The sequence below is a fragment of the Aethalodelphis obliquidens genome, unplaced genomic scaffold, assembly GCF_003676395.1.
Source record: "Aethalodelphis obliquidens isolate GAN/ISIS:26980383/991018 unplaced genomic scaffold, ASM367639v1 scaffold52, whole genome shotgun sequence".
Taxonomy (NCBI): domain Eukaryota; kingdom Metazoa; phylum Chordata; class Mammalia; order Artiodactyla; family Delphinidae; genus Aethalodelphis; species Aethalodelphis obliquidens.
In genome coordinates, this window is record NW_020837996.1 from 134,615 (window position 1) to 278,122 (window position 143,508).

The 143,508-nt window shown below is 48.4% G+C and overlaps 1 protein-coding gene and 1 long non-coding RNA gene across 2 annotated transcripts; both read right to left on the minus strand.

Annotated features, from left to right (window-relative positions):
• Positions 1-9,157: 9,157 nt before the first annotated feature.
• On the minus strand, positions 9,158-89,477 carry CPLX2 (complexin 2). The gene is made up of 5 exons (XM_027084426.1): positions 89,304-89,477; positions 78,925-79,005; positions 11,067-11,184; positions 10,752-10,927; positions 9,158-9,992 (listed from the first exon to the last, which is right to left on the minus strand). Exons 3-5 carry the CDS (start codon positions 11,095-11,097, stop codon positions 9,795-9,797), a joined length of 405 nt encoding a protein of 134 aa, XP_026940227.1. The 5' UTR covers positions 11,098-11,184; positions 78,925-79,005; positions 89,304-89,477; the 3' UTR covers positions 9,158-9,794.
• Positions 89,478-126,585: 37,108 nt separating this feature from the next.
• Positions 126,586-128,293, minus strand: LOC113608197 (uncharacterized). The gene is made up of 3 exons (XR_003428243.1): positions 128,199-128,293; positions 126,918-127,123; positions 126,586-126,764 (listed from the first exon to the last, which is right to left on the minus strand). It is a non-coding gene; the product is annotated as an uncharacterized LOC113608197 (long non-coding RNA).
• Positions 128,294-143,508: the final 15,215 nt, after the last annotated feature.

A 143,508-nucleotide genomic window follows, 5' to 3' on the forward strand; every position in this document is an offset into this window, starting at 1 on the left:
GCTCAAGGTCAAATGACTTCAACATTACAAGCCAGGCTTGAAACCAGGACTGAAGGGAAAAATCCAAATGTTTGTTCACAGGGCTTTGCTGTGTGTTGGTGTGTGTCTGGACTCTGAGCTCCAGTGACCATGACAGATTCAGGTTGGAAAAGCAGTGCCTAGCCCAGTGTTTGATCATGGGGAGGCCCTTGGGAAGAGTTTGCTGAGTGGATGGGTAAATGAAGGAGTGTTAGTTGACTGGCGGCTGAAGGTGGGCTGAGGTGTGCATTGTGAAGTAGGCATCCTTCAAGATGCACACACCGACCCCCCCCCCAACCCCAACCTCTAATGATCTTTCCTCCTGGTACCCATGTCCTGTGTAGTGTCCTCCCACATTGAATCAGAGCTAGTTTGTGTGACCAACAGAATGTTGAAGAAGTGACGGTGGGTGACTTCTGAGGCTAGGTCATGAAAGATGTCGCAGCTTCCACCTTGCTCTCGTGGATTACTCACTCTGGGGGAGGCTAGCTGCCATATGGTGAAGACACTCAAGAAGCCCTCAGGAGAGGTCCGCCTGGAAAGGGAGCCTCCTGCCAGCAGCCAGCACCAGCTTGCCAGCAATGTGACTGAGCCGTCTTGGAGGTGGCCCTTCCAGCCCCAGTCAAGACTTCAAATGAGACTGCAGCCCCAGCTGACATCTTGGCTGCAGTCTCACTGGAGCCCTCAATCCAGAACTACCCAGTCAAGCCACTCCAGAATTACTGACCCACAGAAACTGTGAGAGAAAAGAAATGTTCATTGCTTTCAGCCATTAAGATTGGGGTAATTTGTTATGCAAATTACCCATGTTGCTAAGTGTCTTTTGAGCTGAAGAGAGCTTCCTGGAAAAGGCAGTTACTCCCTTCTGCCTCCCTTCTCACTTGTGACCCTTGCCTCTTAGATTGTCTTGTGTTACAGTGAAAAGACATGAGACAGATTTGGTTTTAAATCCAGGCTTCCCAATTTACTCTTTGGATGACTTGAGGATTTTTATGGAATTAATTCTTCTCCTTCTCCTTTCCGTGTCTTCTCCCTCCTTTCCTCTCCTCCTCTTCTTATTTGTCTTCATCAGTCTGCCCATAGTAGTAGTAGCATTTTGTAGTAATGGCTGTCACTTTTTAGGTACCTGCTACATGCCAGGCACTGTGCCAGGGGACCTACAGACATTATTTTATTTAATTCCCTCAGAATTACCACCTGGTTGTGGTAGTGGGGTTAAGCATTATTATACTCAATATATATATATATTTTTAAAGATAAGGAAACCAAAGTTCAGACAAATTGAGCCGTCTGCCCAAGACCAGACAGAAAGAATCAGGATTCAAAGCCATGTTTGTCTGAAAACCAAAGCCTATGCCTATTCCCATTATAAGCCTCTACTTCTGAGCCTCAGAGTTCTCATGAGTAAATTGGGCATAATCCTGACCTCAGAGATTCCTGTCAGGATGAGCAGAGGTGGTGCCTTTAAAGCAATCAGCCCTGTGGATGGCATGTAGCAGGGGCCTAGTAAGTGGAAGCTCCCTCCCCACGCCCCCTCGTACTTTAAGGTAGGCTGCCTTGACCCTCCTGTAGACAAGGTCATGCCAAATGCCTCTTACTATGAGAGCAGTGGGGAGTTAATGTGGCTGGAGACCACTGGGCCTGTCCCAGGACAGGATGGATACCCTGGACCTGGTGTCCAAGGAGGTGGTAATGTTAGCCCTAGCCCCAGCCACTCAGCCTGTACCATGTGCCTGTACTACTCAGCTCTGTGCTTGGAGTGGAGTGGAGTGGAGTGGAGTACCATGTGCCTGTACTACTCAGCTCCAGCTGTGCCCGAGCTCACACAGAGAGGAAGGAAGGGCAGGAGTCTGCATTCATAGCCAGGGCACTATGGAGAGGCCAATGTGTAGAGACAGCTCCAGCTGGAGGATACCAGCTAAGAAAACATTGCCCTAGGGGGGTATCGAATCACCTCTCAGATCAGGCAAGAAGCCCCAATTAATTACAAGTGCTAAGTGAGTGGTCTAGAAGCAGGGTTTTGCAGTCAATTAATGGGATGCCGAGGGGGTTTCATTAACTCCCTGCCTCCTGGCAGCTCTCAGTTTTGGAGAAAGAAGGGACCTGTCCCTCTGTAAGGAGCTCTCCCACACTACCGGGAATGCAAGTAGAGTGCCCTCTACCACAGATGGCACAGGAGGGACTCCTGAGTTCCATGGGAGGATGGATTTGACTTTAAATCCTCTTCCCATTCCAGGTTTCTTGATTTCGTGTAGCTTTGATCCCTGTGGTGAAGTAAATGGTCAAGATGTCGCCCCATTTGAGGGCTATCCCACTGAGCACATGGTCTGCTTCTCCTGCCCTCCAGACTCCCTACTGGACTCTCCATAGGCGCCTCAAACCCAGAAGCCCTAAACCAGAGTCATTATCTTCCTCCAAATCTATCTCCTACCAATGTTCTAGATCTTGGAGAATGGAACCACACAATATGGAGACACAGGCATTGGCTTACACCCCTCCTTCCTCCATAACCCTCCCATTCAATCCTCAAGTCCTGATAATTTGCCCTCCTATATGGCCTTCTGATCTGCCCACTTCTCCCCCATCCTTTGCCACTGCCTGAGGTCAGTCCTCACCATCTCTGACCTTGACATTGCACCAACTCCTCCCTGGGCTCCCAGTTCATCCTCCTCACAACCCTAATGACCTTCCTCGACCTGCACATCTGATCATGTCACACTTTGCTCAAGACCTGCAGGAAGAGCCCAAGCTCCACTATGTGATGTCCCCCCCCCCCGCCCCTATGGACATCCCCAGGCTCTCAGCTTTTCACCAAGAACTCAAGTTCCTGCAGACATCCCCCACCTCTTCCTCCCCTACTCCCACCACCCATGTCAGACTATGCCAGACTCTCTGCCTTGAGTGCCCCCCTTCTCCACCAGGTTGACTCCTCTTCATTTAAGACTCATCTCAGATGCCACCTCCTCCAGGGAGCCTTCCTCAAGTGCCCCGAGTTTGCCTGTATCACTGCACATGGTGAGATGGGTAACTGGTCTGTTTACTTGCCTGGGTAGATTCCTGGATGGAAGGGGCTGTTGAGTGGTGTTCTTGGTGCCTAGTACAGTGCCTAGCAAGTGGTAGGAGCTCAGTAAGTTCGATTTAACTGACTTTTAGGAGAAGACATTCAGGACCCAAAGTGAGAGGATGCTGGCATTTCCCACCAGGGCACTTCGGGGTGCTACTGAGTGTAAATGAGAGGAGACGGGGGCAGCAAGGAATCATCTGAGTGCCTGGGGCTCGGTTGTTTACTGAGGAGGGACCTGGACCTTGGGGAGACAGTGGTTGGCATGCTGGTGGAGCACACAGATGGACCCCCAGGGAAGCCTGAAACCCTCATCAGCCCTTTTTCTCCAATTCCCAGCCTAGGAAGGCCCTTGGAGCCCAACCTCCAGCTCTGGGAATGGCCCCAGTCTTGCAGAAGCCCTAGGGGAGCCTGCCATTGGCCCCTGCCCAGCTCAGAGACACTTCCGCCACCATCTGGGCCTGAAGACGTTTGAGGTCTGGCTCCACTGAGGCCCTGCTCAACTCCTATTCCTTTGTAGGGAAGGAGTTGCCTCAGCCTCTCTGAGGGCCGACTCTAAGACGGCCCCAGCGATCCCTGTCCCAGTATTTGCACCCTTCTGTAATCCTCTCCCTGTAACTGTGGTTGGGGCCTGTGACTTTTAACCAGTAGAATATGGCAAAGGTGATGGTCTTTCACTTCCAGGATCAGGTTATATAACACTTCTATCTTACTAGCCAATGCTCTCTATTGCCTTTTTGGTTTACACGCTTCGAGGAAACAAGGTGCCGTGTTGTGAGCTGCCCTAATGGAGGGGCACACATGACAAGGAATGGAGGACAGCCTCTGGAAAACAGCCAGCCAGGAGATGAGGCCCTCAATCCAACAGGAACTAAATCTCACCAGCAAACACGTGAGCTTGGAAGTGGTTCTTGCTCAGCTGAACCTTCAGATGAGACCTCAGCCCTGGCCTGTACCTTGACTGCAGCCTGGTGAGATCTCTTGAAGCAGAGGACCCAGCCCAACTGTTCCTGGACACCTGGTCCACAGAAACTGTGAGGTAATAAACATGTGTTGTTTTAAGCCATTAAGTTTGTGGTCATTTGTTATGCAGCAGTAGATAACTAATACAGCCTCCCATTGCACACTCCAAGAGTCCAGGGGACGTGCTACCCATAGTGGACCAGCCCAGGCTCCTGGGAAGATCTGGTAGAACAGGCAGGAAAGGTGATGTCCGCGCATAGAAGAGGGAGGGGTCCGGTTTTCCTCTCTTGCACTATCCAGTAAGTGCAGAGAGCTAAGGGAAAAGTGGCTGTGGCCACCAAGTAAAGGAGATGGGGCTTGATCATGTGGCTGAGTCAGCACTGGGGTTCCTGAGCACCCAATGTAGGCTAGATTCTGTGGTAGATGCTGGGAGGCATTGGGGTGGTAGATGCTGGGAGGCATTGGGGTGCCAGCCAGCTCTGCCCTTATAGAGTTCTCAAGTTGGTGAGAGAGATGTGCAGGGACCCCAGTTAGAGCATCATTTGCACAGTGCCTCCATCCATTGAATGCTTGGCACATGGTGCTAAGAGGATGCGGGCAGCACCCCATTCATGCCTCACAACCACAGTGGAGGTCAGAGCAATTCTTATCCCATCTCACTTACAAGAAAACACTCACAGGGGTTAAGTGGCTTCTTCAAGATCACTCTTCTAGGTGACAGAACCCACCAGCAAACCCAGCACTGTCTGAGCATTCAGCCACAATGCTCTGTGTTGTGCGAACACAGCAACAAACTCTGCTGTGGACGGGGGGACAGGGCTATGTCAGGGTGGGCTTCACACAGCAGGTGACATTGGAGCTGGATCTTGAGAAGTTGGGAATACACCAGAAAGGGGAAGGGTACCTTTCACTTCAGGCAGAGAGGACAGAATAGGCAAACACAAAACAGCATGGTATGTGTGGGGACTGGGGGAGCTTGGAGCAGGTTAGGTGGGCTTGGAACTAGCCAGCTGGGGTCATATCACACAGGCCCATTTTGACAATTTTGACGTTGTCCTATAAGCCATTGAAGGGTGTTGGGCAGGGAAGGGACATGGTTACGTCTGAATTTTAGATAAGTCTTTTCGGTGGGATGGGGTGGTGGGGAGAGGATGGGTGGAAGGGAAGAGATACAGGCTAGGAGAGCAGTGTGTGGGGAATGAGAGGTGCCTATGCAAGCAGAGAGAAGAGGCCTAGCTTAAGGCATGGTGATGGTGGGGGGCAGCCGAGTGTGGTCTGTTCTTGACTCCTCAACAAGGTCTGGGATGTGTCTGTGTCCAGGAGCAATGCATCCTCTCTCTGTGTCCCCAGCCTCCTGCACACAGACTAGCAGAGGTAGGAACTCCATCAATGTTGGAGGGACAACCAATGACGGACCTTTGCCTACCCGTGTGACTTGACTCTGTGTCAGGATGCCACACTCACGGGGCTTGGGGGGAAGGGTGGCCAGAGACAGGGTGTGGGGTGTTAGCTGGACTACCAGTTCCTGGGATTGTCAGTTGGTTTTGAAGGGCAGGACGTGAGTGGCCCTGAATCTCTGGGGCCAGTCCTAACTCTAGCCTTGGCTGGTTTCTGGGGTCATTGCCAGAGTGTCCTGGCCAGAAGCAAGGGTAAAACTGAAGGTTTTCTGGGACCTCTTGAGCTCTGTGGGTTGGCCCCCCTCCTCTCAGCTGGCATCCCATGGAGCTCTGGCAGTGCCGGCGGACAGAAGAGGACAGACAGACCGAGAGCTGCTGTACAAGGTCTTTTGCTTGTTGTCATGGTTGGTTTGGTACATCTTAGCATCTGCGTCGTACAAAGGGGGAGCAACAGCCATGGCTTTTGGTCAGGTTCAGGGGGGCATGGGGGTTGCCCCTCCCCTCCCCCCAGGCACTGACACATTTAAAGGAAGCAGAGCAACAAGGACACGGCACAGTGGGAAATGGATTCCCCCACGCAGGCAGGATGGTCGTCCTCACCTGGGTCTCAGTAGGACCCCCATCCCCACCCGAGGGCCAGCAGTTGCACCTCTCATTCTCTTTCCAGTGAAGAGGGTGGGGCACAGGAGTGGGGAGGAGAGCAGGGGACATGTGGGGGGAGTCATGTCCTCAGGCCTGAGAGATGTCCCGTCATCTGAGCCAGTCTGACCCCCAGCCCCCTGTGCAGTCAAGGGTTTGAGGAACCTAGAAGGATGGAGCAGTTCAGTGGTGGTGGTGGGCAACCCTGCTGGCTGGGTACCAGGGGCTCCCGGGGCTGGTGGCTCACCCCATTTTACTCTAGCTCTGAGCCTTCGGGGAGGTTGCTTTGTCCACCAGCTGTCCCACCTGAGAGGGACCTGGGCTGAAGAACTTCTGTTTCTATTTCCCTTTCTCTCTCTCTGGCTCTCTCCCTCTCTCACAGCTGGGAGGGTCTCTGGACCTCCTGCTTGCCTTTGGAGGAGACACCTTTGTAGTTAAGGACACTTTCTGGACCTGGAGCAGAGGATGTACCTGTGTGGAAATTCTGGACATTGCCAGTGCCCAGCACAGGAGATCCAGAGAAGCACTTCCCTTCTCTCTGCTGGTCCGCTCCCAGGCACACAGCACAGCAGTGGCCGTCCCTGGCAAGCGGGCATTTTGTTCTGTCTTCACCCACATGCAATGATTGCTTCTTCCTGTTCTCCTAGCTGGGGGACGTCTCCCTTGTATGTTGTGTGTGCGCATGCTGAATTCTGGGGCCACTCCCTCCCTGCCCCATCTCCTAAGTGTGTCACATGCACACTGCCCCATTTGTGTGTGACACATTCTTCCCCCTCCCACCTTATACACCTCCCACCCCAGGTACTTCATGTGACCATCCCTTCCCTGCTTGAACACCTCACAAATATTTTGTGCTCCCACAAGTGTGTTTGCACATGACATCCTCTCTGGGCCACATATTAGCCTCTCTCCACAGTAAGGTCTGTGTCAGGAATGATGGTCATCATGTTCCCCTGGACCCAAGAGTTATGGTGGTATGCCCCAGGCAGAAATTCTCCCCCTGTCCCTGCCTCCAGGAAAACCTCCAGTCGTCCTGCTCAGAAGCAGGCTGGAGGAGTCTAAAGGAGTCCAGGATGTGCACCAGACTAAGCCAGCCAGCCTGGAAGGCACTCTCATATGGGAAAAGCCCTGAGCCTGCTCTGGGGGTGCAGAGGGGCTGTGAAGACTGTGAGGGATGCCGCTTGGGGATCTGGGGTTCCTCGGGCCTGCTCATCTGAAGCTCCCTGGGCCTCGGTCTTCACTGTCCATCTGGCACTCTCTGTGCCCTGGTACCACCTTTGAGGTCTGCAGGCCCCTGTCAAGAGGGAGAGCTTTCTGAACACTTGGGATTCACCCCTGTGTCCAGGTAGGACCTACACACAGGGTCTGGGGAGGCCTGGGGCCCAGGACTGGGCTCTGCCTGTTTCTGCCCCAGGACCCCAGGGCTCCTGAGAATGACCATCCTGCCCGGGATAACAGATACAAACAGACAAGCAGACAACAGGGGTGCAAGTTGGCTCCCCATCACAGAAACAGGTACAGACACAGACACAGGCCCCCTGGGGGGATGGGGCACAGGGGCACAGGGGAGGGGGTGTGGGCGGGGGAGAAGGGCAAGTCCAGGGAGCTGGAGCTGCTGAGGCCCTGCTCCCCAGAGAAGGGACAGACCAGGGGACTTTTCTAGTTCCCTAAACATATGGATTGTTTTGTCTCATCTTTAAAGTATTGCAGTCTAACTGATATGGCTTTAACTATTGGAAACAGACAGAGAAGACCCATGTCTCTCTCTGAAATAAAAGCATAAATTCACTAAAATGGAAAACCTGCAGAATGCAAACTGGGGCCAATGGGGCAGGGGCTTCGGGACAGGCAAGTCGCCCCCTCCCTATCCCCTGCTTTTGGGGTAGGCCCTGGTGGGGGCCCAGCATGGCTTCTTGGGGCACTGCCTGGGTCTGTCCCAGTGGACTTCTGAGGACTTCAGGCAGGAACCCCCCAAGGGCAGGAGGACTCTAGGCCAAGGACAAGGTCTCCTCTTGGATGTGGCCATCTGTGACTAGTGGTTTGGGGGCCAAGAGGGGTCATCTTACCTATGTTCCTTCTCCCCAGGCACACGTCCTGCACACAACTGCCTTTTCAGAGCCAAACACATGCACACAACAGTCTCAGTATATCTGACAACTCTCTCAAACACATACTTCTACAACATCTAACACATTCTCATCACTCCTGACATACATGCTATTTTTGAAAACAAATGCAGATACTAGCTAACACATGCAAGCTCAAACACACATATGAGATGGTTAGTACACACATATGACACAATCTCAACTCACACATACCACCTCAAACAAGCATACATACACAAGGCTGCCTAACATACATCACACAGGGATGTTGACTAACACACACACACACAATCTCAAGACACTCTAATCATAGGCTTATATGTATAATCTCTGGGCATACAATTGCTGATGCAGTCTCTGCCATGTACATTCACGCATGCCTGGTCAAACACTTTCCTCTCTCATTTGCTCCATGGCTTCCCAGTTCTCACACAGCTTACTGAGAAGGAGGCCTTGACAATTCGGGATGGGGGGAACAAATGCCAGTCTCACACATCCCAGAGGAGAGTTTGTTCTTGGCCAATAAGATGAAAGAACAATAAGAGTTTGTTCTTGGCCAATAAGATGAAAGTTGCCTTCTGTCAACTGGGAACTGGCTTTTCCCAAAAAGTTTGGGGCTTTGGCCAGGAAGGGTCCTCCTGTGGACCGTGGGGCCCTGGAAGCACATGAACAGGATGAGGTGAGGAAGAGGGGTGGATAAGAATGGGGGCAGCTTGGCTGCACCAATGGGGGAGTCCCATGGCATGGGCCATCGCTGCCCAATGGCTCCAAGTATTTTCTGGGGGGCCTGGGCAGCCCCTTGGCTGGGCAAGCTGGGCCCAGCCTGGCAGTGGGGCTCCAGGACCTAAGTGGAGTGGGGGGAAGAAACAAGGGGCTGCCTTACCCTGGGGCCCCTCCACAGATGAGTTAAAGTCCACAGAGGATCCATTTGGAGGGACTGGCTTGGCAGGGGCTAGGCCTCTTCAGGTGGGGGTTGGGAGAGGAATGCTCCTAGACTAGGTGGCATCAGAGGGAGGAAAGAAGGAGAGCCCCAGCCTCCTGCCCAGACCCAGGCCTGGACAGAACAGAACAGGCCAGCCTCAGGCTAGGCCCTAACAGCACAGACTTACCCTGACTCCCTTCCTCAGAGCCAGGCCACTCAATGCCCCTGCCCTGACCTGGAGGCCCACTGGGGTTTAGAGGCCAAAGGTCAGCATGCTGGGCAGGGCTGGAATGTGTCATTACTTTGGCTGGCTGGGGACAGTGGTCCTCCTGGCAGTGGGGTGCATGAAGGAATGTATGGGGATTACCACACCAGCACAGACCTTAGGCTTCTGGAGGGGGCCCCCCAGTGCTTCCTGTACTGGGTTCAATACCCCCTGCTGGAGAAAAGCTGTCTTCTTCTTTTCAAGCAACTTGGGAGTGAGGTGGAGGCTGGATACCCTGGGATGAAAGGAGTGTGAAGAGTGCTGAGGGGGAGGAGCCCCTGGCCAGGGAAGGGGGACAGAGGCCAACTGAGGTTTTCCCCTTCAGAACTGAGACTTAAATGAATAAAAAGAAAAGAAAGAACCAAAAAAAAAAAAAAAAAAAAAAGTAACAAGTGGAGTGGGGATGTGGTGGGAGGGCCGGTTACTTCTTGAACATGTCCTGCAGTGGCCCGGGCAGGTATTTGAGCACCGTGTCCAGGATGCTCTCCTCCTCCTCCTCCTCCTCGTCCCCGCAGCCTGCCGGGATGGCCTTCTTGGGCCGGGTCAGGCTCCCTTCGCAGGGCTGCTCCAGGGCTGCCTTCTCCTCAGCCTCCTTCTCCTCCTTCTTCTTCAGCCCATACTGGGGAGGGGAAGGGTGGAGAGGAGCATGAACAGGGCAAGGAGAGAGCTGGATCTCAAGGTCATGCACATGTGGCTGAGGCAGCTCATGGGAACTCCCTGTGAGCCCATGGGTCCTCTCATCTATAAAATGGGGATAAGGGCACATTCCTTGTGGGATTGTGCTTGCCTTCAGTTGGTATTTAATAAAAGAGAGATGGTGCCTGGGGTTTCCTTTAAAATTAATACCTGCCCACATAATTTCTTTGCTCTTTTGAAATCCTCCAAGATCTGAAAACTGAATGTTCTCCCACAGGCTTTGGGCCCAATTTTGGTGACAAAACTTGACTGGAATTGATGGAAGCCTACTCATACCCTTGATTTATCGCAGTATGAGCAGACAAGTGTTGAGCTGTTTGGCATAGGGTGGCAGCTGCAAACTCACTGGGAGTGACACATAACAGTGCTCAGGGCGCTATAGTACTTTCCCAAAATCCCCAAATTCTGGGCTCCAAACTTGTTTGGTCTCCAGGATTTGGGGTACAAGGTTGTGGACCTGTAGCAGCAAACGTTAGGGAGCACTTACTATATCCACTACCTTTTTTAATCCCCAGAACGGTCCTTGAGGGAGGTGTTCCTTGACACGCATTTTTCTGATGAAAAGAGTGAGACTCAGAGAGAACTAGGTCTAAGGTGAGAGCTGGGATTCAAGGGAGCCCGAGGTTTTGGGAGACCCTTTTAACCCCTTACATTCCAGGATGGGCAAGAGGGTGGTGCTGACCTTGTCTCGTATCTGCTGCCGGACCTTCTCACGCTCGGCCTCCATGCGTGCGTGCTTGGCCTTGCGCTCCTCTTCTTGCTGCCGAAGTGCCTCCTGCCGCTCCTCCTCCTTCTTCTGTGCATCAGGGTCCTTCTCCTCCTCTCCGCCCAGCATCTTCCCCATGTCCTTGGTGGCCCCTGTGGGGGATGGGTTGGGGAGGGAGAGGACAGGGTCATAGAGGCAAGCCTGGGGATGGGGGGGGCCTGGTGTGCTGAGGCCCCTCCCACCTGGGTCTGGATTGGGTAGCGGGCATGGGGTGCAGGGCTAGGGCCTCACCTCCAAGGGCCTGCTTCATGACGAAGTCCATGCCTACAACTCTGTTTAATGTGCCCTAGCCAGCAGCCAAATTGCATGCAGCACTTCAGGCAGGCCTGGCTTGGGGAGATGTGGCAACCTGTCAAAAGAAGGGTTGGGGGTTAGATGGGAGAAGCTTCTGCACAGGCAGGGCAGTGGAGTTGGACAAACGACCGGTCACCCTGGTTCAGGCATCAGGTACCATCAGCCAGAGGCCAAGACCCAGTGCCTGGTATCGCATGGAAAGGGATGGAAAAGGGCTGTTTCCTGAGCACTTGCTATGTGCCAGGCACATATGTGCTGCCAAATGGCTTCTGATCCCTATTTTAAAATTTTCATCTTGACCATGTTGCTTTAATTTGATCAAAGCCAGGCATGTTGGAAAAAGCCCAGAATTTGGACAGAGGCAGAGCTGGGTTCTAATGCCACCCTAACTCCTTATTTGCCATGGGAATTCCACGCAAGTTATCCAATCTCCTTGAGCCCCCGTTTCCTCCTCTATAAGATAGAGATGGCCGTGCCTCCTTTCTCAGGGATACTGTGGAGACCGGAGAGAATTCCAGCCTGGACCACTGCATCAAGCCCTAGAAGGAGTGAGCTTGCGCTCGGGGCCCCAGCAAATAAGAGGTAGGTGAAAAATTGAGAACAGCCAGCTCACATGAACATATCCAGACTTCTGAAATTAGACAAATGGAGAAATAAGTTATTTTCATTGCATAAAACATGTAAGTTTTATAGCTTAATATTGATTTTTATTTTGAATTACACAGAGGGGATTGGAGACACAATAATCTTCTTGGGGCTAAGGGCCTTTAAATTACCAAGCACTGGGCCTCATAACCACTCAGCTTATGTTTGTCCTCATTTCCCTCTCCCTAAATCACCGACTTTCAGTTTTTATTATTATTTTTTTGCCTCAGAAGATTTTCTCCAAATAAAATCTTAATGGGAATCTCAATATGAAAAATACATAAAAATGGAACTGTTCCAACCATAGTGGGAGGGGAAGGGTAGTGGGCCTGGAGCCTCCCTCTATACTTGGCCTCCTTCTTACTCCGTTCTTCCAGCATCCCTGAGAATTTGAACCCAGACGCTCTAACTCTTAGAGACTTCCTTTTTATTTTAACCATTCAGTTTCACTGGTGCTTTCATAGGCAAAACTACTGCAAATCCTTTTTCAAGCATGGAGGGGGATATCCATGGGGATGGGGATCTAACAGCCAAAGTGTCATGTACCTTGATGGTCAAATTGGGCCAGGCCTACTCCCCCAGGACTTTCATTCTACATAGACTTGGGGTCTTTTTGATTTGCTAGGAGGATAAAGGGGTCCTGGGAAATGGTGGCAGAGGAGTCAGGCTGGATATTGCAACCAAGTTGAGTTCAAGGTCACTGGCTGTTTATTGATGATGGATTTTCCTCGTTTCTTTCAAAATGAGAAAACATATTGGCAGACTGAGATCTTTGCATACCATGGGGCCTGAGAGTTTGAGGACTTCCACGTGATCAGATCACCTGATAGGTTGTTTTGAGGAAAGTCATGATGGAGTAGAAAACCATCCACAGGGACTTTGGTATCAGACACACCTGGTTTGAAATCTTGGCCCCAACCCTCACTGTCTGTGGCTCCCTGGGAAAGCTTCAGTTTGCTCCCTGCAAAATGAGGGAGTATTAAGTCTACCCTATGCTGATGTATGAAGGGGAAGAGAAGATACTGGTCAGGTGCCTGGTGTGTAGCAGGTGCTAGTTAATGTCAGCTATTGCTGATTGCATGTTTATGAGGACATGCCAGAAAGGAACAGGATTTCCAAGAAATGCAGAAGGACCCACCCTGATCTAGAATTCTGAGTTTGAAGGTGGCTCAGCTCAGTCAATCAAGATATTTTCATTTGACTAAAAACATTGTAAAGAGAGAGCATTTCTAAGAACAGGAAAAGAATAATAACCAAATGATTTCAGGAACTCTTGGGTTCCTCCTCTGTGTTTACATTTAGCTCAAGGAATTGCCAGGTGGTTGTGGAGGACGCAGGACTCTAATTTGAGATGTTTCAAATTGGTCCACAGGGCACCTAACTTGCTGCTCTGGCAAGCGTCTCTCCTGAACCAGATGATCTTCTGGGCCCTTTTCCCAGCTCTTCTTCTGAAGCAGTTCTGCAGCATTTGAACTGCTAGCCACCCCACTGTATCCTCCAACCTCTCTCCTTTCTTGCTTCTGTGACTCAGTTCTTTCCTCTCCCTCCTCTCCTACTGCTCCTTCTCCCCTCCCTTCCTTTGCTGCTGCTTTTCTTCCTCTTGCCTCTTCAGAAGTGTGTTCTCCAGGACTCTGACCTCAGTCCTTATCTCCTTTTCATCTCTAATATTTCCCTGGGAGAACTCACCCTTTCCAGGGGCTTTATGACCGCTAACACTGATGACAGCTAGATGTCTTATCTGAGCACCAGACCCCTATATTCATTCATCCAGTAAGTATTAGTTGAGCACCTATCATGTCAGGCAGTGACAGTGGGGATATAACAGTGAACATGACAGACAAAGGCCTGTGCTCGTGCAGATTACATTCTGGGAGTGTGTGTACTGTGAGTGTGTGTGTGTGAAACAGGCAATAAATAAGTCAAGAAATACACTTGACTCCCTCTTGCCTGCCTTCCCCTGGATGTCCCACAGCACCACTCAAACTCAACATGCCACTAGAAATCTATTTTACGTTTGGTAGTGTATATACGTCCATGCCACTCTCTCACTTTGTCACAGCTTACCCTTCCCCCTCCCCATATCCTCAACTCCATTCTCTAGTAGGTATGTGTCTTTATTTCCATCTTACCCCTAGGCTCTTCATGACCTTTTTTTTCCCTTAGATTCCATATATATGTGTTAGCACACGGTATCTGTTTTTCCCTTTCTGACTGACTTCACTCTGTATGACAGACTCTAGGTCCATCCACCTCACTACAAATAACTCAACTTCGTTTCTCTTTATGGCTGAGTAATATTCCATTGTATATATGTGCCACATCTTCTTTATCCATTCATCCAATGATGGACACTTAGGTTGCTTCCATCTCCTGGCTATTGTAAATAGAGCTGCAATAAAATAGATTGCTAGTGGGAAGCAGCCGCATAACATAGGGAGATCAGCTCGGTGCTTTGTGACCACCTAGAGGGGTGGGATAGGGAGGGTGGGAGGGAGGGAGGCACAAGAGGGAAGAGATATGGGAACATATGTATATGTATAACTGATTCACTTTGTTATAAAGCAGAAACTACACCCCATTGTAAAGCAGTTATACTCCAATAAAGATGTTAAAAAAAAAAAAACACCTCAACATGCCACCTCTCTGTCACCAAACCACCTCCTTCTCCAGACTCCTCTGCTTCCTGTATTCATTGAGAAAACTTTGATTACCAACCCCAAGCCCCCGCATGCAAAGTAATCTACTCAAGGGATGAGTCTTCTCCATGTTTACATCCTGTCACTCCAGGTGCCTCTTACTCCCAGCCTCCTGGGATTACTTAGCCAAACTTCTTGGGTCCACCTCAAGGTCCTGCTGCTGACTCTCAGCACGGCCCTTTTAGCTGTTAAGCAATTTCTTCATCCTGTTGAGAGATTCCACTAACCAATTTCTTAAGGCCCAACCTACTCCTACCCCATCCCTCTCAGCAGGTGATTTCCGTGTCACTTTATGTAGTGTGGTGCAGCGGAAGGCTTGTGAGCTCTGGTGTCAGGCACATCTGACTCAGATCCTGAATCTGCTGCTTTTTAGCTGTGTGATAGTGAGTAATTGACTTAACCTCTCTGAGTCTCATTCTTCTTTATAGAGCGAGGATTATAATACCATTTTGAAGGCTTAGAATTAATCTATGAAATGTATTTTGCATATGATGTGGGCTCAGTAAACGGTTCCTGTTATTACCAAAACAATTAACTCCCCTCCTAACTCCCAAGGAAGAAGTCTCCCTCCTTCCCCCTGAAGCCAATCCATCTGCCTGAGCTCCAGATTTTCCCTCTTTACACCTTCTCCTTGATCCAGTTTTTACTCCCTCTTCCTCACACCTTCAATCTCTTCTCCATACGCCTCTTTTATCCCCTTCCTTCTCCAGCTCCTGCTCCCAACCCTATCTTTCTCTTAATCTCTGCCCTCTAGCTTCATGATCCAGTAGTTTCCACTTGGTGTCATCACTTCCTCACCTCCCAGTCAAACCCTCTGGCTCTGTGAGATCGGAGAGTTGCAGCCCCTGCACTGCTGCTGAAGCTGCCTTACTCAGAGTTGCCAGAGTCCTCCTAATCACTAGACCCAGGAATGTTTTCACAGCCCTCCTTCTCCTTCTCCATCCCTCTGTAGTATCAGATGCCGATGAAGACCCCTTACCTCCCTCTCACCCACCCTGCCTTTTTTCAGCCTTCTTCTTGAATTTCCTGAATGCCATATGACACAGCACTCTTGTGGTCATCATCTTACTTCTCCAATGGTCTTCTTTTTTGCTGATTCCCCCTCCCACTGCCCCTCCCTCTCCCACTGTCTACCTGGGAAATCTCACCTACCCTTATTGGTTTATGCACTTCTTCAGTCACAGACCTCTCCCTCTCCCTCTCCCCAAACCTGCACATTTAACTCTTTGCTGGATATTCTTAAATTCATTCTATCCAAAGATCAACCTCATCCTTGTCTCCCCTCCCCGCCAGCCACCTTTTCCTCCAGCATTCCTTCTTCCAATTGCCTCAGTGGAAAACTCCACAGTCAGGGAATTCTTCGTTCATTCATTCACTCACACTACAAATATGCTTTGGGCATCTGCTCTCTGCCAGGCATTGTTCTGAGTGCTGGGGCTGTGGCAGGGAACAAGGGAGTCATAGCATTTGTTCTCACAGCATTCAGTCAGCTGGGGAGGTAGACGCTGGGCAAAAACCACACAAGGAATTGGCAAGTTATAATTGGGACGGGGTGCTGAGGAAGAAGGTCCAGAGATTATAGCTCCACAGTGTTTCCTGCATCCACACATCCCCTCTCCTATGGCTGCTAATGCCTTGGTTCAGGGCCTCGAGGTTCTGAATTTTTGCATAATCTCTAACTCTGTCCCTCCCCTACCTTACATCTATCTTCCACAAGGCTGTCCGATTAATCTTCCTAAAGGGCAGATCTGCTCATGCAAACACATCCTGCAGTGGCTCCCCATGGCCTGGTTAAACCAGCTAGAGTCCTTGTGCTGACCTTCAAGTCCTGCAGAGTCTAACATCTGCCTGCCTCACCATTCATTTCCTATCCTTTGTATGTGGCTCTTTATCAGCTATACCTCCACACGTATTCTTTCCAAAAACTCCTGGGCACCTGTTCATCTGCTATTTCTACATCCTTGGAACCTCTTAACCTCATCTCTGCCAGTTCAGTTCCTGGCCCCACTACTTCCTAAGTGACCTTGAGAAAATGACTTAATTTTTTCTCATCTGCAAGATGGAGACAATAACGTCTATACCCAATGCATGTTGTAAGCATTAAATGAAATAATGCAAATGTGATCAGCCCAGCATTTGGCACATAGTAGGTGCTCAGTACATATTCGCTGTCATCGTCATCACCACCGTCATCATCAGTGGCAGCAGCAGCATTAGTTTTCAAAGGTCCACTTCATACATCACTCCTCCCGTGAAATCTCTCCTCGGTGAGATGTGATGGAGTCTTCCTCTTCTGAGACCCATGGCGCTTTCTAGGACAGCCCTGCCTGCCTCCAGCTCATGCACTCTGTCCAGCTCTGTGTCTTTCCCTTCCCAGTCACTCTGAACTCTTCCCAGGGCAGGGCTTGTATCGTGTGCTTTTCTCCTGTCCCAGCATCTACAACATTTCTTAGCTCATGGCAGAGCCTCAGGACGTATTTGCTGGGTTGAATTTAACGTGTGTCAGCGAGTATGTGAGAGTGTACGCGTTCAAGGTATGCTCCTGCGTGTCTAACTCTGAACTTAGGCAACGTTGTGATTCTGCGTAAGCGTGTGTGCAGGCGTGTGTGTAGATATTTTGCCATATGCCTGTAGGAGTGCTGAGGTCCAGCAGGTTGCGTGCAGTTGAGGATTTTGGCCGGACCGCCAGGAGGCGCTCCTCAGCGGGTCTGCGGGAAGACTTGGTCTATCCCAGCACGGGAAGGGTGGTGGTGGTGGTGGTGGTAGTGGGGACGTTAGGCTGGGGGAGGGGACACACAGAGGGGTGGGGGAGGGATGCTGCTGCAGCACCAGGTTTCCTTGCCTTCAGCGTGCCCAGGATGCTCCTCCAGCTTCCCCTCTCAGGCTCCCTCCTAACCCATCCTAACCCGAAGGCAGCTGAGGCACCTCCTCAGGCTTGGCCATCAGAGCCCCAGGAGGTTTTCAGGACTGGACCCCACCATCTGACAAGCAGACTCGGGCACCTGCAGGGTTTGTCCTTGTGGCTGTTTATCTGTTGTCTTTTTTTTAAATAGCTCATGTCCAGGCCATATTCACTGCAAGTCAGTTCAACACTCATTTGCCTTTTGAGGGGGACCCTACGCTAATGGCGGTGCAGTGACAGGGGATGTCCCTCTACTCCCCCGCCCCATGCCTCTAGAAGGGAGAAGCACTTGGGGAGGGAAAGGAGCAGTGGAGGATGGGAGTGGGTAAGGGACTGGCTCCTGCAGAAAAGCGGAAGCGGCGGGGGGTTCGTATTCTCCCGGCAGAAGAGGGGGACAGGAATCCTGGTGTCCCTCTATACGTCCCCCACCGAGATCAACGTAGCCGGCAGTTCTGCCTCGAGCTCACGGTTGGCCACTGAGAGCACCCCTCCCCCCCAACACTTAGAGCTCCAACCTCAAGACCTGGCCTGGTCTCAAACTTTGCTGAGGGAGGGGGCAGAGTGGGGCCGGCGAGGGCGAAGAACTGATCGTTCCTAATGACCCCAGGCAGCTGACAGGTGCAGCCCAAACCTCCGCTCCTCCTCCTTCCATGACAAATAGAGTCCTCTTCGTCCCCCACACCCAGTCAACGTTTAGGTTCTCCTCCCCTGCACCTTCGGTTTGTCCGCCCCACTCCCGCCGCCCTCTGACTCACTCCGGTACCCGAACTGTACCCCTCAGGGGCGGCTCCCTCTCCCTAGGCGAAGAGGGCCCTGGCGGGCTCCAGATTAACCACAACCTGAAGTAGCTTAGATCGACGTCCCCCCATCCCTACCCCAAGAGCTCGAAGTTGTTCTCTAGGTTCAGACTTGAGTCTCCCGCCGCCCTCGGGGCGGTCCTGGCTCCCCGGGAGCCGGGCAGCTTCGGGCTTCTGCCCGAGGGTCTCCATCTCGGGGCCCCACCCCTCCTTCCCAGTTGGCTTCCGCTTCACTCCCTTCCCTCCGCCTGCTCGCTTCCCCCTTGCGGGGAGCTGTCCTTTCAGCACCACGGCGAGCGCGCCCTGGAGCGTCCCTGCTGCCGCCGCGCAGCCTCCCTTTCTCGCGCCCGGGCAGTCTTGGGGAGCTGTGCCCCCGAAAACCATACCCTGCAGCTTCCCGGGCTGCGCTGCGGCCTGGAGGCGAGAGCCCAGACCCTGTTGCCCACAGCCCGGCTCCGCCCTCCCGGCCCGTGGCCAGCACCGACCTGGAGGTCCTCGCAACCGTCTGAGCCACTGCAGGGCTCCGGCCGAACTCAACGAGGCGGTTCCTTCTGCTATTCCAGCTCCCGCTGCCGCCTCGTGCAACTCCGCCCGGTGAGCTGGGGCCGCGGCTATTGCTTCGGGCGGCTGCCGGAGGCGCCCTCCAATCGCGCCCGTCAGCCAGACCCTGACGTGCTACCTCTCCCTTTCCAGATGGGAAATTCAAATCTCTCTCTCTCTCTCTCTCTCTCTCTGTCTCTCTCTCTCTCTGTCTCTCCCTCCCTCCCCCTCCCTCCCCCCTCTCCTCTTCCTCCTCCTTTCTCCCCCTCTCTCTCCTCCCTCCCCCCTCCCTTTCTCCGTCTCTCCCTCCCTCCCTGTTTCCCTCTCTCCCTCTTCCGCCTCCCCCCTCCGTTTCCCTTTCCCTTTCTCTCTCCTTTCCCCTCTCTTAAAAAAAAAAAAAAAAAAATCTCCACTCCCTTTCCTCCTCCACCTTTTCTTGTATCTTCTCCTCCAGACATCCCCAGCAATCCCCCCTGCAGCTGCGTATCCTGGCCACAGCTCTTAGGACCACAAGCTTGCTGCTTCAATGTTCTGAGGGGCAGTGCAGGTCAGGGGATGGAGGGAGGGTTTTTTTTTTTTTAAAGCAGAAATACAAGATCGCCTGCTCAGGAAAGCCCACCTTGATTCCTCCAGGCAGAACTGGTCACACTATCCTCAGAGGTCCTGCCACCCCCAGGCACACCCCTGTTTCAGGGTCCCCTTTTCCTCTGTTTGCATGCCTCTTGCCTGTGAGCTCCTACAGGATGACAAGACCACCGTAAGATCATCTTTGCAGCCCCTCAGTATCCTGTCCTTCCGCATGAGCACTCAGAAAACATTGGTGCATCATGTGGGCAAGGCCTCCATAGGGGTTAAGGAACATTCCACGTGGACCCAGAGGGAGGAGACTGCTGCAAAATTGCTGTAGACCTTGGGCAAGTCACTTGCTAGGCCCTTCTAGATCTGATATCTGTGAAGAATAAGGAATTCTTTGGCAAAACTTATTCTAGAAGGCCATTTTTTCTCTCCTTTGCCCTGGGAAGAAAGGGGACCACCAAGGGGCAGGGCAATATCTGTCCCTCACCCCGGGCTTCCTCCTCTGCTTACACTCATTTTTCATTTTATGACTCTCTCCTAATGAGCCTTTCCATTCTGATTGCCATCTTCTTGGCTGTAAAATGCTTCCTTTAATCCAGCCCAATGTGTAGGAAAATGGCTTCAGAGAGGAGGAGCCTTGCACCAGGCCTTTGAAAGATTTGCAGGAGTTTATGCATCAATCAGGGGTTATGTCAGAGTGGAGATGACTCCTGCTTCTGTAAGGCAATGGCTTCCTTCCAAGAAGGGAGCGGCAAGAGCTGCAGAAGGACAGGATCTGGGAAAGGAAGTAGGCATGATTTTATTCCAACAAGGGGGGACTATTCCTTTATACATTTTCACAGCAGAGGTCTCAAAATGGGGGACTCCCCACAAATCAGAAGCCATTGGTGGACCCACCTTCCTCATCTAGAGAGTCACCTTCTGAAGCTCATCTCTGTTTTCCCCTTACAGGCTGTGGGGCTGGGTGTAGGGGAGTCCCTCCCTTTATGGCTGAGTTTTCTCTTCTGTGTTGTGTTGGCCTGTCAGCTCATTTTTAATTTTTCTTCCCTTTCCAGAGGCAGACACTAATGGAAGGGGCAGAGGGGAGGCTGTTTGATTAGAGTGACTTAGAATTGTCACTAATGCCTGAGGGGAGTTCTGGGAAGGGAGATCTGACATCCCGTCATTTCAAGAGCCATAGTCCACCTCTTTCCTCCTCCCTCCTCTTCCCTGTTCTCCTAGAACAGAAGCTCAGTGAGTGGGACCTGGCTGGCAGCACTCTAGTTACAATTGGGGTTTTTCCACAATGGGCATTGCCTTTGACATGGATGTTGACTAAGCTGGGCTAAAAATCCAACTTAGCCTTCAGAAAAATACTAAGCTCAGTTCTGGACACAACACTTTAAGATGGACTGTAGTAGGCTCGAGTGCGGTTAGAAAAGAAGGAAGTGGTTGGGTGGTGGGTGTCTGGAAATCAGGTTCAATGAGGGATGGTGGAAGGATTTAAGGCTGTTTTACCTGGAGGAGAGAATGCTGAAGGGGGATTAGCCCTTGAAGGACTGACAAGTCTTGTTCAGTTTGTAATTCCAGCACTTAGCCTGGTACCTGATAAAGCAGGAGCTAAAGAATGCTTGTGGAATGAATAAATGACCATTGCCAGGAAAGAAAAGGACTACTGTTTTTACTAGTGTTGAAGACAGAATTGGGGCAATGGAGGAAAGGTAAAGGAAGGCAGACAGAAGCTCTGAGAGGAAGAACCTTCTACCGGCTGGAGCTGTCCAACCATAGCACGGACTGCCTCATGTGAGGTGCTGAGTTCCCTACCCCTGGAAGATGGCAGTTGGGCAGTAAGTGACAGCTAAAGCACCCTTTGAACCCCAGTTTCTATGAGCCTATTAAGAACTGCATGAGCTGACATGAGTCATGTCTAGCTGCAGAAAATCTTCCTGGTGAACAAAAGGACAGCTCAGTCATGTTTTGGTGGCTTTATCCTTTGAACAATTAGGGGATGACATGAGCCACTGATGCTTCCTGTCAAAAAAAGGTAGTGAAAAGATGAATACTTGTTCCTGTTCAGTGTTACCAGCCTGGACATGGTTCCCAAATACTGTTTTATAACTACAGAAATGTTGCTAAATATTATAAACATTTCTTACTGATTATAATATGACTAATCATACAACTCTCAGGCCCCCATTGTGTCTCAGGGGCTCACTTTGGTGCTTTGCATAAATTACATTCTCTCCTTTAGTTCACATAAACCCCTATTTTCAAGATGGGGAAGACAAGGCCCAGGGAGATACAGTGAGTCTTTGGCAGATCCAAGATTCCAGCCCATGCCTGCATGACACTGAGCTCTGGGGTCCTTCCACCAGGCTGGGCTGCTTCTCTTCTGACACATCCCACAGCCTATGGAAATGTAATTTTTGCTCTGCCGATATTTTTTTTTTTTTTACATTGACATTTATCATCTTCCCTGTTCTCTAGTTTCTCACTTAAAAAAAAACCTGCCATGAATTCACACTCAGATTGGGGTCTTCATGTCATGTGGGTTGTCAGTATTTCCTTCGTCTCCTGCATCTCTAATCCAGCCTGCTGCAAGTCCCCACCCTCCACGCTGAGCCCTGGCCCTTGCAGACCCTGCTTTGTAGACAGCTTCTAAGAGACACCTGGTAAGATATGAATGCGGCTCTGCTTACGGTGTCTTACTGGTGCTGAATTTCCACCTTTATTGATGAGCCCTGTGGGCTGGGGCTGGGGGCCAGATTTTTAAAATGATGCATACATGCCTTGAAGGTTCACTAACAAGCCAATCAAGAGAGCTAATGTCAGTACTTTGTGTGAGGATTGAGGAAGAGTGTGTGAGGAATGACAGCTGTCACAGACTATAAATGTGATCAGTGAGCATGGCTCTTGTCCAAAGGTCAACCCATTTCTTCCCCACAGCCGCCTCCGTCCAAAGGGCACGCTGGCTGCCATGTGGGAGATGAGGAAGAGCTCGCTGGCTGGTCCTGACCTCAACTAGGAGTTGAGCCGGTCAGTGCAGAGAGACATCTGAATGCTCCAGAGGCTGACTCCACATCCTGTCATTCTAGCTGGAGCCTGCAGGGGCAGAGCGGGTCTTGGTTTGTGGGGGTGGCCGTGTGCCAGAGGCAGAAAGAGAACTATGGGGGTGGTGCAGAGGGAAGGGCTCTAGGCCACCTTGCTCATCTGACGAGTGCCTCCCCTCTTGTCACTAACAAGGCTATGGTACCATCACTGTCAGGCTGTGAGGTCAGGGTCCCAGTCTGTCTCCTTCAACATGCGCTGACACGGTGTGAAGGCAAACCACTGGTGTGCAAAGGTGACTTTGTGTGTGTGTGCCCACCTCTGGGGGCCGTGCAGGTGGGAGCGGGCAGCATCCATGTGGAGGGATACAGGTTCTAGTAGGGCAAGCGTGGGTTTGACACCATGTGACTCTCAGTGTGCGGTGGTGTATCCCTCCCGATACGAAGTGACTCTGGTGTGAGAGTGTTATTGGGTGTAGAGCTAAGTAGGTTGCAGTTACAGTGAAATATGTTAATGGCATTGCGTGCTGGTTGGGGTGTAAGGCATGGGTACTAGATGCAGCTCTGCAGGTTGTACAGCCACAGAGGGTGCCATTTACTTAGACTGTGTCAGATGCAAAAGTTCTGGGGACATATCACCATTTCTGTGCAATGGTGTACGTCCTAAGTGTTGCTGTCCATGAGAGATGATGCATAGTGTGTTAGCATCAATTTGAAATGCTGCCATCATTGGTGGTAAGGGTGCAGGTGTAAGTGTGTCACAATGGGCTGGCACATGTGTCATTGTCATTGTGTGGGGCAGAAGGGGTTTGTATGTGCAGCCAGGAATGTGTCATCACCACTGTGCAGACATACAGGCTAAATGTATCGCCAAGAGTTACTGATCCTTCCTTTTCCATTCTCCCCCCGCTCCCACCGCCAGAGAAATGCTTGGTAACCCAACCTGCCCCATCTGGGAAGCTGGAGAACTTTGGATTCTCCATTCTCCACTTTTGTTTTCAGAAAGAGGGTCCCACGTTCCTCATCTGAATCCTGACTCATCGGTGGTACATGGAGTGGGTGTGGGAACCTCCTGAGGAAACCCTCTCTATTCCAGACCCTGTCCCCAACTCAGAGCCCCTCCCCAGCCCAGCATCTGCCTACAAGCTCCTTAGAGGTCCTCTGCTACCCTTCATCTCATCCCTACCCTCCAACATCCAAGCACTCATTAGCATGTCAAGGCAGTCTTCTTTCAGCCCACACACTGTACCCAGGGACATCCCCACACAGTTAGCTCCCTCTCAGCCTGAGTTTTCCTGAAACCTTACATTTTCATGTCTGCCAAACCAGTCTGCATTTCCCCTACCATCCAACACAGGCACGGGGAGGATGTTTTGGGGATAACTCCTTCCTCCCTTGCCACTGGTTCTTTTTCGAGCTCTCTGCTGTGATTTCTGCCTCCCCTCCTCCAACCTCAGCCCTTCCAACTCTCCAGGACATGGTTGGATCTCCCTGTCCATCCGGAATTCCTCCTGATGACCCCAGATGCTCATGTCACCCCAGAGCCAGCCAATGCACCTCACCAAGCCTCTTCATTTGAGTCCTAGCACTGGACTTGCTCAGGCAAATCGGTGCAGCATCAACGTTTGCTCTGTGCCTTCAGGAAGTCCCCCTTCTAGAATGTCCCTCCAACCTCATGACACTTGGTCTCTTTTCCCCTCCCCCATGTGAAACCCTTGCTCAGAAAGATAGTCTCTACACCTTGGAATCTTGTCCTTAGGCATGTGGAAACAGAATAAGAGTCCCAGAATGCTAGACTCATAAGCAAAAGGCCATTTTAGAATCACATTTAAAATCACAGAATCTAGAATGACAGGCTCTCTAAACACTGTATGTTCAAGAATGGCCCCCTCCTACTCAGATCCACTGCGGTTTGGGGGGAAATGTGAAAAACATTGCAGACTCTTGGGACTCATCCCGCGTGGATAGACCAAAATCTTGGAGATGGGAGCCCAGAAATTTGCATTGGTTACCAAGACCCCAGGTGTTTTGGATACACCCACTAGTTGAAAAACCCTTGTCTTGGGTCAATAGAATCTGAGAATCATAGGACCCTGGTCTTGTAGGAAAAAATACTTAATCATGGAATCATATAATATTTTAGGACTAATAGAAGCTTAGATGCAACTAATTACACACATTCCCTCACAACTTTAGAATCTTAAATCCTGTGAATCTTAATGTCTAGAATTGTGGAGTTAGAAGAGAACCTGCCGTGTAATCTTGTTCCTATTCTAGGAAGAACTTTTCTTTTTTGGTCTCGCCGCACCTTTTGGAATGGAAGGCTTTTTCCCTTGTCCCTTGCAGGGCTGCCTCCATGGTGTTGCCTACATTTGTGAAGATAAATGTTCTTTCCATCTCAGTGCAAAGGCAGCTAGCAGAACCCCTGCATTTATGGAGCAAGAGAGCTGGAAATGACTTCTACTTTCCATTTAGGACCAGCACACTCTGGCCCACAAAGCAGATTTTGCTCTTTAATAAAATGAATCTCAGGGGACATTATTGCTGTTTTACTAAAGCAGGCATAGCTGAGGAACATGGACAACAAAGTTTAATAAGCTCATGGAGCTTCTGGTCAAAGGAAATGAAAGACAGAAAGGGCAAAGAGGCAGCAGAATTCTGTCTTCAGATTGACGGGCATGCACGTGGGGTGCGTGCGTGCATGCGTGCGTGCGTGTGTGTGTGTGTGTGTGTATGTTTTGGGAGGAGTTGAAGTGAAGGGAGGAGATGAAACATGCATAAAAAGTCAGCACTGAAAAGGTATATTTCTGGTCATCTAATCCGGTGTCTTCAACTTACAGATGAACAAACAGAAGCCCAGAAATGGGAAGGGACTTTCTCAATGCCACACAGCAAGTTAATGAAACTCCTAATTCCTGGGTAAGTATTCCTTCCCAGTTGTAACTCAGCATTACATTCTTAAAACACATCCAGTATGCCAAGCACTGTTCCAAGGATGCTATAGATCTCAGCCCTTTCAGCTCATGACAACCCTATGTGGTAGGTCTCCTTTCACTCAAATCTTCATTTATCAAACCTGTGTGGCGGGCCTATGACACACCAGGCACTGTCCTAGGCAAACAAAGATGTATAAGAACTTTCGGAGTTTCTCTTCCCCCTCTTTATTCCACAGTAAGAGAGGCGAATACTCCACAGAGAGATAACACATGGACCAATTCACACGCTCAAGATCCTTTCAGATCAGAGCCTGTGATTTGAAGCACTCAGGAGTGAGCGGGGAGAGATGCCCACCAACAGTCAATGATAATACAACACACTAAGTGCTATCCTAGTGAAGAGGCAGCTCTGAGGAGGAGAATCAAAAACACACAGCTTGTAAGCCAGATGGGATTGGAAGTCCAAAGCAGGGAAGGGACAGGGAGGTTGGCTCTGGGGATGCCGGAGTCATCTCAGAGGCACTGTGGAGGAGACAGCAATGAGCTCTGCTCATATAGAGACATGGGTGAAATCTCAGCAGCTCTCTGCCCCTTCCAGATAGTGTGGTTTTTCTCTGAGACTCAGCTTCCTCCTCAGTGAAATGGGTCAATGATCCCAACCTACCAGGGTGATTGTGAGGCTCAGATAAAACAATGTTTAGGGAATCGCAGCACAATCTCAGCAAGTGTTAATCCTCTTTCCCTCCAACACCTGAGCAAGGCGGGGATTCTGGAGTTTGGGGCTGTGCAATCATTAGACAAAGCCTACTTTTATGATATTCTTTGCCAGTTCATTTAAGTTGGAGTGAGAAAGAAGAATTTGAAGTTTAGAGGAAACTAGGGGTGGGCGATGTTTCTTCTACTTCTTTTAATTTATTTTTATTTTTTAAATTTTTTTGTGGTACGCGGGCCTCTCACTGCTGTGGCCTCTCCCGTTGCGGAGCACAGGCTCCAGACGCGCAGGCTCAGCAGCCACGGCTCACGGGCCCAGCCGCTCCGCGGCATGTGGGATCTTCCCGGACCGGGGCACGAACCCGCGTCCCCTGCATCGGCAGGCGGCCTCTCAACCACTGCGCCACCAGGGAAGCCCTCTTCTACTTCTTTACCCCCTCTTTGGGCTTCCTTCCTTCCTCTCCACCACACAAGGGAGTGGAGTATCATGTCCCCAAATGGGAATCGCCTGAAGGAAGTCCAGAGGAGCTTAGATTCCGGCCTGAGAACAAGAGGACTTTTTTCTACCCACAAATCTAAAAATGGCTGGTCTATGCCACTCAACCTCCAGTTGTTTCTTTCTGCCAGAAAAAACAAAATAAAACAAAACCACCTTTTATGTGGCAAACAAACAGGGGGTTGGAGAGGTGTCGGGAAGATGAAACCAGGGAAAAGCTGAAAGGTTTGAAGAGGAAGGAATTTTCATCTACTGAGCCTCTCACTGTGGTAGGTGATTCATATCTTTAACTGATTTAATCCCTACACCAACGCGTCCCTTACCCTAAATGTCATCATCTCCACTTTATATTCAGATAGTGATATTCACGCTCAGAGAGGTTAAGGGCCTCGTTCAGGGTAACACAGCTGAGAAGTGGCAGCATTAGCAGTATTGGAGCTTGGTACGTCTCTACAGGTGGCCACATTTTTAGAGGGGGATTAGGTGGGCTGCTGGCAGCCAAGCCGGGATCTGCAGCTTTGGGGCAACTGGTCCCAGAGTGTAGGTGACCCTGCTAGGGCACCTATATGGGGACCTTGCCACAAGCTGGTCCTTAATGGGGCTGGGCGTTCCAAGTCTGAGGTGATCAAAAGTGATGGTGGCTGTAGGTCAGGGCCCTGGAACTCTGTCCTAAGGATTTAAATGAAAAAAAAGCCCTCTCTGTCACAGTCCTTTGCTCCCTTCCGCTCAGTTCGCTTCAACCTGACTCTTAACACCAGCCATCTAACCATGGCTCCTGCCTCTGCTCTTGTCTTCAGACTGACTTTCTAACTGGTTTCTAAATCTGTAGGAGAATCATAGCTTTCTAAAACACGGGTCCAGTTGCATCACTCTCCTCCTTGAAACACATGGTGGTCACAGCTTCTTTTGCCACCTAGCACCCACTCCCTCGTGTGGCATCAGCTCGGGAGGGGCCAACCGGGGTATTTCGTTTGGAGCCGCGGATGGATCACATGACCTGGGCTAAGCCAATCAGCACTTAGGTCTCCATGGCTCCCCAGATCAGTTCAGGGGTGGTCACATGACCCAAATCAGACCAGTCAGGGCCAGAGAGACTCAATTCCGGGACTTCTGCTTGAGCTGAGGGAAATGGACTCTCTTTTCAGCTTCACTGGGGTATGAATTGGGCTTCCCAGGAGCTACCATATGGAGCCTCAGAATGCGGAGAGCAAGTAAAGCCGAGAAAAGGAGAGGGAGAAACCCTAGCCTGGTGACATTGTCTCCACCTTGGATCAAGCTGTGCCCACAGCTCTCCTAGGTCTTGTCATTTTTATGAGCCGATAACCACCCCTTCCATTTTGTTGTCCTTAAAGCTGCTTTAAGTGGCTTTAGTTTTGTCTTTTCTCACAAGCAAAAGGATCTTAACTGGCACAAAAAGAAAGTGCAAATCCTTTAAATTGGCCTTTAAGGCCCTCCAGGATCAGAACCGCTCTCTCCAATTCCATTAAGAGCCACCTATGCTCCATCACTCCTGTACCTGCTGCCACCTGGTGTTTCTGCACCTTTGCCCATACTGGTTGCTCCCAGAAGAGCTTTACCTGCTCTGTTTTACTTTGACCATCATGGCTCAGCTAAAGTATAAAGGAATCCCTTCTGGGAAGCAGGGCTGAGTCAGGGGTGTCCTATATGCTCCCACATGGACCTCTCATTGTAGCACCATTGAAATGAAATTTTACACTTGACGTTGGCTTTGTTGTCTGGCTTTTTCCCTAGAGTTTGAACCCTTTGAGGACGGGGACTCACCGAACGTGAGGAATTCATTCACTCAGCAAATATGTTCTAAGCTTCCACTACAGGTCAGGGACTCCTCTAGGTCCTGGGGATACAATGGAGAGAAAAAACCCTGCAAATTTCTGTCTTGTGTGATGGGGGAAGCAGATGCTGCCACAGTAAACACGCAGGGAGCTGGCTTGTTTCAGAAGGTGGTAGGGCTATGATGTAATAAGACAAGGGGAAGCCTGCTCCTGTCTCTGGCCTCAGAGCCTAGAGGAGGGCCAGGCTCAAAGCCGGCCCTCAGGAAGTGGTCTTCTCGTGAATGAATACGGAACATCCCGAGACGCCCTGGTGCCCCTCAGTCTTCCTTTACGATGACCGCTCAGAACTCTACCAGAACCTCTTTATTAGTGATTTATTCCCCATTTCCAGCCTACACCCCCTCCGGGGGGTGGGGATCACAGTTATATAAATGACATTTTTTGTATGTGTGACACTCACTTTCTCAATGGGAGTTAAACAAAGCAACATTCTCAGTGACTTCATGGTGCGGCTCCATCCGTGTCTTGGTCTAGCGTCAGGAAGCGGTGTGCTCCTCTGCCTGACTTAGATCAAGGCTCTGCTTGGCCTTCATCTTTCCAGTCCTCACTCTGTCGTCTCCCTCCACAGGCCTGTCCCCAGCCCTTTGATCATCTCTGTGACTCTCCTCTGGGCTTTGTCTGGCTCCATTAAGATGATGAAACTTCTTCCTGCTGTGTCACTCCTGTTCTCAGAAACCTTCAATGACTCACTATTGCCTACAGCAAGTCCAGACCCATGGGGGCCTCCCTTGGCCTGCCTTCTACCTCCTCTGCCAGCCTGTTTACCATGATTCCTCTCCTACAGATCACTCCCTGTTCTGTGCACTCCACGCCTCTGATGTTCATTTTGTTCCTCTATTAATTTGTACATCCTTGGTTGTCTCCGCCTACTGGAGTGTAAGCTGCTTGAGGGCGAGGACTGTGTCTTGCTCATCCCTGAATCTCCAACATCAGACAGTGAACTTCCTCACTGTGAATGCTCGACGACTATTTCCAGAGGCAAAACTTGTGCATTGCATAGCCCTACCTTCTGGGGGTTGAAATGGTTGTGGGCCTTAAGGTCCCCATCTCAGGTCGGGGAACTTGGAGACCTAGGCTCCTTGCTGGGCCGCAGACCCCAATTATAGTGCTGGCCTCCTCCTTTAAATCTTGTACTTGCGTCCCCTTTTTTTTGCATTTCTTTGTCCATACACATAACCCCAAGATTTCCTTCCATGCTTTGGCCCCATCACTATGGTATTTTGGCATTGGGATGTTTTTGGTGTTGTCTGCTGTGCCGACACACATTTTGGCCTGTTTAGTACCTCTTCGGCATCTCTTTCTCCTCCGCTTTTAGGCTTTGTGGTCTGGGTGGGGCTGACTCCGCATCCCACTCCCATGGGTGAGCGAGCATTAGACCCACAGCTGGCCAATTGGATGACTATTAGCTCTGGACACTGTGATTGGCTCAGGGTTGGCACATAACACAAGTTAAGCCAATGAGAGTCAGCCCTAGGACTTTAGCTGAAAACCAATGAGACATAGGCTTTCTATTTCTATGGGGTTTGTAAGGCTGGCAGAAAGTGGGCCTGAGCAGCTGGACCTTTTTGTCACCACCCAGAGAGAGGCTGCCTGAGGGTGATGCCAACACAGAGTAGAACAGAGCCAAGAGAAGGGAAGGAGACAAATTCCTGATGACAGTGTTTAAGTGTCCAGATCCCAGTGTGCCTTTATGCATCATCTGCTCATGTACTTTTCCATTATGTGACCAGTAAATACCATCTTTCTACTTAAGTTGCTTTGAATGAGGTTTCTACCTTTGTCACCTGCTGGAATCTGTAACGTTGGAGCTGTATGCCCCCTCCTTCAGAAAACTTCTAATGTATGACTGATTCACTTTGTTATAAAGCAGAAACTAACACACCATTGTAAAGCAATTATACCCCAATAAAGATGTTAAAAAAAAAAAAAAAAGAAAACTTCTAATCAAGCAGGCTCTGACCCTGAAAGGACCCTCTGTTTAATGTTCTCACATCCCAAGAAGGAGCTGATCATCCTGGTCCCAGTTTTCTGTCTCTATGACACCTCCTCACCTGTGCAACAAGGTCCCCACGGTAATGTTGACTTAAGTGAGAGAAGGAACTCACATGTGGGTCCTTGCTCAAAGCTTTGCCAAAGCTCAAACTTCAGATCCACAGATCCCAGTTCATATATCCACATCCCCTCAAAAATGCACATATTTTTGGCCAAGAGCTCTGCAATTTCACCCTTGAGTGGCATCGGCATTCTTGGACGGCTGCCATCCCTTTGTGGTGATTTGTCTGCGTCTCGTTTGTCAACTGGGGTTGGAACATTTGTCCGACAGAGCCGTGCCTTTGGCACCTCTACTTCCAAAAAGCAATTTGGGAGCAAGAATTTCCCTGAGGTTCTCCCTAGTCAAGGCTGAGGCCGAGGCTCTCTCAGATGTTCCGGATTTCTCCTTTTCATCTCTGAGCTCTCTCCCAGAACTGTGATCATTGAGCATCTTGTCGGTCTTTTATCTGACCTCTTTCCATTTGATGGATTTGAAAGACCTCTGATTCTTGTTCCCACAGTCCTTCTCAAGGTGACTTTTGGGGTGTCTTTGGAATGCATCATTTCAAGGCCTCACTGACCTGGGTAAGCTTCCTGATTCTAAGTCATCGGTTTTTAAAGGTTTTCCAAAAGATGCCTTTTTCCTTGCAATGCCTCTAGGACATCTCTCTTTAGCTTGTTGTTTTATTTTGTTTTGTTTTTGACTGTAATGGTCAGACCACACTGGGCTGTGGCTGGAAGAGGAAGATTCTGTGCAAGGTGGATGAGGCGCATGGAGGGCTCTACCATCTGATGATGCCACCAACTCAATGTGCGGCTTCCAGGGCCACTGTGGCAGGAGGGGAGAGCTGGAGTATCACAGAGGTCCCCACAGCCCCAGCTGGGAAGTGGTTGCCCCAGGCTGGCTCCTGGTTGCTCCTTCAGACCCATTCTTCCCCTCCCCACCCAGCTCTGGGCCCAGGAGGCTCATTGCTATGGACCCATCAACAGGCTCCCTTTGCCCTTGGGCTTCTGGTTGGGTTTTATCAATGGGAGTTACTGGCAGGGATTAGAGGCGAGAAAAGAGCAAAATGAGAGTGTCCCTTGGCTGAAGGCCACTGCTTCTGTTAAGCGGTCCTTTCCACATATGTACCCTCTCCAGGCTTGGCAACGACTCCCTCCTTGCCCTTCAGGCTTAGAGGTGGCGATGGCTCCCCACCAAAGCTGGCCGCGGGGAGTTGCACTGTCCCTGTGGGACCTTCCTGTCCTGCCTGCACCTTCATGAAGCTCTGCTCAAATGGCCCACGTGAAGTGTTCCATGTTTCTGGCCAGTGTTCTCACTGATATCGACACTTCTGCTCACCATTGGTTGGCCGAACCTAGTACCTTGGACTCACTGACTTCAGGGAACTGGGAAGTGTGGTGCTACCTCTGCTTGGGGAGAGAGGTAAGCAGGGTGCGGGTGTGCTCTGGCCACCTCCGCCTCAGGCACACAGCTCCCAGGCCTTGGCATGGAGCATTCTGGGATCCTGGTAAGTGAGTTCCCACACCTCTTAGGGTGTACTGCCTTCCACATCGTCTCTCCCAGGGCAGGGCAGCATGGAAAGAACTGGGTTCCTATCCCGACTGTGGACTTTGGGCAAGTCAACCTCAGTCAACCTCCCTCTCTCCTGCAGCAACCCACACTGCATCCTGTAAATAACTGCATGTTCCCAACACCTCTCCTCCTTCTCCTTGGAAACCTGCTCTCTCTTTGGATTTGGGCTGCCGGTTGTTAGATTCCCGGCACGGTTCAGTGCTGAGCGTGGCGGGAGCTGCGACGTTGCATCTAAAGGCCTGGAGCGGGGCCCCCGGGTTCTTCCTTCACTAGCTGTGTGACCTTGGCCAGGTCACTTCACCTCTCTGAGCCTCAGTTTCCTCACCTGAAGCTTGGGGCGGGGGATGGTAACTAATGTCGTGATGAAGGTTAATTTAGGACCTGTAAACAAGGGTCCAGCTGAGTGTGGGACATACTCAGCGTGCTTCGTGAAAGTGAGTTTCCTCTTTTATTCCTACTCTCATCAGTTTTCCCTCCTAGATGTTTCGGGGAGGGGATGGCAGGGTCCTTACACTGGGTCACCTGCAGGGTCAAGCAGGTGACAGACGGAGGATGCTGCTAAACGCCTTGGAAATGGGCTGGGAAGAAGCTGGCTTCCTGAGCAGACCTCCACAGAGATTGTAACCTGGGGGGAGGCTGGTCACTGGGAGGGCATGGGTGGTCCAGGGGTCTCTGATGCCTCCTCCTAAGAGCTCCCTCTAACTCAGGGCTGGCCGCAGACCCCACCAGATTGCAGGATCTACTCAGATTTCCTGCTGCCCCAAAGTTTCGTATTTCCATCTAATTTCACCAAGTGGAAGGGAGAAGTTGAATGTGGCCTTGCACTGTCTTTTGGTGGATGTTCCGGAAGAGGTGAGAAGGGCTTTTACCTGTGGAGAGGTATAAATCAACAAGACCCCTGAGGTTGAGCCCCTGTGGAATGATGGTAATAATAGGAGCTCACCTGACTGAGCTGCGGTGTGCTGTAGCTGCCGTTCCACGTGCTTTATACATACTACCTTGTTTACGCTGCACAACAACCTTACGAGGTATTACTGTTGTGCCCATTTCATAGATGAGGAAAGAGGCAGAGAGAGGACACGAAACAAGGTCATGCAGATGGAAGGTGCCATTCGGGATCTGCATCCAACCTATCTGGTCCTGGAGTCTGCACTCCCCTCTGCTCTTCTGGGATCGGGATGTCCGCCTGGGAGATGGGGCTCATTCTATGGCTGGTTCAGGCTGAGGAGACACTGAGTGGTTATTGAGCACTGTCAGTGTGTCACCGACTGCTGCAGCATGGCCACCCTGTGTCTCTGTGTATTTGCTACGGTAGACATGGGCTATCTTAGCTTGTCCTGTAGCTTTGATTCCATTCAGCCTCTTAGTATTCCTTTGAGGATCCACCCTTCCCTTGTTCTCTGGCCATGTGGTTTGAATGGAGTCCTCAAGTCCTCTTTCCCTCAAGCTCTAGGGATTGGTACATAACCCAAGCATAGGATTTAGGGATGGATATGTGACTTAAGATGGTCCAGGGACACTCAGTCCTGAAGCTTGTTTTGGAAATATTAGAAAAATTCTCCTCTGTTGGAGTTACTGAGCTGAGAAAATATAAGCCTGGAGCTTCAGGATTATGGTGAGGAAAGAGCCTGCCTAAGGGGGAAGCCAAACCAGAGAGAAACAGAACTGATCAAGAGAGAGAGAGAGAGGGCTCTCATGATATTGCATGACTCCTGGATCAAGCCCTTCCTGAAATCTGAAAACTGCCCTTGAATTGTTCAGTTACACGAACTAATACAGTCCTTTTTTGCCCTTACACAACTTTAACTTTTCTATCATTTTCTATCTCTAAAATTGGACCGATTGGCATTGTGCTAACTACGCCATGTATATTATTACATTTAATCCAACGATGTAGTTGGCCTGGTGCCCATTATGCAGATGAAGGAACTGAGGCTCAGAGAGATTTCTTATATTGGCTTAGGTGTCACAGCAGACCTGGGATTAGGCCCCAGGCATTTCGACTCTAAACTGCACCCTGATCACTTTGCCTTATGGTAGAAGGCTGGTTTTACCCCCTGAATATCTCTTGTAATCTCTACTCTCCAGATCTCATCCAACTGCCCTCCCCACTTCTCCTCTGATCCCCTTTAATCCCCACTTCCTCTGGGAAAGAAGCCTTCCCCATCTACACCCTCAGACTAAGCTCTGTTTCCTGGTAGAAATGTTTATGGCACAATGTACTTTTTCCTCTTAGCTCCACTGAACTTCAGTAATGATTTGTTCCAGGTTTATCTCTCCTACTGGGTGGGGGTCGCACGGGGGCAGAGATGATGTCTGTTTGGCCGCTGCTGCCGCGCCGATGCCTGGCACAGTGCCTGGCCCGTGGTGGGCGCCTGGTAAATGTTTGCTGAATAAATGAATTGTGCAGTTTTTTTTACTCCCGCTGTGGCCGCGGACCATTGTGCACTTGTTTGACCGCAGTGATGTATCATTCTGACACTGCAAAATTCCCTCACTCTGCTCTATTATAGGGTACCTGTGATTTGGGATGCTTCCTTATCTTTGTGTCCATACTAGACAGTGCGTTCTGTGAAAACTGGGGCAGTGTCTCTGACCATCATCCCTCGAGGAGTAGTAATGATAATAACAACAACAATACAAGGAATAATACTAATAATGAGCACTTACTATCTACTAGGCACAGCTCTGAGGCTTTAACATGCGTTGTCTCATTTAATCCTTACATCAACTGTATATGTATACTATTATGACCCCGCTATACTTAAGGGCAAACTAAGGCTCAGAGAAGTTATATGGCCTCTTTTGCTTCCCTAGTTTGAGTTGAGGTTCGGTCTCATGCAATGAAAAGAGCACTTGCTCTCCTAGTGACTTTAATGGGGGAATGCGGGCGGGGTTGGAAAGCAGCAGGAGTAGCAGAAAGGCTGAAGTGGAACTAAAAGGTCGACCCAGCAGATGGAGGCCTGGCTGTGCCCTCTTGAAAGGAAAAGCATCTTAACTGTGAAGGTCAAGGGAGGGATGAGCAGTAAGGTGATGGGGGGGGACTCTGAGGGCAGGGAAGTGAGGGTTGGGGGAAAGCTCAGGTGTGCCATAGTAAGGGCACCAGGCTAAGCTGGAGAACCTGGATTCCTCCCCTGGCCCCAGCACTTCCTGGCTGTGTGACCTGGGGCAAGACACTGCACCTCTCTGAGCCCACATTGCAGGGCTGATGCCAGCCTTGACATAACATCTGGAAATTGCCTAGCCAGTGCCTAACACAGAATAACAGGCACCACGTATGGGGTGCAAGCCACGTGCCAGGGCTTCTATAAATTCTTCACCTGGCTGAATTCAGGTGGCCCTCCCAAGAACCCTAGGAAGTGGGCCCTGTGACGATCCCATTCTGCAGAGGAGGGGCTTGGCTGGCAGTGCAGCCACTTGCTCAGGGTCACCCAGCACAGGCGAGGCAGCTGGACCTGAGCTCGGGCTGTGTGTTTCCAGAACCTCCCTTTACCACTCTGCTCTCTTCAAGAAGGTTGAACTTGGATCTTGGTGGGAGAAAGGGTCAGGTGGACAGTTGCTTGCTCTGTACTTTTGCCTCTTTGAGGTTCCAAGTTTCTCTTTTCATGGTTCTTCCCTTGAGGGCCAATTTCCCTTCTCCCCAGTGCATCTCAGGGGGCAGCAGACGGACATCTGTCAGCAAAGCTGCGCTGGCCTGTGCTGGCGCTGGGGCCCAGGACCAAGAAGACCTCATGCTCAGCGGGAGGAGGGGTGCTGGAGCCGGTTTCTCAGGGGTCCCACCAGTGAGTTCTGGCGACGCCACGTGGAGCTGGTGCCAGGCCCGGCCCAGAGGTGAGGAGCCCGCCTGTGCCAGCCTCTCTCCCTGGAGTAGAACCTTCACGGGTTAGTCACATCTACATACCACCTCTGCTATTTACTTAACATCACTCTCTAATTCCACTCACTTGCAAAAATAAAACCCTTCATTACATTTATTTAAAAAGGAAACCTCATCTTGCCTCTTCACACCGGAAAACCAGTGCCACTTGCAGAGGGGTAATAGTACACATACACGCAATGAAAAGGAACCACGTGTGGGCATCCAGCTGTCCAGGTCTGTGCTCTGGGGGCCTGGAGCTGCCTGAGTCTCAGGTCAATGAAAGGGAGGGGCTGATATTGGAGAGTTGTAAGGACTCAGCCCGAGACTGTCTCACAGGCTTAATGGAAACATTGAAAGAGAACTGCAAAGGAGAAATAAGCTCAGTGAAGGACTTGCTCTTTAAACTGGTACCTACCGAAGTACCTGCAGTCACTGAGGGACCCAGGCTTCTGCGCCACGGAAAACGCCGGCAGACACCTTAACCACCCACCCTGCTTCCTCTGGAACACCCTCACTTCCCCTCCATCCTGACCCCTCCTTGGCCTGAGCTCCTGCAGCACCAAGGAAGCAAAGACCTTGCAGCCTGGTTGCCAGATGCAAGACCCCAGGTTGAAACCGCTTTCCTTATAGCCAAGCAGGAAGGCACTTTGTCTCTCTGATCTTCAGTTTCCCCATCCAGAAAATGGGGATAACAAATCCTATTTCCAGGACTGTTTGGGTGATTAAAATGAGCTGCTCTCTGTTGGAGTGACTTTGCATGGTACCCATCACAGTGAACAGGGACTCAGGTGACATGCCTTCCTGCCCTTTGATCCTGATCCAGTGAAATTTAGAAACTCTGCAGCCACCTTTGCCTCAATTCCATGTCCTCTCTCCCAGGCTCTTTCTTTTCACCAGAGACTCTGACAGCCTTGGACTCAGATCTTCTCTCCTTCATCCCCTCCAGGGTCAGGTCACCTCTCTGAGCCTCAGTTTGCTCATCTTTAAAATGGGAACAAGAGCAGCCACCTCATCAAGTTGCTGTATGGGCAAGAGAACACTGTCACTGGCAAAGTTCTGTACACGTGGAAAGACTTATTTTTATGATGTGGGACCCCCCTGGGATGGGAGGGCTGCTGGAGTGTTCCTGAGGTTAGACTGCCCATACCCTCGGGGGGAATTATCTGAGTCTGATCCCACACAAAAGACTTCCTGAGTTCAGGACAGGCAGCGAGCTGATGCCTCTGTTGAGGGGAATGTCATGAGCTCCAGCTGAGGCAGCTCCTGTTTTTAGCTGGAACCGCTGCTGCTGAGTCCCCACCCACATCCCCCCATGTGGGAAAAAGGAACGTGGTGCAGAAATAGCCCGTCCCAGGGGCTGCCCATGAGAAGGGCTTATTTTGACTCAGGATACGGTAGAAGCTGCGGCAGTCTTGTCAAAATACATCTGCCTCTTCCCGAGCGGCCCATGGATCCTCAGACTTCTGCCAGGACCCAAGCGCGGCTGCCAGATGGGCACATCTGGAACCGGGCCCCTGGGAGCTGAGGACAGGCCTTGCTTTGTTCCCAACAATAACCACCTCCGCAGCACCAGAGGTAAAAAATAGATATCTGTCAGTGGCGTGAAGGAACCCACCTGGGTCTCGAGGTTTATTCATCTCAGTGACCCCCGTGGCTTGTACAGGGCCTGGGAAGTGGATGAAGGAGTGTCAACAGGCTTTCCTCTGTGGACCTCGCAGAGGAAGCTAAAATGGGGGTTGTTACACCCATTTCACAGGTGGGAAACCTGAGGTCTAGGCCATGAAGGGTCTTCTTGGGATGAGATCTCACTCCAGCCCTGTGTTTCCCCTTCTCCAAGCCTTCCTCTGCACCTTGAACTGCCGTTGTCTCTGCCAAGGGTGCCCTTCCTCCTCTCATGATTGTTCACGACCCAGGACACATGCCTCCTTCTCTGGGCAGAGTTGGTCCCTGCCCCATCGGGACTTTGTGCAGGCTGCCAGGTAGCTCTTATTTGCCTGTCTGGTGACTCTGCACAGCCACTCATCTCAGAGAGGGCAGAGTCACCTCTGCGGCACTGGGCTGAGCCTGGCCTGCCCAGGATGGGCCTGACAAATATTTACTGAGGGAATGAATGGCATTGGAGTGTTTCATCCAGGGGCTCCCCACTTAAACCACAGGGAGTTGACTGAGTGCTCAGTTATGGAAGAGAGGATGTAGGACCTCCTTCCGACTCCCTAACCTGAGGGTAGCTTCAGGGAGACAAGAAAACAGGCTCATGGCTTTAGAGTGGTACAGCCACCAGCCCACAGGCTCTTCCTACGCAAGGTGCCTCAAACTGGACTCCTTCATCTCCCATCAGAACTGTCATAGGTGGCAGCCCTGCCATCTCCCTGGTTCCTCAAGTCCAAAGCCTTGGTCAGCGTGAACGTCCAGGTCCGAGTCCGGACTACTCACCCCATGCCATCTCTTGCCTCCCTCCCTTCCTCCCTCCCTCTCCCCCTCCTTCCCTCCCTCCCTCCATCCTTCCCTGTGGATTCCTCAGGACTTATTAGCTCCCCCTGCACCATGGCCCAGCCTCCTAACGTGTTTCCCCACCTCTGCCTGGCTCCCTCAGCACCACTTTCGTTCACGTCCCTTTCGTGAGGCTGACTCATAGCTCCTCTGTGAGCTCAGCTCTGACCACGCAGCGCTGACCCTGCTCGAAACAGTTGGCAGCTCACTCCTTTCTCCACTGGCATTTTTCAAGTGGATTGTGCAGGTGTGAACAGGGGTTCTGTGAGTAAGGCAGCCCTTGGGCAAGTGGGTGGGGACCGCTGGGCTAAATGAAGTCAAACAGATATTTCCCTGCAGGAATTTTCAGGGCCTTTGAGGTGCTATTTGGATTATAATTCGCAGAGAGGTGGCCTAGTGTGTGGCATTTCTAGAGCTTATTTGGTCGCGGACCTTCTCCGTGTGGAACATCAAGGCAAGGGGGGTTTTGAGGCACGTGCTTTGGGAAATGCGGCTGTGTTGGCTGGAGCCTAAGTGCTCTGCCTTGGTGGTCAGGGTCCTTCCGCAGCACAGCCCAAGCCTACCTTTCTAACCTCTGCTCTGGCCTCGTCCACTAACATCCAGAAAATCCCAGCCGAAGAGAACGTCCAGATGCTCCCTGTGCCTGCTGTGGCTTTCTTGCCTCTGTCTGCCACCCACTCATGCACCTGCTGGCTCACTCTTTACATCCATCCAGACCCGCCTTTGCTTCAAGGCCCAGCCCAAATGTCAGCTCTGCCCGAGTCTTCCCGAGTGGTGCAGCACGGGAGACCTCTCGCCCACCTCTGGCCCCGTGGCAGCAAATCTTTCTGCCCTTATCCTTCTGGGTGTGACGTTATTATAGGGAAATCTTTGGATCCCCTCTAATTTTTGCTTAAAAGAATATGTAAACTTGAGTTTTTTCTTCAGCATCAGTGCAGTTCTCTCACGATGCGTATCTGACGTATCTTGCTGCAGTGGTTGTGGCCGCTGCATAGACAGCACAGCCCCCAAGGGTAGCATGCGTGTATGTGGGGCACTGGGAACCCCTGATTCATGTGGCAAATGGAAGGCGTGCAAAACCACGCTTCTGATGCTGAGAGTCACAGGTCCATTCCCCCTAAAGGGATGATTTTATTAAGAGTCCAGGAGGGGCTCACGTTTACTGAGAGGGCACTACAGGGCACTGTAGTTGGTGCTTTACACATGTCACGTCACCTCATGACCAGAATGGTGCCAGGAGGGAGCTCCCAGGAGGAGCGGAGCCGTGGAGCGGTTGAGGGACCTGCAGGAGGTACACAGTCGGAAAGAGACGTGAACCGGCCCAGGGCAGCACCAAAGCCCGGCTTCTCCTATAAGGTCTCCAATCAGGACCCACGTCACAGGACTCCTCCTCCAGGAGCCTTCCCTCATCTCACGGACCAGGCTCCCCTCACTCAGCCAGAGCCTCTGCTCATGTGTTATCTCCCACACCGGGCGGGGAGCCCCTCAAGGTCAAGTCTTATTTGTCTTTGCACCTCCAACCTCTAGAATGGGGTTAGTCTGCATTGCATGAGGTCATGTGCATGAGGTGAGGGATAGATATGTCCAGGCCTAAGGAAGATTCTGGGCTTTTGTGGGAATAGTCCTAGGAAGATGTAGGCTGAGGTCCAGTGCTCTGAAACTCACCATCATGCGTTCCTATGGAATCAGCAAGTCCATCCCTCTCCTCTGGCTCAATGGTGGCTGGCCTGCCCGATGACTAAGAACGTCACCTCGAGCTGCGTACAGCCAACTGGAGGTGGCTAGTGACATCGGACAGGTCAGCCCTATCCAAAGGAGCAGACTGGCTAGCTGGTATTCTCTGTTGGTACCTGCTGAAACGTGGATGTGGTTGCCGCATGCACAGCAACGCTAGTTGGCGTTAAAACACACCAACACAGTCTTCCTGGTATGCGGAGGAATCCTGAGAAAATGCAAATTAGATCACTGCCTGCCTCTGTTTAAAACCCTCCATTAGCTTGGAACAAAACCACCAGACTTAGAATGAAATTCGAAGTCGTCTCCTGGCTCCCCAAGGCCCAACGTGAGTGGGCCCTCTTCCCCCTGCCTTCTAGCCCACCACTCTCCCCTTGCTAGCTCCACTGCAGTCATACACACTCTTTGTCTTCCTTGGGCTGCCAAGCTTGTTGCTGCCCCAGGACTTTTGCACTTGCTGTTCCTTCTGCCTAGGACACCTTTCCCCCACAACCTTACCTGGCTGCCTCCTTCTAGGTATTCAGATTTGTCTCAAACATCCCCTCCTTAAAGAGACCGCCCCTCTTTTACTCTATCTAAATTCTATTCAAATGCCACTTCCTATCTCTGTTAAATGGTCTTCATGGCATCTGCCACTGTCTGAAATGATTTTATCTTTATTTGTTTAAGTACATTTGTTTATGTGGTTATTGCTTGCCTCTCCAGCTAGAATAAAATCTCCACGAGGGCAGGAACCTCATCTGTTCTGTTCGCTGCTGTGTCCCGCCGCCTGTGTCACCCACTGGCGACACGAGGACAATCAGGAGACAGGAGGGCGGTTTAGAATGTGGACCCTGGGGCTGACAGCCAGGGTGCAAATCCCAGCCCTGCCATTTACTGGCACATGACATCCCCACTTTACAGATGAGGAAACTGAGGCATGAGGAGGTTAAGTAACCTGTACACAAAGCACCCAGGTAGCCCTGGGTAGGGGTCACGGGTCCCATTAGCTGAGAGGCCTGGACAGCATGAGGTAGAAGCTGGTGGTCTGGGGAGTTTGAAGCCTGTGTCCTTACCCTGCTGCCTGCGGCCCCCTTGAGTCACAGCCTCCTTTACCCACCGTCCACCTTGTCACCAGACCACTACTAAGTGACCAGACCCTCTGCACCAGACTGGACTGTTGTCCCAGCTCCCTAGCTGGACTTTGGTCCCTCTAGTACCCTCACCCCCAGCCCCAGATCTGATCAGTGGCACCCCACTGCACAGAAGCTCGCAGGAGCTCCTCCCTACTTTCCACATAAAATCCTACCTCTTCCACACGGTGAACAAGAATCTCTGCCATCTAGTCCCTGTGACCCTCTAGGATCTTACTCCACACCCCACCACCTCTCCTTTAGTTACACTGAACTACTACAATTTCCTGAAAACACCCCATTCGTTCTTGTCTCTGTGTCTGGGCACCTGCCTCTCCCTTTGCCTGGGACGCCTTTGTTTGTCACCTGGCTCTTATATCCCTGGCCGACTCAGCTCAGCGCCGCTTCATCGGGGCACACTTCCTGACCGACGGGCATATGAGCCCATCAACGGCAATCTGTCCATTCTGTCTTTGGGCCCTGACACTCCTCCCTCTTCCTTGCCCATCTCTGTACCTGGCTCCCGTGGCCCCCAGCTGTCCGAGCAGGCTGGGTGGGCTCTGGGGAGCCTTCCTGAGTTCGCCGGCTGGATGAGGCACCCCTGTCTCTTGCAGCCAGCTGTGTGCCTCCAATTGCACACTTACTATCCTGCAACTTCCGACATCCACCACCAGCCTATGGGTTGTCTGAGGGCAGGGATCTGTCTAAATGTCCCTTGGTCTCCAGGACCGTACCCAGGACCTGGCAGTAAAGCAAGCACTGAAGACAGTTTGTTGAATGAATAAGCAGTGATCATTAGATCATCGGCCCTGTGAGGCAGCTGCCAGCACCCCTGGCCAGAAAACTCACTGACAGCAAGAAGACCTCAGCCTCACAGGGCACCGCCATCCACGGGGATGGGGGGGTCCCAGGCAGGGCCAGCAGCACCCTCTCCTCCACGGTGGTTGCCTGTGCCCTTCTCTTTCCCCTGATGATGAGTGGGACCTGGGGAAGCCAGGGCTAACTCCGTCATGATTGGTACCAAGTAATGGGGCCCGTCTGGGTCTGGGCAACTTTTGTATCTGCTGGTTTGTGCCCCTCCTGGGGTGGAGGGCTTCAGGGTGAGGAAGGCTTCCCACTCTGTCTAATCCTGCCCTGGACTGAGGTGAGGAATGCCTATCTGAGGCTCAGACAGGTTTCCAGGGACTAGCCCGTTTTCCCCCGGAGTCTCTGTGACTCTGCGTGGAGGGGCACTGGACTCGGTGTCCTATAGCCCTGCGTTCAAATGCCAGCTCTCCAGCTTCAACTGCAGCGCTGAGCTGGACCGACATGGCCAAAGGTGATGTGCAAGAAAGTGCTTTATCATTGCCAAGGGGCTAATGCAGCTCAGAAGTGGAGCCAGTTGGAGCTTCCCTGGAGCATACCCTCGGCCCTGGGGCCTTACATGCAATCTGGGTGAGGGAAGAGGAAGCCCCCTGCCCTAGCCATGCTTCTCGAACTGCCTCGGATGCTGGAGGACTGCGAGAGAGGGGGGCCTCATTTATATGCGTTTTCCAGGCACAAATGCGACTCACCCTCCTCCACACAGCTCTTCCAATCCAACCTGTGCTGTGTTGCCAGAAGAATCTTCCTAAAATACATCATATCACTCCCCTGCTCAGAAGCTTCCTGCGGTGGTCCCACATTGCCTGGGATGAGCCCATCTCCTCCGCTGGTACCCAAAGCCCCCTCCAGCCCTGCGTCTCTCTGTTTCTGTACTCAGGATCCTGTCTGGAGTCTCCTTTTGTGTCCTTGGCATCATTGCCTCCTAGATTCATCTCAATGTCCCCCAAGATAAGAAGTACCCTCCCCATGCTGTGTACAAGGAAGATGAGGCTCAGAGAGGTGGACTGATTTGCTTTGCCCTTTCTATCTCTTGGGAGCTGGAAGATCCCTCAGAGATCATTAAATCCACCCTGCTTTCCTTTTGCAGATGAGGGAGTTGAGCTTCAGAGGAGGGAATGCCCTGCCCAAGGTCACACAGTTAGAGGGGGGCAGAGAAGCCTGGAGCTTGAGTCCTCGGGCTCCTCTCTCAACCCTGTGGCCTGGTTACACCATCGCAGGGCTGACCGATGCTCCCTTGAGCCCCTGGGAACCCAAGGGGTGGAGAATTGGTGTGTCCTGCTTGTCCTGTAGAGTCGCAGACTGGGATTCTGGGGGCACACAATGGCCGGTGCTGGGCCCTGTACCCACCCCTGGGGAGGACTGGCCTGGCACTAGGCTGAGGTGTGCGTGGGGCGTGGTCAGCAGTGAGTAGCTGCAAGGCAAGCCTCAAAGCGAAGGGAGGAGGGAGCCACGGGAACCACGTGGCAGGAGGATTGCTGTCCATGATTAAGGTCTGGTCCCAGTGATTTTAGGACGGGGAGGGGTGGGCGAGGAGACGGGCCATTGTATCACTCAGGCTGAAGAGGATGACGTCTCAAGTGGCTCCCTTCACCTGCGACTAGGACCACCCATCCCGAGTTCCCTCCCTGTCCTGGGGCCCTGAGAAGATCTCTGGCCTCAGAGGGTCAAAGTCACCCCTCTGTCGGTGCAAGTCATGCCTCTGTCACTTGACAACCATGTATGGTCACATGGTCATACAACCATGTGACCTTGGACATACGTCTATCCATTCATCCCACAAATATTTCCTGGGCTCTCATTCTGTGCCAGGCAGTGTGTCAGGCCCTACCAATGAGAGCCTCGCCCTTAGGAGGCTCTCAGTCTAGCAGGGGCAACAGACAATGCCTAAATACACAGAAGTCAAGGTTATTTCAGACAGTGATATACGCTCTGAAGAAAGTTAACACAAGGGTGTGGGGAGGGGCCGTGAGAAGGGTTATTCTAGAGAGATCAGCCCCCCTTGAGGAGGTGACATTTGCACGATGGGATAATCTGCCAAGGGGAGGAAAAGGCAGGTGCAAAGGCCCTGGGGCAGGAATGAACTTGGTGCTTTGGAGCAGTAGACAGAAGGCCAGTGTGGCTGGAGCTGGGGGAGCAGGGGGAGAGTCGGGCAAACAAGCCATGAGACGCCAGCAAGGGCCTGGCCATGCAAGGCCAGAAGGGTCCCAGAGAGGACTATGGATTTTAGTGTGAGAGTAGTGGATCCCTGTAGGGTTATACGCAGGGGAGGGACAGGTTTGATTGCCTTTTAAGGAGAATTCTCTGGCTGCTGTGTGGAGAACAGTTCAGGGTAGGGACCTGAAAGCGAGGAGGTGGGTTAGAAGGCTGTTGCTGTTCCCTGGGAGAGACAGACAGTGAAGGTGTTGAGAAATGTTTGGCCTCTTAAGATTTATGGTCCAGAAAAGGGATCTGCTATTGCCTCTCGCATAGGGTGGTCAACAAGTTAAAATGAGAAAACGTTCAGGAGAGTGAGCCACTGGCCGTGGAATCCGCAGCCACACCCAGTCATGGGCGCTGGCAAGGCCTCCGGGAGTCACAGGTCAGGTTCGCCTGGGGTTTCCCTCTCTAAGAACTGATCATTTTAGGGGATGTTCTAGGCAGAGGGGTGTCTGGAAGCTCACCAAACCTTGTCTCTGTGTCTGTGCCAGTCTCTTCCATCTTTCCCCAGGGGCTCCTGCATTGAAACAATGTTTAGGGTATAATCCAGCCCCCAAACAGAGATTCATCTTCTTAGCACCTGCAGCTGACAAACACCCCATTTGGTCATCCTCAATGTCCTACATGATGGTCCCTTCTGTCCTCCGTAAATGCACTTTTCTACTCCCCCTTTTATATTCATTCACTTTATTTCAGCCTCATGGGGTATCATTCCATTTCTCCAAGTATGACAATTTCATTCCTGCCTCAGGGCCTTTGCATTTGCTGTTCTCTCTGCTTGGGCTGTTCTCCTTTTTCGTCACATGGCTGGTGGCTTCTCATTCAGCTGGCAAGACAATTTCAGGCCACCCCCTCAGAGGCCGTCTCTGATTTTTCCTACCAAACAAGCTACCCTCCTAGTCATGGGTGATAATTTGTCTATTTTATTTTTTAAGAAGCACTTATTGTCAAATGGGACCGTCATCTGCGTGCTTGTGGACAGTCTTCTTCCAGTAGACAGAAGCCCATTGGGGCAGGTCTTTGTCTGGCTCTGGTGGCCTCTGTAACCCCAGTGCCTAGTACATAGCAGCAGCTCAATAAAGGTTTGTTGAATGAATAAATGACCAATTCTGTGAGATGGACACTCACTTTCCTGACGAAGAAAACAGAAGCTTTTTGCCTTTCTGAGCACCCCATTTCTTTCTTTTTTTTTTTGAACAGCAGATATTTTATTTCATGTTAAAGAAAATTCAGAATAAGAAATCATTTTTTATATGACCCAGGATTATCTGAGTACCCGTATAATCTGACTTTTAAAAAAAAAATTACAGGAATTTTTTGTTTGGTTATTATTAATTCACTATTCTCTTTTTTCTAAATTGAAGTATATTTACAATGTTGTGTTAGTTTCTGGTGTACAATAAAGTAATTGAGTTATACATATATATTCTTTTTCTAAAAATTAATTAATTAATTTTTATCTTTGGCTGTGTTGGGTCTCTGTCACTGCACGTGGGCTTTCTCTAGTAGCGGCGTGGTGCACGGGCTTCTCATTGCAGTGGCTTCTCTTGTTGCAGAGCACGGGCTCTAGGCACGCAGGCTTCAGTAGTTGTGGCACGTGGGCTCAGTAGTTGCGGCTCGTGGGCTCTAGAGCGCAGACTCAGTAGTTGTGGCGCACGGGCTTAGTTGCTCCACGGCAAGTGGGATCTTCCCGGACCAGGGCTCGAACCCATGTGCCCTGCATTGCCAGGCGGATTCTTAACCACTGCGCCACCAGGGAAGTCTCTATATATACTTATTCTTTTTCATACTCTTTTCCATTATGGTTTATTACAAGATATTCAAATATAGTTGCCTGTGCTTGGACCTTGTTATTTATCTCGGGCACCCCCATTTCTATTGGTGCTCCTTCCCCACCCCCACTGCCGCCTTCCCACTAAGATTTAAAATTGTGACACACCCATTGGCTACGTTGTTGCTCCTTGCCCCGCCCCCAACCTCCAGCTGGCCACTAATAACTGCCATTTGGACAGCGCTTTCAGTCTGCAAAACTCTCCCGAGATAGCACTGCATGTAAACCCACACTTCCTTTTAACAAGGCTCATTAACCTTGTCCTAGAGACAGGGAAACCGAGGTCAAGAGTGATGCTGACTGTGCCACACCAGGCAAGACGACCGCAGGGGAGGACGCAGTAAAACTGACCGACCGCTTGTGTGAGGAGCAGTGGACGGAGATCTCAGGGATAGAGGGCAGGGTGGAGCCCTCTGTTGCTCTGTGTCTCCTGCAAACCCTCTCATGGCTGGTTTGCCCAGAGGCCCCCTATAATTTTGAAGGGTTATTGCTGGGCCCTGCAGCGGCAGCCACCCCTGTCTTGCTCTCTTGATCTCTCATGAACCCCTTGCTGGTGAGGAGTGACCTCCTTCTTCTCCTAAAAGGCTTCTTCAGTTCTTTAGGTGACAGATTTAGGCAGGGAAACCTGAGTGCCTTCATTACAAAAATATGAACAGGTAGGAGGTGGCATGTGTGCTGTGGTGACGATGTGTGTGTACATGCATGTGTGTGCGTGCTCGCATGTGTGTGCCTGGGTGAGTGCTTGTGTAGGTGGGCATGACTCTATAAGTGCATGTGTGTGACATTACACAGTAAGCACGTGTGTGTGTGTGGGGGGGGGGGCAGGACAGAGAGAGAGAACACAGTGTGTGCTCCTGGGGGCCACTGTTCACAGCTCAGGGCTTAGCGGGCTGATACTCTGGGGCCCCATCAGGAGCCGAGGAAGGTCAGGCTGTCATCGAGATATGTACATCCGAGCTTGGCGCCTCCCCCCAAAGCCCCCAGGAAAGGCAGAGGTGGAGAGGGAGACTCGGAGGAGGGTGTGAGCCAGGGCTGGCTTGTCGTCGTCTGACCAACTGCCCCTGCCCGACTGACTCAGAGACTGCCTGCCAGACAGTGATGTTATCTGCCCAGCCCATTGACCTCCCCGGTCGCTGGCTGGCTGACCCTGCTGGGCTGGCAGCTCGCCTCTCTCAGCAGCCCATTCTCTGGGAAGCCCGGTTCAGTCATAGCTCAGCCTGTGGGCTGTTTGCTGTTTGGAGCTATGACTCCTGATTCCCTGAATGCAATAAGGAGAAGGGTCATTAGACCTTCAGACCCACTGTTTCCCCAGGGCCTCTGGCCCTCATTTCTGGGGTCTCTGGTCTTACTTTCCTCAGTTTCCTCCTCTGTGAAATGGTTGTCACAAGTCAGACGTACAGTGAGAGAGTCTAAGAAAGGCAGCGCTAGCAGATGCCCGGGCTCGGAAAGGCTGCCTCAATCCCCAGAAGGCCAGAGCCACGCTGGGGCCACTGCAGAGCCGTCTGGCAGTTGCAGGTGGGCAAGCAGGGCCACTGAGGCCGAGGGCCAAGAGGGGCCAGAAGAGCAGGGCTGGGGAACGAGGGAGCACCGACCCCGTGGCCATCCTTCCATACGCACTGAGTGTTTGAAGAGATGTCAGGTCGGGAGGATGCCTTGTGGCTTCCCGTGAACTTGGGGAGGAAGACAGTCAGGTCACGGGGGTCCCTTTGCGACAGCAGCTGAGAGGGGAACGTAGAGGAAGAGCTCAGGGTTTGGAGTCAGGCTTGGCCCAGATCTCTGTGACCTTGAGAAGGTCCCATCCCTTCTCTTGGTTTCCTTTTCTGGAAGATGAGGTAATAACAGCTTCTGGGCTGTATTGTTGCGAGCATTGATTCATTGAACAGGGATACGTACGTGAAGTGCATAGCACATATAGGTGCTAACTAAGCAGCAACGGTGGGGGTGGTCGAGGAAGTGATTACGAGGGGCACCAGGAGGCCTGCTGCTCTCCATTGTAATGTGGCCCTGTAGCACCATCCTGCAAGGCAGCCCCAGCATCGCCCCCTCTGGGCAGCCTGCACTGCCGCTTCTTCCTCCCAGAGCGCCCTGTGTCTCCTCCTTCCCACCACTTCCTGCTAGACAATTATTATCAGTTTGGACCTCTATCTTCTCCATAATTCTCCGAGCTCCTGGAAAGAGGAGACAAGTGGAGGAATGCCTGTGGCTGACTGAAAGGTGTGGATCTGTCCGCTGCACTGAGCAGTGAGCGCTGGAAGGGCAAGGTCAAGGGGAAGGTAATGAAACGTATTCAGCTCCTACTAGGTGTTCTACATACTTCACCTCATTTCTCACTAAAACCTTGCAAGGTAGGTATCATAGCCCCATTTTGCTGATGAGAAAATTGAGGCTCAGAGAGAAGGGAGACTAGTCTGAGGTCACTCACAGCTGGGCAGGAGGTGACCTGGATTCTCACTCACTCTGTGCTTCTAATCACCATGCCATTCTGGTCTAAGGCAAAGAAAGGAGACCCCTTGACAGCCCACACCATGGCCCTGAGACACCATGGCTCTTGGACGTGACTGAGAGCCACCTCTGCAGTAGAGGTGCCCTTGTGTCCCTGCTGAGCCGGGACCTCAATCCTCTGGTGCTGCAAGGGGCAGAGGTGGAGTGGGGAGGAGGTTTGGAGTACCTGGAATCTACGGATCAGAAGTCAGGGTTTTGTCTGGAGCAGGGACAGGCACACAGCGTTTCCATGCTCCAGTCGTTTCCACGTGTAGGTTCAGGCTGTGTGTTCCTGGTGTGTGTCTCCTGTGTGTATGTGCTGTCTCCATGCACGTATGTGACTGCTCCCTGGGCGGGCCTCTGTGTGTCACTGAGTCTGTACCAACATAAGCACGTGGGTAAGCCTATGTGCACCTGCCGGGGGTTTCCACAAGGTACGCACCTGTGTAGCCATGGGTTCTGACTGTACGTCTGAGTGTTTGTATCCGTGTAAAAATTTGCAGTTTTGGGGTTACGTTTGGCCATGGGGGGGGCTGTGGTATAGGGTGAGAAGCTTTCCTAGAAATGGGGACACCCAGCAGTGACTGTCTGAGTCTCATCGGCCCCCTCAAGCTCTCTGCTTCTTGAATCATTCACGTGATAAAATGCAATACGTTCCTCATCTCCACTTTCAAAGAACCTCTCTAGTTAGAGAGTTCTCAGTTTGAATCCCAGCTCCACCATCTGCTGTGCAGGAGGCTGGTAAGTTACCCACTTTCCCAGGCCCCAGTTTCCTCTGTCAAACTGTACTGACGACCAGAGATGACACCCTTGTGTCCAGAGCAGAGGAGGTTCTTTGAGCTCAACGTGCTATAGAAAGAAGTCTTGTCACACCACATGTGATCCCTCTTGCTTCCGCACATGTGTGGAAGCAGGGGCTATTTCCGAGACATCATTGCAAGATAATCTCCTTGCTTCCTGGCCACGCTCATCCTTTTCTCTGGCACCGACTAGTGAAGAAGTGGCGAGACCCTCTCAGCCCTGCCGTGTCTCAGAATAACTGCACACCTTGTCGCTGGGACAGCATGGCTCGTGCGGGCTTTCTCGATTTAGCCCTGCCATGAATCGTGCTGATTTTTCACCCTGCATGGAAGGCTAGACGTCAAGCTCTTAAAGAGAGAGGCATCTCCTATTTTTAAATGAATGGGCTACACAGAGTTTTTGAAGTTACAGCCTTGATAAATTAAGGTGTGCGTTTGTTTTGCGGATCTCATGACCTTCTCAAGTAGGGTTCACCTGGTGGTGAAGTTGGACATTGTAACCTAGCTCTATTCTATCTTGTTAAACACTCAGGGGAAAAGATTCAGGCTTAAATATGTTTTTTGTGTCCCTCCACTGAACCAAGCACTGCTCTGGGTTTGTCTCCATGTGGTATCATTCTTCTGGCCAGATGGAAACCCCGTTATATAGACGAAGCAACCAGCCTGCTAGGGGTCATTTGCTGTTAAGCGATAGAGTCTGAATTTAAGTCCTGGTCTCCTGACTCCAAGTCATCTCCACAAAGATGGCTATTTTTCAACCTTTTAAAGAAATGGAATCCTTTTTTCAGATAAATTTGAAAATAGGTAAGACGTTTGGAATGCAGCTGTGCTGGCTGGGGTGGGGGTGGGGGGCTGGAGACCCCTGCATGGGTCCCTTCTCATCCCTGAGTTAGCCCCCAAGGCCTCTTGTGGAATATTGGGGTTTCAAAGAACACAGCTGGAAAACCACGTGGCCCCAGCCTTCGACTCCACAAGAAAGGCCTGGCTCTGGAAGCCCTGGGGAAGCGTAAAGGTGACTGATAAAAGAGGGGAGATGTGGAAAATGCTAGAAGCAGCCATCTCCTACCTGGGAACATAAGGGTGGAGAGCTGCTGTTGCCCTGGATTTGCCAGGAGATGTTAGGGTGTTCCCAAACACAACAAAATTCCTGGGCCCATGATTCTGTCCACTGTGGCCACCTCCTCCAGTTTGGGAACAATATCTCTGATTTCTAGATGAACGTTGCAAGAAAAATAGGAGTCACTTTGAAACAGGAGGGAAAGGGACAAGGCACGGTCTTTAAAAGAATGACGTAGCCCTTGAGGATACGACATAAACTGGTTAGAACAAACTAGGTCCAAGATGGTGGAAGATTCAACTTCCAGGGGACCTTGAGCCTCATTATATGCTCATTGTAATACATTAGCATATGCAAATGACACAACCACCGGCATCATGATAGTTCTGGGGCCAACCATAAAAGGCCCCAAAGTGGACGGTGGCCCAATTCCTGGAAATCTCCACCCCTTCTCCAAAACAGTTGGAACAATCCTCCCACGTATTAGCCTATGAAATTACCCAGCCCATAAAAACTAACCACCCTGTAGTGCAGGGTCACTATCGCCTTTTGAGATGGACGGCATTCTGTCCATGGAATGTGTATCTCTCTAAATAAATACACTTCTTACCTACCACTTTGTCTCTCACTAACTTTTCTGTGACAAGACATAAAGAACCCGAGCTTCAGTAGGTCCTGACACCAGGTGAGCGATTTTAATTAAAACACAGTGGGTTCAAATCCCATCTGAGTTGTGCAGTTTCAACTTTATCACCCAGAAAAATTTTGAGGTGTATCATCGTTTAAAAGAATGCATTGACAAATTGTTTCCTAACAACTTCACTATCACCAGCTGTAATTATCTTGCTTGATCTGTCTCCCCAGCCAGACTGTGGGCCACGAGGGATCAGGAACCTTGTCTGTCACGTTCAGTGTGGACTCACATTGGTGAATGACTGACGGAAACAAAAGGGAACACTATTCCCATTTTACAGATAAAGAAACCAAAGCTCAGAGAGGTGAATGGGCTGCCCGTGATTAAGCAGCTGGTAGACGGCCAAGCCAATTTGGATCCAACTTGGGCTTTATTGTTAGCTGTGGAGCAGCAATGAATTGGATGAATTTATTCATCCACCCCCGTCCTGCTGAGTAGAGATGGAGGTTCACTCTTGCCCAGTGAGCCCTGAAGCCACCCTCCAGCCTCCTGGTCCAGGTCCCATCAGCCTGTCTGCCGAATGGGGACATACAGACAGAATCTCTCTGGGGCCTGGGGAGGATTAATCAGCAATTAGCGTGCAGAACATTTTCCAGACAAATGTTAAGTATTATTAGTATTTAAATTTAGTTTCATCTTCCCCTGCATCCCGACAAAAGGGAACAGATGGCCCTGCCTCCAGGTGGAGAGGGGGAGGGCGGGGCTGCTCTGCGCCAAGCGGGAAGTTTGCAGCGCTCTGCCTTCCAATTAGCCCCTACCTGATGTGGGAGCCCAGGGCATCGTGCTGTGGGTAGCAGGGAGGTCTTTCTTCTAAAAGCCAAGTGAAGGTCATGGGAAAGCAGGGCTTGGGGTCTGAATTCCCCTTCCTAGCTGCCTGACCTTGGCTAGGTCAAAGCTCCTCTCCACGCCTCAGAACAATGCTACCTGCTTTGCAGGTTTGGAGTGGGGAGTGAATGAGACCCAAGGTGGAAAAGCGCTAGCTCTGGCACCTGGGCCCTGTAGGCACACAATGAACCATGGTCCCCTTCCCCTCGACTCCTTTAGGACCCCAAGCTGGGGTCTGGTTTCCTCCGGAGAGGTTTTCTGAGAATTGAAAAACCCTGGGACATGATATCTTGGAGATCTGAACACAAGCTACGGCTCCACAACGTTTGGGTTCTCCTCCACCCTGGACCATGTTCCTGATCTGTAAAATGGGCATGACACTGGCATCTGCTCTTCCGCCTTGCAGGCTGGAGATCCGCTCAGACAGTGGCTTCGTAAATTCTAAAGGGCGGTCCATATGGGAATGACTGCTACTCTTTGCTTCCTGTCTTCTGCCCCAGGTCTCTGTCTTTCGGGCTGTGGAGGACAGTAGGAGGAGGCAGGAGGCTTGGACAAAATCCACATGTAACTCACCCTGGCTGAGTCCCACTTCTGGGCTCCATCTCTCCACCTGCCCTATTCATTTAGGAGAACAGAGCCCAGAACACAAGTGTTCACAAGCGGGTCTGGATGCCAAGTTGCCGGGGAATGACCTGAGCAGGAAAACCAGGGTAGCCAAGAAGGCTGTACCATTCAAGTTTTCCTCGGGGCTAGAAAATGTGCCAGAAATACCTGGGGAGCAGAGGGACCAACAGGGCAGCCTGGTGACGTGCAGTGAGGATGGGCTTTGGAGACACCAGGGCTCAAATCCAGAATCTTCCCCTTCTAATATCTGGGCCCCTAGGTACGGGCTTTTACCTCTCTAAGCCTCCATTTCGTGATCTGTAAAATGGGAATGATAATACCCTCCTAGAAGGGCCACAGCAAGGATCCAATTAAATGAGAGAAAATACGGAACCCGAAGCTGGAATGCCTCCTGGGATGACTCTGAGCTTTCTCAAAAAAGAATAGAAAGGGAAAGAACTTCTAATTTCGTACATTGTCTTTACCTACCATTATCTTTACCTCCCTATCTCCTGTGCCCCTATTGGTAACAGCCCCTTGCTATATTGTCTAGGGAACTACCATAGCCCTGCTGTCCACCAAAGTCTAGCCCATCAGATCACTGCATCCCTCTAGTTTAGGGAGGCCATGTGACCTAAAGCAAGCCAATCTGAACGAAACCTAGGACTTTTGTGGACACTACGAGGAAAGAGGTCCTGCCTTTCCAGCTGACTTGGAGCTGACAGACAAACACTTGGTATTAATGGCAATATTTTGCGACCTGAATTCTTGTTTTGGGCGGCACCAGGCTCTGACAATTGTTATATGATCTAAACTTATGTGTCGTGGTTTTGTGTTTTTACTTTTTAAAAAAAAATCAACAAATTATTTGCAATCTGCTTAAAAGACATCAACATAATATAGTTAACTTCGATCTTATCTCGAAGTGGATATGCACTGCTTAATTTTCCACTTCTTCTTTCACTCTGTGGTGTCCCAAATTGACCCCTTGGTCCTGCCTCCTGGCCTTTGCCTATGTTGTCGCCTCTACCTGGAGCTCTCTTCCCAGACCCTGCCCTAGCTTATTCACTGGGATGTCACCTCTGCAAAACTTTTCTTGATTTCCCAGGCTGAGCTAGCTGACTGTCCTGGCTACCCTCAACCCCTGTGCCTTCCCCCACCCAAGCACAAATCATATTATTTTGAACTTGTCTATGTCTATCTCTGTCACAGATGGTGAAGTCCTGGAGGGCAGACCCCGCATCTACTCAGTTCATTGTTAGATTCCAGCTCTGAGCACGGAGGCTGGCACATGGGCCCTTGATAAATACTTGTTGAATGAATGAACATTTATCGCTATTCACGACCACAATCACGGCAATAATAACACCTACATGTGCATATACCTCTGAACAGTTTACAAGCAGTTTTCACATGCATTGTCTCCTCTGACTCTTCATAGAATTCTGTGTAGTTGATGTTATTGCCTGATTTTATATTTGTGTGGACACTGGGGCCTAGAGAGGTGTAATGACTTGCCGAGCTATGTAAGTAGCAAAACTGCCTTTCAAAGGCGGGTCTTCCTGACTCCAGACCCAGCCATTCCCCCTCCATCTCAGTTACATGCCAAGATGCTGTTGGTCTGGAAAATGTTTTAGGATTTACCCCTGAGCGAAATCTTGTGCCGAAACTGTGGCCAGTGAGGGTGTTCCAGGGAGGAGTGCTGATCTATGATGGGGGCTGGAGCCAGGTACACTGCCGAAGCCTGGGCTTCTAGGTTTGATGAGTCCACAGCTCACCAGGAAAGGAGACGTGATACAGGAAAACTGGAGCAGGCACCCGAAGGCAGGCAGCAGCCCAGCCCAGGGTCTGAGTAGGGTTTCCAAAGAAGGGGACGGCTATGACAGGGCGGGGTAGAGAGAGTCCCCTCCAGTATGGGGACCAACTGACTTTGGAGGTGGAATCAGCTATCCCCTCTTTGGTCTCCCATCCCCACCCCAGATTCTTGTTGCCAAACCTTTTCAGACCACACTCATCTAAGGAATGTTAAGCCAAGGCTTCTAAGAGACCACGGGGTTGAACTTGGGCTTTTGGGCTAGAAGCTTTGTTCTATCGCTTACCATTCCTTCCTATTCCCATTTGCCTGCCTCACTTTGACTCATCCTCAGGTCTCAGTTTAGATGTCCCCTCCTCCAGGAAGCCTTCCCTAATTCTTCATGTTGGAAAAGGAGTCCCTCATGTGCTCCTGTGCTTCCCCCTCCATGCTTATTTTTATCGCAGGCTTGAGCACCCTGGAGTCTCACTGTGTGTTCATGTTTCTTGACTGTGATTCTCTGAGGGTGAGGGCTGTGTTTTGTTCACCTCCACACAGGCAGAGCTTCTCATCTGTGAAATGGAGGCGGCAAATCCTAATCACAGGGCAGATTGTGAAGTTTCAGTCATAAAACAGATTTTGAAAACCTGCAAAACGTTATGGCTGACATTCAGTCTAGCCATTTTTTTCTCAGCTAATGTTATGGAGAAGTTACTCCAAGCAAGCAGAATGCTGAGAGTTTCTTGTGCGTGGCCTTACTGGGTCCTCTCAGTGCACACTTCCTTTCTTGGTCTGAGAAGTGAAAAGCTCTGGGCAGAGATGCTTTCTTAGAAGGCACAGAGGACTAGGAGGTCCAGCCATGTCCCCTGAGTCCTCCCCCTGTACTCTGACTTCAGCACTGCTGGGCCCACATTGGCTCCTTGGAGGGGGGATGTTCAATCCCACTTTCTTTGAGCCCAAGGGCAAGCAAGCCACCTACTGCCTGGGGCCCTACTGCTGACTTTGCTGGTACTTCCAAAAGTGAAACAGGAGGGAAGGGGGAAGGGCACAGCCTTTAAAAGAATGACATTGCTATAGGACATGACAAAAACTGGTTAGAGGGCTTCCCTGGTGGCGCAGTGGTTGAGAGTCCGCCTGCCGATGCAGGGGACACGGGTTCGTGCCCCAGTCCCAGAGGATCCCACATGCTGTGGAGCGGCTGGACCTGTGAGCCATGGCCGCTGAGCCTGCATGTCCAGAGCCTGTGCTCCGCAACGGGAGAGGCCACAACAGTGAGAGGCCCTCGTACCGCAAAAAAAAAGAAACAAAACAAAACAAAACAGGTTAGAAGTAACTAGGTCCAAGATGGCGGAAGATGTGACTTCAAGTGGGCCTTGAGCCTCATTTTATGCTCATTGTAATACGTTATCATAAGCTAAGTGACACACTCACCATGTGTGTCGCTGCCATGACAGTTTTGAGGTCGACCATCAAAGATCAAAAAGTGGGTGGTGGCCCAATTCCTAGAAATCTCTGCCCCATCCCCCAAATAGCTGGAATACCCCTCGCAATCATTAGTTTATGAAATTATCCACCCCTATAAAAACTGACAACCCCATACCCTGGTGCCACTCTCGCCTTCTGAGACTGCCCACACTCCATCTGTGGAGTGTGTGTCTCTCTAAATAAATCCACTTCTTACCTATCACTTTGTCTCTCACTGAATTCTTTCTGTGACGAGACGTCAAGAACCTGAGCTTCATTAAGTCCTGAGACCAGGTGCATGATGTCAATTAAAAGACCGTGGGTTCAAGTCCCAGTCTGGGTTGCATAGTTTCAAAAGGAACATAGCTGAAAACTTACGGGACCCAGTAAAGAGATGGCTACAAATGAAAGAACAGCAGAAACAGCAGTTTCCAAAGCCCATGTTCCTTGTTATGCAGGCAGTCAGCTGGGCCTGGCAGAAAGAACCCAGACTCCAGAGTCCCACAGACCTGGCTTGACTTTGCACACTGTGTGCAACGTCAAATAAGTCATTTCATCTCTCTGAGCCTCAACTTGCTTTTCCAGAAATGGGGCCATCAGGACCTAGGTTTCTGTGCTGTTGCGGGGACTCAACAACACAGCACAGCAAGGCCCTCAGTGAGCTTCCTTCCTTTTCCCCGTGGTCTTCTCATCCCTTACTGCACTGAGCACAGGACCAAGCACATAGAAAACAAGGAGCTGTGGTTGGTTGACTGTTAACTACTCCCATCTCCTGCTCTTAGAGACTGGGACTGTGCTCAATTCCCATCTGTATCTCCCATACTACTTTCAGGGCCAGGTGCTTTTTGGTGCCCCGGACACATTTGCTGAAAGAATGAGTAAGTTCCAGATGGTGGAGATGACAGGAGCAGAGACAAGAGACATGGAGGACAGACTTATCAGATGGTTAGCATAGTCCAGGAAGGAGCTGGATCCCGCTAGAATAAAGTATCAGGAAGTTGATAAGATACCTGTGCGTAAGCTGTGCCCCAAGCTTGGAGTGCCCGTTCTCTTCAATGTCTGACATACTTGCTGACATACCACATTGTCTCTCTCAAATGTCACCAAACTCAAATGTCACCTCCTCACTAGCTTTGTTCAACCCTCTGGGCCCAATCACTTGCCCCTGTCTCTGTGCAGAATCCTTCAGGAATCTGTTCATGCCTCAGGTAAGCACTTTTAACTCCAGGTCATAGTTTTTGATTTACCTGCCTGACCTCCTGCAGACTCCTTGAGGGCAGGGACCACCCAGCCTCTCTTGGGATCTCACAGGCTTCAGTAGCCAGTCGTTCATCTCATACTCTTTCCCCACAGCAAAGGTGTATTATACTAGTGAATGTTCTACGCAGAGCCCGGAATAGATGTACTTGTGTCTAGGTACCTCTTCCTTCTCAGCAGCCAATTCAAAGCCCAGTGGAGATGATGGCCTCAGTTGGCCCTTACGTGCATGGAGGCAGGGAGGGAGCAGCTGTTGACCTTGGAAATGAAGCTTGTATGGAGTGTCTGGGTAGATGGGTTTTGACAGCCAAGAAGGGACCCGGGTTGCAGTCCTCTCTGCTGCTGCCTGACCTCAGGAAAACCCCTTCCTTTCTCTGAGCTTTGATTTCTCCTTTTGTAACTTGAAGAGTGGGGAAGAAGGGACTGAGCTCTAGAGATAGCTTATGCTCCTCCAGCATCTAAAGTTATATCTATTTACCTCCTGGGCTTCCTGGAGACTGACAGACACACATACGCACTCATGTGTATACACACCTACACACTGAAACGAACAGACACAGCCCTACTCAGACACACATACACACAGTGACATCAACATGCTGATATCCAAGCACAGAGACACCCATGCGCCTAAATGTCACACGTGCACAGGACACAGAGACACCACCCCCAGATACACAAGACTCGACTTTACAATACTCAACAGACACAAAAGCTCATTGACACCTACGGGTGTGTGAGCACAAGCACATACACATTCCCTTTGGGGAAATCTAAGACCCCTTCCAGGTGGTAGGGTGGGGATGATTTGAAGTTGACGTACATCTTTTCCCCTGGCAGGTGACATGTCCCCCTGCCCTGTCTCCCAGGCCTGGGCCAGGGGGAGGAGCTGCTGGCCTCTTAGCTGATCAGTGAGCAGGATAAATGTCGCTCCTGGGCAACAGGGGTGACGATTGGGTTGGGGACCCCTCTCCCAGGTTACCGCCTGTGGATGGTGCTTTTAACAATAGCTTCCTGCTCTTTCCAGGAAAGCTCCGGGGAATAAGGACTCCAGAGATTGGATTTTATTTGTTCCTCGCCTGCCTGTGGCGCTGTGTGCAAAGGTACGCCCAAGAGACCTCCCGCGTGTCTCCCAGTCTCCCTGGTCACGCCCTGTGACCAAGAGGCAAAGGCTGAGGGTGTTTGGATGGCTGGGGGTAGGTTGTGCTTCACTGCTAAACTTCCCCTTCCTGGACGAAGGCCACTGGCTCAGCAGCCCTGGGTGGGCGCATCATGCATCTCCTGGCGGCATGAGGTAGTGGTTTATACCTGGGTTCTGCTGCTCCCTGGCTTCGTGACCTGGGGCAAATCGCTTCATGTCTCTGAGCATCAGTGTTTTCAACTGAAAAATGGGACAAATCACCTCTCTGTCTCATGAGTTGTGAAAATTAAGCCACAGAATATAGGTCCAGTCCTCTCTCCCCTGCTTGGTTGCCTCCCTCCCCACTTTACTCCCCGCTGAGGCCCTGAATTGTCTCTGCGTATTCTGGGAGGTCAACATCAGAGCGTTAAGGGTCTGGGCCTCATTCGCAGCACTGTGCCTTCCTGACTGTGTGCCCTTGGGCATGAGACGCAGCCTCTCATTTCTTCATCTGTACAGAGGGACCTCTATTGTCCACGTCTCAGGGTCATCTCAGGGTGGACAGGCCGTGGAAAATACTCTGTCAGCCTGTATATGGCCAGAAGACATCATCCCCACCCAGATGGAGACCTGGGAGTGAGGAGACATTGGACCATGGAATCCTAGAATGTTAGTGTTGGAGGGACTAAGTCGGCTCAGAGAAGGCAAGTGACTTCTCCAAAAGGCCCAGCAGAATTCAGAGGGCAGGTGTTGCTCCAGGCCCAACTAATGCTCACCATCCTTTGGCAAACACTGACAGTGGGATTTGAGGCTCTGATCTGCCTCTTACCAACTCTCCTGGCAAAGGGGCACTTTCCGAGGAGGAGCTGATGCCTCCTTCTGGAAGGTGAGCTTATGAGCATCCTTGGGGAGGAAACATGGTCACGGGGACAGGTGGGCCTCGTCCGGTGCCCTCTTCACTGCTTATTTGCTGGCTGGACTCTGACAGTTGTCAGCTTCTCTGAGCTTCAGATCCCCAACAAACTGGGGAGAGTAATGCCTCCCTTGCAGGGCTGCTGTAAAAATCAAATGAGAGAAGACGTAAGACCGCTCATGAAAAGATAGAATGAACGTTCCACCTCCATGATGTTGATTTCTGCATCAGCCTCTGCTGTCCTTTACCTGACCGGGTGGGGCAAGGCCAGTGCCCAAGACTGTCTGTGGATTGAGGGTCAATCCTGGGACAGAGAGATGATGCAGTGCTAGAGGCCAAGTCAGGTGTATTGGGGATGCATCCTGCCCCAGTGGCTGGTTTCCTTCCCCAGACCTGCCTGTCCCCATGGCTATGAATCACAGCATTTCTAGGAACAGAAGCTGCCTCACACCAACAGGTTTGCAGGCCTGCTTTTCTCAGGCAATAGGAGCCTTGGAATATACATGGAACAGAAATTGCCTGAGTGTGCAGAGGCAGGTGTGAACATAGGGGTTATCTAGGTCACTGAGACTCAGAGAGGGGCAGGGCCTCACCCAAGGCCACACAGCAAGACAATGACTGAGCTAGAACTCAACCCGTGGTTCAGGAATCTCCCGGTTGGAAGAGGTTGAGATCATTTGGTTCAACTTCCCATCCAAAAGTCCCTGCTTACAGGACTCCAGGGATAAGGAGCTCACTACCTTATACGGCAGCTTATTCATTTCGTGATGGCTCTGGTCCTTAGATATTTCTCATTCACATTGAGCTAAAAATTTTTTCCCAACCACTTGAACCTCTGCCCTCAGGATCAACATGCATTACTTCCACAGGTAGCTACTTGACAATAGAGATCACATACCACCAGTATTATGTTGTCTGGGTTCCAGTTTTGCCCCGTTCTAACAGGACAGACTTTTACCCTCAGTCCATGAAGGGACCACACGGCTTCTCAGGGCTCATATTCAGATTTCCAAAGAAAAAAGCCATGAAAACACCAGAGGCTGCCTCAAGGAGGATGTTCAATAAATGTAATAATAATTAGATTTTTTTTTATGAGTGAAGACAAAATTTACTCAGAAGTAAAAGGGGAATTTTAAAGGCCTTTTCAATTTGTGATTTTCATGTGAGGCAGTTAATCTAAAAGCAAATAAAAGCATCCAAGTGCCAGAAAAAATTATGCAGTGAAATGTAATTTTTGGAGTGTAAGTCAGACTCTACTGAATTATCAGAGAACTATACCTAAAATAGACTATGAGCTCCTTGGGGAAGAGTCTGAGTCTTTCCGTCACTCAGAGCTGCCCAGGACACACAGGAGGCCAACGGCTACATGAATGAATAGTTTCAGTTGGTTGTTATTTTGAATGTGCAAAAGGTCAAGTGCATCTCCTTGCTCATTCATCTTCTAGACCTTAGAGATGTGTTGAGCAGGCCTGGGTACGAGACCATAATATGGCTGCCAAACTCTGGAAAGCATTGTGGCCCTTCTGGTTAGCTCCAGGCTGCTATGGAAAGGAGATCAAGAGGATAGCTGGTGGTTTTGTATTCTAAGCATCCATTTCCCTTTTTTTTCGGTAAGGAACCTCCATTTCCTTTCCTTCCCCAATCTCCTTCCACGTGGTTTAGGTGGGCTGAGCCCCCAGCCTGCGACTCCAGTAGAGGGCACATGACCAGGGTTTGGCCAATCAGTGCAGCCCATTCCTCTGGGCTACAGTGATTGGTTCAAGGATGGGCATGTGACTCATAAGAGGCCAATGAGACTCAGCTCTGGAACTTTCGTTGGAGTTGTTGGGAAGCCTCCTTCTATGGTGGGTTGCTAAGCTAGTGGGATCTAAGTCTGGAGCTGCAGGGGAGCTGAACACAGAGGAAAGAAGAGCCAAGATGTGGAGAGAAATTGAGCTCTGCTCTCATCATCTGAGCTGCCTGATTCAGTTGTGGTGGAAACCAATCATCCCTTGAACTTCTCATCTCATATGCCAATAAATTTCCCTTTTTGCTAAAGTCACTTTTTTTCTTTTGTCTTTTTTTTCTTTTTTTTTCATGTGGACCATTTTTAAAGTTTTTATTGAATTTGTTACCATATTGCTTCTGTTTTATGTATTGGTTTTTTTGGCCCTGAGGCATGTGGGATCTTAGCTCCCTGACCAGGGATCAAACCCACAACCCCTGCATTGGAAGGTGAAGTCTTAACCACTGGACCTCCAGGGAAGTCTCCTTATTTTCCTTTTTAAGTTAATAAACTTTATTTTTTAGAGCACTTTTAGGTTCACAACAAAATTGAGCAGAGAGTATTGAGTTCCCATATACTCCCTGCCCCACACATACACAGCCTCCCTCATTATCAGCATCCCCCACCACAGTGGTACATTTGTTACAACAGATGATCGTACATTGACACATCATTGTCACTCAACGTCCATAGTTTACATTAGGGTTCACTCACGGTGTTGTACATTCTATAGGTTTTGACAAATGTATAAAGACATGTATCCACTATTATAATATCAAAAAGAATAAATACGCTGTCCTGTATATCCTTCATGCTTTGCCTATTCATCCCCCCTCCCCCTAACCCCCGGAAACCACTAATCTTTTTACTGTCTCCACAGTTTCGTTTCTTCCAGAATGTCATATGGTAGGAATCATATAGTAGCTAAAGTCTCACTGAATTGAGTTTCTTTCACGTGAAACTGGAAGTGTGTTGACAAGTAGGAGAGTACAAGTGGTAAACTTCCTTTTCAGTTTTGGAAGACAGCTGACAGAAAGCCATCCTTCTCCAAGCTTCCCTGGGAACCTGGGTTGGCCTGGACAATGGTTGGCGAAGCAGAGTAGAAGGGCAGGTAGAGTCCAAAAAGCAGGCTGTCTTCCTGAGAGATTCCTTCTTGTCTCTCATCCCCACATCCAAATGGTCATCAAATTCAATCCATTCACCCACCACAAAACCTCTCCAGCCCAGTTCAAGCCCCCTCTGATTTTTGCATGAACTGTCACTCGTGTTTTGGTACATCTGCCTCTGGTTTTGTCCTTGTGGATCTTTTTTCTACAAACAGAGAGATCTTTCTTAGATGCTAGTCTGACCACGGACACTCTTGTGCCATGGCTTTCCACGACCAAAGCCTGGAGTCCACTGGCAATGACATTCAAGACCTTTCACTGTCTGACCCAACCTAGCCTTTCCTTTTGTCCATCCCCTTCCATTTATTCAACCTAGAATCCTCCTTAAAATGCTTTCACATGGTCCTATCTTTCCATCTGTCCCACTGTCTGAAGTTGCCTTTTATACCAGGTTCAGCATAAAGGTCGATCTTCACGCTGAGCTTCAGAAGCTTCCCCACGCTTCTCTCCCTACTCAAGTCAGCCACACACATTCCCGGGCTCCCACACCCTGCACATCCTTCTATCACAATCCCTAAATTGCCTGGTGGTCCTAGCTTGTCTTTGTGTCTATCTCTCCATCTAGGCTGGGAGCTCCTTCAGGGCAGAGCCAGGTCCCATTCATCCCTGAGCCCTCAACACCCAGCTCACTCCTGGCACAGGGAGGAGCCTCGTAATCCTCTGATACATTGTGTAATGCCCAAGGAATTCTTAGTGCTCCATCCTACTTATCATGTTTGTTGAACTTCATCATTTAAAACCATTTCAGGTGTGGGGCTCGAGGGACATTGTTCCAGCTAATGATTAAGAACTCTCCAGACAGTAGGGGCTTCTTAGACAATGGGTAAATTTCCAGGATGTCCGGCCCCCTTCCGAGAAGGAGGGAGATAACAAAATGTAAAAAAGGTGTCTGTCAAAGACCAATCAGGCAGCTAGGGACAAGTTCCCTCTCTGGTCCGAGCCTAAGCCGGGACCAATCAGCAGGAGAACACAACCAAATCTATAATTTACATACGGGGAAGTGGGAACCTATAAAACTGACATATTCGCGCCCAAAAGGGTTCCTTCTTCGACCTCCTGCGTGAGGACCAAGGAACCCCGGTGCACCGGCCTTCAATAAACCTCTTGCGTTTTGCATCGGCTTCCGACTCTTGTTGTTTCCTGGGCGAGTCGAAACTCCTAGGAGACCGCGAAGGTCTAACACAGGGTGGGAGGGACCAGGGAGTCAATTACTCAACCTCTACCTTGTCCAGGGGAACAATTATGACAGGTCCGGGAGGTTACCCTCTCCAGCTCCTGGGGGCTGAGATTTCCACTTCACCTTCATTAGGCTGCCTTGGGGAATAAATGGGCTTTCCAGGAGGGTGGGGGGAATTTTTAAGACGTCTCGACCTGATGCCCCCAAACCAGACGTGGAAACAGATGGCGATGACCAGGGGAGCGTTCACACGGAAGGCAGAGAGCCTGGTCCTACCCTTGGCTCTTGTCTTAGAACTATTGAACCAGAAGAGGACAGTACATTTAATTGATAACAGGGAGAGAACAGGGCAATGCTTTCCTAATCCCCAGCCCAGAAGATCTCCAAAGACATAAGCAATCAGATCTCTCACCCTGGCTTCTGCCAACTCAGAGGATTTTTAACAAAAAAGCGGGGGGGGGGGGGGGAGGAAAGGAGAGGAGGCCATCTCCAAATGCTGTACCCCAAACTCTGTGCTGGCATCTTGAACCCTCATCATCTCTTCTTACTTTCCACCATCACCCAAGGAATAAGATGCTATCCTAGTTCCCCAGGTAAGGAAATGGAGGCTCAGAGAGGTAGATCTTTAGCCAAATACACATGGCTGGTGAGTGGTGAGCAGAACTTCAGGTCCAGTCTGAATGACTGCCTCGTTTCCCCCTAGCCAGGCCAGTGAGGTAGAAAGAGTGTGAGTTTCACAGTCAGTGGACGAACCTACTGGAATACTGATCTTTCACTTTCCAGCCAAGTGGATTATGTAACCCACAGAGCCTCTTTGATGCTCAGTTTCATCATATGCACAAAGGGGCATGGTAATCCCACCTCTCAGGACCGTTGTGTGAGAACACAGTAGGAGAATATATCTACTGGGTTAGGCGCATAGTAGGGGTGCAGTGAAGGTGCTGGCTGTGAGGCTTCCTCCCCCTGCCATCTCTACTTTCAGATCCCTGTCTCATTGCCAAGTCCTAAGCCAGCTGAAACTGGAGAGGTCAGGCCTCAGCCTTCGGTTCCCACTGATCCTGTGACCTCAGGCAAGTCCATTCACCTTTCTGGGTCTCAGTTTTCTCTTCTGTGAAATGAGAGTGCTGGGCAGAATCCCTGTTCTCCAGTCTGGGGTTTTCCAAAGACAGTAATGAATGGGGGATGGGGAGAGAAGGCATTTTTCCAGCAGCAAGGTGGGCCTGGCTAACACTGTTGTCCTATTTCTCAGCTTTGGGTTGGAATGATACCACCTCATGACTTACCTCTTGCTGAACAAAACGCTGAGTGGCAATTAGGTGTGTTTGATTAATAAAAAATGGGGGAAATGAATTAATCATGACTTAAATGCAGTGTGTTTGGGAAACAGAATCTTTAAAAGCTCAAATCTACTGGGACCAGGAGGGGTAAAAAACGTGTCCTTGATGGTGAAAGGTTGAGGACCCCTGGGGTAGATGTCTGGGGTAGAGGACTGTGTGGTTGGGGTCTGTGGGTGCTGCCGCGAGGGACCAGAGGCTTTGTCCCTTTAAGGCTCTTCTCCCCTCCACCGAGGCCCAGGCCTTGTGGAGGAGGACATGCATTATTGAAAGCGCATTTCAATACCTATTCACTCTCCTCCTCCTCCTGTGGGTGGCAATCACAGTTTACATAATCTGTCTCTCTGTCCTCCCAGGCAGCTGCTCCCTTCTGGCTGAGCGGTTTGAGGAGGGGGAGGGAGGGGAGAAAGGAGAGATGGTAATTCTGTGCTGCCACTTCAAGTAGTGGCCAGCTTGCCTTGGAACGAAGGAATGAGAGCAGACATTGACGCCACACAGCCCTGAGTCCAAGTGTCACTTATGTGATGTGTGACCTTGGATGCACCGTTTGCCTCCTCTCTGGTGATCTTCATCCACTTCCATGGCCTCCATGACAGTCTCCATGCTAATAGCTCTCAAAACTCTATCTCCAGCCCAGACCTCTCTCCTGAACTCCAAGTTCATCTGTCAACAGCTTGAGGGACATCTCTTTGTGCTCACAGGCAACCTAGGCCTAGCACATCCCAAAATGGTCTTACCAGTTTTCTCCTAAACCATTGATCCATCTAACCAATCATCTATCCATCCATCATCTCATCCATCCATCCATCCTCTCATCCAACCACTCGTTCATTTATTCACTTCAACCATCCATCCATTATTCATTCATCTGACCATCTAATCATCTATCCATCATCCTTACATTCAACCACTCATCCATCCATCCATCCACCATTTACTGAGTGTCTAACATTTGTCAACATGAGGGCTAGAGCAAGACAGGCACCGTGTTTTTCTTCCCAATACTTAGAGTACTGTGAAGGAGACAGACAAGTAAATAGAAAGTTCTAATAAATGTGATGAGTATGACGATAAGGGAAGTGTAAGGTGCTGCAGGAGCACAAGGGTGGTGGTGGTGGTGGTGGTGGTGGTACCCAATACAGCCTTGGGGGATCAGAGAAGACTTTTTGGAGGAGATGACAACTAAGCTGAGACCTGAGAGATAAGAAGGAGTAAATCTTCTTTCCCTCTGTGTTCTTTGTCTCTATTACCTAAGTGAATTGACACCCTGTACCCATTACCCCTCCTACTTGTAACAGTATAACAGCATCTCTTGGGAGGACCTATTCCCTTCCCACTTGTGGTCCTTATGGATTGGGTGGGAGGATCACGTCATCACCAGCTCCAGGGGTCAGCACGTGACCCAGCCCTGGCTATAGGTATGGGTTAGGAATCAGTTCACTTAGATTCAATCCCAGAACTTTGCTGGAACCATTGGGAATGGGGTATCCTATTTCCATTGGAGTCACTCAGCTGGTGGAAGGGTTGTTGCTGTGTTGCCACTCTGAGGGGGAATGCCTGCCTGAGAGTGACGCCAAGGTACAGGAGAGCAGAGTCGAGAGATGTAGAAAGAGTCTTGAGGTCACCATTTGAAACCTAGATCCAGGTGTGCCTGATGTAAGCCATGTCAGACTTTTCCTTTTTTTTACTTTAAGCCATTTTGAGTTGGCTTTCTGTAGCTTGCAGTCAGAAGAGCCCTCATTAGTAGTAAAGAGCCTTATTAACAATAGGAAAGCATTTTCACATCCTTTGTCTTATTTGATTTTCACAACAACCCCAGGAGGCTGTTTACAAATGATGAAATGAAAGCTCAGAATGTTGAGTCAGTGAGACTCAGACCCAGGTCTTTCAGACACAAAGTCCATACTATATTCAGGATTCCTTGGAGATTAAATAATAAGGATGCTGGAGAGTAGGATTTTGATTTGAGAGGAGAGGGAACTGAGTAACTAGTCTGTGGGAGATAACCTTCCTCCCCATGGTCAGCCTACTTTCCATGGCATGACCATGTTTTAAGGTCTGACTAAAAAGTCACCTCCTCCATGAAGTCCCCAGGAACCCCTCTCCTTGATGCTCTTCAGCTCCCATCAGTGTCTCCTTTATAACATCGGTCACTTTCAGCCTCCCCATTTCACTTATTTAAGCACATGACTCATCTCCCTTCCAGGGAAGTCTGTGCTTTACTCATCTTTGATTAGACCCAAGCTCCTTGCTCCATGCCTGGCACCCAGCAGGGGCTCAATGCATTTTTTAAAAATCAGTATTTGAAGTAAATTAATGCCCAGATAACAAGTACATTTAGGATGTGAATTAGAGTGACAGGGAGATAGAGGGGAAAACTGAAATGAGACAGAGACAAACACACAGATAAAGAATGAGTCAGTGAAAGGGTAAAAGACAGAGGGAAGGGACAGCCTGAGAAGGAGAGATGGAGAGAGAGTCCTGGGTGTGGAGATCTGGGAGGGTCTGCTGGCCTTGACTGGGGCTCAGTTGGCCTTACCTCTGTTGCTTTGTTGGGGGATCCTCCTGAAAGGACACAGTTTGCTCTGAATCCAGTCGAGTTGGCGGGATAAATCTATGGGATGGGTGGGGAAAAGCTGGTGGATTAAGAACGAGCTCCTGTGACCCCTCTCCCTGCCGCTGGGGGACAGGAGAGGCAGACAGTTGTGAGGAGCAGGCAGGCTCGGTAATGAGGGAGGGAAGGGGGCAAAGTAGTTGGGGGTCAGCAGCAGCTAGGACCTCCCGGTGCTACATGTTGGCGGTGGCTGCGGTGTGTCCCTTCCCTCCAGGAGTTGAGTTTGGAGCCGAAACCAGAGAAGGACATACCCTTTCAGGCAGCAGGCCTGTGACTTTCCCCACTCTGCTCTGGGACTGAGTGGTTACCCAGCTGCCCTTCTCCATCAAAGCTTCCCCCTTCCCATCTCCAAGGCCCTGGGCAGCATCTTATTTACTGTATCCATCTGCTTTTTATTATCCATCTCTCCTCCTGCAGGGGAAACTGCATGAGGACAGAGACCTTGTGCATGTCCCAGTGCCTAGCACGGTGCCTGGAATGCTCACTATGAACGGAAGGACAGGCAGGATGGCACTGCGTGGCATGTGTGTGGTGGGGTGGGAGGGTTGCTTGGAGGTGGCATTGACAAAGCACTTTACCAAGCAAAGCTCCCCAAATAAAGGCGTCTGGGCTCTGAGATGAGAGCCCTTGGGAAGAGAAAGGCCCTTCTAGGGCTAACTGTGTGGCTGTCAGCCTGAGTGTGGGCAGCTGTGGGGAGATGGAGCTCCTGGAGGGAGGGACACTCTTCCTGCCCCTGATACACCTGTTCTCCAGCAGTGAGGAAACTCTCCAGGGGCCAGCTGTGGCTGCATGAGACAAAAGGATGCTCCCCCTCCTACTGAGGGAGGCAGGAGCCCAAAGGACTGGGCCCTGGGCAGGATGGGGTGCTCCACCCCCAGTCCTGGAAGGGTCAAGGGAAGGAACAAGCATATGTCACCTTAACCAGGGGCCACCTTGAGCCAGGCAGGGAGCTGGCTCTCTGACTCCTCTCCACAAGGCTCTGAGGAAGGGATTACTGAAACAGACAAAAGCCTCAGGCCAAGGGAGGTAAAATGACTGGTCTTGGGCCACACAGTGAGCAGTGGCTGGCCGGGATCTGACGCAGGTTGGCCTGATTCCTCCCTTCACATTCCTGGGCATCCAACACAATATTGGGGTTGGCGGACACCAGGCTTCTGACGACCGCTCATCTCTGCTGGACTTTTGGGGAGATGCGAGGAGGAAGGAAGAGGGGAAAGGGAGGGAGAATTTTCTCTTGTGGAACATGAGTGAGATAGATGTCTTTGTAATTGTTTCTTTACCTTTTTTTCTGTTTCTTTCTATTCTATTTTTTTTTCCCACAGCTTCCTGTTCTGGTCTGAGACTGATGAGGAAATGAACTGAGGGTCTGAGGCCACCACTGTGAGATCTTGGGCAAGTCACGTAAGCCCAGTCACCTCATCTGTGAGATGTTGATAACAATTTTGACCTCTCAAGGAGGCTATGAGCATCTACAGAGGCAGAGGAAGTAGAGGAAGCCCAGCACCTAAGTGAGATGCCATTGGTATTAGCCAGAGGTCCCAGAGAACCTACTTCTACAATCCCAGTTTCCCCACTTGGCCACCCAAGATGACTTTCTGAAATGAAATGTAGGCGTTGTCTCTCCCCTCCCAGGAACTTGAACAAATACTTCAGGAAAGAAGATGTCCAAATGGCCAGCAAGCATACGAAAAGGTATTCAACCTCACTAGTCATCAGAGAAATGCAAATCACATCTACCATTTTAACCATGTACGATCACCAGAACGGTTAAAATGGAAAAGCCAGAAAACGTCAAATGTTGGTGAGGATATAGAGCTACTGGAACTTTCATACAGTAGAGTAGGGAGTGTAAATTGGGACTACCATTTTGGAAAAAAACATTTGTTCTCCCCTGGCAACCTGCAACCCCTATGATGCATTGATTCTACTCCTTGGCATAAACCCAACAGAAACGTATATAAATGTTCATCCAAAGACATGTACAAGAATCCTCATGGTAGCGCTTTTCATGAGAGTCCCAAGCTGAACACAACCCCAGAGTCCATCAGCACTAGAATAATGAATGGATTTTGGCACAGACGCACAATGGAATAAAACTTAGCAATGAGAATGAACACCATGAAAGAATGCAACATGAGGCAACAATAGGAAAGAATCTCCACCATAATGTTGAGTGAAAGAAGTCAGACAAAAACACTGCATGACTTCATTTACATGAAGTTCAAAAACAAGTCAACTAAGCAATGCCGTTAGAAGTCGAGATGGTGGTTCCTTTGGGAGGACGGTGACTGCGAAGGGGAGCGAAAAGGGCTTTGTGTAATGCTGGTAAGTGTCTGTTTCTTGGTTGGTTACAGGGGTATGTTCACTTTGTGAATATTTACTAAGCTGTAAACATATGATACGACCACTTTTATGAACGTAAATTGTATTTCAATAACAATTTTCTGCAAAGCCTCCCACTTTTCCATGGCTCCCTCCTGGTTGGGGGCAGGGTCCCAGCTCTGTGGCTGTCATTCAAGGAGGTCTGCTGCCTGCTCTGATCACCCCATCACCACTCTTTGCCTTAAGTAGTAAAGGACAGTGGGTAGGTCTTTCCACAGGCCAGGCTGTTCCTCATCTTTTTTTTTTTTTTTGCGGTACGTGGGTCTCTCACTGTTGTGGCCTCTCCCGTTGCGGAACACAGGCTCCGGACGTGCAGGCTCAGGGGCCATGGCTCATGGGCCCAGCCGCTCCGCGGCATGTGGGATCTTCCCGGACCGGGGCATGAACCCGTGTCCCCTGCATCAGCAGGCGGACTCTCAACCACTGCGCCACCAGGGAAGCCCTGTTTCTCATCTTTGTGTCTTTGCCCATGTTGCCCCTCTGCCTGGCATCCTTTCTCCCCATTTTTGTCCACCTCAACATCCTTTCCTAAACACCCCATCCCCAGGTGGGCTAGGTACCCTTCTTCTAAGCTCTCACAGTCCCCACCCCACACTTCCCATATGGGGGTTTCTCAGCAACCCCCATATGGTTTTAACATTATCATCACATGCCTGCCCCACTCCCCCAAGATCAGGGCCGATGGCTGATTCATGTCTCTGACCCCGGTGCTCAGCATGGGGCCTAGCACTGTGGACAAACAGTAAATGTTTGCAGAATAAATTATTTTGGAGCCTTTATTTTGAGCTCCTATTTGCTCCCCTGTAGCTTCCTTCATTTCATCTCAGGCTGGATCCCCATCATTGTCCTGTGACAGTCTTCCAGAGATTTTCTTCTCTGGGATCCTGTCTCCCATGTCATGGGTTTCTGTGTCCTCTCTCTCTGTAAACAGGAAAGGGACACATATTCCCCTACTCTGAACCCCTCACTGCCTTCATTCTCACCACACTCAATTTCCCCAGATAGCTCCTGGGGGCCGAGGCAGTGATAAGTCATCCAGAGAGGGGAGTTAGGCCAGGTACCTTTCCCTCAAACTCTAGTCCCTGGGGACGTCATATCCTCTCATGACAAACACCATTGGAGTGGTTCAGAAATGGAGCAGGATGCTTGGGGGTTGTGGGCAGGGGGCTGGTGTATAGTGAGCTTTTTGTCACCAGAGGCGTGCAAATGGGAACAGGATGACTGCACTCAGGAGTGCTATTGGTGGGAGGTTAGATTCAGTCCCTCCAACCCAGTGGGGAAAAAGAAATAATGTCAGCTGAGGTACTGCTGAGCAACAGGCCCCTTACACGTGTAACCTCATAGACTGTGCACAGCTGGGAGGAAGGTGCTATTGTCCCCATTTTAGAGATGATGAAACTGAGGTTCAGAGAAGTGAAGAGTCTTGCTAGGAGTTTGACTTATTAGGAAAGAGCTGGAATTTGAACCCAGGTCTTTCTGGTTCTCAAGCTTGCCCTCTTTCTAGAGCATGTCTACCATCTTGTGATTCCATTCCAAGGAAACATCTGCGGTTGCATTGTGCCCAGCCTGTAGAAGGCATGATGTGTGTCTCTGAGCCTCTGGGGGTGCCCACTGACTCACCTTGGCTGAGTTTCTGGCCAAGGGTGACAGCGAGGGTCAGGATTCTTGAATGCATTGGCATTTAATCACAGAAGAGAGACCCTTTGAGCGGCTGCAATCATTCCCAGGCCCTCACAGATCTCAAATGAGATACCAAAGAGCCAGTGTGATTTCATTATAAATGGGTTGCTCATTAGCATTTGACCCCTATTTTCCATCAGTTTAATTTTCTTTTCCGGGTGTTTACTGACTGGAAAAAATGAGAAAAGGTAGAAAGCTCAATTAATGAAATTCTCTCCCTACTTCTTTCCTACTTTTCTGGATGTCACAAATTATAAAGGTTCTTCCATGCGCTGACTGTAAGAGTTCCACTGTTTCCTGTGAATGATGGGCCCTGGCTGTGTTCCACCCATATTTCCAGGCCCTTATAGTGAGACAGGTCATGGGACTAGTTCTGGCCAATGGCTGTGAAGAGAGCCAATGAGTATCACTTCTAGGCTGAGGTATACAAGAGTGGATGTGAGTTCTCCCTGGCTCTCTTCTCCTGCTCCTTAATGATGGAGCTAGCCTGGATCTCTGAGTCACCGCTTGGAAGGAAGCTGCTAGAGAGCTGCTGCTCCCACAGCAGACTTCACATGAGAGAGAAACAAGCCTTTGCTGTATTAAGCCACAGAGATTTCAGGAGTGATTTGTTACCATTGAAAAACCTAGCCACCTTGGCAAATGCAGTCCCCATAGCTCCCCTTTCAGCAATGCCACAGCACCTTGTATGTGTCAGGCGCTGTGCTGGGAAGAGACATAAGACGTGGTGGGTGTCCTCATCCTTGAGGAGACAGCAGATGAAAACAAATGAATTTTTATAATGCAGAGTGTCAGTACTGTGACAGGAAAAAATAAAGGGTCTAGAGGAGGCTCAAGAAAGGGTAGCAAGGTAGAGGGAGGGGCAAGTCACAGAAGGCTTCCCAGCTGAGAAGTGACTTCTTAGTTGGGTTGTAGTGGATGAATAGGAGTTAGTCCAATGGCCGCAAACTGGTGGTTTCTACTGTTCGGTCAGCACAACATTTAAAATGTTTTTCTGGTAGTTAGCAATATTTAAAAAGGAGGAATCTCATGAAATTCTGCATTTGGGGCTTCACTTAAAAAAATCAGGCTATTAATCAACACCGGGTGGGTCCATGTGCTTGTATGGCAACAATTGGCTGGAGCTGGCAGTCGCATCCCCTTTAGACAGGCATGCATATTCCAGGTCACCTCAGTTACTCTCATGCATTTGCTCTCCGCCAGCCAGCAGACAGTTGGGTTTTCAAGCCCTGAGTGAGCAATTCTCATTAGACTTTCTCAGCCCAGCAGATCCTTTCTGGCTACAAAAAGGCTGAAGAGCCACGGACCAGGCTTGTCCAGCCACTTCCCGTTAGCAGACCATGAGAGGATCCAGGAGCCCCTCGCGGGAAGCATGAGAGGCCCGTGCCTCAGCTGACTCCTGGCCCCAGAGTGGGATGGACCCTGGTCCAGCCAAGGGTGGGAGAAAGGAAGCCCCAGTCATGATCCCAGAGAGTCAGGCCCAGGGGACCACATAGCCTGCACCTCCCTGCCCCTTCCCAGATCCTTGTAGTAGACATTTGCTGGTTTCGGCTACTCAGAATCCATTCCTCTTCCTCTTAGTAACAGCCCCTTGATTTTCTTTCTGGGAACCGCCCGTTCCTCAGTGCTCAAACTTGGAGGGAGTCTGATTAAGCCTCCATGCTCTCTGTTGGCCAAGAGGAGGACAAAGGACATGTGCCAGGCTACCTGGTGCTCCTCCTGGGGCTGTGAATCATGAGAAGACTGAAGCAAAGAGGAAAAAACAGTTGTGGCTGATGTATCCCAAAGGGGAACTTTGAAAAAAAAAAAAAAAGTCCTCAGTTCCTGCTCCCAAACTCCTGGTCTGCTCTGGTTCCTCTCCTTTTCTGAGCCTGACCACCAGTCCGCCTTTTGATTCTGGGTGCTCTCTGATAATCTTTTAAAAACCCCTGCTTCTGTTTGAGTGGGGCAGATTTGGTTTCTGTTGCTTGCTACCAACACACCCTAACTCATACACAGGCCCTCTCAAAGGCTGGTGTGACTAGTTTGTGTTCACACCAGATTCTGTGGGGTCAGACCTTGCCTGTTCCTCATCCTCAGCTCCTTCCTCCCTCTCTGCTGGAGCCACTGGGTCATCCTCTGCAGGCCCAACCTCACTGGAAACCAGAGGCCTGGGATCCCTTCCAGACCCACCCTCTGGCCTGACTATACTGACTGCTGGCCTGTCGCTGCTCTGGTCCCTGGACCTCCAGCTCATTCTGGGAGCTCAGGGTCTGGGAGCCCAGCAATCTGACTCTTTCTTAGGATGGGGCCTTGTTTGCCCTCCCCAGGACAAAACTTGCCCCAAAGCTTGTGGCTGAGTCGGGAGACATCCTGTTTGTGGGCCCAGCATGGGCTCTCTATAGCTGTGCCTCTGCCAGGATGGATTTCCTCTTGGTCACGGACCACCTTTATCTGTTTCTATGTACATATCCTGCTTGTACTATTATTCACTTTATACTGAACAAAAGTAACACACTCACTTTTTAATCTTTAATACATATATTTGAAAAGGGAACATGAGATCATTCTCATGAACAGGACACCTGTATCGTGTCCTATACGTGGAAGGTAATGGTAAAAATAAATACATGGAAGGCTTCCCTGCTGCCGCAGTGGTTGAGAGTCCGCCTGCCGACGCAGGGGACACGGGTTCGTGCCCCGGTCCGGGAAGATCCCACATGCCGCAGAGCGGCTGGGCCCGTGAGCCATGGCCGCTGAACCTGCGCGTCCGGAGCCTGTGCTCCGCAACGGGAGAGGCCGCAACAGTGAGAGGCCCGCGTACCGCAAAAATAAATAAATAAATACATGGAAAATACAACATTGTTATTCATTTTTAGCTAGATACTCTTGCCAACTGAAGGCTGGGCTTCTGTATTGAAAAGGAAGATCAGCAAGTGTTAGAGAGGCCTCAAGGAGATGCTAACCTCCAACTGAGACTTTCTCCTTGATGGAATCAACCAACAAAGGAAGTAACTCTCTCCCAGTGGTATTTGACTTGTTCCTGAATAGCTCTTCAAAGTGATCTCATGGACCACTCATGGCTGATGCCTGCGGATGCTGCTTCAGCAGCCTCTGCCTGCTTCAAGATCCTGTGGCCAGCTGGCTGCCAGGACCTGACCACTCCTGGCCTTGACCACTGCTGTCTGCCCCAAACTGACCACTGCTGCCTGCCCCACGCCCACCACACACCGTATTCCAGACTGACCAGGCCTGGGCCTCTACTTTGCCTCAGGGGATGAGCTTGATTCTAGGCTCAGCCATCCCAGCAAGTTAAGATGGAGAGAAGGGTACAAGAACGAAACTTCCTGAGCCCTTCCTAAAGGACAGACACTGTGAGACGTGTTTTACACAGGTTATCTCAGTTTTTCCCACATTTCAGTCATTCATGTACCACCTTCATGATTTCGGCTGTATTAGTACTATTCATTTACTTAGTGTTTTTCTTTAAATCAATTTGCCTTTCAAAAAGCACAGGATTTTATTTTAAAAGGAAAAGCTATATTATTTCCATAAATCATGGAGTCTAATGTGCTGCTTGTGTTTTTCTAACATGCGTCAATTGTGAGCTATTCAAATAATAAATGTTCATCCGTATACCACCTAAAACCACTGTGCACGCCATCAATCACACACACGCCAGCCTTTGGGAAATACTGTAGCATCTTAGTTAATGCTCACACATCGCTGGAAGGATGGTCTATAGATAAGAATGTGGAAGCTCAAAGGGGTCCCTTCCTGAAGTCCCATAGGTGGAAAGCCTTGGGGCTGAGATTTGAATGCAGACCGCCTAACTCCAGATGCCTAGGCTATTTCAACACTAGTGCTTTCCAGATGCATTTTTTCGATCCAAAGATTTCTTTAAACATGAAAATGTGTGTGGAAATCCAATATATAAAAGAGATAAAATTGCAACTTTTAAATTTAAATGGGGTTGTTTTGGGGGAACTTCTCTTGCTCAAACTCATCCCACGATGGCCCCTGAGAGCCTGTCTCAGGAGTCTGGGTCTCCGGGGAACATTATTTTAAGCCTGCACTCCACCACCCTGTCTTGACTCCATTTAGTCCAATTTTCCCTGCAGCCACACTGCTGAGGGGCAGGTTTTGAATCTATGCTATCTTCTCTGGCTAGACATCCTTACTTTGGACTTTTGCCACCTTGAAATCTTGAAATTTTCCATCTTTCCCTCTTGAAATCTTCCACTGGCATTGTAAGCCTTACTCTGACCTAATTATTCATTCACTGAACACTGATGTCTAACCTGTACCCAGAGTTTTTGGCACAGGGAGGACTGAGAAGAATAGATGTTGTGCCTCTGATGGGTTCCCAAGCTTGTGTGGGAGAGGGATACACACAGACACAGATGAATACAATAAAGGTTGGAGCAGCCACTGCTCACCTGAATCTCACCTAAACCCTCCGTTCTTTTTTCTCTCGGATGCCTGGTTGTATCCTGTGATGGGCAGTGACTGAGCTGGAGCCAGCAAAGTGAGCCCCAGCGGTGCTGACTGACCTCAATATTGTGATGCCACAGGTCTTGTCTGATTCCCCACTATGGTTCCTGGATCACTGTTCCCTTTAGCAACCACTACCTGATGAAAATCTAGAGTTAGAATCATACCTCACTCAGACCCCCAAGCCCTCACTCCAACAGGAGGACCAGTTTATGACTGTGCTAGCACCTGCAGTATGGGGCTCTGCCTAACTCCTGGCCTCTGCCTGCCTTCTCCCCTCATGGTGGAGTTTATTTGACCCCCTCAAAGCTAGAGGCCATCTCCCACTGAAGTGGGTACCCCCAAAGGTCCTTTGTTTGCCCGGAAGAGAAGAATCTGTTGTCCTAAAAATATGGAAAGATCCCCACACAGCTCCAGTAAGTTTTAAAGATTCCTAAAGGACGTTCAGCCTTGTGGTGCCCCCTGACCAAGTCAAGACTGCTACCCTTTTCTCTCAGTCTTGGCTATGGTCCTGGTCCTCTCTGAGACGCCTTCATCTTTGGAAGGCTCTGAATGTCCCCAGAACATCACGAGGGTCTCCCCTGTGCTGTGGGACCAGGTCTAATTTAAGCTTGAGGTCTAGGAAGCTTCTCCCTTGGTAGACCCTAGAGTTGGGTCCATTAGTAAACTCAAAACAACTCAAGTTAATTCAAGTCAACAAGTCAGTTCTACTCAGCTCAACTCAACCCAACTCAATGCATACTTACTGCATATCTCTTTGTCTATTCCTTACTACCTGAGCCAGGCTCTGGTTTGGGTAAAGTTAGAATCTGACAATTAACAAGGCACAACATTTATTCTCAAGGGGTTTTCTATTTGGAACCTAGATTTAACTCTCACATTCTCCTCGAGCTGAGGGAATCCCTTCCACAAGGGACCACAGAAAGAGCATCCCTTTCTGGCCTGGAGACAGCAGCTTACTCCCTGGGGTCTGTTTCACAAGACTTCTCAAACTACTCTCCTGAACTTCTCTGACTTCAAGACTTCAGACTGCAGCATTAGTTGGTCTCTCACCCTTCAGGATATGATGAGTCACAAGGGTCCTGAGTAATTCATTCATTCACAAACGTATATTGAGCACTTATATGTGCAAGATACCTTACAGACATTGTATCATTCAATTCTCACGGCAATCACTGTGGATGAAGAACTATTAAGAGGTCAGCTAGGATGTAACCCAGTGCTAATTCCAAAGCCCAGGCCCCTTCCATCTCATCCCACTGTCTCTTAGAACAACTGAATAGGATCCATAATAATGGATAGAGATCACCATAATAATGGATAAAGATGGATAATAACATCCATATCTCTATCCATCATAATGGATAGAGATCACTTTAACAAACGCATTCTATAGGGAGGGAAAGAGTAGGTTAATGAATATTTTATGTAAGGCGAAATCCCATTTGACCAGTTTAGCAGAATTCTTTCAGAAGTGAACTATATACAGAGATAAAGGGTGACTTTCACAAAAAGCCTTTGTTAAGTTTCCATCCCAAAGCCTGTTAATAAAATTGATTCATTATAGAATTGGGCAGGGATGGGTGGTGAGTGGGAGGGAGTCTATTTTTGCATGGATAGAGAACTGGCTTAGAGAAAAGAAAGAGAGGGTGGAGATAAATGGGTGCTTTTTCAAATGGAGAACTAGGGTTCCCCAGGAATTGGTACTGTGTTTGGTTTTATATAACACCCAGTGCACAAGCTTTGAGAACCTAGTGTGTGCAGGTCCTGCATTAAGCATGGGGGATACCCAAACAAGCCAGACTCAGCTCGGCTCCTAGAGGAGCCCAGGGAAGGTAGTGCTCAGGGACAGCTCCAAGTTTACAGAAGCTCCTGAACAAGAGCTTCTGTAAAGAACAGTAAAGAACAAGAGCGTCTCCAAGAACAGAAGCTCCTGAGGGGCTGAAATGGCATGACACTGGAGAGAAGCTAAAGAAGGTTGCTGGGGGTTGGGAGAGAGCCCCAGATAGCCGTCAGAAAATTTGAGCTCTGGGACCAGATCTGCTATTGACCTGTGTGTGACACTAAGCAACTTCCTTCCCTCTCTGGATCTCAGTTTTTGCTCCTATACAATGGAGAAATTGGACTAGATGATCTTAAAGGGTGCGGTGTTCTGGATGAAGGACATCCTTGAAATAGGACCTGATTATGAGAAAGTCTTCGTATACTGTGGCCAAAATATCTCCTTCTGTCCCTGCACTGTGATGGGAGACCACTCTCTCTCTCTGTCTCTCTTATTTGTGAACGGTGAGGATGAGGCAAACAGCCATGAGGTCTGTGGTGCTGGGGCTCTGAGCCCAGCCTGGAATCCCTCAGTGGCATTCTCTGCGAGTGACTCAGCATCATAAATAGCTCCCATCTGGATGAGCAACGATATCTATAGCGATCGGGCGATCTCTATATCCACACACACTCTCTCTGTGCAAATATGTGGCTCACTGTATGCTAAATACGAGGTGGCCTGGAGACGTTCCTCCTCTTAAAAGACTATTTGGTATGAAACTCAAGACTGTTTATTTAAAGAAACAAGTTTACAACTATGCACGTTGGATTACTGGTAGTGGGTGGTGGGGAAGAGGCGATGTGGATGGATGAGGGATGCTGGGTGTGATCCAAGCTTGGGGGCCACCTAGAAGAGTAACCAAGGCTGACTGGTCCACCTTTCATCTTTTTGTCTGCAGCGGGGTGGGGGGGGGGGGGGTAATGAACATCACACGTGAGATGCTTGAGATCCTGGGGTAGGGGTGCAGAAGGGAGTGTTGACCTCATCAACGCAGAAAGCCACAGCTCAGCAGAAAAACATAGGAACTGGGAGCGAGAGGAAAGCGAGTTTCCAGCCCTGCTCTGCCCTGCCATTGATCTCGGGCAATTCATTAATTCACTCATTCGTTCATCTAACAAATACCAACCACCTACAATGTGCATAGACCACTCGGGGATAGAGACAAGAAAAAGTGGGTTGGAATTCAGGCTTAACCACCTTCCACCTGTATGTCTTTGGGCAAGTTGTTTCCCCTCTCTGTGCTTCAGTTTCCTCATCAGTAAACTGGGGATCCATCCCTCAGGTCTTTTGGGGAGCATCACTGGATAAGGTAGCATGCACAGGGAAGGGTTTGTTGTAACACAAGCTAACGCCGTTCTAACAAGTTGCTAGATTGACCCTTCTCATTCCCACTTAGGAGTACTCTTGGCAACTGCAAAGGGGAAGTGATATCATGGCCCCCTTCCCCAGGAGTGAGGGGCACTCTGAACACTGCCCATGGGTGTGACCGTGGGTGGTACCCTTACCTTTGCTTCCTGGCCGAGCTCTGATGGGGGAGACTTCAGTTACTGAGCAGAGCAGGTAGCATGCCAGAGACGCACAACTTCCTGGGGGAGGAGAGAGGGTGTTAAGGGCTGAGGGGAGAGAGCTGCGGGGGGAGTGGCTTCCTGAACCCCAGACCCCCTGAGGGCATGCCCGCAGCTCTGTTCCCTGAGGGCATGCCCTTGACTCTGTTGAGGCCACACTGATCCTCTGGATTCCAGCAAAGGGCTGGGCAGGGTGGGGCCCTGCTTGGCATGAGACCCAACCCCTGGGCCCCCCTCACCTACTCCTGACGGCAGTTGCCAATCTTGGTCACTGGTTCAGGCAATGCTTCTGTGGTACCACTGACCGCACTGTTTTCTGGCTTAACTGTGATCTCTGACTGGTGTCAATGGATGGGATTTACTGTCAGTCACATCTGGGTTTGAATTTTTGTTTTGGGGAAATCCATTACATTTCTCTGAGCCTCAATTGCCTCATGTATAAAATGGGGCTACTAACAGCACCAGCGTCGTAATTAAGCACCACCTTAGTGCGTGTTATTATTATTGGCGGTGGTGTTAAATAAGATGTTGTCTGTGAAGATTTCTATTATATGGTAGCCTCTCAAATCCTAGTTACCGTCCTCTGCTTTCTCCTAGGAGGCACCAAGCATTGCGGAAAAGGCAACGGGTACCCAGTAAATATTTGTCGACCGAGCAGCGCTCGACAAATTTGCCCCATTTGCTTTCACACAGTTAGGAAGAATGAGGTCAATGTTTCACTCGCATTTTATAGATGAGAACACAAGTGCCGAGAGGGGAAATGATCTGCTCAGTTTCCCACGGGGCTGAGTGTGGAGACAGATGAGCACCCACAGCCCCACCTTTCTACCCTGCTGCAGTCAGCTCCTCTCCTGGCTGGACGCCAAGGCCTCAGAAACTGCAGGGACCTGCAATGTTTGCTCGGGGACCTGAGCACCGCCTGTCACCTCCGCCTCGAGTATTTTCTCTTCCTTCCATAACCATGCTCACCGTGACTCACCAGGTGGAGATCCTGATCTCATCAACGGAGGTGGGGCCTGGGGCTTTGCCCCAGGTCAGGGATTCCAACAGATCAGCTGACTCAAGGCCCTTTCCATGACTGGTGGTCTTCTGCTCCGCCCCCCAATCCCTCTACTAAGATAGGAGCTCAGCGAGGCAGGGCTCCACCGCTGGTTCCCCAGAGTCTGGCACTTAGCAGGACTTGATAAATATCTGTTGAGTGAGTGAATGAATGAGTACATAAGAGGCTGAATGACTGTGCCAGGCCACGTCCTAAATGCTGGTGACACAGCAGTGAAAAGGGCAGGTGTGCTCCCTGCTCTGAGGGAGCTGACAGTATTTGAATTTAAAGCCAGCAACTGGATTGGAAACAGGGCAGAGTTACTGTTTCCAGACTGGCAACGCGGGGGAGGTGGAGAGGAAGAGGGTATGCAGGTAGAGCCTGCTGGCTACCAGGAACATCTCTGAGCAAACGGCAGCCTCCCTGGGCTCAGGCAAGGGCCTGCGCGTACCGAGTCAGGAGGCTGACCTTCACTGGCAGTTTGGGGTTAGTAGATGCAAACTCTTTCATTTAGAATGGATGAACAACAAGGTCCTACTGTAGAGCACAGGGAACTCTATCCAGTCTCCTGGGATAAATCATGATGGAAAAGAATATAAAAAGGAATGTATATGTGTGTATAACTGAGTCACTTTGCTGTACAGCAGAAATTAACACAACATTGTAAATCAACTATACTTCAAAAAAAAAAAAAAAAGGCAAGGAAAGAAAGGTAGATGTTGCAATTAAGTATTTCGTGTCTACCTACTGCTGAGTCCCAAAGAGCTAGCATGTTGCCTGGCACATAGTAGGTGCTTAATAAATTTTGTTCAGCGAATGAGCGTGTCGGAATGACACAGGTCTAGGGGCTTGTGGGAATCAAGAGTGTTAACTATCAGAATTATTATGCTGACACTTGAAAGGGGCTCTGCTCTTTCTGGAGCCCTTTCAAGCCGTGGTGATGATTCTCACTGAGCAGGTGAGGGACCCATGTGGCAGACGTTTACAAGTGAGCCCTTTGTGCTGGCGCTAGTGGTATTGACGTAAACAACAGCACAGTGGCAGCAGTTTCAGTGTACTTGTGTTGTGTTAAGCTCTTCACATCCAAAATCTCTAATACTCCATTAGCCTGGCAAGGCCAGGGTCACAATCCCCATCACACAGAGGAGGGCACGGAGGCTCCGAGGAGTCTTGATTTTGCACAGTTGTAACGTGGGTTAAGTCTAGGAGTGAGATGTAAAAACCTCTTAGCCTAATGGGGACGCAAACAGGAAAGTGGATAGTTAAAATCTGATGTGACACCCACCTTCAGGTGGGTTGGCCAGAGGTGCCTCACTGCCAGGAGGCAGCAGGGTGGGCTTCTCTGAGAGGGTGAGTCTGGAGCTGAGGCTTAGAGGACAGCGGAACAGGACGGGTCTCCCAGGCAGAGGGAACAGCATCTGCAAAGGCATGGAGTGAGCATGGTGTACCCAGGCATTCGGAGGGTTAGGTTTGGCCAGAGCCTTGGGGAAAGAGATGAGGCTGGGTGTTTGTTGGGACCAGTTTTAGGGTCTAAATTTAGCAGGGTGTGGGCTTCACCCCAAGGGTGATGGAGGGCACTGCAGCGCTTGGCATTGTGCTCTAGAGAGCTCCTTCTGGAGCCAGAGCTGACGGGGTTAAGGGGCATGGGAGGAGGAAGCAGCAGGACTTGTGTTTGATGAGCTACAGGATACAGGGAGAAACGACCTGGTCTCCTGGCTTGGGTGGTGTGTCGAGGGCAGAGATGAGGGGCTGTCTGTTGAGAGTCAACCTCGCCTTTGGCTGACCCACCCTGTAGAGTTAGGGGTCCTCCCTCAGCTCCAAGAAGAGCACTGTCAGGTCTTGGTCTCTGGCCCAGCCCCGGCCCCAGCTGAGCCCTCCTCTGCCACCTGACTGCTCCCAAACTCTGTCCTAGCAACCTTGCAGGCTTCACCCTGGCAACTGCAGCCTCTGCACTCTCGTCCTCTGATTGGGCTGGAGTGGAAGGAGGAGGTGGGACACCTCCTGTCCACTAGACCTGCCCAGGGAACAAGCCCTGCACCCCTGGCCGCCGGCACCCTTGGGTTGATCAGGTGGAGACAGGCCTATCAGATGAGGGACGTGGGTCTGGATACTGGACAGGACCCTGGACTGGGAACCTTGTGAGCTGGGTTCTGACCCCAGGGCTGGTGCTCTGTCATTGTGACCTTGGTCAAGGCTCTTCCCTTCCCCGGGCCTTAGTTTTCCCTTTGGTAAAATAAAGAGATTGGACAGCACCATCTCTAGAGTCTAATATTGTCTTATTCCAGTTATTCTAGTTTTTAATCTTTTCCATGGTTATTGGTTGGATGCTCTGTTGCTGGCATGGATTTTAGTGTTAGACTCCAGGAATTTAAATCCTGGCTTACTTGGACAAGTCACTGCACATTTCTGAGCCTAGATTATTTTCCTCTGTAAAGTAAGTAAATCTCATGCTATCTCAGCCAAAGGGTTGAGAGTCAGGTGAAATGGTATGACTGAAAGTGCTTTGTAAATGGCAAAGAGCTATACAAATGTTACCTATTTCATCACGTGAGCTGTGTGCAGTAATGACATATGGAACCCCACTTTCCTCCCCCTCCCACCACCAGCAACAAGCATTTAGTGAACACCTACTGTGTGCCAAGCACTGTGCTGATCTTCAGCACGACGATGCTCTTCACAACAATCATTAGGATACTTGCTATTATTATTATTCCCATTTTCCAGATAAATGGAGGGCCCACATGGTTATGTATGGAAGGAGCTCAGCCAGACTCCCTGGCTTCAAAACTTGACCGTTTAAAATTTAACGAGGTGACCACATCAGGATCTCTTCTCTCCATCTTGGGATTTTCCTCTTGGCCGGCCCTGTATCTTCTCCCTCCCTCTCCTGCCTCATGGCATTAGGATGCTGCCTGTGAGGCACTGTGGTGCCCACCCGACAGCCAGCCAGCTGATGGATTTATTTCCCAGCGGGGGAATCCATCACTTTGCTTGCCCGTTGGCTGACCTGCTCTGGAGATGGCAGCAGGGACTGCGGGCCTGAAGGGGTCCAGGAGATCACTCTGATGTGCGCGTTGCCACATCAGGTCCCTTACTGGAGGGGTGATGGAGGGAAGTGACTCAGAATTTAGATTCCGTCACCCCTCTGTTTCAATGAGTCTTCAAGGCCCTGTCTGCTCTGGCCCTGGTCAACCTCTCTGTCCTCTTCTCTACCACCCTCCCCCTCACTGACTAGGTTTCTGTTCTGTGACCTCGTCAGGCTTATTCCTACTCCAGGACCTTTGCACTTTCTGCCTGGACATGTGTTTCATGGCCAGCTGCTTCTCCCCATCCAGATGTCAGCTTCAATGCCCCTTCCTTCAAGTCTCCCCTGCCTGCCTTATGTAAGTATCCCCGACCCTCCTTAGCACACTTCCTCTTTTATTTCCTTCCTAGCACTTATATAACTTGGTGGAATTATATTGGTTTACTCGCTTGTTTCCTGTCTCCCCACTAGAATGTGAGCTCTGCAAGAGATGGGCCTGTATCTTGTCTATCTTTTTCTTCATTGTCTCTCCAGCTCCTGCAATAGTTACTGGCCCATCATAGGTGCTCTGTGAGTATTGAGGGATCAGTGAGCCATACCCTGAGCTTCAGTTTCCACATTTGTGAAACGAGGTAACAACCCGAACCCCACAGTGTCAGAATCAAAAGAAAATGACCCAGGCGGGCCGGCTGTATTATCCCCATTTTATATCTGATGAACTTGAAGCTCAGAAAATGCAGGGATTTGTCCAAAATCACCCAGCTTGGAAGTGCTGGGGCTATAGGATTCTCTCCAATTTGGAGAAGCGCCTGGTCCCAGGCCTGGCTCGGAGTAGGCGGTCAGCAACGTGAGAGCTGGATCTCAGCGCCTCTGAGTCTCTTGTCATCTGCTGCTTGAACAGCAAGACCCTACTTGCCCGCCCGGCCGTCCCAGCAATCTGACAAGTCAGAGACAGGAATTCTAATGGCTGGTTTTTGTGGAACACAAAGTCCTGCCTCTTGCCCATGGAGACATACATTTTCTTCTCACCGGCAATTACCACGCTGAATGTCTGGGGAACAGTTCTCATCTTCCAGGCACTTTACCAAGATTAACTTCTGAACCCTACACAGCAATGCTCGCTGCTGCTTGAGGGGGCATCTGGAGGAGCGTGGGCGGCAGTGTCTCTGTCACAGGAGGGAGAAGCTGGGGTTTGGAAGGTCCCCAGTCAACAGCTCCAGGAATTTGATCTATTTTCCTGAGAGCAGTTTCTCCGCTATCCAAAATGCACTGACCTTCTTGAGTATATTCAAGGATTCTGACTTTCCCTGACTTATTCGGTCCTTGATTCAGCAATGCCTCCATAAATATTTACTGAGAATATCCTAGGCATTCTTCTAACCCCGAGGCTGCAACGGGGGAACAAAATACATACTGCCCTTGCCCTCCTACCATAATGGATCTGTAGGGGAGACAGATGACAGTGTCCAGTAACTGGCTGTGTGACTCTGAGTAGGTCCTTATTCTCTCTGGGCCTTTGGGGTTTAGCTTATTCACTACCCCTAATCCCCATGCTTAAGAGCCTTTGATGGCCCCTCGTTGCAAATAAAAAAGCAAGACGGGTATCTCTGGCCTGGTCTTCAAGGCGCCTCAGCGCTGGACTCTAGTCTACCTTCCTCAGCACATGCTCCCTGCTCCCCCACCCCCATTCTGCTCCATTTTTATTTAAACAACATTCATTTGTCACTTTCTAAGTGCCAGGCGCTGTCTAAATGCTTCACAGATTTTCAGTTGTTTAATCCTCACAGAAACACCTTGAAATGTGTTGTGATTCTCAACATCTCCATTTTAAAGATGAGGACATTGAGACAGAGAGGTAGGTAACTTGCTTAAGTGCTCCCAGCTGCTAAATGGTCCGGCTGGGATTTGGACACAGGCAGCCCGGCTCTCACTCCATGCACTCCACTGCTGCTATGTTACCTCTCTGTCTGTGTTGGACACCAGCCCTACTACTCTCCTTTTCTAGATACAATTTAACAGCCGTTGCCCGCTTCCAGGAAGCCTTCCCTCATGCCTCCCAGGATGAATGAATTCTTCTTGTCTCTTGGTTCCCAGAATGCCTTGCACATGTCTCCCCACAGCAGCCCTTCCCGTGGAATACTGCTGTTCTGGTTTGTGTATTGTCTTCTCTGCTGGATGATGAACACCTCAGTGGGGGAGGCTGCAACTCACACTTCCTACCCGCTCTTGCCCAGCCCAGCATCCCCATATCATCCACTCTCCATTCAGCAACCAGAGGCAGTTGTAAAATCAAACCTGCTTAATTAACCCATCCAGTGACAATCCATTGCATTTAGAAGGATTTGCATGGTCTGGTCCCTGCCTTCTCCTCGCCCTCGTCTGCTGCCACTCTCCTCACTCACTCTGCTCCAGTCACACTGACCTCCTCGCTGTCCCCAAACTGTCCAGGCTCTCAATAGCCAATAGCGCCTCTGCCAAAACTATTTCCTCTGCCTGGAATGTCTCACCCCACATCCACATGTGACTGACTTTTTGTAATTTGGACCTCAGTTCCATGTCACCATTGCAGACAGACTTCCCCTATTGTTTGTTTGTTTACTTAAATGTTTTCATATTTACCTTTTAATTGTTGTTAATGACAGTGTCTACTGCAAGTCTGTAAACCCCAGGAGAGCAGGGGTCTGGGGTGTCTTGTTCAGCACCTGGAACAGTACCTGACATCATAGCCACTCAATGAGTACGTGTTGAAGGAAGATTACATTGCTCTCCAAGGTCCCTTTGGGATCCTACAATTCGACTAAGCCCAGATAATATAATATAATTTATCTAAATTGGTCTCATCTCAGGCTAAAAGCTGAGAGAATTTCACAAGCTGAAATTCACTACCTTTATCACCTTCCTATGTCTTACCTGCAATCATACTCTCAGAAATTAAGCAATTTTATTGACTATTCTCTACTGACTTCTCTTTATCAGGGATGCTTAGAACTTCTTACACACGTTTGAATTTGTCCCCCTAAGACTCAATGAAACTTGTTAGATATTGTCCTCACCACTTTGCAGGCAGGGATATCCCTGAAAAGCAAAAACGCTGACTTGAGAAGTGCCCAGAGCCCAATGGGAGCACACACACCCGTCACGGCCATCACATTTCATTAGTAACAGGACATACATCACGCTCCAGGATGGTGCAAGAGCTCCGAGTCCTGCCAGGGCCTGGGCCTCATTTAACACCTCAAAGGAGTGGCAGTCTGTAGCCTAGAAGGACGTGTAGCCAAATCCAGGGCAAATGGGAAAAGAAAGGCTTCACGTGCTTCTGGTTAAAGCAAGCAGGATGGACAGAAATGCACAGAAATAAGGTCTGGGTGTCTGACTGCAGATCCATTGCTAATGTGAAGCAGCCAGAAGAGAGGTACCACCGTCCTCAACTTTCTGCAAAAGGATATAGAAGGGAAAGTTGTCAGGGTACCTCAGAGACCTACTTCCACACATCGTCATCCTCTTGAGAACCACTTTTGTCTCTTCCTTCCAGCTTCTTTGAGATGGGGAAGGAAATGGCATCCCAAGTGCAGGGGCTGAGAAAGTCTAACATTTAATCTTCCAGGCAAAATGGTGACCTGAATAGAACAGTTGATTATAAGTTCAAAGTCTTGACTCTGTCTTGGTCCTGTGGACATTTGGATACGTTCCTCCCCATCTCTGACCCTTGTCTCCCTCATCTGTAAAAGGTAGCTGTTGGGTTGGACGATTTCCAAATCATTGATTTCCATGACTTCACACTTTCTATATTCCTGAGCTTATGATTCAGATTACTTTTCTTTTTCTGTATGGGGCTCAATCTGTCTTTTGATCAGCCTTGCCACTAGTCACTGGCCTCTAACCCCAGTGTAGGTAGTGGAGATCATTCTGGCTTGGTAAAATCTGTTGAGGATTGACGTACCCTTTGCTTTTTCTGAAATAGTTTCTCTAATGCATGTGGCTTATCGCCGTAGTGTGGCCTCTCTCAAAACTTTCTGCTAAGGACAGGAACGTTCAGAACATATTGAAGAGAGAAAGTCATGATTTGAGTTAGTGACTTCCAAGGTGGAATGGCATTCGAATGGCAGAGGTCGTTATTGATGTTAAAAATCCTTTTGCATGAAATGATACGATGTCTTGGGTTTGCTTCAAAATAAGTCTCTCTGTGTGTGTGTACGTGTATGTGTGACGAGAGTGAGTATAGATGAAACAAAATTGGCCAATTGTTGAAGCTGAATGATGGGTACGTAGGGTTTTATTATACTATTCTTTCTATTTTAAAAAATGTGTTTGAAATATTTAATCACAAAAGGCCCTTTGGAGACTGACTCCAGCTTTCTCTCCACTCTCATTTCATAGTCCCCACCCTGAGGACCCTCTGGCACAGTGATATCACCCTGGTGGCTGTGATTTCACACTTCTAGGCCTTTACACACAGTTCCATCTGTCCAAGGTAGTATTCCTCCTTCCCTCACTGTTCATCACTCCTGCCTCTGTGATCTCAGAGCCTTGTGTACTCACCTTGAGTATAGCACGTATCACATCATATTGCAGTTGTTTTCCTTTCTGCTTCCTGTGCTGGTCTGTGTCCTTTTCAGGACACTTCTCTATCTCCCCAGTTCACAGCCAGTGCACATAAGAGTCCTCAGAACATGTTTACAGAGAGAATAATAACAGGAACGGTAGCTATTACTTTTGAGCACTTATTATTTGCCAGGTACTACCCTAATTGCATTACATAGGTATTTCGTTAAATCCTCACTGCAAGTGGATACTATTAACCTGTCTTCTCAGAAGGTCGCTCTCCCAAGGTCACATGCCAGTAAGTGACAGAGCTGAGATTTGGACTCAGAACTGAAACTACTCTGCACTTCTCTGCGCATCTGGGATTTTAAAGACTTATCTATGAATCTTACATAACAGGTCCAGGGTTTTGGGAGCCTGAACTTCAGGCTCAATTCTGCTGCTAAATTGCTGAGTGACCTTGGGCAAATTACCTCTGCCCCCTAAGCTCAGTCTTCCCATCTCCCGGTGAGACCATCATTGAGCGGGAGGATCACGTGATCCAAGGGCCCTCCCAGCTTCAGCTAGCAGAGAAAACGTTTCCTCTTTCCACGTTTGGTCTCCTACCTCTGAACTGGCCTCCCTGTTTGGGAACCTCCCAGCTTCTCAACCTCTTCGCTTGCTACTTGCAACATCCCAGAGCCCAGCCGTGTTCACAACCTGTTGTCCAGGTCCCCTCCTTCTCCCTTCCTTCCCTGCGGGTTTCACTCTGGAGGTGGGGGCGGAACCCTAGGCAGGAGGGAGGGGGAGTATTGTAGCTGCCGGCTTCGTGAGGCTTCCCCGCGGTTTCTCGGCCCCCTCCCCCCACGGAAACTCAGGCTCACACTTTCTAGGGATGTTCCGGGGACAGCCAGAGTCAGTGATTGCAGCTGCCAGCCTCAGGCATCTGTGTTAGGTTCTCCGAAGGAAGTCCGTGGTCCTGAGCTAGGGGTGGGGGCTTGGAGGAAAAAGGGGGCGGCGCACTCCTTCCTCCTAGCCTAGGCCTAGCCTGCCCAGCTGCAGCCCGGGACCCTTCCGTGTCTGTCTCCCCTCCCACCCTCTTTTCGACTTCCAGCTGGGACCCGCCATTGCACGGCCAGGCCTTGGTGAACTGCAGACCTAAGCCAGAGACGCGCGAATGTGACTAGGCCCCTCCTCCCCAGCTCGCCCCTGACACTGCTCTGGGGGAAGTCGAAATCCCCCCATCGAGTCAACCACCCACTCCCAAGGAGCGCGGGAGGCTCCAGCCCCTTGTCTTTGTTCGCGGCTCGCTGGGAAGCCGGAGCCCGGAAAGACCTGTCCGCCGCCGCGGTGCTGCCGCGGGGAGCGGAGCCGGAGGGGGCCAGGGACTGTCCTCCGCTGCCGTGGTACTGAACCAGAACCGAAAGAGGAGAGGAGCTGCCCGGGCGGCCGCTGTCCGCCTGTGCAAGTGCTGACCCGGGGAGGGTGCCACGCTGGGAGCGGGAGCTGTCCCTGAGGCGGTGCTGAAGAGATACGGAGCCTGGGGTTCCCTCCTCCTCGCCCCGGAAGAGCCGGCGGCAGCTGAGAGCTACTGGGAGAAGGAAGGAGGGCGGAGGAAGCCGCCCTCAGGGAGCTCCGCAGCGCGGGGCCTATGGCTAGGGTCCCTCCGGCGAACCTGCTCCAGCGGAGGCGGTGGCGGCTCAGCGACAGAGAGCGAGCGCGCGTTCTACGAACCTGTTGGAGGCTGCAGCTCCTCCGCGGCCGACCAGGGCGCCCGGCACCGAGATTCTGGCACGTCTCTCCCTCCCCCACTTCCTGGGCTTCTCCGCAGAGGCGCTCCCTCCTGCCCGGGCTAGCACAAGTGCACGCAGGGGCCGCCGAGCCCCTCTTCGATCCGACCCGAATGTCAGTCGGGCTGCAGGGCACAGACCCGAGAGGCCTTCCCCAAGGGCAGACCCGCTCCCAGGGAGACCCAAGCTTCCTGAAAAAGGAGGCGGGGGCTGGCGACGGGGACGAGAGAGGGCGCCAGCAGAGGTGTATGAAACCAAGAGCAGGCATGGGGGAATTCCCCATACAGTCATTTCTGCCCTGAAGTTTGGGGACTAACAGGGTCCTGTTACTTAAGGGACAAAGGGCATCCTGCCTTGGAAATATCTCTCCCTCCCTCTCCATTTCTGTGACCAGTGACCAAATGCATATCTTGTACCTGCTCTGTTGCAAACTCCACTCAGTGGTCCAACTGCCTCTAGTACCTAAAACTCCAGTCCATCATCTATCATTCCCTAGAGAGAGCTTTCTAAACCTTCCATATATATCGTGTATCTATAATAAAATGCAAGCTCTTTGGTGTGCTATTTAAAGATCCTTTACCAGGAAGACCCAGGGCCTCCTCTCCAGCTGTGTTCCCATCAGGACAGATGACCACTCCTTCTGAACAGGCGCGCCCCAGTGCCTTAGCACCTGCTGCTCCTTTGGGCTGGAACATTCTTCCCCCTTACTACTTATGCTTTATTTGCAAGTAAAAGTGTCTTCATTTTCAATGAAAATTTCCCTAATCCCTTAAGGCACAATCACTCTCTTTTCTAAGCTCCCTCAGCCTCTAAATTCCTTTACTAGACTACTTGTCACATTGTTTTGTAATTACTTACGTATCTATAGCCTCTGTCACCAGGCTCATAAAAGCTGCTTCCATGTTTTATCTTTGTATCTCCATCTCCTAGCACAATAGAACTGTTGAATCATTGAATTATATATGCTGAGTGAATGTACATGTGAGAAACAGAAGTCACAGTAACTTCCTTTCCTTCATGTGATTGCTCATTTGAATATATATGCATATATTCAATATATATTCAACATATAATTCATTCAACGTATGAATGTATATTCAAATGAGCAAGGAAAGGAAGATATTTATTTATTTATTTATTTTTAAAAAATCACAGCCTACAAAGCCCCACATGGCGTCCTTCCATCAACTCTCCCTTGACTCAGTAATTCCACCTACAGTAACTTCCATTTTGTACCAAGCTGCTTTTTTTTTTTTTTTAATTTACTTATTTATTTTTGGCTGCGTTGGGTCTTGGTTGCTGTGCGCGGGCTTTCTCTAGTTGCGGCGAGTGGGGGCTACTCTGCATTGTGGTGCACGGGCTTCTCATTGCGTTGGCTTCTCTTGTTGCAGAGCACGGGCTCTAGGCACTGGGGCTTCAGTAGTTGTGGCTCGCAGGCTTCAGTAGTTGTGGCTCGCAGGCTCTAGAGCACAGACTCAGTAGTTTTGGTGCACGGGCTTAGTTGCTCCGCGGCATGTGGGATCTTCCCGGACCAGGGCTTGAACCCGTGTCCCCTGCGTTGGCAGATGGATTCTTAACCACTGAGCTACCAGGGAAGTCCCTCAAGCTGCTTTAAAAAAAAATTTTTTTTTTCCTGTTTTCTCTGTTTGGGACCCTCATAACCTTGATCTTCACCTGGATGAATCTTCCTTGTCCTTTGGGTTTCAGCTCAAACGTCACCTCCTAAGGAGGCCTTTTCTGGCCATCTAATGTTTGCTTTCTGAATTACTCTTTAACATTGTGTATTTCATTTTTCTTAGTAATTATTACTCTCTAAAATTTGTATGTTTTCTTGCTGATCATTGACTTTCCCTCAACTGGGATTGAAACTCCAGTAGGGCAAAGATCGTGGATGTCTTACTCCATGCAGTATTCTCAATGGTTAGCATTCTGAGGGGCACTTACCTCACCCCAATGCATCTATAGTCCCTTTCCCCTCGGAAAGGTTTGAGCTATTGTGCAGGTCATTGTGCAAACTTCTATTAGGTGTAAATTAACTGAGAATGTTTAAGGAAAGAAGGTCACACTGACATTCCATAGGATGGGGAAGAAGAGGAAGTGGAGAGCCATAGACATGTGGCTGTGAGATGACAGCCTGAATCACAGCCCCCTTTCACCACCACAACTCCCTTCTCCATACCATAGAAAGCACTTTCACATCCAAAGTCTCATTTGATATTCATAACAGTCTTATCTGGCAGGTATTATTCTCCCCAACATCAAAAATATCTGAAGCCAAAAAAGTAAGACTCATTTGACCAAGATGACACAGCTTGTAAGTGGTGATGCTATTCCTGGTACTGTGCTATGTACTGGGGCTCTAGAACTAAGACATGGCTTCTGCCCTCCGGGATTTCACATTAGTAAGACATGGCACAGAAACAATGGATCATAATACAGTTTTATGAATATTCAGCAGTGGTTCTCAACCTGGAGATGGATGGGTTGGAAAAGAAATGGATATGCTGCTAGGGTCAGAATAAACTGACCTTCTTTTCAATAGCAGCTTCAATTTGTCCAGCCTTTCCCAGGTATCAGGCACTATACTAAGTGTTTTACACATGTTGTCTCAACTTATCATTCCTGCCTATTTCTCTCCCCATTTTTCAGAGCTAACAGAACCTTAGGGAGGTTAAGTAACTTGGCCAAGGTCATGAGGCTGGTAAACAGCTGAGCTGGGACTTAACCTGAGTTTGTCTGACTCAAAGCCCGAGTTCTTAAACCATTATGCACCCCAGACCTACTGAACCTGAATGTCTGGTGAGCAGGGATGGGCCTGGGATTTGAAGATGATTCTTAGGTCATTCTGTAATATCTTAACCCCTTTAAGAAACACTCATGTAGAGAGTGCTGCAGAAAGAGAGGAAGGAGGGATGAAAACTATCTGTGGGGAGGAGTTACAGGAGGTGGAAACTGGATCTTGAAGGATTAAGTGGGAGTTTCGAGGCAGACAGAACATAGAGTATTTCAGGCAGAGGGAATGGAATATTCAAGGTCCTTGAGGCATGGAAATTAAGGGACGGTTAGTGGTTTGGTGTGAATGGAGAGTAAGGCTGGTGTAAGGGATGAGAGATGGGAAATGAGTCTGGAATTCAGTTTGGACTTGGCTGTATGCCTTTATCCTACAGGCAGTGGAGAACAATTGAAAGGCAAGAGCTCTGATTTAACAACTGCCATTATCACCTTGATCATCTCACAAGAGCAACACTGGATAAGTCCTTTACAATCTGCAAAGTGCTTTCTCCTAACAGAAATATGGCTCTAGAGTGACGCTCCGTGAGGGCACTATATTTTGGGGCTTTTCTTAATGTTCCCTAGCACCTAGCAGAGAAGCTGGTACAATGTGGGAGCTCAGGAAGTATGTGTTGAAGAGGAAGAAATTGGAGGAATCTAGTTTAGAGGTTGCTGCAATAATTCAAGTAAAAGAGAAGTGTTGAGAAGCATCACTTAATCCAAGAGTGCAGAATTCTTTGAACTACTGACTCTGGAAGGTAAAAACCTATGGCCCCCTACGCCTGAGCACCTTCAAAAGGCTGGAATTTACTTATCCAGAATGGTTGCTGAAATAATTGCAACAATTTCCCTCTCCAACATACAGAAAAGCACACTGGCACCTAGGCAACCAGTGCACAGCAAAGCCAGGATTTCCTCTGTTGTATGCACTTTATGTCTTTTGGCTCCTGAAATTCGGTCCTGATGGTCTCTATTATGTGGCAATAACATTACGTGCCATCATTTGTTTCAGTGTTTTAAAGGGCAATCACCATGCTAATGAAACTCAGTCTTGGCTCAAGGACTAAAATCTATTTACCTTCTGTTTCTCCACCCCTCTGGGAAGTCCACATGGACCCTGATAATGGCTAACTTACAGACCACTGACTTATATTAGGTCCCTTTATAGCCCTTGACATATATTAACCCTGAGAGGTAGGTATGACTCATCCCCACTTTACAGATGGAGCATAAAGAAGTTAAGAGATTTGCCTGACAGAGGCAGGCTTCAAACCCTGGCTGTTTGGCTTGGGTCTGCAGGCTCCAACGTTATACCTGACTGCCTCCCATTCTGTTTCCTCCCAGACCTGTGTAAGCCTGGCAAATAATTTAATCTCTGAGACCCCCAGTTTCCTCCTCTGTAAATTGGGGATAAAAATAACTACTAAGGAAGGTTGGTGGGGAAATAAATGAGGTAATATATGAAGACATCTAAATGGTGCTGTTTTCTTTCCTGGTCTTCCTCATCTGGACCAGGGGTTCCACATCTGCGCAGCTGCTTGGGTCACTGGCCACGTTGAATTCTTCCTTTTCCTCAGCATCCAATCCATCAGCAAATGGTGGGGAGATAAATACATCCTAAATTAAATAAATTACATCCTAAATTAGTCTACTTCTTTCCCTCTCCACCACATCGCATCTCACCCACACACCATCATCCTCTTCTGCCTGGGCTACTACAGCAGCCTCTTAACTGATCTCCCTGGTTCCACTCTTGTTCCCCAAAGTGATTTTTAAAACATATATCCCATACAGAAAAGAACACAAATCATGGAAACAGTTTGATTAATTACCACAAAGTGATCACAACTGTGCAACCAGCACCCAGATAGTGAAATGCAACGTTATAGGTCCCCGTCATGGCGTCCCAGTTATTCCTCCCTTACTCTGCCTCATAGGGAGCCACACTTCTGACTTCTGACACTACAGATGGGTGTTGCTGACTTATAAAAAATCATACGCCATGTGTTTTGTATCTTTTGCTCAGTATCATGTTTGTGGAATTCATTCGCGTCATTGCCTTTGTCAGCAACGTGCTGCTTTTCACGACTGTGTCGTATTCCACTGTGTGGCTATATCTCAATTTGTCGATGGATTTTTGAGTGGTTTTCAAATTTTGTAGAGATCTTTTGATACATCTAAGTTTTTCTTATAGTCCCATGAATGAAATAGATGGATGAGGTGTGTATATATTCAACTTTAGTAGATACTTCCATACAGTTCTCCAAAGTTGGGATACAAATTTATGCCTTATAAGCTGTGTATGAGAGTTCTGGTTGCCCCACATCTTCACCAACCCTTGGCATTGTCAGTCTACTTTTACTTTTATCCATTCTATGTATGTAATGAGTATGTAGTGGTTTTAATTTGAATTTATCTGATGGCTAATGAAGTACTTATCCACATGTTTAATGACTATTTAGAAAATTTCTTTGTGAAGTGCTTGTTCATATCTTTTGTCAATTTTTCTATGGTGATATCTGTTTTTTCCTTATTGATTTGTAGGAATTCTTTCTATATTCTGGGTAAGAATCCTTTAAGGCTAGATATATTGCAAATATCTTCTCCCAGCCTGTGGCTTGCCCTTTTCCTCTCTTGATGGTACCTTTCGGCAAACAAAAGTTGCTAACTTTACTGTAGTTCAATTTATCAATTCTTCCTTTACAGCTAGTGCTTTTTGTGTTCTGTTTAAGAAATTTTTGTCTATACGAGTTCATGAAAACATTCTCCTTGTTATCTTTTAGCATCTTTATTGCTTTGGCTTTTATATTTAGATTTACCATCCACATAGGACTGATTTTAGTGCATGGTAGGAAGTAGGGTTTAAGATTAATTTTTTTTGACTGTATGTCTACCCAATTGACACAGCACCATATGTTAAAAGAAAGATCATTTTCCCTTGCACTGCTCTGCATGCTGTCTTTGTCATAAATCAAGTGTTCATATTTGTTTGGGTCCAATGTGGCTTTTAAAAGTATGAAACAGATCAAGTTATTAGCCTCCTACACGTCTAATACATCTTTCCTATTGAACTCAGAATAAAACCCAGACTTCCTATCATAGGTTTTAAGGTTTCACATTGTCTGGTCCCACTTATCTTTCAAATCCTGTTATTCCACCACTTATCCTCTTGCTCTTGAGTATTCCTCAATATTCAGGCATTTGTACAAATGTTTTCTCCGGGAAGTTTTAGCTGCCTACATTCTCTAAAATAGCCCCTCTTATCCCAAGTTACACTCTATATGATTATCTTGTTTTGATTTTGATAACACTTATTGCTCTTAGAAACATTAATTTTTTTTCTGTTTCTCTCACCAGAATGTAATCTCCATGAGAGCAAGTCAATTACTTTTACCTCTGAGCCCACAGTGCTGGAGAAACTGGCACAATGGACGTCTGTTGATTCAGTGAGAATGACACCTTCTCCACTCTATTTTTCATGTCATCCAACTCTTGTGTCAGTGCAGTGCACAGCGTCTCAAAAGTTGTAGCATTGAGTGACACACTGAATAGATAGGTTGAAAATTTCCAACATTATCAATTTTATACCTTACTTATTTTCCTATTTTTATTGATGTTCTTAAAATCCCAGGCGTCATTATTTCATCAAATCAATTTATATTAATTTTTGAGGGGAAAAGAAGGAACATTGATATTTCTTGAACACTTTTTTTCTTTTTTTTTTCTTTCTTTTTTTGCGGTACGCGGGCCTCTCACTGTTGTGGCCTCTCCAGTTGTGGACCACAGGCTCCGGACGCGCAGGCTCAGCGGCCATGGCTCACGGGCCCAGCCGCTCCGCGGCATGTGGGATCCTGCTGGACCGGGGCACGAACCCGTGTCCCCTGCATCGGCAGGCGGACTCTCAACCACTGCGCCACCAGGAAAGCCCTCTTGAACACTTATTATATCTCATTCAATCCACTTATTATATCTCATTCAATCCAAAACAGCCATTTGAAGTGTTATCACCCCCAGTTTACAGATGAAGAAACAGGGACTCAGAGAGACAAGTATAGTAAGTGCTCAAAAAAATAGTTTAATCAGATTGCATAAAAGTTACTCTAATGAAGCCACTTCTAGCCCATATCAGAATATTCCACAGACTTCATGGCACATGCAAATGAGGCATTTAGCAGAGAATTTAAATTTGGTTTTGGGGAATAGAACTTGGGTTCTAGGCCTGGTCTTACCCCTCACCAAATTTGTGACATTGGGCAAGCCACATAAACCAAATTTCTTCATATGTAAAGAGACAATAAAATAGAATCTATGCTTTAGGATTATTGGGAGGATTAAATGGTAATCTGCCTGTAAAGTGCTTGTATATAAAAGAGCTCAGTAAATGTTGGCTGCTATTATTATTATTTTTTTTTTTAAATGCCAGCTTGTATTTTTTGTTTTAAAGTGAGTTTTTTTTTTTTTTAATTAATTTATTTAATTTTGCTGTGTTGGGTCTTTGTTTCTGTGTGAGGGCTTTCTCTAGTTGTGGCGAGCGGGGGCCACTCTTCATCGCGGTGCGCGGGCCTCTCACGGTCGCGGCCTCTCTTGTTGCGGAGCACAGGCTCCAGACGCGCAGGCTCAGCAGTTGTGGCTCACGGGCCTATTTGCTCCGCGGCATGTGGGATCCTCCCGGAGCAGGGCTCGAACCCGTGTCCGCTGCATCGGCAGGCAGACTCTCAACCACTGCGCCACCAGGGAAGCCCGGCTGCTATTATTATTGTTGTTGTTTTGAATAGTAATTCAGTTTGCTCTTTCAAGATGTTGCTGAGGGGTTGCAACAGGAAATAAGATGCTTAGAAGTAATTCATGTAGAATTAAAATGTATGTAACGGGGGCTTCCCTGGTGGCGCAGTGGTTGAGAGTCCGTCTGCCGATACAGGGGATGCGGGTTCGTGCCCCGGTCCGTGAAGATCCCACATGCCGCGGAGCAACTGGTCCCGTGAGCCATGGCCGCTGAGCCTACGCGTCCGGAGCCTGTGCTCCGCAACGGGAGAGGCCACAACAGTGAGAGGCCCGCGTACCGCAAAAAAAAAAAAAAAGTATGTAAAATCCTTCAAACCAGAACTTTGAGAGTAATCTTCTTCTAGTGGGGAAGAACATTCTGAGCGTGTCTCTGCTTGCTCGTACAGAGAAATGTAATAGGCTCAGAGAGGTGAATTAACTTGTCCAAGGTCACAGAGCTTGGATGCAAACCCAAACCCATTTGACTCTCAAGCTTTGGTACAATTCAAGTCACAAAGGTACTTGGTCCCCTCCTCTGGCTTCTGAAATCACAGCCCCTCCCCTCTCCACTGTGTCTGCCATAAGGATAGAGAAAATCCAGAGATAACCCCAAGCCTCATTTGAGCTAATAAATCCATTTATTTCTCCACCAAGCTACTTATTGCAGTGGTGGACAACGGTCCAGCTGGTCAGGGTCAGCAACTTCTCTGGCACTGCCTGGTTGGGGGTAGAGAATGTTCTAATGACTGGGTGGGAGTCAGAGTCTTACAGAGAAAACAGCAGATAATCAGACCCTGACTCACTGGATAGGGGTGGCATCCAGGGGCTGAGGACAGCATTATCCATAGCTCTCTGGGGCAACTGAGAGACTACTTCAGAAGCGTTTACTCAGTCTCAGAGACCAGAGAGGAAGGACTCTCTGAGTTTCATTTCCCCTATCTGCAAAATGGAGATAAAGTCATCTATGTTGCAGGGTCCTTGTGAAAATTCAATGATATATTGTATGTGTTAAAATGGCCTGTTTCTAGCTCAACGTCAGCTGAGGCTACAAAGTCCAGAAATAAAATATAGGTGACAAGCACCCCCAGGCAACATGAGATGCCAGTCCACCCAAGAAAGATATACTAACCGATTCTGAAGCAAGTTTGGCCATACTTACGGGCATAAAAAGGTTGAAGTTAAAAGGGAGGATGAGAGAGGGTTTCTTCAGAGCTAGTGGTGTTCTGGGTACTACCCCATCCTCCCACTGCCATGGGGGAGAAAAAGGAGCACCTGAAGAGTAAGAAGGGCTCTGCAGAGATGCCCCTGGAGAGTCTCATCTGGGTCTTCTGACATCAGAAGACACTTAGACTGGCATCGTCCACGTCTGGAAAACCCTAAAGGCAAAAGAGTATGGCTAGATGGATGTATTGATAGCATTCATTATTTCAACAAATATTTACTGAGCACCGACCATGTGCCAAGAATAGTTCCAGCTTCTTAAAATTCATCAGTGAACAAAACAGATATGATCCCTGCCTTTGAAGTGCTCACCTTCTCAAGGGCAGGGAGATACACAATAAACACATAAATGAGTAAGACATTTGTTGTGAACATTTTTATGGAAAAATTTTAAGCAGAGATGGAACTGGGGGGAGCTGGGGATGTTGATATTTTCTCTGGTGGGTCAGAGAAGGCCTCACTGATAAGGTGCTATTTAAGCAGCAGCTTGAAGAAAGCAAGGGAACAAGCCATGTGGGCATAGAACAGGGACTGCAAAGGCCCTGGGGTGTCAGTGTGCTTGGCATATCTGAGGAATGGGAATCCAGTTGGAGATCCAGTTGGCTAGATTGGGGTGAGCAAGGGGAAAGTGGTTGGAGGGGAGGTAAGAGTAATAGAGGTGGGGGAGCTTGACTGTTATGGTGAGGACTTTGGGTTTAAGTAGACATTCAATAAACATTGGATGAAGAAAGGCAAGAACAGAAGAAAGGCCTTGGAGTCCAATGGAGTACCCAAACAAGTAGGGAAACTGAAAGAGTAATGCTGTCAGGGAGCCTTAGGGCGGGACACATCATCCCCTAGACTCACCGATGGTGGAATTCAGAGTTTTCAGAATCATCAACATAAAACTTGCTGTCCTAGTGGATATATTTGTGTACTGAGTGGGGGACCAAAAACTTAGGCCTGGACCATGTTTTGCCATTTGGGGGCAGGTTTGAATTTGGTTTTCTAGAAACTTATCTTGTAAGAAGTCAGTGGCATTATCATGAAAAAATATAGAATTTAGGAGTTCAAGTCACATCTCCACTGCTGCCCTGTCATATGTTCTTGGCCTGAATGTCAGTTTGCTCATATGGACAACAGGGTTACTAGTATTTACCTTTCAGAGGAAGAGGAAGTGTGAGGCTCCACGGAGGTAATGGATGAAATGTGAAAAGGTGTGCAGACACAAATTGTTATCACCGCCTTGGGGGCAATTAAGTACCTTTAACACACCCTCTATCCAGGAGGTATGTGGAACTTGTGGTCTGGAGTCAATTTTTAGCCTTCCAACAACCATTTTCCCCTTCATAAGAGTAGCTTTCATTTCTCATCTTGTCTCTCAACAGTGTCTTTCATCTCCCTGGTTACAGAAGTTACACAAGGGTCAGCCAGTGAAATAATTGAAGTCAGCCAACCGGGACCAATAAGACTCAATATTTTTTCTCTTGTTCAGCAACCTCTAACCCCCTGCCCACCCCACCTCCCCCCACCCTGTCTTTTATTTATTCCTGGAATATTTTAAAGCAAGTCCTAGAATCTTATCATTTGACTTAGTATGTACCTCTTACCAATAAAAATGTTTTCTTCCTTTTAAGTATAACCATAATACCATTATCAAGACTAATAAAATTAACAATAATTTTCTAAAGTTTTTTGACAATAGCAGACTGAGACATTGGTTAGGGCTTCCAAATAAAAACACTGGTGGTTAGGAAGCCTGTAAGAAGTGCTGATACAAGGGACAGAATTAAATGGTACCATTAGAAATTATATTGTAAATGAATATTAATTAATATGAAGAAAAGTTCAAAATGAGTGTATATAGTAAACATTTTGTTAAGTATAAACTATGTATAACATTTTTGTTGTGTACAAACATATATATATATATATATATATATATATATATATATAATCTATATCTCTTTCTACCTAGCTTGTATATATATATATTTTTTTAAAGGTGGAAAAGCATATACTAATATGTCCAGGATTCTCTGAGAGGTGGGACAAGTGTTTATTTTTTGCTTTACATCCCTTTATGCTTTTCAGTGTGTGTGTGTGTGTGTGTGTGTGTGTGTGTGTGTGTGTACATGTATGTATTGGGGACCAGGGGGCAGGAAGAATGTTGGGGGAAGGATTATGGTCTCTCTGATGGGGCTGAATTAATATAATAATAAAGACTCATTTCTGAGACTTGTATGGAGCTGTTGGTGAGTGAATTTAGTAATTCTGGGAGATACTGACAGATATCCTCTGACAAGAGAGGAGCCAGCTTTAGGATGAAGATACCTTTGCAGAAGGCAGAGAGGAGAGATGGAATGAAATTGGATTCTTTGTGGCATCACTTGAGAGTCTGAACCAAGCCTTATCTGAAGCTAGGCCAACCTCTGCCCTCTTTGGTTATGTGAGACAAAAGAAATTCTTTATAGTTTAAACCAGTTTGAGTTGGAGGTTCTGATACTTTCAACATAAGGAATTCTAACCACTATATAGTGGGTTATGAGCCCCCAATGTCTGATGAAAAAAGGTTGGATTTGGAATTTCCTAATGTGAAGTCCCGTTCACAAGATTCCTGTCCCAAGATCTTGCCCCAAGGCAAGTCGTTTGTCAATCTCAATTTTCCTTGAGAACCCATGGTTAACTGCTACCTCTTTCTCTTGGTGATAAGTGGGGCCAATCTGGCAGAAATGTCAGCATTGTGAACTGGCGTTGGGGACTGGATGGAATTGGTCTGGGTTATTCCCTGGAAGAGGCTGGTATAATCCAAGTAGACACCTGGAATGAAGAGGAGAGCTTAGGACAGCACAGAGAAGAGAGTGAAGAAAGACAAAGAACTGAAGAGGTGGAGACAAATGGAAAAGCAGAGTGGGAGGCAGGGTATGAGGTAGTTCAGGGCATGGTGGGGTTGTGGAAAGAGACAGCTGTCCCTGATGTCCTTTCTCAGTGGGTACAAGGAGGTGGGCATATACTGAAGGATGGGCAGGCTGGAAGTGGCAGGATATCCTGGAAGATTGGGGTCTTCTGGTGCTAAGGAAAACGCAAGTCTGGTAGCCAAGGGACACAACAATAACATGGTATGGGCAAGGCAGTTGAAGAGGATCTTGGTTTCCCAAGAATAATTGGGGACCAGAAAAAAATATCCCATTCAATATGAACCACTTTGAGTAGGGACTACCATTTTGCAGTAAATACAGGATAATAGATTTGATTTGGACTTTGTCAAGAGTTTAAAAATGAAATAAAATTAACAAGAGCTTATATTTAGAAAAACACAGGTCATAATGGAAGCAATGTGTTGATTTTAAGGACAAACAAGAATGGAATCAAGTGTTGAATTTAAGGGTTTTTGTTTTTTTCAGTACAACTGGACAGCTCATTACAACCTTCTTTATTTTTCACTTGACTTTTGCAGTACATTTATCAAGAGGCTTAGTTTTGAACAAATATTCATGGATTAAAAAAATATTCCCAAGGGTGTCTCTTAATACTTTGATACCAAAATTATTCTCTTTTGAAGTGCCTTTGCATCCATTTGCATGGTGTTCCAGTTACTTTTGCTACATAATAAACCACTTCAAAACCTAGTGATTTGATAAGAAGCAATCATCTATTTAGGTCACTAATTTGCAATTTGGGCAGAGTTTGTGGGGAAGGCTGGTCTCTGCTCCATGTGGCATTAGCTGGGGATACTTGACTGGGGCTGGTGACTTCACCCCCAAGATCGCTCACTCACATGGCTGGCAAGTTGGTGCTGATGGTCAGTTGGGAGCTCAGCTGGGATTGAGAACTGTTGGTGCCCCAATATCTCTCTACTTGACCGTGCCACAGGCTGGTCAGCCTTCCTCTTGTCTAGATTCCAAAAGTGAGTATCTCAAGAGAACCAGGCAGAAGCTGCGTGCCTTTTCTCATCTAGCTTCAAATGTCAAATAGTGCCACTTTTGCCGTCCTCCCTTGGTCAACCAATTACCAAGTTTGGCCTTGATTCAAGGGGAATGGACATAGATCCAACTCTCGATGGGAGGAATGTCAGAGAATTTGGGGGCCATGTTTTAAAACCACCATGGTCTGCTCCCTAATCAGAAACTATTTATGTTTTCCCCATGTGTAAATTACCTTCATTCCTACTAGTACTTTCCCTAAATCTCATCAATTATGTTGTCAGGTACAGGCTCAAGGTTTAGAATCATGTCATCTAAATCAGGTTCAGGTGTGGATGAGGCGCCTCAGCTGCAGTGTCTTCGTACAGTTCCTCGAGTGCCATTCTTCTTGATCTAAAAACTGGTGAACTAAACAGACAAGTTATATGCCTCCTCCCCCAACCCAAATGATGAGGCAAGCACAGTACAATTGCTATAAACGCTTCCACTGGGAAAGGGAGAAAACAAGCCAGCCCCTTTTCATCAACCCACATCAACCCATATGAAGCAATGGGGTAACCGAGACAGGAGATGCGACCCTGCTAAAGTAACTTTTGACTCCACTTTGGAGGTGTTTATTTTGAGGTCCCATGCCTTAATCTTTGTTTGGAAGGCTTTGATTTTTTGTTACTTTATACACATCCAACCAACCAAAGCTTGGAAGTTTCTTCCCAGACCAGTGCGCCCAACATTCTGAACAACTTTGTCGAATACCCAGCCCCCTTTTCTATCATCCCCTCAGCAAAGGTAAAGCAAATATCAAGATTACACGAACCTTATCTATGGGGGCAAAACATGGGTCATGCACTATAGATTTTTTTAAAAAAATGTTACTTGGAAATGATTTCAAGCTTACAGAAAAATAACAAGAGGAGTACAAAGAAACTCAATATATGCTTTACCCAGACTCAAGATAAAGAATTTCAACTAATTGTCTCCCAACTCTGAAGGAGAGTTTAAGTGAAAGGAGACGGCAGGATGTCTCTGAGAATATAGGCAAAGCTTGGGCTCACCTCCAGGTACAATTTAAGCACAACTCTTTAAAATATCCAATAATGGACATAATCGGAGGGCTGGCCAGCAATATTCCCCCTTCCTTAATGGTAATAAGATCCCAAATTTCCAGACATGTGGTTTGCTTGGGATTGACCCCACCATGGTTCTCTTAAGCCAACCAAGCATGGGCTTTGGACCTAAGCTGACCCAATCAGAATTAATCTGTTAGAATTATGTTAGGAATTCTGTGACAAAGAGCTATTCTTTCCTGTTGGCCATAAAAGTGGAACATACAGCCCAGGAAGCTACTTGAATCTACCTTGGGAATACTAGGGTAACAGCTTTGGGATGAAGTCAACACTGCAGAAGATAGAGCTAACAGAGGGAAAGAAACCAGATCCTTGGTAATGTCACTGAGCTGCTGGATCTAGCTTTGCCTGAAGCCTGAAATACTTCTGAATTTTTTTAACACCCATCAGTCAATAAATTCCTTTTATTTTTAAAAGTCAATTTGAATGAGGTTTTCTGGTATTTGTAACCAAAAGTTTGCTGATATACTCATCCAACGCAGATTGTCAGTTAGGGACTCAGGATATAGGACCAAGGATAAATTCCAGTGATGAAAACAAGTCCTAATGTTGTGGTACTGTGTGTGATGTGATTTAGAGAATGGGGCTGGGGTTCTTTCAAACGTCCTGATTTGTCCAGAATTGGAACAGAACTGGGTCCGTAGAGTGGTGGTCAGTGGGCCTCAGCTATGAGGATATGAGGAGAGTAAAAGCTGGTATCTGATGCTGGGTGAGAGCAGAGACCACATGCGGAGCGGATCCTTCTCAGGACATGGAGAAAGATGAAAGCAGGGGCTGGACAGTTTCAGGGGACAGGCAAGCAGGGGAGTCTTTCGTTCTCAGAAACCCTGTCTGAGTGCCAAGAGCCTTCTTCTAGGTACAGAATAGTTGTAGAAGAGGCTACATGGGGAGCGATGGCTCACAGGTATGATTTATGATGCACCTGTGAGGATGCCAGTGATGACAAAAATGTTAATAATGACAGTGATAATAATAATGATGATGATGCTGATGAGGATGAAAATTAACCCCATTTGGTGAAAATTAACAAAGCCTACACATGTCTATTGGTCTGTTGTTTTGACATGTCCAGTATCGTTCCACCTTTTATCTATAGTAGCATCTTGATTTTCCTTTGGGTACTTTTTTTTCTCCATGATCAGTCCTTGTTAACTGGGTGGAGTTGAGCCAACCCGTAATCCAGGGTTTCAAACCTGGACACACTACTTAAACTTGGCTGATGGGAATATGGTATTTCCCTGGCTACAGTGATTGGTTGAAGAGTAGACATTTAATCTAAAATGTGCCAAGCAAGCCCCAAAAAGGCCAATCTTAAGACTACTGGTAAATAAACACTCTCTTTCTGCGGGTAGAATATAAGTCTAGAGCTGCTTCAAGAGAAAGTTTACCTGAAAATAAAGCAATTTTGGAGGACAGTAGAAGAGAGAGACAGAGACAGAGGGACAGAGAGGAATAGAAACATGAGAGAGACGGAGACACAGACAGAGAGAGATTTCTGATGATGTCATTTGAGAACCTGGCTTCTGAAGTTAGTTGTACTCAAACTTTTCAGTTACACCTTGAACCAATAATGCCTCCTTGTTTTTTCCCCTTAAGTTGGAATTCAATGAATGTCTGTCATTTCCAATCAAGAGTTCTAATAGTGTATCTCTTACACAGTCCGTACAATAACCCTGTGAGGTAGATATTTTAATATATGTGAGACATAATATTGTCCCTTTTACAGATAAGGAAGCAAGCTCAAAGTGAAAAGTGCCTGCCTCTACCTGCAGAGCTTGCAGAGGGCCAAGTTCACTGAAAATCAAACGTTTTTCTGGCTCCAGGTTCAGTGAGATGCACATTCCATGCCCTGGATGATTTCCACGTTCCTTCCCAGCTCTCAGATTCTATTTCTCTGTCCTCACTGCCTCAGAGTTGGACAGGTGCCTGGTCAGGGGCAGCAGGTAGTGGACCAGCTGCTGCCTGGGTCAGGAGCCCAGCATGTTCTCAGGGACACAGATGGTCTAGAAGCCTTGTGCATGGGCAGGGAGCCTGAGGCGGGGGTGGACACTGGTTCCTGGAGAAAAAGCTCATTCCAGACTCACTGATGCCCAGCACTGGGCTCTAAGCCCACAGGGTACTGGCTTGGTATGACTATTCTCTATGTGCCCAGTGCCCAGCGTGCAATGTCTGTTTAACTCAGCCCTTGAGAACTCTTACGCAACTGGGAGGAACCCCCTTGGTGATCGTGACTGTCTCCTTGGATGTGTGTGTGTAGCAGGGAGAAACATGGCAAACTCTGGAAGCTCATCCTAAATTTTTAGCACCCAGGGGAGCCCTGGAAAATCTTGTTGAACTGAGATGAATAAATATCTTAACCCCCTTGGAGTCACTAGACCCACCACTCTAGAATTACAACTCTTTGATTTCTATAGGGTTAATAAAATAATAGATGCCATTTTCTAGATTACAATTAAAATACCACTACTAATTACTAGTTAGCACCGTTTATTGAACAGCTACTATGTGCTAGGTACTAGCTTGGGGCTTTACATTCGTGATCTCATTTGATTCTCAATATAGTCCATGAAGATGTATTTTTATTTATTTCCACTTGATAGAGGAAGAAGTAGAGGCTCAGAGACACGAAATTGCACATACGCAGAGCCTCATGGAATGCATATCAACAGAGCTAGGAATTTCTACCCAGATCAGGATGATCTCACAACCATGGCTTTTCCCACTGTACCTGTTCTGCTGCCAATTATTGAATTGAGTAAGAACAATCAAATACCCTCAAGGCAGAGTGTGGCTTTCACTTGATTTAAGCAGCTAGAACCGATCCGTTTCTAAGATGTCATCTCTTCCGTAGGTCTGAATGTCTCTGGAAAACTTCTGGCTGCCTCTCAAGCTTATTAAATGGTCTACACAGAAACGTTCATCTTTCTGACTGCAAACCTGATCCTCCTCCTGTCTTCCTCATCTTACTGGGGACAGGGTGGTGACAGTTGGTCAAGACAGAAACCTGGATATCATCAGAGATTTTTCTGTTTCATTCCTCATGTCTAATCCATTGTTAGGTATGGTATGGTCCCCCCCATCCCCACCTTCCTCCCCATGTTAGTTTAAGCCTCATCATCTCTTGCCCTGGTGACTGCAGCAGCCTCCTCTGTGGTCTCCCTGCCTCCTTTCTTCTCCAGTTCTCCATTCTCCATGTCAACCGCTCAAGTGACCATTCTTTAGCACAGATTCAACCTCAATCAATCCTCATTGCCTGGAAGATTAAGTCCAAATGCCTTAGCCTGGTATCCAAGACCTTCACAGACTGATGCCTGCCCACTTCCCAGACACCTCTTCTACCAGATCCTCTTCTCTCTCCATCCTCTCACAACATATGCTCTTACGACTTCCTGTCACCAGTGTGAGACAGGAGACAAGAGAGGAGAGCTCTGAAAGTGAGAGAAGAAGAGATGGCTGTGACAATGAGCTGTCCATTTCCGGCACAGTGGCCCTACCCAGTAGTAAAACTAGGCTGTTCAGTGTTTGCGGGGTCTTGCTAGTTCTTTCCTTCCTTTTGGGAGGAGAAGGGGGGCAAGGACCAGGCCAGAACATGGGCAGGTCCCCACCCTACGTGGACGCCGTGGGAAGGGGCTCAGAAGTACAAAATGGTCTCCATCTGGCTTCCACTTAACCGTCTGCCTCGATAAATGACTCTTCCCTATTCCCTGAAGCTGGTGGCGGGCGAAAGTCAAGGCCAATAGCTTACTCTCCAGTTGAGTTGACACAAGTCTTTATGCTCTGCCAGTTGAGCTGCAGTGTAGCAGGAATCATTTGTATTTGTTACCTTGAAATCACTCATTTTTATGGAGCGTTTCCAAAGCATTCAACTTAGCTTTCATAGGAGTGACCACTTTCTCTTTTGTGCACTCATACTTTATCAGTCCACATCATATTTAACTAAATAACACAGTTACAATAAGGAGTTCAATACAAGTAAAATATAGGGAAGAAAGTTCCATTTCTATGAGAAGTAAGTTGAATGAAGTTGAATGACTCCATAAAGGTCAGTTGCTAAAAAAAATTTTTTTCCAGTTATGTGTGGGTGAGAGACCTGTAAAGTGTCAGGAAAATAAGCAGAAAATTCCAGAAGGTGTCGGCACTCAGGTTGCTTTTTCTTCTTTCATTTTGAGGGTGCCTGAAGTATAAATGTGAGACATATTATGGCTATAGTTTATGGAGAAAGAGATGCAGAATTCTATCAACAGACTATTCTTAAAGGCCTCAGGCTTCCGTCTAAATATGTTCAGATACATGTACATTTACATGCTTTAAGTTAGAACAAGATGTTTAGGCAGTAGTATGGGTCTGAGTATTTGAGTCCTGAGGCCCCCCCCCCATTCATATGTTGAAATTCTAATGCCCAGTGTGATGGTATTAGAAAGTGGGGCCTTGCGACAGTGATTAGGTCATGAGGGTGGAGCCCTCATGAATGGAATTAGTGTTCTTATAAAAGAGACCCCAGAGAGCTCCCAGCCCCTTCTACCATGTAAGGACACAGCCGGAAGGTGCTGCTATGACCCAGGAAAGGAACCTTCACCAGAACATGACTATGCTGACACCATGATCTCGGACTTCCCAGCCTCCAGAACTGTGAGAAATAAACTTCTGTTGTTTATAAGCTATCCCATGAGGTATTTTGTTATACCAACCTGAACAGACTAAGCCAGGCAGCAGATATTCTGTTGTTTAAATTATTTCCTGCTCTAATGGACTTTTTTGATTAACCAGTCAACTCCCAGCCCCAGCTGTGTGAATTCAATTATAATCACCATACACAGTGAAGGGAGCTTAGATGTTGGGAGACCAGATAATAGATAGACATAGATACAGAGATAGAAAAGTAGAAATATAGACACAGATACGGAGCAATACATACACAATCACCACTCTTCCATACCCAGCTCGTGAGAATGCTCTGTGTAGGGCTTCCTGCCCCCTCCCCAGGCGAAGTCATTCACTGTGTCATTTGTGCTCTGTTTCACTTTCCACATTGCATGGCAACTATTTCTTTTGTGTTTTGGATAGTCAGAGATAAACTTGATGAAGTAGAAGGAGCCCAAGTTTTGAGACCAGACAGACTTGGGTTTGAATTTCCATTCTATCCCTTCCTGGCTGTGTGACCTGGGGCAATACTCACAACCCCTCTGAACCTGAACTGTGACCTTCAACAGGGGCACATATAAAGAGCCGAATAAATAAATGGCCATTGTTATAAATCTTATTTGTTACGGGACATCCTCCTGTTTTGTACACTTCTGTTGATACATCATTTTTCTCTGGAGCTCCCCAAGTGCATGACCGTGTCCTATTCAACTTGGTATTCTTAGTGTCCCTCGATCAGAGCAAGAATCCACTGAGTTTGTAGAATTAAATCATCTTGTACTTCCTGGATGTTAATAATTTTTGAATCATCATCAGAGGCCTTAGGGTGCTTCCTTGAAAGTTTCAAGGGGGATGAGGGGAATGAAAGAAGAGTCAGAGTTGGGAGGAAGACAGAAGGAGAGAAAGAGAGATGCAGGACCTGGGGCATCTGGACTGGCCTCTCCCACCCCCCCTTGTGGCCTCGTTAGCCGCCAGTGACCAGGTGGAAGGACACTGCTGTGGCAGGTTCCTGGGATGCTGGAGCAGGCTGATGGAGACGAAGCTGCTCTGTTACCCAGAATATCACGTTCTGTCAGTCGCTCAGGTCCCTCTGGCTGGGAATGAAGCTGGTGCCAGGAGCCTCAGGGCAGGCAATAACAGATGCACTGGTGGGGGCAGGAGGGAATGATGGCATTTTCTGAGGCCTCGCTGTGTCTTTGGCACGGTGCTGGGCACTTTTACACCCATCTTCATTTCCTGTTCGTGTCGACCCCAAGGAGTGAAGCAGTAATTATATTGCCAAGTTAAAAAAGAAAAAATGAAGCCCAGAGAAGCTAAGTGTGCCAGTCACGGTCACACAGCTATGAAGAGGGTTTGAAACCAGCTCAGCCCAAAGCTGTGTACTAGGCTTTTTTTTTTTTCTTTTTTTTAAACAAGGTGACTTCCAGTCCATTCTGCTTGGGCAGAGCTGACCAAGAACACAGGATCCTGTGGAATAAACAACCTTAGGGTTCTTGTCAGGATCTTCACTGACGTAGAGTCAGGACCCCAGTGCAGAGGTCCCAGCTCTGCCATTTCCTGGCTTTTTGACCTGGTCAAGCTTTTTCACTTCCCTGAGCCGTACTTCCATCACCTGCAAAAAGGGGCAATGATACATATCCCGACTACCAAGTGGACACGTTGGGAAGATGGAAAATATGAATAACAGTTGTGGTGTACTTGTCCTGTGTCAGGCACTTTGACAAGCCCCTGCATGTGGTATCGCATTTACACTTCTCGCAGGTCTAGGGGTAGAGGTTATTGTTAGCCGCATCTAAAGAACGTGGAAAACGAGACTTTGAAATGTTATATAACCTTCTCCCCCATCACACAGTTAGAGTTGGAGCCAGGCTGCATTGCAGACCTCCTGCTGCAGAGCCTGAATGCTTGCCCTTCCCTAAAATGTGTGTAAAATAGCTTTGTAGAATGTAAAAGAAGAACAGAAATCTATTACTTATTAAAGTTATAATGTAGCAGGTCTTCTGCTTATAGCTTCACCTACATCTTTTCACATACTTCCCGACTGCCCTGGAAATCAAGGCCCAGCACACTATGGCTCAGAGAGGCTAATTCACCTGTCCAAGGTCACACAGCCAAAATGGATGAAAACCAGGCTCCTTGAGCGCCTGGGATGAGGTCATGTCCTCAGCGGCACTCCTGTGCTTCTGCCTGGAGACATCCTTGTTGATGCTGCTGTTTTGTTTTTCTTTTAATAGTTTCACTCATGTTTCAGCTCGGCTTTTCTGTCCCGAGGCGCTTTAATCACCAAGGGCCCTGTTCCAAACGTGCCATGCATAACTAATGAAGGAAATAAAGAACGCCTGCTGCTTCCACCACAGAGCTGAGCCAGGGGCCAGGTGCAGTGGGGGATGCAGGGTGCAGGGAAGTTGCAGACATCTCTGGGGTTAGAGCCTGGCTCTGCCTCTGTCCAGCTGCGTGACCTCTGACAGGCCTCTTAAGCTCTCTGTATTTCAATTTCCTAATTTGCCGAATGAGGAGGAAGGCTTCTTGGCAATCCTCACAGAGATGGCCAAATCAAACGGTTCCGCAGAAATGTTTGGGGAAATGTGAGCAGGTGGACAAGGCAGGCTGAGGGAGTGATGATGATGACTCTTTATTACCTGTGCAGTTTAGCTGGATGACCTTCTATCTGTTCCTCACCATAGTCCAGCCAGAAAGCACCAGGAGTCCTGGTTTACCGAGGCTTAGAGGGGAAGCGTCCAGCGCAACACTCCAGAGCTAGGATCACCGAGCATACCTCGTGTCTCCTAAGCCGGTGCTTTTTACCTCTAGGTTGAAACTCACCTCTAGGACGAGCAAGTGCCCCAGGCTGTTCTTCATAAATCCAGCAGTTCCCCGGGGAGGAGGTTTTTCCTTTGAGCAGAAACTCAAAGACCTGTAAAGCTCCTGCCTGCTCAAGAGATAAACAAGGGCTTGCCAGCTGGAGTGGAAGGGGCCTGGTGCCTCTCTGGGCCCCACACGTGCAAACCAGACATCCTCAGAGACACTCAGGGTGGACGGAGGTAGGGAGTGGTCTCGGAGGGAAGCGTGCTGAAGCTAGGCCCACTGTGAAAAGAGCAGGGGCCACCCAGGGCCTGGAGGTGGGGGGACAGGCGTGGGACAGGAGAGCATCCCTGCGACAGTGGTAGACGTTGGGGTCCTTCAGTCACCCAGCAACATCCCCATGTTGTCAGGATTGCAGGCCCTGGTGGCTGGTGGGATCGAATCCTAGTCTTGTCACTTCCCAGCTGTGACCTTGAGCAAGTGACCTAACCTTTCCTAGCTTCTCTTTCCTCATGATGATACTGTTGCCTCATAGGTTGGTCCTAGAGGTAGAGTGAACATATATAAAAGGCTTGGTGCCATGCCTGACAAGCTGTGAGCACTCAAGGAATTTCAGCTGGTATTAATGTTTGCAAAAGTAGAGTCTGAATGTCCTCCCATCCATACACTGGTCCATCTGTCCATCTGCCCATTTGTCCTTCCATCCATCGGTAAGTCGATCCATCCATCTATTCTTCCATCAATTTATTCAGTGAGCTTTCACTGAGCCCTGCCCATGTTCTAGGTCTTATCACTGCCAACCACTGGGGTTCTGAGATTAAAAACAAAATCAAACAGAATGAAATCACACAGCTCTCGTGCCCCGGGAGCTCATAGTTGAGTTTCGGGGATGCATGTGTGTGTCAGATCAGGGCCTCGTCAGGAACATTTCGAGAACTGTTGAGGGCTCAGTGAAGGGAGGATTCACAGGATGGGGGACCAGGTTAAGGTGCTAACAAGAGATGGTGTAGAACCAGGGGAGTCGTTACCACCCTCAGGGGACAGAGGATGAGAGGAAGGAGTGGTTACTGAGCCCTGCCAGAGCTGTGTCCCTAGGAAAAGGAACTCAGGCACTACCAAAGGGGGGGCCCAGCAGGGAGGAAGCCGGAGACGCAACACCCACCTCACTCTCCTCCCCACTCCATCCTTAGCTGGTGCCTCATATTTGCTTAACCAATCAGATTCAGAGGGCGAAGGAACCCAGCTGAGAACAAGGTGGCAAGGGGTGGATGGGAAGGGGCAGTCAATTTGGAATATCCACCATGCTCTGTAAACAGCCAGGCATGGTGTGTGTGTCTTGCATGGAGGGATGGTTCTGTGGCGTCACAGCAGAAAGCCCTTTAAATGCTGGTGGGAGGTGATGAGCGCTTCCCGGAGGACAGGACACTGGAGTTTAGGGATAAGTAAGAGTTTTCCAGGCAGAGGAGAGGCAGACAGCATCCTGATAGAGAGCTGCCTGAGCATGGAGGTTTGGACGCAAAGCATGGAGAATGGAGGGCATGGTGAAAAGTGTCAGCATGGGGGTGTGTGTGCAAGAGGAGCTGGGGAAAACAGAGGCTCTCTGGGGACAGGGGGTGCTTGCTGGTGGTCCCAGAGCAGGGAGGGGAAGGGCTGAGATTAGATCCAAATCCCAAGGGCTGCCCAGGTCTCTTCTCCTCTCTAGGACTGCATTTCCCAGCTAGAGCAATTTTTGAAAAATTAATTTTTAATGACACAAGTAAGCTCTGAATATATTCTCTGGTCGAAAATGAAAGCACTACGGATCCATCACTACTGCTGCACTGCGCCCCACGGCCGGGGTTTGATCTGTGACTTCCAGTCCTTTGTCTAATAGGTCTCAACCGGAGGCAATTTTGCCTTCCAGGGACATTTGGCAACGTCTGGAGACATTTTTGATTGTCACAACTGGGTGTTGGTGCTACTGGCATCTAGTGGGTAGAGGCCAGGGATGCCACTAAACATCCTACAATGACAGGACAGCCTTACACAATGAAGAATTATCTAGCACAAAATGTCAGTAGTGCTGAGGTTGAGAGATGCTGGTCTAGGCTAGTTCTTGTTCTTTCACTATTGTCCCCCTAAAGAATTTCTCTCTCTCTTTTTTTTTTTCCTAAACATTAAAAAAAATACTAAACACATCTCCCCTCCCCCATGAAGTATCTTAATACTGTAGATATACTGTTTATCTGCTATGTATATCTGTGCTTTATATACATACATCTCCCCAAAAATTAATTTTCAACCCCTTCTTGGTAATATTACCATCATTGAGAATGCAGGGTGTGTGTATTTACACAGCAGTCACACTCTTTGTGTGTGTGCATTTTATTTTATCTTATTTTATTTTATTTGTGTGTGTGTGCGTTTTAATATAAATGGTACCATGCTATATAAAGAGTTCTGCAACATAGCTTTTCAGGTCAGAGAGAATTTTTTTTCTTTTTCCTTTAGGTTCTGCATAATATTCCATTTTATGGAGCTGACATTATAGACAACCATTCTCCTTCTTAAGAACATGAAGGCTGTTTCCAGTTTTTCCGTGAGAATACAAGCAATGCTGCAAACAATTATTTTTAAATTAAACTGTTTATTTTGAGATAATTGTGGATTGACATACACTTGTAAGAAATGATGCAGAGAGATCCCATGTACCCTTTGCCCAGTTTCCCCCATGGGAACATCTTGCAAAATTATAGTACAATATCAAAACCAGTATATTAATGATGATACAACTGAGATACAGAACATTCCATTACCATATGGTGATGTGTATATATATTATATTATATTAAATGGTATATATAATGGTGTTATATATAATTTATATACTCTCAGAACTTCTCAAATATATATATATATGTGTGTATATATATAATACGTATATACTTTTCCTCGCTAGATACTAGTCCTTATTGGATACATAGTTTACAATATTTTATCCTAGTGTATAGCTTGTCTTTCATCCTATTGACAGGGTCTTTCACAGAGAAACATTTTTTTTTAATTTTAATAAGATCCATCCAATATATCGATCTTTTCTTTTATGGATTAGATTTTCGGCATCAAATCTAAGAGCCCTTTGCCAGGCTCTAGACCCTGAAGATTTTCTTCTATTTTTTTTTCCAAAAAGTTTTATAGTCTTACATTTAATATTTAAATCCATGATCTGTTTTGAGCTAATTTTTATATAAGTTGTGAGGTTTAGGCTGAGATTTTTTTCCCTATGGATGTCCAATTGCTTTAGTATCATTTGTTGAAATCAACTGAATTGCTTTTGCACCTCTGTCAAGAATCAATTGACTGTATTTGTGAGTCTATTTCTGGGTTTTCTATTCTGCTCCATTGATCTATGTGTCTATACCTCCACCACTACCATATGGTCTTGATTACTGTAGTTATATAATAAGTCTTCAAATCAGGTAGAATGATTTCTCCCACTTTACTCTCCTTTTAAAAAATTGCATTAGCTAATTCAATTCCTTTACCTTTACACATAAATTTAAAATAATCTAATCTATAGCCAGAAGAAACATTACTTGGCTTTTTATAGTAATTTTGTTAAACCTGTATATTAATTTTGGGGAAAATTGACCTATTATGTTAAGTCTTCCAATCCATGAACAGAGTATGTCTTTCCATTTATTTAGATCTTTGATTTATTTCATCAACATTTTATAGTTTTCAGCATACATTTTATAGTTTTCCCATACATGTTTTGTTATATTTATACTTAAATATTTCTCTGTTTTGAGTCTTTCTAAATGACACTGTTTTTAACTTTTGCTTCCACGTGTGCATCGCTAGCATATAAAAATACAACTGATTTTTGTATGTTTATCTTGTATCCTGTGATCTTGCCGAATTCACCTATACTTACTAAGGTTTAGGTTTGTTTTTTGGAATTTTTTTGTTTGTTTGTATGTTTTAGATTCCTTGGAATTTATTAAAGTATAAAATCATAATCATGTCATCTGCAAATGCTGACAGTATTATATATTACTTCCTGGACTGTATGTCTTTTATTTCCTTATCTTGCCTTATTGCACTGGCTAAAACTTCTAGCACAGTGCTGAATAAGAAGGAAAAGATCAGACATCCTTGTCTTGTTTTTAATCTTAGGGGAAAAACATACACTGGGCTTTCACCTTTAAGTATAGTGTTAGCTGTTGATTACGTGTAGATACTTTTATCAAATTGAGGGTGTTTCCCCCTTTCCTATTTTTCTGGGAGTTCTCAACATGAATGGGTGTTGAATTTTGTCAAACACCTTTTTTGCATCAATTGGTATATCCTGTGATTTTTCTTCTTTAGGCCGTTAAAATAGGTTTCAGTAATTGTTTTTCAAATATTGACCAATAGTTGGTTATGGTGAATAATTCTTTTCATATACTGCAAATTCTATTTGCTAATATTTTGTTAAGCTTTTTGTGTCTATATTTAAAAATTTTTTTGGTACTATCTTTACCTGATTTTGGTATAAGGGTAATAGCAGATTCATAAAATGAGTTCAGGACTTTTTCCTCTTTTTCTATTTTCCGGAAGAGATTGCGGAGAATTGATGTTAATTCTTTAAACGTTTGGTAGAATTCTCCAGTGATCCAAACCTGGAGAGTCCATTTTTGGACATTCTAAAATTAAATTATGAATTTAATATCCTTAATAGTTTTAAGATTATTCAAATGATCTATTTAATATTTGGTGAGTTGGGGGTAGTGTGTTCTTTTCAAAGAATTAATCCATTTTATTGGAGTTGTCAATTTATGTGTGTAGAGTTGTTGTGGTATTCTCTTATTATCCTTTTGATGTCTGCAGGGTCTGTAGTGATATCCGTGGCTTCATTCCTCATTCTCTCTTCTTCCCTTTGTTAGTTGTGCCAGAAGTTTGTCAATTTTATTGATCTTTTCAAGGAGCCAGCTCTTTCTTTCATTGATTTTTCTCCATTGTTTTACTGTTTTCAATTATAGTTATTTCTCCTCTTCTCTTTATTATTTCCTTCTATCTACTTGCTTTGGACTTATTTTGCTCTCCTTTTTCTAAGTTCTTGAGGTGGGAGCTTTGATTATTGATCTGAGACTTTTCTTCTTTTCCAATGTATGCACTTAGTGCTATAAATTCCTGTCTTAGCACTGCCTTAGTTTTGCCACAAATTTTGATATGCCCTATTTCCATTTTCACTTAGCTCAATGTACTTTTTGATACCTCTTGAGACTATCTCTTTGACTCATGAATTATTTGGAAGCATGTTTTTTAGTTTCCAAATATTTAGAGATTTTTCTGTTATCTTTCTGTTATTGATTTCTAGTTTTACTTCATTGTGTTTGACGAGCATACTCTTTGTGATTTCAGTTGTTTTAAATCTGTTGAAGTTGTTTGTTTTGTCTGTTTGCTTTTTTTTTTTTTTTTTTTTTTTTTTTGGTTTTTAATGGTTTATCTGTGTATATCCTGTGGGCACTTGAAAAGAATGTGTATTCTGCTGTTGTTGAATAGAGTGTTCTATAAATGTCAATTAGATCCAGTTTGTTGTTTTTGTTAAGCTCTTTAATATTCTTGCTGATTTTCTGTCTAATTGTTATGTCTAATAGCTTTCTCAATTATTGAGAGAGGGTGTTAAAGTCTCCAAATATATATTTGGATTTGTCTTTTTTTTTCCTTTCAGTTCTATCAGGTTTTGCTTCATCTATTTTGCAGCTGTGTTTTTTGGTGCATACACATTTAAAATTGCTATCTTCTTGGTGGACTGACTTTTTTATCACTATATAATGTCCTTCTCTGTTTCTGGTAATTTTCTTTGTTCTGAAGCCACTTTATCTGATATTACTATCATCACTCCCAATTAATTTAGAAAACTTTTTTCTGGGACCCCAGTGATATAAATGTTAGATATTTGTTATAGTCCCATATGTCCCCAAGTTTCCTTTAATTATATTTTCAATCTATTTTCTCTCCATTGTTCAGATTGGGTAATTTCTATTGCCCTATACTCTTATTGTATTTTTCAGTTCTGAAATTTCCATTTGATTCTTTTTTCATGCTTGTTTACCCTTTGCTGAGCCTCTCTATTTTTCTTCTCAACTTTCTATTTTTTAATTTGCTTCAAGCATATTCATGATTCCTTGTTGAAGCATATTTAGGATGGCTGTTTTAAGATCCTTGTCATACATCTCTAACGTCTTTGTCACGTCAGTGTTAGCATCTGTTGACACCTTTTCTTGTTCAGTTTGAGATCTTCCTAGTTCTTGGTATGAAAAATGATTTGATTGAAACCTAGACATTTTGGGTATTATGTTATGAGACTCTGCATCTTATTTAAGCCTTCTATTTTAGCTGGCTTTTTTTGAAACTTCTCTGGCAAGGGAAGGTGGGTGCTATTCTGTTGTTGCCAGATGGGGACGGAAGTCCAGATTTCCCATCTGGCCCCCTTTGATACCCAAGGTGGTGGGAACTCCTCATTACTGCTGGCTGGGTGTAGGAGTTCCAGCTCCCCATGTGGCCTCCACTGACACCTCCCTGGTTGGGTGGGGTAGGAGTGCCTTATTACTGCTCCCAGTGTGGCCTCCATGACACCATGGGTGGAGGATGGGCTCATTTCTGCTCTCTGCTTGGTTTTTTTAGACATCAACTGGGGTTGATGGGGTGGGGGATTGGGGCACATTCTTAGAGCCTGATGAGGAAGTAGTTCTAGGCTCCCTGACTGGTCTTTGCTGGTACGGGTGAGGGTGGGACGATGGTTTTTCTGGAATAGAGTGGTTATTGTCTAAAAGTTTTGTGTCTTTCTTGGTTGTCCCTTTCCCAGTCCACTGGCTAGTGAAAGCAGGCTTTTGTTGAGAGTTTTTGTCTATGCCTGTTGGCATTTCTTGGTTGCTGGCTTCTTCGGCTCTAATTCTGGGATGAAAGAGGCAAACAACAGCAGCAACAAAACCCAAAACCAAAACAAAACAAAGCAAAAAACCCCAGGGAACTCATCATTGTGTTGTTCCTTGGATTCTGAGATCCCCAGCCATTTGCCTTCTCTCATCTTTCGGAGTCTTTTAATATTTGTTTTATATATTCCATCCAGGGTTTTTAGATGTACTTAGCAGGAGGAATAGGGAAAGCACATCTACTCCATCTTCCTGGAAGCAGGAGTCCTCTTTTGTTGATTTATTTCTTAACATTCCTCTTTATACAGACATAAGGATTTTGTGTGTGTGTGTGGGGGGGGGGGGGGGGGGGGGTAGCTACTAAGGAGTGAAATTTCTTGGTCAGGGGTTGTGTGTGTTTTAAGTTTAGAATTATCCTCTAAGATGCTGTGTTCATTCACATTCCCACTAGCAGGGTATGCGGGTACCCCTTTCCTCCCATACTCTTGCAATATTCACCATTGTCAAACTTTAGAAATTTTACCAACTTGGGTGAAAAAATAACATCTCACTACTTTACTCTGCAATTTCTTTGATTACTAGGGAGGGTAAATATCCTTTTCCTAGACTTATTGACTGATTACATGGATTTTACATTCTAAGAAGGGAGAGAGACAAAAAGCAAGCAAGCAGAGTAGCCAGGTAATTTCAGAGAGTGGTAAGTATTACAAAGAAAATAAAACAGGGTCGTGGATAAGAGTATAGGAGGTTCAAGAAATTTGGGCCTCTCAAGGAGAAAGATGTGACCATGAGAGGTAGTAACATGGTGCTTAGACAGGGCTGCATACTGGAGGGAGTCTCTCATAGCAGGAGTCTATCCAGAGGCTTATGGCAAGGAGGCCACATCCAGAAGGGGACTCCTGGGGGCGCCAGAGATGAGGTTTTATGTCTAGGTGGTGTCACTCAGCATCATGGTGGGGAACCCCTGGGTCAGAGGCCTCTGAAGAGCTATAGTAGCTTAGGGTATTTTGTTTGTGTTTTGTTTTCGGCCGCACCATGCTGACATGCGGGATCTCAGTTCCCCAACCAGGGATGGAACCCGCGCCCCCTTCTGTGGAAGCGCGGAGTTTTAACCACTGGACCGCCAGGGAAGTCCCAGCAGCTTATGTCTTAATAAACACAAGCTCTGTCTTATCAATGGCCAGCAGGTGTTGGGTGTAGTTTTGTGGATTATGCAAAGCAGGAAGGCTCTAAATGACTAAAAATCTGCTTGTTGGTATTTAAAAATAAGTAGATGTATAAAAATTTGAATTTGGTGGCGTTTCAAGCTGACAGGGGTCTCGAAGAAATAACGTAGGGGCCAGTATACAGTAGCCATCTTTGGCTCATTTAAATAGCACAGAGTTATGGGGGTCAGAGGACTACTTTAGACGGGGCAGTCAGGGGGAGCTTTTCTGAAGAGGGGACATTTGAGCTGACACCTGAAGAATGAGAAGGAGGCAGCTGTAAGAAGATACAAAGGCCTTGGAAGTAGGAAAACGCTTAGCATCTGTGTTCAGAAGACAGGACAAAGCCAGAGGGGCTGGAGCTGCGTGAACAAAGATGGGCCCATGATCAATGAGTTGAGGTGGGAGGACAGAACAGGGGATAGGAGACGCTGGTATGAGTGGATAAGGATAAGTAGTGGATTTCTATTTTAAGCCTAGTACAAAGCCTTTGGAGGACTTTGTTTAATATTTTAAACATTCTGGTTTATATTTGGAAAAAAATTCAGGCCGTCATGTGGAGGGAGGAAGGTTGGGGGGTGGGGGGCAAGGGCAGCAGGGAGACCAATGAGGAAGCTCTAGACAATAGAAAGTGGCGGCTTGAATTGGGAGGTGGTGTGGAAATGGAGTGAAGTGAGTGGATGTCGGGGGGCGGGATGAAGCCAGAAGCCTTGGTGATAGGTGGATGGGGAGATGTGAGGAATGGAGATAACCAAGGATGATTGGGGGTGGGGGGATAGGGTTCCATTCCCTGAGATGGAGTAGTCCAGGAGAGGAGCGAGTTTGGAGGAAGTCAAGAGTTGTCGGTATGACTTTCATCCTCCTTGCTGTGTAGTTGCTGGAGGGCAAGATGATTCTTAACTGGGCTGTCGGCTCTATAGATGACCTATTTTTGTGTGTGGATATAACTGGGGCCTCCTCCCTGTGTGCAGAAAACTCCAGAGGACTCTGTGTAGCCAACCAAGAAAATGAGATACCAGACTGTAAACTGTTATTTAATCAAGGAGCAAAAAAGAAATTCTGAATTAGCCTCTGGTGACTGACTATGAATTACAGTTCCATTTAAATGGCTTCTTCCTAAATGCAGGGTGGTGGAGGGGCGGGTGGGATGGGGGAGAGAGAAGGCAGTGGCAAGTGTCTCGCACCATGCAGGGCATCCCCTCATCTGCCTCCTCCCAGCAAGCCCATCATGTTTGTTCTGTCGTCCCCATCTTACAGGTGGAAAATCTGAGTCTCGGATGGGGAAGTGACTTGTCCAGGGTCTCATAGCCTGTAAGCAGCAGAACCAGATCAGAATCCTGCTGTCTGGTCTCCAGAGTCTCTTGCTTTATTTTGCTGTCCCTATCATGTACCCACCATTCTATATTCCTCATTTTCTTTAAATTGGCTTAAATTAGAATCCAAGCCCCCAACCCATTTGACAGACCAGAGGGTCCGTGTCAGCCATTAGGGGAGCAGCCTGCCCCTGGTTTAAGGCAAAGGCCATACATTCTTAGACCTTGCCAAAGCTTCCAAGGGGTATCCTCTGTCACTGGGCATCAGCAGTGCCCATCAGTCACCATGGAGGTGTTCCCAATCCCGGCTCCAGTAGAACTGGTGGTTCTGTGGTTTCTATGCTGCCCTTGGGACTCAAGGAGCTTTGTCAAGGTGGGACCCTGTCCAGGCTGGGGAAGCGTCTCCCACTCCTCTCTTGCCAACTTCAATAAAATTCTCCCTTCTCTTCACGAAGACCTAAGCAGCCTTGCCTTCCTGCCCTGCCTCGGCCTCCCTGTGTGTCAAGGAGCACAAAATCACCAACTTGTTTGAGATGCAGGAAGAGAAAAACCACAGTAAGCGAAAAGCTCAAATGATTGTTTCCGTCAATTATCCTGGAACACTTCTTTTCACCTCCCTTGGGCTGGGTCCTGGGTGGAGCACGTTGAAACATGTCAGAACAGCCCACAGTGATAGCAGACTAGGAGGCATATTTTTATTTTTTAACATTTTATCATGGACATTTCAAACTTATACAGGAGTAAAGAAATAGTGTAATGAACACTTATGTATCCATCACACCAGTTTCAACAGCTCCTGGCCATTCTTGTTTAGATTAAACAAGAGGTATAGATTATACCTCTACCCATGCTCTCTCTTCCATGTGATCTTGAAGCAAATCCCAGACATTGTATCATTTCACCTAATATTTTATTTCATGTCTTTAAGAGGTACTTGTATATATTTATAATTTTTATACTAAAGTATAATTGATTTACAATATTATATTAGTTTTAGGTGTATAAAATAAGTAAGCAACAAGACCAGATTGTTTTAAGGAAGAAAAACTTTCCAGCTGAAAACTTGTGCTTATGTGAAAATGGAAGACCATGATCCCCAGTGAGGGATGAGAGATTCTAAGATCTTCCTGATCCTTCCTCTGTGCAGGTCAATCAAGTCCTGTCCCCTCACTGTTTCCCTTTCCTCATCAGCAAAATGCAAATGAGAGTCCCCACTTTACAGATGAGAAAACTGAGGCCCAGAGAGGAAATAGGATTTTTCCAAAGTTATCAGATTTTAGAGAACTTGGACTAGCTAGAGACAAGGGGTCGCTTAAGCAGGCTAATACTTTCGGTTCCTTCAAATTAGTATTTTCTAAATACTTGGTCAACATTTATTTAGAGGTGAGGCTGGGAGCTGCACAGAGAAGGATGAAGACAGGGGACCCTGATGGTTGCCTCAGCCTGTCCTTCACTCTAGCAATTCCATTCTGGTCCCAACTTGCATAACCCACCCAGCAGAACCAAAATCCTGCAGTTACCCTGCTCACTCTCCTTTGAAGGCAGTTTAGCAACCATCTGTTACCCAGTTTGCCCTGGGGTCTCACTCCTGCCCCAGCTTCTTCAACGATTCCTTCCAATCCCACAGGGTTTTCTCACTGAGATGAGTAGGGGTGACACAAATGATAGAAAACCCAACTCAATTGTCTCAGCAAAAGGGGAAATGTATTGGTCGATATAAGTCCAATAGAGTCTCCTTCAGGATTGGTTGGATCCAGGGGAAATCTGTCATCCTCTCCTTTCTGGCTTGTTTTCCCTGATGTTGGCTCCCTTCTCAGGCAGGATCTGCCCTCTGGTGCAGCACAGTGGCCTACTTCTGGCTTATGTCATGTCCTTTCATCAGCCCAGCAGAAGGGAGAGATTCTCTTTCCTGACTCTCATTGGCTCATTTTGGGTCATGTGCCTATGCCTGAGTCAATCACCATAGCCTGGAGTTGAGATATCCTTGTTGGATTAGATCCAGATCATCTGGCAGTGGGTCAGCCTCTCCCAAACCCCAGTGGAGTGAGACTAGAGGAGTTTTGGTTCCCAGGGGAATCAGTAGTTGACTGAGGAAGAAGGATGGATGCCAAGCAGCAAGTAATGGATTTCCACTCTCCAGTTATATTTCTAGGGATATTAAATGTCTCTTCGTTGAGCCGTGGGCAACCACCAGCTGCTCTGTCCTTTACTGCAACATCAGTTGTGTCAGAGCTGTAATTAGAGGCCGGGACTCCCAGCTCTCAGACCATGCTCTTCATGTCATTTCCCTCCCACTTTCTGCAGGTGTGTTCAGCAGGCAAATCCCCCCTGGGCATCCCTGGACAGTGCCACCTGCGGCAGGCCTGCCTCTCATCTTGGCCAAAAGCAAGTCTCAGCCTCTTAGTCTGAGAATCAGGGAGTTGTTTCCTATTGGCCTTGCCATCTGATTTGCTATGACCTTGAGAACACTTTTCACATCTTTGAGCCTCAGTGGTATATTTAAAAACACCTGTAAAATGGAGCTAATGGTGACACTCACCTCCCAGGGCTGTGAGAGGCCAAAATGAACTTGTGATTTGTAAATGAGTGTAAAAATGGAAAGAATAATACTAACCATTACTATTGCTACCTGCTTCTTCCTCTGGGGAAATATTTTTTTCTTCAGCCTACCACTTTTTCCTCTGTTCCCCCCAGGGAAGCAGCAATTTGCTCATGGCTTTGATTGAGATGAGTTTTGATGGCTTGGAAGCTTTCAGAGCCGCCCACTCTTCCTCCTCCCATCCTGCTGAGCTGACAATTTCGTATGACATCAATTCCTCTGACAGCCGTGTAAACAGATGGTGGTCTCCGCTGCCCGGGGTGCTGGGGAGCGATACCATGGTAACCTGCTAAACTGTGACAGGTGCCAGGACGGTGGGAAATCCAGGACCTTCAGACACACATGCACGTGGCTCCAGCAGCGGGCCCCAGGTTGTGGGTATATCTCAGACACAGGGAGTCAGGGCTGGCCCATGTGGCAGCAAGGTCATGGGCTCAAGTGCGGACCTTGCCCCTTCCTAACCATATGATCATGGCTGAATTGCTTCCTCTCTCCTGGCCCATGTGGGACAATTAGCCTCATCTCAGAGTAGCAAGTGTATGGATCTGAATGTGCCTAACTCTGGGGTGGGTACATTGCTGGTGCCCAATAAACGTTTGTTGAATGAATAAACAAATGGGTGAAAGAGTCCCAGAGGATCAACTCCCTAGAAGCTGGTTGGAAAATGGCACCCCTTGCAGGTCCTGGTTGGAAGAGGGCAAAGTGTGTGACTCTCTGGGATCTGGCCACCCCAGCTCCTTCTCTGAATGGTTGGGACCCAGTGCTTTGCAAGTGGTGGGAGCTCCATTCCCAAGTGCCCCCAGGGCAGGGAGGGTAAGTTAGCGCTCCCAGCTGGCACGCTGGCGAGTGGGCCTGAGAGGGTCTGAGTTTATGGATTCCTAGCTTCTCGTAACTCTGCCTAATTGCCTCAGTTTCCCAAATTGTCCTCTCATTCCTGCTGGGCTTGGAGCTCTGCTTTAAACTGTGGGCTATTCCAAGCTCAGAGAGGGGCAGTGACTTGACTAAGGCTGCACAGCTAGCCATACAAATCAGCAGAGCCGGGGGAGCCTCTCTCATTCTGCAGCCAGGCTTTGTGTGGAAAGGTCCTCCCCAGCCTCCCATCAGCCCTATGAGCCCTGTTCTTTCACATGGCTCCTCAGACCATCCCCACCCCCTCGTCTTTCTCATTGTCCTCCTCTTGTTCCACATGCCTCGTGGCTGGGGTTGCCCCCTGTCTGAAAGGTAGGTATCAAAATGAAGCAGAGCTCAAGCTCCCAGTCAGGCTCACTCTGCCACTGACCAGCTAGATGTGGCCTTGGGTAAGTGACTTCACCTTTGGAAGTCAGTTCCTTCATATGTCAATGGAGAAAGATGATTTACTAGATGGATTAAATTAGGTAATATCTGCAAAATGCATGGAAGAGTGCCTGGCATGTAGCAAATTTTCAATAAATAGTAGTGATTTTCGATATTATGAAGACAAGATCTCTCTTCCCTGTGGAAAGGTTGCTTTCCACCAATGGGACTGACTTCAAGCAGGATGAAGAGTGGCAGAAGCACAGGTGTGGGAGACAGCAGGATGTGGGTCAAGCTGTGTAACCGTGGACAAGCATTTACCTTCTCTGAGCTTCTGTAAAATGGGGCCAATGATTCCTACCTACAGAGTTGTTGGGATTGGCTGGGTACCTGGAGCAGAGCCTGGCAGAGCAGGTGCTCAGTACATGCTAACACAATGCTGATTGTGATACATTCTCCTGGAACAACGGTTATTTTGATGTCACTGAGTGCCGAGATCATCCAAGGCCGGGATTCTTCATACTGCATTCCTGGAAGGTGGCAGCATGACCTCTGCTTGCCTACCTCTAGTGACAGGCAACTCATTCCCGTCTAGTTGGACAGTTCTGCTAGAAGCTGAACGTCTATGGAGTTCAAATCTGCCTTTGTGTGGGCTTCCTCTCTGCCGTCTCCAGTTCTGCCCTTGGGGCCACCAAGACCAGCTCTCCCTCCACTCTCTTGGGGCTCAGCAGCCTGCTCCTCTGAGCCAACAAGAACCAGAACGGAGGAGATGCCCAAGCAGATGCCCCACAACATCCCCTTCTCTTCCCTTCCCCACCCCCCGAAAAGCTTTCTGACCTTGTTGGCCAGGCTGGAAGGTTTGAGAGCTGGCAGGCAAGTATGGGAGATTGTCCTTGGGCACGCTAAATGGGCTGAATCCCAGGGTGGCCCTGCGGTGGAGAACCAAACACGGCAGGGCCCAGGATGGAGGCCAGAGTGTGTGCTGCCGTCTCACGGGCCCAGGTTTGAGTCCAGGTCCCTTAGTTACGACTGGGTGTGTGACAACAATTCCTGCCTCATAGGGTTTTCCTAAGAATTAAATGGTTAGAGATATCTTAATGTCTAACATGGTTTTCGGAATCTGCTAATAATCATTTTTTTGGACCCCTAATCAGTGAATGGGTTAATCTGCTCCAAAGAAAAGCTTCAAATGAGCCAAGCTTTTAAACATTCATTACTCTTTCAGCTTCAAAGTATTTAAAAAAAAATTATTTTATGCTTCTTTTAAAATTCATCAGCTTGGGGCAAGCTGGCTGCCTTAATAACAGCACTAAGGAAATGTTGATAAAGTTGTGTCAGTAACAGTCCTCCAGGAGGGAGTTTGCATCCAAACAGTCTCTGGAGCCTTCCAGTTTTCCCTGTAGGTCTTCAAGTGAGGCTGGACACCTCTAGACCCTCTTGCATGGCTGTGTTAGCCACCCTGATGTCATATCGCTGCCATCTTCCCTACAGGAGGCAGGGCAATTAAAAGGAAAGCAAGCTAAGACCGCAAAGAAAGGAGGAAGTATGTCATAACCCACCCTACTTGTGTTCCAGGCTTTGGTAAAATTCAAGGCTAGACTATTTACTTTTCCCACTTTTGTTCTCATTTCCATCACACGTTATTATACTCACTCACAGGCATAATGGAAACAGACACAGGGGAGCACACAGATGGGAGAGGAAAGGACTTTCAATCCTTCCTTTTCATTCTGGTCCTGAATGAGTTATGGAATCCTGAACTTGCAAGAAAGCTAAAAGATTCTTCAACTGAGCTGGCTGCCTGGGAGAGAGATGCGATGGTTTGAGTGTTTGTTTCCCCCGCCCCAAATTTGTATGTTTAATTCTTGATCCCCAAGGCGATAGAATTGGGAGGGGGAAGTGATTAGATCATGAGGATGGAGTCCTCGTGATTGGGATCAATGCCCTTATAAAAGAAGCCCCAGAGCGCTCCCTAGCCCTGTCTGCCATGTGAAGACACAATGAGAAGTCTGTGACCTGGAAGAGGGCCCTCCCTTGACCATGCCAGCACCCTGATCTCAGACTTTCAGCCTCAAGAACTGTGAGAAATACATTTCTGCTGTTTATAAGCCACTCAGTCTGTGGTATTTTGTTATAGCGATTTTAATGGACTAAGAAAACTGCAAGAAGGATCCCTGGAAGGATGTGGGCATCCAAGGCCCCTTGCACACTTCCTTCGTGGTGGAGCTCATTACCTTGCAGAAAGGCTCAGGAGAGGGGAAAGACCTCTGAAGCAAGAGTGAAGAAATATGAATTCTCGTCTTGCCTGCACTGCTGAGTGGCTACATTATTTGGACAAGGTGCTTCCTCTCTCTGGGTCTCCATTTCCTCACATGTCAAATCAGAGGTTTGGACTAGCTGACAACAATAATAATCTAGGAGTCATCACTGTTTGGGTGCTTTGTCTGCACTAGATTCTGAGTTAAGTGTATGACATAAATGATCCATTTTCACTCTCCCAACAACTCGAAGTTTCTTTGGAGAATCTGAGTGTCAATAAAGATCATATTAAATCTTAGGTCTTTTGTGTATCTGAAAATTATTCCAACAGTGCTTTTATATATCTGCAGACATCAGCCTCTTGATAAAGAACAAGGAATTTCCAATTAGATATGTATCAGGATTAGATGTTACCGCATGTAACAGAAATCCCAAAAGTAACAGGGGCTTAAACACACAAGGGTTTACTTTACTGCAAGTAAAGTTAGAGTGCAGGGTTGGTATGGAAGCTCCAGAAATTCACCAAGCACCCAGCTTCCTTCTATCTTTGTGCTCTGTGGTACAAAACTTCCATCCTCAAGGATATCAGGTGATCCAAGAAGACTCCTGGAGCTCCAACCATCGCAGTTACCCTGGAGGCAGCAGGAAGAGGAAGAGAGAAAGGGCAGAAAAGAGTTTGGCTCTTTGGCTGAATCAGCTCCCTTGGGACAGCCTTCCTGGAATGCTCAAAATTCACTTTCATTTTCACATAGTCGGCCAGAACTTAGTCATGTGGTCCCACCTACCCGCATGGGGAGGGTAGGAAATGTAGTCTTTTAACTGGTCACGTTGCCACCCTGAATAAAACCTTTGCTTGTAAGGAAGAAGAGAGGAAGGGACACCGGCTGACAAATGGAAGTCTCTGTTACAGATGCTTATGTGCAAAGGACTGTCTGAATAATCACAGACCAAGTGGACCATTTGGTAGACGTATTGATGTAGCAATTTGAACCTGGAACATAAAATACCAATGTTGGTACCAGTTAGGAATCTTTTGGTTGGGAGAGAAACCCCATCTCCCACTGACTTATTAAACAAGGACATTTATAAGGCCACATATTTTACTTGCAGAGGTAGGGTTAGCTTCAGGGTTGGTTGATTCAGCAACTCAACAACCTCATCAAGCCTGGGGTCTGTCCACCCATCTCTTCTCTTGTATAGGTGCTGGCTTTATCAGAGGCAGCTGGCTACAGTGGTTCCAGAGATCACATCGAGACCCAGTAATAGCCAAGCAAAGACGAGAGAACATCATTTCCAGTGACTTTCTCTTAGGAGCTACAAAATGTTCTCAAAGGCCTCTCATGGCTCATCTAAGCAATGATGACTTCTAGATTATTATTTTTATCCGTTAGTCCAACCCTCTGGAGAAATCACTGGCAAGGGGAAGGGGCAATTAAACCCCGTCTGGAGCTGGAATCAGCTTTCTTGAAGCTCGTGGTTACTTGGGGGAGTAGTAGATACCTTAACAAAATTGGGGTTCTGTACACAGGGGCCAAAGGAGGAAGCACGCTAGTAGGCAGCGAACAGTGTTCACTACAGTTTGGATACAGGTACTATCATCTCCATCTTGCAAAAATGGGATAGAGGCTCAGAGAGGTCAAGTAACTTGTTTGAAGTTAAACAGCCAATGAGCAGCAGAGATAGAGCCTGAATCAGGGAGGGTCGTCCCAGATTTAACATGCTTAGTATACTGCTCTGCAACCAGAGAATGGGGGGGGGGTCCTCAGAAATCAACTGTATCCGTGCTTCCCAAACTTCAGCCATTTGTCCACCACCTCTGTGATGTTTTTCTCATATTTACTTATATCTGCACAATGATTTATTCAATATTTTTATTTAAATAATACCACCTTTATAATTTTTCTTCACGTAAACTCACAATTTTTACAACAATTGCATTTAAAAAGGAAACTAACACACTGACATAAACAGAAAACTAGTACTGCTCGCTAGAAATAGAAAATAAATTAGAAAAAAGAAACACAGTTGAAAATAACACTCATATCTATTCTAGAGAGTTGCCTTACCTGATAGAGATACTGAGCTCAAGGTCTGCTCTGTTTCTGTTATGAAGAATGACCAGGAGTGAGGAGAGCATTAAAGACTTAACCAGCACCAAGTTGAGGCTTCCTCCTTGATAAAATGACTTAAAGAGAACGGAAAACAGCAGTGCTTCCCTATGATGCAATTCAATGCCATGCGAGTCTCCTCCACATACTTGGGAAATCATCCCACATACCATTCTTTGAGAAACCTCAACTTAGATTGCAGCCTGATGGGTTAGCGACTGCCACGTTACACTCGACAACAAGATCTCAGGGGGCACACAACAATAGCACTCATTCTCAGAGGTCTGTGGTTCAGCTGGTGCTCGGCCAATCCAGGCAGGAATTGATTAAGTGACTCTTCTGTCTAGCTGGGAACAGGGTTGGCAAAATTTTTCTGTTAACAAGTCAGAAAGTAAACATGTTAGACTTTGTGGACCACACAGTCTCCCTTGCAATGACTCAGCACTGCTGTAATGGTGTGAAAGCAGCACAGACACGACATAAATAAATATTCAGGAGTGTGTTTCAATAAAGTTTTATTTATGAACACAGACATTTGAATTTTACATAATGCCACATAATAGTATTCTTCTTTTGATTTCACACCCACATGCCACATAATAGTATTCTTCTTTTGATTTTTTTCAACCATTGAAAAATTCTTCTTTTGATTTTTTTCAACCATTGAAAAATGTAAAAACATCCTTAGCTCTAGGGCCAAATCAAAATAGGTGATGGACAGGATTTGACCTGAAGACCGTAGTTTGTTCACCCCTGGTCTAAAACAAAAGCTGTCACTGCTTCCGCCATGGCTGGCTTCCTGGGTGTATGACCTGTAAAACTGCACAGGGCCATGCACATAGAAATTATTGATCTTGAAATTATTTGCACTTTTTGAATAAGAGACCCTGCATTTTCATTTTACAGTGGGACCTGCAGAATTATGTAGCCAGTCGTGGCTCTGCTCACATGTGGGACATGGAGAACTATCCCCCAGCAGTGGCCTCACTGATGCAAACTCTCCTTGTGGTGATGGCAGAACTGCAAGAAGCTTAGTGGAAATGCCTGGGTCTGTTAACGTCTAAGCTTGGAACAGGCTCATTGTCACTTCTGTCCACATGTTTTGGCCAAAGCAAGTCGCATGGTCAAGCCCAAAATCAAAGAAAGGGGAGATACACCTTGTTCTTTTAATGAGAAGGACGAATCACATGAAAAAGAACTTGGATGCAAGAAGAATTGAAGAATTGGGGCCAATAATCTACCACCAACCCTAGATGAGTATGTTAATCATTCTGGTTGTTTGCACACTTCAGTATCAACGAACTCATTACCCAGTCCTTATGTCTATAAGTTTTATTAGTCCCCTGCTCCATCAGCCCAGGCAGAGGCAAGGACAAAAGATCTGTGTGTGTCCTGAGGTTGATTTCAGGGAGCAGCCATACACAAATAGACTTTCTTCCCTGTCTATGGGAGCAGGGAGACAAACAGCACAGACCTGATTCAATTTGTGTAGAAACAAGGGACTAGAACTCGCTGGCATTTTGAATGTATGAGCCAGCATGCCCATCTCCTCCCACAAGACTTAGCAAGCTCCCTTTCTTGGAAGGGTCCTCTTGGGGATCTCAGTACCTCAGATAGCACGCTTATGCTGAAAAAAACTGGAGAAGAAAAATGACTGGCTCGCATTCTACTTGGGGAATTCTTTCTAGGTTTTAAACACGTTTGAATAAACCGAGTGAGTCCACAAATATATATCTGATTATACCACTCCCCTGCTTAGAGTCCTTTCCTGGTTCCCACTGCCCACGCTTGGCTTTACATCATGGCCCTCTGTGACCTGGCCACCACCCGCCTACACAACTGCGTTTCCTTCCACAACCTACTGAGTGCGAACATCTGGACATACTGGCCATCTTCCACCTATAGGTCTTTGCACCCATTATCACGACCCTGGAGCTCACCAGTGTGATAAACCATCTCAAATACCTTTAAAAAGGAAAGGAAAAATTATTGGCTTGTGTAATTGAATATCTCACGGTGGAGGGAGCTTCAGTCATGCAGAGGTGCTTAAATAATGCCTTTAAGAATATGCTTTCCTCTGTGTTGGCTTCCCTCAGGCAGGCACTCCCCTCGCAGTGATCAGTAGCAGCTCCAGGGGAAGAGAAAAGTCTCTTTTCTAGACATTCCAGCAAAAGTCCCAGGACTGACTCTGATTGGCTGATAGGATCTTGTGTCCATTATTAAGCCAATGACATGGGGAGCTGGAGTGTACTAATGAATTGGCCAGTTTCAGAGCCTGTGCCTGTTCACACCTTCCCTGATTTCTGCATGCCCCTGGCTTTCTTCCCACATGACCTTCAACTGCTGCACCTGTGCATGTCCCCTCAGATCAGCTACTGGTGTGCACACCTTGGTACATACTCCATCTCCATGAAAAACCCATTACACTTGTGATTTTATGAGTTTAATAGCTTGACCAAAGGCCTGAGGGTTATGGAGGAATCACATGGCTCATAGCAGAGCCTTCTGCCTTTAGACAGGCTCCCCTTCCAAGAACACCTTTCTCTCCAGTGTGGCACTCCCCTGGGCCCAGCCTTGACTCCTCCTGTCCCCCTGAAAGGCACAGCCCCGCCAGTCCAGTCTGCGCTGACCTGCCTGCCCTCCCCCCCACCCCCCCCACCCCCCCCACTGACCTCTTTTCCTAATTCTGGTAAATAATTTACATGGTGGCAGTTCTAATAGTCTGTTGAGTCTCTCTTTCTCCTCTCTGCAGGGTCTGAGCTCCCTGAGGGCAGGGCTGTGTCCAGGTCATCTCTTTGTCTCCACTGCTTAAGACAGGGCATGGCACTGAGTAGGTGCTCAGTGGAGGCTGAATTCAAAAAACTGCTTTCAACAAAAGGTTGCATTTTTTAAAAATCAGAAAGAATTTCTTTGGCTCTGTCGGAAGCACAGAGTGTGGGTGAGTGATGATTTCAGTGGAAATGCCACGGGACGCACTGGTTCTCAATTATTTATGAGACTAAGGAGACATGTTCCCAGAGCACCGTGGTATATTCTGAGGATATCAGGGCAGAATGTGAGTGACTTTGTTCCTTAGCGTCCCTGCAACTGTATTCTGCAGATGCCAGGGAGGGGGGGCTTTTAGCTTCTTTTCGCAGCAAAAAAGAACTATCTCTTCTGGAGCTGAGTTCTGCTCCTGCCTGATTACTGCTTCTCAGTGTGCTGGCAAGGGTGGTGAGGTGAGAGTTGGACAGTCTCTGGAGACAGACAGATCTGGGTTCAAGTCCTGCTCTGCCCTGGGTCACTCTGTGCTGCTGCCTCTTTGGGCTGCCATTTTCTCATCTGTGCAATGGAGACCAGCACTACTTCCCTGCTAGAGGACTGGGGCATCAGGAAAACTCACAGTCCAACACTGGGTGCCACAGTAGATGCCCCTTCGATGGTAGTCCCGTGCTCTGTGCTGGCTAAGCTGGGTCCAGCTTGACCCTGTGTGGCTCTGAGTTCTTTGAGTCTCCCATCGGTTCAGTTTCTGGATGGAATTTTTAAAGAGATGTACAGAAGATTTGCCTTTCATTTGAACCATTGGGTAGAGGTTGTATAATGATCTGCAAGGGATTTCTCCTTGTTTATGGAAAGAAGAGTCAAAGGGTTTTCAGGCAAGACTGTGCTTTTCTCAAGAGCAGAGAGTATGTCAGTTCCAAAGACAGGAGTTGCGCTGGTCCTATAGGACATACACAGGCTCTGCAGCCAGACAGTCCTGAACCTTTACCTTGTCCTTTGGAGGCTCCAGAAGTGGCTGGGGCTGGAGGCTGTCTCTGGAGCCCTGTCCCCATTGCTGCTGGCCTGGATTTTCATCATGGATTTCCACTTTTGGGTACTTTCTATGGTGTTCATATGATGAGCAACAGAGCCTGTGACCACAGAGACATCCTGGGGTCCTGTGCTCCATAGTTTCTTAATAAGTTAGTGTTGAATGCTTTACTTGTTGAGGAAACAGCCTTGGACTTGGCATGAAATGGAGCTTGGTGCAAATTCCATGTGTGCTTGGCTCAGGGTCTATTTCCTCTGAACATCAGTTTCTTCATTTGTGAAAGTGGGTATATAACCACCGACCGTGCTGGGTGTTTGAAGTTGGAACGCCATCACAGTTGGAGAAGCACCTAACACACAGTTAGCACTCAATGCATGATGGCTTCTCCCTCTGAGTGCCCTGAAGCCTTCTTCAGAATTTCAGGAGTCTCCATTTCTCCCTTTATGCTTCCCTAAATAAATAATTTTCTCCTTAAGTACTTCCTTCTAGATAAATAAAACTCTCTTATTTAATTTGATTGTTTTCCTGTTTGTTTAATTACTACCATTAAGACGTTAGTGCTCTCTTGTATTCTCTCATGGCAAATGTGATATTTTAGCTCCGCTTTGGGTTACTGTATCTGTCAAGTTTCTGCTGTTGCTAGTATCAGAAACTTGATTCAATGTGGCTTAAGGAGAAGAGGACATTTATTGGTTTCTATAATTAAATATTCTAGAGGGTTGCTTAAGCCAAAGACAGGGCTGCATTCAATCAGACAATGGACCAGGATGCAGTGTCTGTTTCTCGGTTCTGCTCCCTGTGTCACCCTCACTCTTGGGTAGACCAGCATTGTGCTTCCGTCCTCTTCTCTCAGCAGCTCCATGGAAAGAGGTTTCCTTTCCCATTAGAGACACCAAGAGTCTTGGGTCTGGGTCCGAACGCTGCAGCTGGGGAACTGTGACATGCTGGCCAGCCCTGCTGGCTTCCGTGCCTGCAGCTGGGGGTGATGGCTCGGCCCCGCCGTTCTAACCTCACGGGCTGTGAGAGTCATGGGGTGAGTCCCAGAGGTAAATCAGGACAGGGCTCTGCTACCTGAGGCCGGAGGAATAGCAAGCAGTAGGATTCTTTTCATTTCTATTTCACAAGTGAAGAAACAGCCTGTGTCTGTGAGCAGCTAGTTCAACCCACTCTGATAATCTTACTTCCTCTGAAAGATGGGACCTGGGCATAAAATAATCAACTTATAAAGCCCTTTTTTGGGAACCAGCTTGTCTGTGTTGACTTCTGCCTCTGTCCGGGGCTTTATTCGGGGCCTGGTGGCAGAGGTGCTCTGATGGGAGTGGGCAGGGTCACGACCTTGTCAAGGGGGGTTCTTGATGATCTCATGCAAGATCACCGTCCTGGGTCTTTGTTCCCTCATCTGTGAAATAGACGCAATCACTTCATCCTCCCAGAGACGTTTACAGGATTTGCCAAGGTGATGAGCTCTTTGTAAGTGCTCTGTGAACACAGGGTGGACTCTGAACCCGCGTGGCCTTAGGCAAGTCGCTTCAGCTCGTTGAACATCTTTGCCTGAGAATGAGATCATAACCCTGCATCCAGGATCAGGAGGCACTCAATAAGCATCTGGAGACTGAAAGGAGATAGAACTTTGTAAATGACAAATGCCCACCAGGTGCCAGATAGGTATTTTCATCGGTACAGTCTCACAGTTACTAAGCTATTTAGATGAGGAAACTCAGGCTCAGAGAGGCAAACTGACTTCTCTAAGATCACACAGCTGAGGGGCAGAGCCAGGCTTTGAGCTCATGTGCTTACCACTGTTGTAGTTTGCTTCCCATATATAGATCTCACCCTCTGGACCTGGCTAAGAGGTCACCTCTCATGCAGTCTCCCCAGGGCTCCCCAGCTGGCTTAGGACGTCTCCTTTGTTCCCCACCCCCTGCCTCCCTGCTCCCTAGGCCCTCCATCACAGCCCTTACTCCATGCAGTTGTAACTATTTATGTGTCCGTCTTCCCCCACTGGACCAGGGATCAGGCCTGATGTGCCTGATAGCCCCTGGTCCCTGATATGCTGCTGGGAGTGAAGATGGAGCTGGTAAGAAGAGAGTGTCTGGTATCACTCCCAGGTCTCCCTGTTGGACCTTGAGCAGAGTCCTGAACCTCGCTGAGCCTCAGTTTTCTATTCTGGGAAACGGGAATAACAGGACCTTCTGAGCTGTGTTGTCGTCAGGATAGAAGTAGTATAACAGTAGTAACAAACATTATTTGAGGGCTTACTCATTCTGTTTATTTATTCCAACAATCTTTTAAGGCAGGCGGTAGAACAATGCATATTTTATAGTTAAGAAACAGACCGAGAGAGGAGAACTGATTTGCCCGGAGTTGCACTGCTGGAACCTACAACACGCACGGTGGGAGCTCAGTAAGTGAGATCTATAATAATGATAAATGTTCATGGAGTAACTGAACGAAGGCGCTCCACACTTCCTCCCTTGCCACCGTGGGTCCCTTGGCTCTTGTTAAATACCAGAGTCACCCGGGGTAGGTTACTGGGCCGTGACTGGCTAGGGAGGAGAGCATGGCTCCTTACACCAGGGCTGCGGCGGCTTCTGGAAGGAGGGTGGTTTGGGGCAGAACAGAGGTCTTGCCCAGCCAGCCCCGAGAAGCTACGGGGCTCACGAAATCCAATGTTCTTATCTGGAGACATCACTGCGCTCCCTCCTCCATCCCAAATTTTCATCGCATCTTCCTCTTAGCCGCAATCTCTTCCTTCTGCGGGAAGAGGGCAGCCGCCATGCATGTTCTTTCAGGAGTAGCCTCTGACACTGCTGGAGCATTGATGGAGCCTGTGCTCCCCTTAAGGAAGGAAGGGCAGAGAGAGACACGGCATAGGGTGGCTCGGCATTGAACAGGCTGGGTTCAAATCCCCGCTCTGACATTCACTGGCTGTGTGACCTTGGCCTCGTCCCATTTCCTCCTGGAAGGTGGGAACCGTCACCACCCTGTCTCAACGGGTAAAGTGAATGAGGTGTCAGTAAAATGCCCTCAGGGCCTAGGTGTTCAGAGATGCTTTTTCCTTCTTCCTCCTCCCCCCCTTCCTTCCCGAGACATTTACTGAGATCCTGCCAGGTACCAGATGTAGCAGAGGGTGGGGACTCTTTGCTAATCTCCCTCCTGGCTTGGCTAAGGTCATGCACTTAGCTGGGTGAGGCTGGGAACCCTGGAGGTTCTGGAACCTTGTTTCCTGCCCTCAGAGCTGCATGATACGTCAGGGATGCCTCAGGGAAGAGCTGGAGATATTTGGAGCAAGAGGGAGGGAACTATGGAAATATGGGGGGGGGGGGGCAGGAGTGGTGGGGAACTTGAGAGACTGTCCCACTGCACAGCCAACGAGTGCTGAGGCTGGGACCATCACTGGGAGTGGAGGGGCAGTGTGGAGAGGTGTCCAGTCAGGTTTTCCCAGAGGACTGGGGGAAAAGTAAGTTTAGGGGGCAGACTTGGAGCCACTGTCCAGCGAGAGGATGATTTTCCAGAGAAGTGGTAAGCTCACTGTCTCTGAAGGCATTCAAATAGATACCCGTGACTGTTGGGCAGAGACATGGAAGGTCTAGGACACCAGGAACCTCAAGGACCCTTCCTGATTCTCTCTCTAGGGGATGCCAGATGACCTGACTGCTACTCTGTTGGGTGACCTTGGCCTTGCCGAGAAGACCCCAGGGCGAGAAGCCTTGAGCTGGCTTTTGGGGCCCTGTCAAGGACGAGACACAGTAACCCTTGGCAAGGGGCAATAACTCTTCCCTTTCCCTGATCTCAAGGATGGCAGCTGTTGACTCTCCCCCAGCTTAGCATCTGGTTCTGGCAGATTCACGTTCCAGGAGCTGAGAGTAACCAGAGAATAGATGGGCAGCTCATTACCTAAGGGTGAAAGGAGAGGGAAGGTCAAGGGGGCTCTGGGAAGGCCCTTGGGTGAGGTGGCCACCTGGAAGAGGTCAGGATCCTATGGGAAGCATTCCAGCCAGGACCAGGAGAGCTGGGAGTGTGGAGAATCAGGGACAGCTTCCTTGGAAATGTGGCATGAAACAGAGTCTTGAAGGATGGGGAAGATTGAGGAGAAGGGCAGAGACATTGCCCGTAGCCCCTAGACCTGAAACCAGTGCCAGAGGCTGGCTCTGTCAACATCCATTTCGTTGCCACTGCTCGAAATAGGATAAGCCCAAATGGGATTTTGCTGGTGTTGTGATTGTTCATATAGTTGAGAAGCTGGCTTCAGGCATAGCTAGATCCAGATTCTCAAACAATGTTATGGTCTCTTTCCATTACTTGTCTTCTTTCTCCATGTATTTTCTCAGAGGAGTTGGCCAAAGGTGGTCCCAAGCAGCAGTATATTCCCCAGTCACTCCAGAATAACTTACCAGAAAGTTCTCATTATTCTGGCTTGGGGCTCTCCTGCCCCTGAACCAGGCATGAAAGGCTCTGGTTGGCTTCAGCTGGGTCATGGCCCAACCCCTGGGTTAAGAATGTGCAGAAGTATTTCCATAAGGAAAGTCGGGGTGCGGTTACCAGAAGAGGGAGAGTGGATGTAGGACAAAGCAAAAGCAAATGTCCACGGACAGGGCCTGGTCCTGCCAATGGGCTTCCTGCTGGGATGGCTGCCACCTTTCCTTCTGACTTCTGAATACACTTGGCTTCCTCGGCACTGCTCTTCGGCCCCCTGCACGGATGTTCCTTTTCTTGTCTGAGCAACCTCTTGGTGACCATAATAACCCCCCAAGATGTCTACATCCTAATCCCTGGAACTTGTGACCTTATATAGCAAAAGGGACTTGCAGATATGATAAGTTAAGTATCTTGAAATGAGGAGATGGTCCTGGTTATCTGACTGGTGTGCATGTAATCCCCTAATTATGTAAGTTTGTTTATAAGTGAAAGAAGGAAGCAGGAGAGGCCGAGGAGGGGATATGAGGGCAGAAGCAGAGATGGGAGGGATGCAACTGTAGGCTGGGGGCCATGAGCCAGGGAATGCGGGCTGCCTCCAGAAGCAGGAAAGGCAGGGAACTAAATCCTGCCCTGGAGCTTCCTTGAGACCCATTTTGGACTTCTGACCCCCAGAATGGTCCAATAATACATTTGTGTTGTTTGAAGTCATTAAGCTTGTGGTAATTTGTTACAGCAGCCATAGGAAACTAATACACCCCTTAGAACCTGGTATCTCACCTTCTGAATCTCTTACTCCACTCCGGTTTCCCTCCCTCCCCCAAAGATAGAACCATTTCCCAGAGGCTCACCGTGGAAGGAAAGTTAGGATTCCGGTCTGTTCTTCTCAGCCGGCCCCACCCCACCTGGCAGGCTGGGCCATGCTCTGGACTGTCATCCTCCATTGGGACAATGGCCACACATCTTGCAGGTCTCAGCTTCAATGTCATCTCCATGGAGTTTTCAGCCTTCTTCCTTGCGCACGCCCCATCAGCTTGATCATATCGGGGTATAACTCCACATTTTTTTAAGTCTCTCCATTAAGCTTTGAGCTCACTGAAGACACTGACGGTGTCTGATTCATCGGTGTATTGCTGATTTCCCTCACAGGGCCTGCATATAGTAGGGGCACAGTAAATATCTGTTGAATGAGTGAATGACAAGAGATGCACCACTAGGCAAGTGAGGTAGGTCAGAGAGAAACCTCCCAAAGATGGGGTTGGACTTGACTGCTGCTTATTTGCAGAAAAGTCCACTTTCTTCCTGGTTCTTGCCTCCCATGTAGTTAGCTGTGGCTATGGGTTAAGTTCTGAGTTCTGACCCATGAAATGCATTGGGCTCCCTTTTGGGTCTGAGGCTTTCAAGGAGCAGGTGTGTCCCTCCTCATTTTCTCCCCCTCCTAAAGGTGAAGGAGATGGGGACAAGGTTCTTGTTTTCGAGGGGACATGGCTACAAGTGGAGCCTTCTCCCTTATCACCATGAAGAAGAAACCCCTGCTGACTAGGAATACAGGCTCAGGACTGTCACGCAAATTCTGATGTGTTGAGACCTTATTTACTTGGATCTATGTTTCAGCGGCTTGTATTACTCTAATTAATATGTAAATTGGTACCTTGAAGTGAGGGTGTTGCCATAACAACAAACCTAAAGTGTGTGGCACAGCCCAGGGCTGGGCAGTGGGTAGGGAGGATGTAGAGACCACAGGCAGGAAGGCTGGGGACTCGTGGCCTGCAGTTGAGAACATCTAATGAAGCATTGCTTAAAATGGGCCATTGACATGGTCATTTTGGGAGAAGGGGTAAAGAGCCTGAAAGCTAGTGGGCACTCATTTCTTTCTGCTGCCCATAGCAAGGTATTACAAGAAAGACACAAGCTCAGATGAGAACTGTCCAGTCTGTGAGCCGAAATGAAAGGAAATAGAGTTCAGGAATGAGGGACCACTCTCGGTTGGTTGGATTTTTCTGACTTGGACATTGTGTGAACAAAAAATAAACTTCTGCTGTGTCTGAGCCTTCTTATACCCCTAGGTCTATTTTTGCTGCTAGCATTACCTAACTACACAGGTGGAAATGGTGAGTACCACCTTTGGGTATAAACAGGACCCTTGACATACACACATACACACCCATACATCCATTCATCCGTCCATCCATCCATCCATCCATACACTGGCTCAGACATCCAGCATGGCAAGGATGAGACTTCTCCCAGGATGGCTCCCCAGGAATCTGTGGCATGCATCTGCACGAAGAAGGCTGGACTCAGACGGTTGCAGGATTCCCAATAAGCCAGTTGCAAAGTCCAGAGAGAGACAAAAAGGGCTCTGTTCACCCCCAAATAAAAGGCCCCGGGCTTTTCCCACTGAAAACAAGAACAAGTTCCTGCGTAATCAAACGCAAAGGCAAAAGTAAGAACTTGGAAATAAACGAGTTGGGAAGTATCTTGTATTTGCTTAGTTCTACAATTGACAAAGTGCTCCCACATCTGTAATCTCATTTGATGCTTCCACCAAACCTATAAGGAAGGTTTATTCACATTTTTCAGATGAAGAAACTGAAGCTTCTTCAGACATAGAAAATAAACTTATGGTTACCAAAGGGGGAAGGGGGGAGGGATAAATTAGGAGTTTGGGATTAATAGATACATACTACTATATATAAAATAGATTATCAGCAAGGACCTACTAGCTAGCACAGGGAATCAATATCTTATAATAACATAATGGAAAAGAATCTGAAAAAGAAAAAAATATATATATGTGTGTGTGACTGAATCACTTTGCTGTACACCTGAAACTAACACATTGTAAGTCAACTATACTGCAATAAAAAAAAAAAGGAAGCTTAAAGATTAGTGACAGCTAACGAGCAAGGGGGCTAACTCAAGGCCAGCTTCCCATCTCTAGAAGTTTGCTGTTTAATGATTGAGATGTGGAAGGGCTTCTGTTTCACTGGGGCCAGGTGAGTGTGCGAGTGTGTGTGAGTGGAGGTGGTAAATGACACTGGAATCCTGGCATCTCTGTAGGCCTTAGTGACCCCATGAATCAGGATTCTGCTGGACAGAGGGGCCATGGCAGGCAGGTCTGCTTGCCCAGAAAGATCTTTACCGATGATACCACTGAGGCCCAGAGAAGCCAGGGGCCTGTGTGAGGTTGCACAGCAAATGGCAGGCGAGCTGCGAGGAACACCCAGGACTGTCTGCACCGAGGGCCCCTCTCTCTCTTTCTGTCCTGTCCTCCGTGGGCCTTGCCCCCTCAGCCAGCTCTCAGACACTCGGAAAGGGGAATCTTGCCTGCTCCCCCAGCACCCCAATTTTCCATGTTCCACGCTGCAGGGCTGGGCCCAGGGACAGGAGAGGGAGTTTTGAATTGTGTTGTGGACTTTCACTGGTCTTTAGAGTTCAGTGAGCTGGCGGACTCAGGGGGGCAGACCGGTGGACTTGCCCCTCCTGAGCTCTGTGTGGGGTTGTTCTGGGGCTGCCCATCAAGATGCATGTGTTCTCCAGACCAGGCCAGGCCGGGGAGAGGGCATTACTCCAGGGGCTTTGAATCACCGGGAGAGACCACCAGCGATCATTCATCTCGGTGGTGGCAGCCTGGCAGACAGCAGATGAGTTGTCTCCATCTGGGGCCCCCAGAGCTGCTCCGGCATTTGCTCACCTCCATCCTCCAGAGTTCCCTTCATTTTTGTGAGCTGACATCCTTCCAATAGATTCAGTTCCCTCGAGTCAGGGTTTAGGGCTTGCAGCCAGGCACTCCTGATGATGCAGACAGAAACCCTAACGGACAGTGGGAGAGAAAGTATTTCCCAAAGCCTTACTCAGAGCAATGCAGTGCACACGGCAATGCAGAGCAGTGATTGAGCACTGACTGTGTGCTAGCTTCTGTGCTGAGCACTGAGGTTCTCCTCCTTTGTAGTCCAGAGAGCTCACAGTCCATGGGAAGGGGAAGAAGATAGCGGAGGGGCAGGGCCCAGGGTTAGCGCTCTGCGGTGCCTGCCATCTCCAGTGTAATAAACTCCCAACTGTTCATTCAATTGGCACCCCGAAGGGTTTGCTTCTGTTTCCTCTCATTTCCCGTAAAAAAAAAAAAATCAATAAACTGTTCACGATGTCCTTAATGGAGACTAAATCGGAGCTTTTTATAACCTTGTTATGGGTTGGCATTTTCAACCTTTTGCCCGTAAAGCCGAAGTTGGGTTAATGCGCCGTCATGTGGGAATCAGGCAGTGGACTTAGACTACTGGTGAACGATGAATTAACCAATCATCAATCTGTGTTTGGCGGTTTACCGTTTCCGGGACTCCCAAGGACATAGCAACCACCCTGAAGTTTAGAAGACGGAGGCTCAGAGAAGGGAAGGAACTTGCCTAAATTCACACAGCCAGGATGAAAATGGTAGCGCTTGGGGTTGATCCAAATCTGCCTGACTCTGCTTTTCTTGTTAAACAGTGCGGATGAGTAGCTGGAACTCAGAGCTGCAGGATGACGGGGCTGGGCGGAAATGCTTTCTTCAGGGAGAAAGAAGCCTTAGGGAACGGCACTCGCAGGTGCTGCTGGATGAACATCTATGTTCCCGCACTGCCCCCTGGTGGCCTCCCCATGCCTGGCCTCCGGGGTCTGGGAGTATTGAGCTTGGGAATTTCAGGCTGGTTGCAGCTGTGGGTGGGTTCCAGGAGACCTTCCTGGCGGAGCAGGCCCTGCTTTTGGACGGCTGAATGTATAAGTCTTCTAGAACAGATTAGAGATGTTCATGTATTTATGTATTTGTGGGAAAATTTTTCATCCATTAAATCATTCAACAAGTCTCCAGAGACACCTGGATGCCCCAAGCCAAGATGCTGATGACTTGGTCCAGCCCTTGCCTGCAGGGAGCCCCCAGCCTTGTGGGAGGGTAGAACCCTCTGAGAGACACCCATGATGCAGGGAGATGTGGGAACTGTGAAGTCACACCCAAGAGCATCCTGGGAGCCCTAAACTGGGCAGGAATGGGGAGTGGAGGGAGGGGCCAGGGAAAGGCTGGTCAAAGAAGGTAGCAGGTGGGGTGAGTGTCAGAGGGGAGCTGGGGTCAGACGAGTCCAGAAGAGACAGGCAAGTCAGCTGTGATGCAATGGCCCAAAGCTTCGGTGGTCCTCCCTTTCCAGGGAATTCATGTTGCATTCATCATTTTGTGTTCTTTACTTTTAGGAGACCCCCGTCCCCCCAGGTTGAGTAAGCTTCAGGAGCTCCACCGAACCTGGAGGAACCAAGGCGGCAGCGGGGGCAGCAGCAGAGGATAAAGAGGATAAAGTGACAGAGGCAGAGAGCCGCAGGTTGGCCAGCCGGGAAGTGTGGATTCTGTCCTAAGGGCAATGGGGTCCCATTAAAAGGCTGGAACAGGAGAGTGGTCAGGCCACTCCTGAGTCTGAAAGTTTTCTGCAAAACAAGGAGCTCTCCCAGTGCAACCCCCAGACCCAGGCAAGAGGGACCCCTGCCGTGGTCCCCATGCTTTGAAAGACCCTGTCCTGGCCCTCCAGCTGGGCCGCTCCCCATGGGCGAGGAGTCCATGGGCCCTGGAGGACGTGCCACCTGGAGCCCACTGCCAACCCCTCTTCCATATCGCATCCTGGGGAACTGGGACCTGGGAACTGATTCCAGGATCTGTTCAGGCCTTGCCCCAGCTCCAGCCTCCCAAGGGTGGACGATACCGATGGTATGTGCATGGCTAGGCCCAAGGGTGGCTATTTTGGGGGTGTAGAGGGGTAGTTGGAGGAGGCCTAATGGAGCTGCTGTCAGGTAGGGGAGGAGGCCACCTCTGTGGCCTCTGTTCATTGACCTTCATCCTCTCCACAGTGATCTATGAGCTCCTGCACTGTGGCCTATGCTGGGCTCACCCAGGGCCGGGCCAGGCTGGGCTTCCTGGCTGGGATGTGCTCTGCAGGCCTGGGTGTTGCTGGCAGGAAGTGCCAAGAATGGGTCCTGCAGGTGGGTCGTGGAAGCCAGAGGCTGGGGGCTGCACACGAGCAGGAGGGGTATTCCGAGAGGAGCCAGGCTGGGAACAAACTCCAGGCCAGACAGGGGAGACAGAGCCCCAGGGCTGACTGTGCCTAGTGTACAGACCCATGGGGAGGGAAGGGCAAGGGAGAGGGCCAAGACCCAGATGCCGGCACAGAGAGCCCTCTGCTCATATTTGGCGCGTGTGTGTAGCACAGGAGTAGGTCAAGTGGCTTAAGAGCCCGGGGCTGGGGCAGAAACCCATGGGGAGAGGCCACTCTCGCCTGCAGAGCCTTATCTGGGGGTAGCCTACCTCTGGCCATCTGGTCTCCGGGACACAGGCCAGAACTCCCACTTCTCCAGGAATGGGATTTCCACGGTGTCTATAGCCCCCAAGAGGCAGCAGGAATCTCCCCAAACGTGGGGAGGGGGTGCTTCTCTGGCTCAGCCTGGTAATTAGATCCTTCAATTGCAATTATGTTTGCAATTAGCTCAGCTGGTAATTGGAACTGGAGGTGGTAATTTCTGTCCTTCATGGAAGCTCCCTGTGAATTGGGCTTTGCTTATCTGTCCAGGGTACAGGGTGGTGCTCTGGGAGCCCTGGGCTCTGTGGCGGGAGCCATAGACACTCAGCTCAGGGCCTTTGGGTTCTGCTGGAGCCCCTGGGGTGGGACATTTTGGGCACGGCAAGGGGGTGCTTTGTGTTCTCTCCTTGAGTGCAGGAGAACGCTCTGGCTTAGTGACTTGCTTCTAACCAACGGACTATGACAAAGGTGATGGGTGCCACTTCCATAATAGTTTACAAAACTCTCCATGTTGGTTTCATGGCTTGATAGCAGACTCTCTTCCTTGCCTCTGGGTCAGCTGCCATGTGGGGGAGGCCCACGTGGCAAGGAACTGATCCAAGGTCTGTGAGGAACAGAATGCTACCCACAACCACCGAGCGAACCTAGTCGGGCCTTCAGTTGAGACCGTAGCCCCTGGGCCGACACACCTTAGTTGCAGCCTCCTGAGACTGTGAAGCAGAAAAGTCAACTTAGCAGGTCCCAGATT

Coding starts and splice junctions, on each gene's coding strand:
- CPLX2 (XM_027084426.1), bottom strand. CDS start 11,097: ATGGACTTCGTCATGAAGCAGGCCCTTGGAG. Junction 10,928..11,066: donor CATGAAGCAGGCCCTTGGAG/GTGAGGCCCTAG, acceptor CATCCCCCACAG/GGGCCACCAAGGACATGGGG. Junction 9,993..10,751: donor GGCAGCAGATACGAGACAAG/GTCAGCACCACC, acceptor TCCCCTCCCCAG/TATGGGCTGAAGAAGAAGGA.